Source organism: Myotis daubentonii, chromosome 1 (genome assembly GCF_963259705.1).
Source record: "Myotis daubentonii chromosome 1, mMyoDau2.1, whole genome shotgun sequence".
NCBI classification, from domain to species: Eukaryota; Metazoa; Chordata; class Mammalia; order Chiroptera; family Vespertilionidae; genus Myotis; species Myotis daubentonii.
Window position 1 is genome coordinate 158,806,713 of NC_081840.1, and position 144,179 is coordinate 158,950,891.

General features: G+C 39.0%; 2 long non-coding RNA genes across 3 annotated transcripts; one reads left to right on the forward strand and one right to left on the reverse strand.

Moving 5' to 3' along the window:
• Nucleotides 1-10,111: 10,111 nt before the first annotated feature.
• LOC132215540 (uncharacterized) lies at nt 10,112-59,397 on the reverse strand. Of its 2 annotated transcripts, none has more exons than XR_009448538.1 (5): nt 59,290-59,397; nt 16,251-16,325; nt 15,500-15,683; nt 11,788-11,857; nt 10,112-10,527 (listed from the first exon to the last, which is right to left on the reverse strand). It is a non-coding gene; the product is annotated as an uncharacterized LOC132215540 (long non-coding RNA). The 2 variants fall into 2 exon arrangements; XR_009448537.1 differs by lacking the exon at nt 59,290-59,397 and adding an exon at nt 25,529-25,830.
• Nucleotides 56,765-101,686, forward strand: LOC132215546 (uncharacterized). Its single transcript, XR_009448541.1, has 4 exons — nt 56,765-56,887; nt 57,183-57,248; nt 67,980-68,099; nt 101,510-101,686. It is a non-coding gene; the product is annotated as an uncharacterized LOC132215546 (long non-coding RNA).
• The last annotated feature ends 42,493 nt before the right edge of the window (nt 101,687-144,179 follow it).

Sequence of the window (144,179 nt, forward strand, 5' to 3'; positions counted from 1 at the left end):
CTGAGGATCGTACCCAAAACCTGGGGTTATGCCCTGACTGGGAATTGAACCTGCCATCTTTTGATGTATGGGATGATGCTCCCACCAACTGAGCTACACTGGCCAAGGCAAAAGAAGAAGTCAATTTAGAGAAAGTTTAAGACAAAATTTGATTTGGAAAAGCAGTGGCTATGCTTTTTCTCCCCCCTTATCTGGTCCCTAAACTATCTTCCTATGTTTGTGGAATTCCACTGTTTATGAACTTGTCTGGGGACAAGATATCTCACATGACAGGTATCATAAACATCACATGCTTGACTTTGCAGCTTCTCTTGCGGGTAGGGTTGCACTTGCCACTGGGTCTAGATTCAGGAACTAGCTGAGAATGTTGAGATTTTTCTTGTCCGTATTAGTGGGTGGCAACACAACTGGCTTCCACATTTAGTGTGCACCGGTAATGAGGTGTGGCCACACTGAGTCCCTGGAGCAGCGGAGGTGGTGGTACCAGTCAGTGTCTAGTGCTTGGCTTCCTGCCAGAGGTTACTTGCCTATAAGGACCAGCTAGTCCTTGAGGATGTTTTTGGGTATTTTTACTAGCTGCATAGTTCTGAGCCTCCCACTAATTTGTGACTTACTCATAACACTTAATATGAATTATTTGTCATTCATGTCTGGCTGCTATTCCTTGTAGGATCCTAATTCCTTTAGAGGAGGAGAAACTGGCAGGGCCCTGAAAACAAGTGGCTAGAAATAGGAGAATAAAACCTGAAAGCAGGAATCACATAAACCAAATAAGGACTGAGGGTCCATGAGTGTGAAATGTTACTGAGAAGTCAAGTAAAATGAAGACTTGTCCATTGGGATTTATTTATGTGGACAACTCATGACCTCAGTAGGAGAAGTTTAAGCAGTAACTATGGAAGATGAGCAAGTTAAGGAAGTTTACAAGGACAACCATTTTAGAGGCTTGGCTGTGAAGGAAAGGAGAGAGCTAGGGCCATAGCTTGAGAAACAGATGTGGTCAGGGTTTTGCTTTTCACTAGTGGAAGATGTGAGTAAATTTTCATGTGGCACATAGAAATCTGACTCAATAAGCACTGGCGAGTGAATGAATGAGTGAATAAATGAGCTGAGCATTGATGGGAAGATGAGATTAGGGAAGACTTTCTTGGGAGAGAAGACACAAGAGTCAAGTTACAGAGATCTAATAGGACGTAGGTAATTCCATCCACCGAAGTTGCTCATTTACTTATTTTTCACTAGTTTGGTGCCCTGACTATGTTTATTATAAACCTAACAAACATGACATGTTTGCAATAAGAGAAAATACATACAATGATAATATGATTTCAATGTAAACTCAGTGAGGATATGACTTCCAAGATCACACAGGAAGAAATTTTTCTTTCAAATTTAAGCTTATCTCCCACCAAATGCTATGTTTTCTTAAAGCTAGGGCACAGAATCCACACAAGCCAATATACCCTACTACGTGTCATGAAGTTGAAACTATACTGACCATCCCCTAGAAACATTGTAAATGGAATTTTTAATCACTCCAAATCAGTTCATATCATATGGAATCTGCAAACAGAACCTACCAACATTTGGGAAAGACACATGTGTATGTATGTAAATATTTTCCTTTATTTCTTTCAATTTTTGCCCTTTTAAAAGGCCTACAGATACCTGATTGCCTCACCTCAACCAGAATGAGAAAGCTCTTTTTTTAAATTTTTTGGTTGTTGTTGCTAATCCTCACTGAGGGTTTTTTTTAGAGAGGGTGGAAGGGAGAGAAGGAGTGGAGGGGGGGAGTGAGAGAGAGAAACCTCTATGTGAGAGAGACACAGCTACTTGTTGTCTCCCACACATGCCCCAGGTATGTGCCCTTGACAGGGTATCGAGCCTGAGACACTTCCATGCATGAGCCTACGCTCTAACCACCACCCAGGGCAGAAAGCTCTTTTTTTGAGACCCATCAGTCTGTTGTGATGCCAAAGGGATCATTTCTTTACCCAGTTTCAGTGGAAAAAATCTCAGAAAAGTCTGACTTTCCAGAAATATCCTGCCTGATGCCCAGTGTGGAGGGGTTTGCAGTTCACTAGCAAACTACTGAACCTATTTGTAAAGTTGACTTGGTCTGTATACTAAGGATCCTTTGGGAGTGTGTGAGGGATGGCCGTCCTGAGCATGTGCAGTGGTTGCCATTCCAAATGTAAAAACTAATTTGTTTGTGTTTTAATTATCTCTTCTTACAGGATCTACTCAGCAGTATTGCTCCACACGGCTTGAAAGAATTTAATTAAATAAAAAAAAGCCCTGCTTTTGTTGTTGTTACTTGCTGGGATGAAATTAGACTGATTTTGCCAGGGCGTGGAGATTTTGTTTTTCTTATTCTCATGAAGAAACTGCTATTAAGGCTAAGGACATAAACACTTAGGAGCACAGTGCTTTTTTGGTCTCCCTCACTGCAATGGGCCCGAAAAGGGCAACTTCTAGGCAATGAGTACCCTTACTTTCCATGGAAAACACCAGAACTCTGTTGGCTAATTGAGGTAGAATTAGATTAACAGGGAACCTGAGTGTACTTTGGGTGCTCCAGAAAAGCCACATAGAAATAACAGAAGATATTTGCAGTAATACGAAAAATCAGCTCTGGAAATAGTTTTGAGACCATCTGGTCTAGCTGTTTTAAAGGTACAAGGGAAGAGGTGGACCAAGAATGGCTAAGTGGCCAAGTGAAGTTGCTCAGCTCACAGTGGCAGGAGACTTGATTAAACAATGAATACATCATTTTCTTCAAAGAGGTAATTCTTGTCTATTATAAAAAAAAAACTACAGATAAGCAATACATGAAGATGCCTTAAACACTCATATTGTCTAAATACCTAGAAGACCTTACTGTCAGACCGTTTCTCTTTTTGCCTCACCTCCTTTGATCTCTTCTCACTCTATCTGAGCCTTGGCAGAGAGTAGCTGAAAATGAAAGCTGATTCGATGCTTCTTAGAAGTCTAGGGAAGATGTGTGCTGCAGAGGAGAGGTGAAGAGGGAGTCTTGACTCTAAAGAAGCCATCAATCACACATTTTTATTAAACATGTTCTTTGTGTTACCACCATCTGGACATTTGTATGTATAAAAATGAAAGAGGAATTGTACCTGCTTACCTTCAAGGCACTTACAGTCTGGTGAGTAACATTAGCAAAACACAGCGTATTTTTTAAAATACTAATTTCTTAGATATTTTTTATATTTGAGACATAGGAGGTGCATGAGGTGAGACAGAAAAGTTAACCTTTCTTTCAGTTTCAAATTCTACATTGTAAAGGTTTGAGTGATATTTAAAAGTCAGAAAAAGGAAAAAACATTGCTCTTGGGTATTTCTCTTAATTACTCACTTATTTCTTATGTAATATTTTTCTTCATCATGCCACTGCAGATGCCAATATTTAGGTAATCAGTTCCTTACTGTAATAGTTTTTTTCTGTGTTGAGGAAATGTGTTTGCAAGTTACTTGTTACTAAGGTTCTCCCAGCTGATAAAGAAGTAGTTGATATATTCATTTTTCTTTATTCCTCCATTCACTGGATAGTTATTGAATATCTACAATGACTTAAGTGCTAGGGTGTTTAGCAGATGACAAAGAGGCAAAGCCCTGACTTTATGGAACTTAGATTTTATGATCAATTCTCTACATGGTGTAGAAAAATGGGAAATTAATTAAATCTCTTAATTATAGAAGTCTGTTGTTGCCTACGCAATGTTATTTGAAGAGAGCTTTAGACTTCTTTCTTAAAAAAGCCTTCTCATTGCCCCTGTAGAGAAGGAAGCCTTACATTCCACCAGCTATGCTCCTTTCAAAAGTACAAAACTCTGAGACAGACAAACATCGAAGACTTAGCAGCTGGCGGTAAATAAGGAAGAACCCAGTAGAGCCTTTCTAACCTTATAGGTGGCTCTCGATTCATTAAGTGGGTAGCAGGTGAGTTTTGACTGGGGGATGGTGTCAGGTGGCAAGGAAGGTGAAAGGAGGAAGTCTCAGAGCCAGAGCCATGATTTGGGATGACAGGCTAAGGGGACAGTGTGAGGAGAGACAGAGGACATGGAGCATAAGAGAAGGGCGACGGAGTGTGAGGAGGAGGGTACCAAAGATGAACTCATCCATTCACTGCTGTTTTGCAGGTTGCTCTGGAACCTCCATGCCTTTCTGCCAGTCGCCTCAGCCATTGTTCTTTTAGATGGCAAGGGGCTTGTTGCAGACCACTTAGGAGAAACCACAGCTGCCTGGGTGACCTACAGTTACAGCTGGAAGAACAGTGTCACAGGCCTATGAGTGCATGTGACAAAATAGCTTCTGCCTTATTCTCACAATAAATGTTCAAATACTGATGCATTTTGCAGTGTCCCAGCATGATCACCTTTAGATTCTTTTGCTCTAATTATATAACTAATTATAGAAGTTATCATTCTCACTATTACATTTTTTGCTTTAACTGTGTGATACAGTCTTGAGTACAAAACTTTCATGGATATAATTTTCCACACTAGGAAAGGTCAAGCGCATGCAGCTTTTAAAAATTTGAATAAACCAAGCACGGATCCTCAAATGACTATCCCACTTTCCAAATTTGAAGCTGGGGAATTATTAATTTTTTTCAACAGACTGTGAACACACCCCTGGAAGCACAGGTTTATAATTGAAATGTTGACACAACCTTACAGGCTCACAGCATGAGCGGCGTTGTTCTAATAAATCTCGTCCCTAATCCTTGGAGAGAACTTAAGGCAGAGATTCACTTTCTATATCAGGTTTCATTTTACTGAAAGGCTTCTGAAGATAAAGCTAATAAACTACGAAGGGGCAGATACAATGTGGGCTAAAGGGTTAAAGGGCTGGAGAAAGCTCTGTAATTCTCAGAAATGGGAAACAGATGTTGTTTGACATTTTGAAGCACAGTTTCCTTCTCCTTTGCACACTTTTTGCTATCACGGTTTTCAAAGCCGAGATGTATTACTGTAAATGAGAATGGCTTTGCGATGAGTTTCCTGCTTAGAGAACAGAGAGGCCTAATATTAAGACTAATTTTTATTTAATGCAGTGTCTTTTCACATAACGGAATCACAAATTGCGTTAGGGAACTGAATGGCTTTGGTACAATTTATCATGAAACCTCAGAAATTAAATAACACCTCACGAAAATGAGTAAATATAATTGGAAAGAAACACTGCCTGAGCCTGGAACTCCCGTGCATATTAATTTCTGCTGCTGGGGGAACTGCCCTGACTTGCACTGCCGGCTGGTGACTTCTGTACAGATAAACACCTGCAGCTTCAGCTTTGCAGGTGTAAGTAGGACTAGGGACGTGGTATTTTACAGAAAGAGCTGGGAACGATCATGGTGACAGCGAATGCTGAGTGCAGGACATAGAGGACGCTGGGAGGCAAGACTCTAAATGACACAGTGGGCAGATAAAGCCCCAGGTGGCCAGTGGCCTTCTCCACTTAGAAGCTGTGAGCACAGGGGAGCCTTGTTACAGGAGTGACTGGGTGTAGGGAGGGACTAGGCGGATGAGAGCCAGTGTATGAGCAGCAAGAGCAGCGACCCTGCTGGAGTTTTACAAGCTGTGGACAGTAACGCTCTTCTCTGTTTATGTAACTTGCATCTCTGCTACCACTTGTGATATCTATTCCAGCTTATTGGGATCAAGCATGAGAGGCTGCTATGTGGGCTTTTCTGTGGGTTGGCTCAGAGGGCATCAGATCAGAGAGGAAGTGAATGAGGTGGGCTGATCTGTGTGAGGCATTGGCAGCTTGTGCTGGACACCATATTTATGCAAAAGGTGTGCATTTTCTATGTCTTCTAAAGTCCGGTGTGTAGGACTATGCTTGATTATACAGCATTTAATATTTAGGAAACTAAAATAATAAAAGCATATTATTTTATGTTGTAAATAAGTAATATTAACAACAATCTATGTTTTCTAAAAATTATTATTGATTTTTAGAGAGGGAGAAAGGGGGAGGGAAAGAGAGAAACAGTGATGTGCGAGAGAAACATTGATCTGTCAGTTGTCTCCTTTACACACCAGTGACAGGGGATTGAACCTGAAACCTGGGTATGGGCCCTGACCGGGGAATCGAACCAGTGACCTTTTGGTGTATGACAACACTCCAACCAACTGAACCACACCCACCAAAGCAAGTATGTTTTACATATAAACGTAGCTAACTGACTAAAGCTACCATGGCAGGTGGTCCAAAAAAACAAATGATTGGCTTATTTATTTTTTTGGTGGGCATGGGGGGGCAGAATGACACATTTTTATTAGCTCTGCTTTCCACTGGAAATGAAAGAAAATCGTATCCAAATATTGAATTTTAGCTCAAATCTCACCTCCTTCCTGCAGAATTCCCAATAGCCCCAGGCCTCCATAGCTTGTCTTTCCGGATTATTGCCTAAGTCTTCCACTTGGTGATAAAAATAATATCAAAGTCAAGTACAAAACAAAACAAGTTGAGTAAAACAAGAAAACACACACACACACACCCCAAAATGCTAATGAAAAAAGTAAATATTGGTAATTAATCTTAGAGAAATTGACTTGAATAAATTAGCAATGAACATTCAAAGTTTAATTGTTGTAGGTATACATATGCCAATAGTTAGGCATATTAATTCTGAGATCATTTTTACAGTTCTTATCACTGATCATAAGTGATCAAATTCTCTTGGGAGTGGAGGGTTAATCCCCCAATAGCTTTGTTTTGTTGTGGAGTATTCTTGAAAACTCTCTTTCTTTATTATACTAGAGGCCCGGTGCATGAATTCATGCAAGGGTGGGGTCCCAAGGGGAATGGGGTGGGGGGGGGGGCGGGACAAGATTGGCCCTCCGGGTGGGCAGTGGGATGCCCTTACTGGCCCAGGATCTAGATTCGTCCTGCTGACATTCGCGCTGGTTGTCGGGAGCCACCTGGTGGATGCTTTTATATTGTTTCTTCCTTGTGGAGCATCTAGGGTGGGGAAGTGGTGGTGGTGCCCAAGGCTGACTTCCAGGAGGCGGTGGCGTGCTGTTGGGATTGTGCCAGTGGCACTGATCCATCGGTGCCTGGCTCTAGCCCATTCTCTGGAGATTGGACCTGCAGGATTACTGAGGGAGTGAGTGGCTGCCTTAGGGTAGGTGGGTCTCAGCTGAGTGGTGCTCCTGCTGTGGGAGCGCACTGACCACCAGGGGGAAGGTCCTGCATTGAGCGGCTGCCCCCTGGTGGTCAGTGTGCATTATAGTGACCAGTCGTTGGGTAGTTTGGTCGCTTAGGCTTTTATATATATAGATAATTTTTGGCATTTGACCCTATTTATTTCTAGGTCTTTCTCCTGTGCTGCTTTCCTGAATACACAGTGAAATATAGACCACACTATTTGTTTGATATTCTGTTTGTTCTTCAAGAATAATGTCTTAGTGAAATATCATAGAGTATTTGGTCAGTCTTTTCAGCCTCTCTTCTACTGGTTATGCTCAGACACTTCTGTATGCTGAGCTTTTTTGATAGTTACCTTGAATTCATCTATTTAAAACATTTATTATAAAACTAAGACACCCTGGTTAAAAATGTTAACATATAGTACAGTCACATGCATAAACTAAAAAATAAAAGATACCTTCCCCCATTTGGGCTGGCCTTCCCCAGTCAGTCAAAATCTCGCTTATTGAGGGCATTAAAGTCATATCAAACTATATTTATAATGGAAGCCAAATTTAAAACTAATATATGTAATACATATCACAACATGTATCTTCAGAAATAATTTTTAATGAAATTTTACATTTATTTCACTGAAATTACAATGCATCACTACTAGTTTCCTAATGCAATAATAACCTCATGTTTTCTCTCTCTTTATAATCTTTTTATTCCTTTTAATCCACTCCTCCCCACTTGTGTCTTTTCAGCCTTTGCTATTCTTAGCTTGTGGTAACTATGTTAGAGGCAGTAACAAAGATTTTTGCTGTGCCATCTATTTACTTCTCCCAGTACCTTGCATGTAACATCAATACATTTTTGTTAATGATGCTAATGATTACTGCAATGAAACGAGTCCTTAGTAAATATAGAAAAAATATGATATATATGAGGTTCCCATTTAAGCTAAACACACTATGGAGACCTATGGCATACAAAAGCAAGCAGCATGCATTGAATATTTAGAAGCACTGCTGTGTCTTAAAGCAACCATGCTGCTTCTTTGGGTTTCTTGTCAGGAGCTAATGTGCAATGGCCATCCTGTGCTCTGGGGTCCAAAGCAGAGCCAATGTGTAGTAATGATATTACAATTTTCTCTAGAAAGAAAGCAAAAGCCTTTGTCTTTGTGGCATAAAAACATCTATGTCCTACTGAGAGCCTTGCAAAATGAGGATCTGAACACTGCTAACAAAATGGTTTATGCCATGTTCTTTCTTCATGCTATTAGGCTTGTCATCAGAGTTCTGTCAGTGGCCAGGATTTTGGTTTCTGCAAGCTGGTAACACTTACTTGGCATCTTGTGGGCTAACAAAAATGAAGTAATGTGGAAGACCTTACTTTCAAGCACCTCTGGAAAAGACAGAGGAGCAACTGGGTTTAGGTCTAGATCCGGAAGAGAATCCAAGGGCTTACATCTGCAATATGGGCTGAGAAAAAACACCATAAAGAGTATACATTAGTATTATTGTTACTTCTTGATTAAGGTTGTGGACTATTGCCCATGTCTTTATTCGTATGTCAAAATATTTGCATGTTCCCCCTCCCCCCAAGATATGATTGAACGATAAGTTTTATTTTAATCTGAGGACTGGGCATTTTTGGTGGAAGTATATCCCTGATTATTTGCTTATAGTCAACCCAATACTTGTTGCATTATGGATGTGGAAAGCACACAGACTCCTGAACTGAGAGAATCAGGAGACTGAAGTTCCAAGTTTCACAGTCAATCAACAGCATGAACCTGGTCAACTGAATTCTGGGTCTAAAATGTGAAAAGTGGGTTAGATGAACTATAAGATTCTTGCCAGCCCTAAAATTCTTATTATTATTTTAATGTGAGACTTACTCAGTACTTCCCAGCACCCCACTGGCAATGACTGACATGCTTGCAATGGGAAAGAGTCCATCAGAGCAAGTTAGTTCTTTGCTCTGCACTGACTTGTCTCAATGAGCATTGCACAATATTCAATAAGAATTCTGGAGCCTTTTTATCACCAGGCCACCTCTTCTCTCAGAAGATGTTTTGCCCCAAGAAAGCCTCGTGGCTTATTCTTTCACCTCCTGCAGGTTTTGTTAAAATGTTACCTGCCAATGAGTCCTTTCTATCCCTCCTATGTTAGTTGAAACCCACCCTCACTGTAGCACTTCTACTTCCTTTTTCTGCTTTATTTTTACTCCAAAGTACTATCACCATGAGACATACTGTATCAGCTGAGATCCATTCAAAATGTAGAAACCATGTAATAAGTTAACACAGAGGATTTAATATAAGATTCTTAACCAAGTATTAGAGAACTGAAAGGGGGGAAAAAAGAAAAAAAAAAGAAAGGCAAGTGAGGTTTTATAGAGGTATTAACTATGTGAAACAGCTAGGGCTGTGTTTTGGGCTGAATTGGGTCTTCCCCAAAATTCATGTTAAAGTTTTAGCATCCAGGACTTCAGAATGTGGCTGTGTTTGGGGATAGGGCTTTTAAAGAGGATTAAATTAAGATGGGTGGTTCCTACCCCATCTGAGGGTGTCTTTGTAAGAAGAGGAGGTTAGGACACAGACACAGAGGGAACAGGCGAAGACACAGGGAAGAGATGGCTATCCGAAAGCCAAGGAGATTGGCCTCAGGAGAAACAATTCTGTCCACATCTTGATCTTGGACTTCCAGCCTCCAGAACTGTGAGAAAATAAATTTCTGTTGTATAAGCCACTCAGTCTGTGATACTTTGTTATGAAAGCCTAGTGGACTAACACAGGCTTGGAGAACAACAGGAAGAAGTTGGGTAATTAAAATTTAGAAGCATAGAGCTGAAATTCTCACCTCTGAGGAGGGGACACTGCTTATCTGGGGGGGGGGGAGGTTGGTCTTTTTTTAAAATATATTTTATTGATTTTTTACAGAGAGGAAGGGAGGGGAATAGAGAGTTAGAAACATCGACGAGAGAGAAGCATCGATCAGCTTCCTCCTGCACATCTCCCACTGGGGATGTGCCCACAACCAAGGTACATGCCCTTGACCGGAATTAAACCTGGGACCCTTCAGTCCCCTGGCCGACGCTCTATCCAGTGAGCCAAACCAGCCAGGGCAAGGCGGGGTGGTCTTTAAGGGGGCATAGTGAGGTGTGAAGTGTGGAAAAACTGAAAATTGGAACCACTTGCAGCTTCTGAAATCAACCACTGTTACCAGGATAAAGAGCCATTGATGGGGAGCTGTTGGCAGGAGCAAATGGAAGAGGCAGGTTTCTTCTTCCAACCCAACCACTCTGGTCTCTCTCTGGTACCTCCTATTAGCAGATGGAGACTGTTGGGTCCTGGTGTCACTAGAGAAAAGTGAAATAGAGAAGTAGAGAATCTCAAAGATAACAGCTTAATAACATTTCCTCCAACTCTTTTCTTTTTAATCTTTTTAATTTGCGATACTGGAACATAAGCTCCATGAGGGAAGGGATTTTGTTTTATCTACTTCTGGATCCCAAAGACTGAAGAGAACCTAGAGTGTATTCAGATAAATATTTATTAAATGGATGAATACATATCTTCTAAATTTTGAAAGATACTTTGGGGAAAAGTATAACATTTTGCCAATGAGAAAACAGGAGTTCAAAGAAGCTAGATAATTTTGGAACTGAGTAAGGATTTTAAAGCCACAACTTTCTTCCATCAGTCAAAGAAGCATGGATCACAAGACATGGTAGGCCGGACCTTTCAGACATTTGGGAGTCTTTGTGTTATTCTGCTTCTTGTTTTTATGGGAATTTGTGTTGGTGGTTGAATTCTATGTTACATTTCAGAGCCAGGACATGAAAGGTGATAGTTTTGGCCAAAAAGAATTTGGTTGACCAGAGATGGCAAGAAAGTGTGTGAGGATGTTAGTAAAATATTCTTGGTGATGCCCTAAATAATGCTCAGATAATCTTGGAAGGTAAGATTTATAATGTTCATTTAAAAAAGTGAAAGCAAAGTAGAGAAAATTCAAGACATTTACTCATTACGTTCAGGAGTTTAGTGGATCAGGTAGATATCTAATTATCTAAATGTGTATCTAGTTTGAAGTACCAGATCATGATAATTTCCCTTTAGGTTAATCACCTTAGACAAACTAACTAAAACTCTGCTACAATACGTGTCTTTTTTCTTTTGAGGAAGATGATTTTCAATTGCAAGGATCCTATCCATCTTTCCTTCTTTAATCTTCTTTCCACTTATCCATTCTCTTCCAATTAATGCATTTATCTTTAACATTTTCATTATTAGACATTAATGAAAGATTTCTAGGTTCATTGCATATGTTAGGATTATATTTTGATACAAATAAACCTAAAATAATAGCAGCTTGAGCAAGATAAAGGTTATTTGCCTCACAAAAGAGAAGCATTGCACAATGTTTCTCTGGAGACCCACGGAATTCTGCCTTACATTTCATTGATCAGACTTTAGTCACAAAGCCACATCTAGCTGCAAAACAGGCTGAAAATGTAATATGTGAACTGTATACTATATCATTTTTTTTGTTGTTATGAAGGAAAAAAGACCAAAAGGTGGCAATCAGCAGTATTTACCACACACAGTTGTCTACTTACTGCCTTCCTCTGCTTCATTGTGTATCCAATTTTGGCCCTTTTTGATTCCTTGGATGCCTTGACTACTTGGCTATTAAAGAAAAAGTGAAAATTTGGAAGGGAAGAGGACAGAGAGATTAGATGCACAAAACTAAGAAGGCTGAAGTCCATTTATAAAGACTTTTGAGCTGGGAATGGTGATAAAAATATAGGCAACATTTACTGAACACTTACACCACGTGCCAAGATTTATGCCTAAATATTTTACATATGCCATCTCACTTAACACTCAAAGTAAACCTATGAGGCAGTATTATTATTATCATCCTCATTTCATACCTGAGGAGGCAGTCCTAGAGAATTTTGATAACTTGTCTAATTTCAGTGGCCAGTGATGGTATAATATATTTTTTAAGCTCACTGCTTCCAAAGATTGAGTTCACTCACTAAGTTCCTTATGAGGCAGGAAAGTAAGAAACTGGGGAAACTCATTGACAAGTGGAATAAGGAAAACTGAGACAAATTAATTAAACTAGGCCAAACAATTTGAGCAATTTATAGCCAGCTAATGAATCATAAGGTTTTATCTTCCCTAACCAAGGACACTTAGGAGCAAATAGTCTACCATTCCAGACTGTCCCAGGGCAGACCAGCCTCAGTCCCAGTCCCTCTTCAATAACATTCTTTAAAAATAAAACTAGCCAGAGAGTAACCCTGACCCTTCTACATACACCTTTTGATGAATCAACATATTAAAGGACACACCTGGAAACCTAATGAATATTCTGGTAAGACTGTCCCTGATACTCTCCCTAGGATTCCCATTGGCCAAAAAAAGATAAAAAGCCTCAAGACAAAGGACCCGTGGTGCACTCTCATTAGAGCACACCCATGCCTTGTATCTCACTCTATTGGACTTGCAACCAGGGGAGCAGCGGGCAGTGGCAGCTCATCCTGGACTTACCCTCTGAACCTGTCTCCAAGGCCCTGTTTTTCACAGAGTTTTCAGTGAATGAGCAGCAGCCCTGCCTTGGCTCACTTTTTACTGTGGCTTCCATTTCTCAGTGAGCCAAAGCAGCCCTGCCTAGGTTCTCTCCTGTTGCTTCTTTTACCTATTGCTTCTTTAAGCCCTTCTTTTGTTTCACTGTCCCCAGCTTTAATAAACATAATGTCAAAATCATCTGGACGCCTATTGTGAAATCTTTCCTGCACAAAGTTAAGAACCAACACACTAACAGCTGACCTGAGGCAGGCCCTCTCTGGGCACAGTCACTGTGGGATAACGCAACTCACTGAGAAGGCTAAAAGGACAGCAAGGTACTAATGAGAAAGATCTGTTTCGAAGTATCTATAGACTAGGGGCCCGGTGCACGAAATTCGTGCACTGGGTGTGGGGGCGGGGGGGAGTGTCCCTCAGCCCAGCCTGCCCCCTCTCACATACTGGGAGCCCTCAGGCATTGACCCCCATCACCCTCCAATCGCAGGATCGGCCCCTTGCCCAGGCCTGACGCCTCTGACAGAGGTGTCATGCCTGGGCAGGGGACCCCCATCTCCCTCTGATCGCTTGCTCCACCCCCCGCCCAAGCCTGATGCCTCTGACCCAGGCTTCAGGCCTGGGCAAGGGGACCATCATATCCCCCCAATCCCCGGCTCCGCCCCCCGCCCAGGCCTGATGCCTCGGCCAGAGGAGTTGACCCTCATCACCCTCTGATCACCAATCACTGGATCGGCCCCTTGACCAGGCCTGAGGCCTCCGGCAGAGGTGTCAGGCCTTGGCAGGGGACCCCCAGCTCCCCGTGGTTGCAGGCTCCGCCCCTGCCCAGGCCTAACGCCTCTGGCTGAGGCGTCCGGCTCGGGCAGCGGGGACCCACAGCTGCAGCGGCCCCGCGATCGTGGGCTCTGCTTTAGGCCCAGGCAAGGGACCCCTAGCTCCCAGGACTGCCAGCTTCGACCGTGCCCAGCTCCCATCGCTGGCTCCACCCCTACTTCCTGCTATCACTGGCCAGGGCGGCAAAGGCGCCTGATTCTCTGATCATGGCTGGGGGGCAGGGCAAAGGCGGCCCCAGGGCCGCCTTTGCCCTGCCCCCCAGCTCTTAGCTCCCCCCTGGGTTTCCGATCACTGTCAGTGGCAGGGGGCTTCCTTCCTGCTTTCCCTTTTGCCTCCCTGCATTGTGCCTACATATGCAAATTAGCCGCCATCTTGTTGTCAGTTAACTGCCAATCTTAGTTGTCAGTTAACTGCCAATCATAGTTGGCAGTTAATTTGCATATAGCCCTGATTAGCCAATGAAAAGGGTATCATCGTACGCCAATTACCATTTTTCTCTTTTATTAGTGTTGATAGTTCCTTTCTCTAGTCTAAAGCTTTTACTAACAATAAATTTTGGCAGCCATGTTTGTAGCATGAACTCTGACTGGCTCAGGAATGGACACCACCCCTTCAACTGCTTCTTGGTGCTTCCTTTCCTTGGAATATCCAGTTAAATTATGGAGGAATTGAACTGTGGGGAAACAGAATTGAAAGATTCAATGGAGCGAGCAGGGAATTCCATCTGAAGGTGGAAACAGGAGAACTTGTACAGCATGTGCTCCTCCTTTGCCGAGGTGATAGTACTGCCCTGAACTCAGAACTGCTCTCTGAGTCATGACCAGGAACCCGAGCTTCAGGGCCTCAGGAGTCTCTGTTAGGCTTACAATAAACTCTTTGTGTTCAATTTCATTTTGATGTGCTTCTGCTTTTTATAATCACAAGGACCATAAGCATAACTGAGCTGCATTTGGAACACACCTGCTTTAGAGTGTGATGGTTGGCAGCACTGACTCTGCACCCAGGATGCTTGGGTGCAAATCCAGCTTCATCACTTATTAGCGGCATGGCCTTGTGCAAATTACTTTACCTCCCCATGCCTCAGTTTCTTTATAGAATGATGCATTAATTATGCATGACACATGGTTAATATTATATATCTGTTTAATTATTACCCTTACTGTGTTTCTTCTTTGAGAAAAACAGCCTCTGCTTCTGACATCACAGAGTCAAAAGAAATAGTAATGATAAAATAATAATAATAGCTACTATGTATTGATAGTTTTCTATGTGCCAGAGATTGCTAATGATGTCAATTGGTTCATTATGACTCCCCAAAACCTGTGAGATAGGTAACATTACTCTTTTCTTCAAATAAGGAATTGAGGCCCAGAGAAATTAAGTAGTTCATGATCAAAATAAGAAATCAACTCAAGATTCACATCTAGACCTGATTTTAAAATCTGTGGTTCCTTCCTTGGGCCACGAATCACCATGTACTTGCTCTGTGCAAAGTAGGCTGGGAAATTGTCCAGTGCCCCTTGAGTCTCTAATGAGATATGCCATATAGTTCTCAAACATCTTGCATTAGTATAGTCCTTTTTTTTTGTATTATGAAATTACTTTAACATGAATTACTTCATTTTCTGTTGTATATCCCAGACTTCATTGGCATAAAAAGCATGTTAAGTCTTTTGAGTAGATAAGAAAAATTCACTCAAGTTTTAGTTAATATCTCTGAGTGTTATTTTTTTTTCCTCTCCAAGATCTGACCTGTAAATGGCTCATTTTGTCAGTGTTTCGAGCACAGAACTTTCCGCTGATGGGCTGTGAATGAAATCTGTGACTGGTGGTGGTGGTGAATGAGGAGGGAGAGAAAGTGAATTATAGTAAAAAGAGGCAATCAATGTTTAAACAATAGCTCACCACCAGCAAAAGAAATCCTCATGCACTTCAGAACTCTGCTTTGTGTGGTGGGAGCCAGAGAGACCACAACCACAGCTATCTCATGTCTTTTAAATCTATCTTGGGAAATTAGCTGCTCAATGGCTTTCGAATGTGCTTGGGCAGCTTGTAGTTGTAATGACTGACAGGCTGGGGAAATCTGGACCTTTATGGAATAATGGTTTTAGGGAAGAGAAAAGAAAATGTTCTGATTAGATGTCATTGAAAGCTTTATTTGTACTGCTCATGACACTAAATTATGAGGATACCATCCTGACTTGATCTATTAAAATGGCTTAAACAGACTCTGGATTGACAATACCGGTTTCATAAAGTTAAGCCTGAAGTGGAACTGGTTTTCATCCCAATTGGCTTGAGGGTGGGAGAGGTTAAGTTTGGTGTCAGGTTTGAGCAGACACTGATACTGTTTCCAAAGCCCTAAGCAAATTTCCAGAGTCTTAGCCCCAGATATCTCTTATTATTTCCCTTATTGCCAGTTTTCATTTCAGGTGGAGAAATGAACATCACAATTTAGCCAGTTTTGTTTCTTTATAACTGGGAACGACATTGGTATTTCACACATTATTGCAAATATCCCTATCTGATAGATAAATATTTTAAGACTAGTGAGAGAATCCTGTTTAATCTCCTCTCCTGGGACATGAAAGTTTCAGGCATATTTTGTTTCATCATCTATGCAGTAACCATGGTTGACTACATAATATTTTTGTACTTAGCTATGCAGCTATTTCTTCACATGGCCTTGCTTAGTAGCATCTGCATTCTATATCCAGCTGAAATGGTGCTTCTACAGGCAAGGGCAATAGCGAAAATGTAAAATAGGATGGTTTAGCAAGTTATACATAATAGTTTTCATTTCATAAAACATCTAATTCAAAAGATTTTAGTATTTCTAATCTAATATCTTTCATTCCTATGAACATAGTATATCATGTAACAAGTAAATGGTAGAATGATCATTTTTTTTTTAGCATTTAGAGTTTGCAAAGCATTTTATAATACCATCCCAATAATAATCTAAATTAGTTATTAGTACCAATTTACAGATGAGAAACCTGAGGTTGATGGGGCAAGTAATTTATCTAAAATCATGCAGATTTAAATTTTGGCCAATAGGCAAAATGTAAACCCAGGCTGGGACTCTAATGTCAAACTCTTTCATTATTGTGTGAGGACAGCAGGACAGGGTGGTAGTTATGTAGGCAGATAGTAAGATACAATGGATCAGAGACCACCAAAACACATGGCATTTTGACACCTTCCTATAGAAAGCCTTAAACAAGATGCTACTCACTCAATTCAAAATCAAATGAGAACAAATAATTTCATTCATAGATGAGCTCCCAATACCTGTTGTGTTAATCCTCTTCCTTTTAAATCATTTTATCTCTCTAGTTAAAATCACCCTGAACTAGATCTTAACTTCTAGCAAAAGTTCAGAGTTTTATAGGTAAATCCTTCAATGTTTCACATGGCTCCCAGGTTTCTCAATGAAAGTTGCATAGCCTCTCCTTTGTTATCGTCAAGTGGCACGCTCATAGAGATAGATAAACCATGCAATTATGGGGTAGAGCTATAATTACCTCTGCTTTCTAAACCACAGTGTAGGATCTTTATACTACTTCTTTTGAATGGGATAGAGTTAATTATTATTACTATGTTATCATGTAGCATTAACTAATAAACCCAACTAAGCTACCTAGTAATTCAAGAGACGTTGCATAACAAAGAACCTGGTGACTTAAAGCATGATCAGCATTTATAAAATGTGTGAACTGCCATCACCACTACTGTAACCCATCAAATTGTTGCTGCTTGCATTCAGCTGGGGATTATAGCTCTCATAAAAGCCTTGGGGCACTGCAGTGTCCTGAACCTGGTTTTGAAACACCTGGAACATTACATAGGCTTGAAGCCCTAGCATGGCTGACTCAACAATGTAATGTCACTCACTGTGCTGTTTGTGAGTATTTAGGAAGAGAGCTTAAAACTGGATTGTTGTGTGCCCATATGGACTCGAGGCATTTGGGGAAGGAGTAGGAGTGTCTTTATGTTCAATAAACAGCAAGCCTGCTGTACTGGTAATGTTATGGAGTGGAGAGATAGAAAAACTGGTTTGGAAAAGTTTGAACTCCTGTTTATCCTACTCATTCTGACCTATCACCCAATTTTTTAGAAGTGTCTGGAGCCAATATTTGGAACATTTTCTTGCTCCTTGTAATGCACCTTTGAGTTATAGAATAACAAACAGGTATCTTTCCAATTATACATTGTACCTGGATCTATGAATCGATGTATCTTCATATCAGTCTATCTGGGTATCTTTATATCTATGTATATGTTTATTTGGGAACTTATGTATCTCTCTTTATATCTTTATGGGACATGCTGGCATGAATAGGCCCAGATTACTAACTCCAGACTGGAGTTCATGGATAACAAGAGGAAACTCGAAAAGGGCCTACATAGTTTAGAGCCTGAGGCTTTCTGGCTTTCCAGAAATCCTGCGTTTGCCCCGCCCCCCCCGCCCCCCACCAACACGTTGCTTCTGTGATGTCTCTTGCATCTGTCTGCTCCCATTGCATCTATGCCAACTGAGCTCTTTACTTACCATCAATTGGAATATTATGATAGTATCACAAACAGGTTCCCTGCCTCCTCCCTTCTAACACCCTAAACCACATGTCCTATCTCCTGTTCAGACACTGAGCTTGATTTTCTAAAGTTTACCTGGCTGTTCAAAGCCTTCTGCAGCTTCCTTCTGTCTACCTTCCCAGCTCCTTTCTCCTTATGCCCTGGTCAGGACCCTTGAAGTCCCACCAGAGTGGTTGCTGTTTTTGAGATATTAGGTAGCACTTTCTTCTTCTGTGCCACTTCTTTTGCTAGGCCTTCCATTTAAAATACTTTCCTACCCATCTGAACATTTGAGCCCTTCTTGAAAGACATTTCTGATATAAAAAGTCTTTGATTATCTTCCCAAAAAACCTTAGATAGGCCTTATATGCCCTAATTGATTTAATCCTGTTGCAATCATGGACTCTCAATGTTATAATTCTAGGTGTGTCTCAAATTTGGGTCCTTCGTTTCACCCTCTTTGTCACTACTTTAGTTTAGGGGATTGCTTCTTTTCTGAAATATTGCAAATTATATTGCAAATTATATTCATTAACTCCTGTCTTCCAGTCATCCACACATATTGCTATTATAGTGATATGTTTAAAATGCTAATATAATCATTTACTTATTACTTCTCTATCTAAAATCATGTCACAAGAAAAGGGAGATTGGGTAGATGAGTAAGGAGGAGCTATTATAATCTATAGGTTTAAAGTTTTATAAAATTTTTAATAATTTCTGCCATTAGTTCTTCAAATAATTTTCTTCCCCCCTCTTCTCCTTTGTAAATTCCAATTACATGTATATTTGACTGCTTGTTATTTTCTCACAGCTCAGTGACGCGCTGCTCTTTTTTAAAAATTGTATTTTCTATGTTTTATTTTGGATAGTTTCTAGTATTATGTCTTCAAGTTAATTATTTTTTTCCTATAATATCGAATCTGCCATTAATCTCATCCAGTGAATTTTCCATTTCACACATTGAAATTTTCATTTCTAGAAATTGGGTATGGGTCTTTTTAAAAAATCTCTTTCATCTTTCTACTTAACTTTTTGAACAGATGGGCTATGTTTATAATAATGGTTTTAATGTCCTTGTCTGCTAATTCTAAAAGTTATGTCTGTTCTGGGTATTTTGATTGATAGATTTTTCTCTTCATTATGGATCATATTTTCTGTCTTCTTTGCATGTTTTTTTATTAGATATTAGACATTGTGGAATTTGCATTATGGGATGCTGGATTTTTTTTAAATTTCTGTAAGTGTTCTTTTTAAAAAAAATATGATTTTTGAGACAGAGGAAGAGAGAGAGAGAGAGAGAGAGAGAGAGAGAGAGAGAGAGAGAGAGAGAGGGATAGAGAGAAACAATGATGAGAAATGTCATCGACGGGTTGCCTACTGTAAGCTCCTTACTGGGGATCAAGCCCACAACCCAGGCATGACTGGGAATCAAACCAGCAACATTTCGGTGCACTGAACAATGCTCAACCAACTGAGCCACACCAGCCAGGGCTCTGTAAGAGTTCTTGAACTTTGTTCTGGGATGCAGTCTAGTTACTTAGAAACAGTTTGTTCCTTCTGGGTCTAAGATTTATTAGGTGGATTGGAGAGTGCTCCCTCTAGGGTTAATTATTCTCTCTATTGCTGAGAAAATACCCATTTAAGTACTCTACCTGATGTCCTGTGAATCTTGAGGCTTTCTAATCCAGCTTTTGGGAAATATTCCAAAGTCTGAGTGAGTGCCAGGCACTGTTACCTTTAAATCCCTTTGGATGATTCTTTTTGTGGTCTTGAATAGTTTCCTCAGATGCATGAGCTGGTCAGTACTAAGTTGGGTACTAGAGGGGGTGTTACCTGCAGATATCTGGCATTTTCTCTCTGAGCAGCTCTCTCTCCTTTGACACTTGATCTTTAGAACAGGATTGCCTTGGTCAATTTAGCGCCTCAACTCCAGTGCCATGACTCACACAATACACTAAGCCCCACCTGAGTTACCGCTTCTGGGAGATTCTCTCAAGGCAGTAAGCTGTGCTATTATTAGGCTCACTGTGTTTTCTTTTCATCTTTGAAGGATCATTGTCCTTCATTGTCTGATATACATGGTCTTACAGACCATTCTTTCATGGATTTTTAGTTTATTCACATTTTGGTTATTTCAGGTGGGAGGGAGATTTGGTTGTAATTATTCCATCTTAGCTGGATTAGCTTTATTTGAAATTATATGTTCACATTTATCTTCAAATATATAATTCTTAAAATAGAATTGTCCTACTTCCTAATCTCCTTTTAATGTTTTTTTATCGTTTTTGTTTTCTACAAGGGAATGCAACTTGCTAGAGCAAAGTGAGTCTTCTGAATGATGAGCCAACTGTTCTGCAACTTTTTCTCTTCTTCATTCTACAAATTATTGTCTTTCATCCTTATAGAGTTTTAACACTGACCTGCAAATGTCCTTGGCGACATGTCTGCCTTTATTATGTCTTCTTGTATCATAAAATGTTTTATTGCAGATAGAGTATTTGTGTAAGTTGTGGACTAAGAAGGTTTAGATCAACACTTAGAAAAGTAATATGCTTTGGGTCAGTAGAAATAACATTTTTATTATTTTGTACTATTGGGTAATGTTACTACTATCCTATCTGTAATGTGGATTCATATTTGATTATTTTTTTTAACTCTTACCATCACCTGATATCTGATGTCTAATTATGTCAATTGTATTTCTATAAGTTTTTAGCATTTGTGCTTCCCTTTGTATTTCCACTTCCTAGTTTAGGCTCTAATAAAATACTCCTTGACAGCTCTAATAGTCTCTCTTCCCAGTCCCCTGCACACACAAATATTTTAGAAAATTTAATATTTTATTTAATAAACAAACTCCTAGCTCTGCCACTTTCTAGGTAGATGGCCTTGAACCATAACTTAATTGAAACCTTAATTTTCTCATCTGTAAAATGGGAATAATTATACTCCATAGTATTGTTGTAGGAATAACTTAGTTATTTTGAATTAAATTCTTAGCATAGTACTTTTTGTTTTGCTGATAAGAATTATATAAGTTATAACTATTATTTTTATTTTATTATACAACTTACATAATATTAAATTTGCCTTTTTTTCTTGCTTGATTTTAGGTTATGTGAAACTCTTATACTTGCATGTTGCACATACTCAAACTCTATTTGTGCTCGGAATGAGTGAGTGTAGACCTTCTTGTATGCCTTTCCATGGGAGGGCTCAGATTGGAAGGCATTCTGTGACAATGAGTGACATTAAACACTGAAATGAGAGACTGAGAAGGAATCTTTTCTTGAAGACCTTTAGGACTAGAAAAGTACTCATGTGTGTCATCTTACATAGCACTTTGCTAGAAGCAGTAGAGAAGAATAGAGAGCAGATGAAGTCCTTCCCATTTTATAATTTTAAAATTGCAAATATCAATCACTGGACAACATAGACAATTTTGTCTCCTACCACATTACTTGTACTCAAGTTATCTATTTGGGACAGTGGTTCTCAACCTTCCTAATGCCGCGACCCTTTAATACAGTTCCTCATGTTGTGGTGATCCCCAACCATAAAATTATTTTCATTGCTACTTCATAACTGTAATTTTGCTACTGTCATGAATCGTAATGTAAATATCTGATATGCAGGATGTATTTTAATTGTTACAAATTGAACATCATTAAAGCATAGTGATTAATCACAAAAACAATATGTAATTATATATGTGTTTTCCGATGGTCTTAGGCGACCCCTGTGAAAGGGTCGTTCAACCCCCAAAGGGAGAATATTGATTAAACACCTTCGGGGATACAATACTTACAAGAGTTGTATAACCTAACATTCCAAACAGCAAACTCCTACTTCCCTTTGATGTTGAAATGTAAGACAAAAACTGGCAAAATACATATAAGAAATACAAAGGTAGTCACTTGAAGTGCAAGAGGCTCCTTTGTTTCCAAATACACTACTCTTATGGTTGCTACAATGCCTGAAACTCCTTAGTTGTAAATCTATTCTTTTGGGGTAACCCATTTGACCAGAATTGTCTATCCTTTTTAAACTTGCTGTTAATACAAAGAGGGTAAACTTTAGTTATAGAACTGTTGAGACCTTAGACATGGTCTCTACGCTTTGGGAGATGAAAATGGGATACGGGAAATGTTAATTTTCCATGAAACAAGGAGGAGTAGGACATATTTGGGTAGATAACACAGGACTTCCTATGCAGACAGGCCACAGTGGTTCAGCAGGGCTTGGGTAGTCCGAGTGCGGGGTTGGAGGAGGGTAAAAGTAGAGACAGGAGGAGCGAGAAGGTACTGAAGAGAAACATCTCTGGTTTATTGCTATTGCTTAAAGTCAGGCCTCATGACAATCATATTTCAAATAAAGGTTTCGAATTAGAAACATTGCTTCTCAGTCCACTTTATACTCTGACCCTCCGACTTCACCTGGGTGAAGGAATAGAGGAGCGGGATGGATGTTCATGTGGGTGGGATGGAGGCTTGGACCACAGCTATTAGCTCAATGTGGTAGGATAGAGGGTGCATGGGGGTTCCTATTTTTGCAGAAGCCTGCCTGCCATGCCTGTGCTTGGGGTGGAAGATTTCCTCCAGCTATAAGCTGCTTGGATTCTGTATGCTATTCTCAGAACAATATTCTGCTATGTTGATGTGTTAAGTTTATGAATTTGATTGAAATTGATGACCAAAACTATTTTCAGCAACTTAAAATTACCATACAGTATATGTGCATGTGATGTGATAAATTGAGCCAATTACAAACCAACACTGGAAGAACAAACATGAACAGAATTTAGCACTTCTCTTTCATTTATCTCTTTATTTCAAGTACCAGAGGTTTTAGGATCTGAATTACCTACATGAATTGTCTCAGCATTTCCTTTCAATTTCTATATGGAGATAAGTCAAATTATAGCCAACATTGCCAATGCCCCCAATCTCTTTTTGGCTTCAAGATAATAAATATCTCCTACCAACCTAAAAAAAAAATAAGATGCCCTTTTCACTTTGACCATACAGATGGGAAAATTGTAAATAACAGATTCTTGACATGCTTCAGAAATAAAAAATGATGAAGAGTTCAGTTGTCTGATTAAATTCTCCCAATAAAATCTCACCTAGTCTATTCTTACCCCAGGGATAAAGGGCTGTGCACATAATGGACATTATTTTTCTTTTGAACATACTTGTATCTTGTCAAGATGTCGTCAATACAAAGACTTTGACATTTTTAATGCAATGATTGGGAAGCGGGTTGAATTTTTCAATCCTCCCAGCCAATATAAGTCACTCTGAGATACTTAATTTCTAGTTGAGATCCTTCGTTTCTATTATAAACAGATCCCGCAGTGGGAAATAAATTTCATGGTAACAGTTTGGACTTTTTTATGAACCACCTGCAAGTTTTCTGCAAACAGCATGTTTTATGAGAGCTCAAGGCAATGTTCACCCATCAAGACCTGACAGTAAGGGGAGGATGGATGGGGCCTTATCTCAGGCACACATGTAACCTTCCTTGTCCCCTGGCCTGACCTCCCTCTGCACTCATTTATGAAAATGATTCATCTTTAAAGAGCTTTCTCGCTCTGCCTGCAGGCTGTAGATCTTTCTGCACTGGACTTGTGTAGGCTGAGGTTATAAACTTCAGTGTGTGAGCCATTTGGAGGTGCTTAATTTTGAATATTGGAAGAAGGAAAGCCCACAATACATGTGTTTCCTTAAAGGAACAGTCCTGGGAGCATCTTCCATGGAACGATGCTCCCAAGGGGTTCTATTGAAAAAGCCTTGCTGGGATTCAACTTTTATTTCTGTTACTAACGTGTTGCTACAGTTAGCACATTTAAATAGAGGATTCATTGAGCTTGAAAACTAGTGCTTGCATGGGTGGTGACATGCACCTGTCACCCTCTATATGCAGAAAGAGACTCTGCACGTTGTATTCCATATTTGTAGAGGGCACTGCGAAAGGTATTATTTGTGTCAGGACTAGTGGGAATGGCTAGGTTCTTTTAGAATATTTCTTTGAGCTGAAAAGCCTTAGAAGGGTAGGGTAGGGACAATAATTGAAGGGAATAAAGATCTGAATGGAAGTAGAAATAGGAAGAGAGAGAAGACAAAATGAGTTGGTTTACCCATTGAGGTTGAATCCCATGGATTGTGAGAGCCTGCATTATTTCCACAGTTCTCAAAAATTGGGTCTCCCATTGGAAATATGTCAAGGCACCCAAAGAAATAAATATGCATAGGAGCTTGGGGTTAAAAGTGAGAGAGAAGATAGAAAATGTTAATATGATGGCTTTTAAAACTCAAATTTTTGTGAAGCAAAGTTTAAGTAGAAATGAGATGTCCTCAATCTGGGGTAGTAAAACATTTTCTATGAAAGACCAGATAGTAAGTATTTTTGTAGGTCATGTGAGCTCTGACACTACTTCACAACTCTACCATTGTAGCCTGAAAACAGACATAAACAAAATGTAAATGAGTGGGCATGGCTGTGCTGTAATAAAACATTATTTATGACATGAGGCAGCCTCATGTCATAAATGGATTTGGCTTGCTGGCTATAGTTTACCCACCTCTGTCCTAAACTACTCTGGTTTATCATCAAGCTTCAAACAGGCTAGACTGTTTCCATGTTTTTACATGGAGACCAATGACTGAAGGGAAGCAATAACTAAGGAGTAGCAAGAATGAGTCCAACAAAATGCAAGAGGATAATTGGTATTACTTCAATAAGGTTTCCATGGCTAAGTAAGTTTGGTAAATGTGGGTGAGTCTTCCTGGTACTTTTAGTTTTTTAAATAAATTGAGAATGTCTAAGAGAAGATGAAGGAGGCAATAGTTCCCACACCTCTTTGCCCATAGAACCTTGTTGTGCTCATGCCTGTTGCTATCTTTGGGACTCTAGGGTTCCTTGGAACACATTTTTGGGCAATACTGCCCAGGTGGGTTCTACAGGCAAGTTTGAGTCTCTGAAATTTTCTATCTGCCCTGTCACAAGACAATACTGGATTATTGTTTTAGGAAGCCAGATGTCAGCCCTACACAGTTGTTTCAGACCATTCTTCCAAACTCCAGAAGCCAATAGAATAAAACTTGTCCCATGATTCCTATCCTGATGGCTTTTTTCCTTATGCCAGCTTACCCTTTTCTGATAGGTATTTAGTCAGGTGCTCCATTGGCCCGATAGTTGCAAAATAAAAGTAGAAAATAGTTATTTTATTCTTTTTAAAATTCTTTATATATTCTACTTATTAGAGATGTCATGAAAAGACCCAAAGAGAATAGCCTAGACATCTCTGATGCTGTGCATTCTTGTTCCAAGAAATACATTCTAAAGTCTTACCTTAAGAGAATTTGATCATCCTCATGAAGAGCAGTGATAAAACCCAATGGCTGTGGCCCAGGTGTGGCTCAGTTGGTTCGGTATCATCTTGTGCACTGAAAAACTGCAGGTTTGATTCCAGGTTGGGGGCATATGCCCAGGTTGCATACTTGATCCCAGGTAGGGGCCATACAGGAGGCAGCCAATCAGTGTTTCACTCTCACTTCAATGTTTCTTTCTCTCTCTCCCTTCCTTTCTCTCTAAAAATCAATAAAAAAGTCTTTAAAAAAGAATAGGTATACTTTCTGTTCCCATTTCCTTATTTCCCATTCCTTCCTCTAAAAACAAAACAAAACAAAAAAACCCCAAAACAATGGCTGTGGAAATTTGTAAGGTATGATAGTCATTCTCTGGCATGATGCTCTGTGTCATAGAGAGATAAATAATTCAGCTCATCTTTACTGAGCACCTTCCATGTTCATGGCACAAACAAGGTGCTATGGAAATTACTATGGTCAATAAGATACTGTTCTCATCTCTGAGAAGATTAAGCTAGGAGTTAAAGGAGTACAGTTGAGCAGTGGTTTTCAAATTGAGGAACCCTGAAGATCTACAGAACTCCTCAGGGAGTGAGCTGAGGTGTCCCAAGATCTCTCAGCCCTGCTTCAATCAGAGTAGCTCTGATGTTATCTATTTTATACTAGAGGACCGGCACACGAAATTGTGCATGGGTAGGATCCCTAGGCCTGGCCTGTGATCAGGGCCAATCTTCCCCGACTGCCAGCAGCCGGCCCTGCCCCCTGCTATTGACGCAGGTCACCCTCTATGTGTGGGGTGACTGGCAGGGTGATCAGAGCCCCACTTGCCTTGGCCTGGTACTGCTCACATCCACTGCCACCCACCCCTGGTCCTTGTTCCCCATCAAGTGATCAGAGGTTGACAGCCAGGGGGAGGGACTGAGAAGTTGGCTGGCAAACCCCAATTGGACAATTGGGGCCTGAGAGCTGGGGGCAGCTCCTGTGTTGAGAGTCTACCCCCTGGTGGTCGGTGCCCATCATAGCAACCAGTCATTCTGCTGTCTGGTCGATTTGCATATTACACTTTTATATATATAGATTATATATATAGATACTAGAAAAATACAATCATTGGAGTCCAAAAGACACATCCCTTCTACCTACCATTAAGGCTGCCACTTAATTCTCCTGAGCCTTTTTTCTTATCTTTCAAATGTGGAAAATACCTAGGCTTCACAGATTTGAGGTGAAGATTAAATGAGCTAATGCATAGGAAGCATGCAATTCAGTTCCTGACATATAGTAGTGCCTCAATAAAGGACAGGTAAGATAATAAAGTCAAATATGAGAAAAGTCAGAAAAAAGTCATAAAGTACTTCATACTCTATATTGAAAATAATTAGACTTAAATAATATTTGTTTAAAAAATTGAATGAGCCTGGCCAGTGTGACTCAGTGGTTGAGTGTCAATCTATGAACCAAGAGGTCATGGTTGGATTCCCAGTCAGGGCACATGCCTGAGTTGTGGGCTCAATCCCCAGTGGGGGGTGTGCAGGAGGCAGCCAATTAATGATTCTCTCTCAACATTGATGTTTCTAGCTCTCCCTCTCTCTTCCTCTCTGATATAAATGAAAATACATTTTAAAAATTGAAAAACTTAAAAACAGAATGAATGAAAGAAGGGATTGACAATCTCTGGCTAGGAATCATAGAAGTTTTCAAAGGAGTCAGAACTTCTGAGCTACACTTTTACTCCAGTTACTGAGTATCGATGGAGGGTCCACCCCAACCAGTTAACCTTAATAGAAGAATGTCAGATGTAGTCCGGACTACTTAGATTCCTCAAAATCTATGGGAGTCCACTTTAGTGTATATAAGATCTACTTAGAGTCACTATAAAATGTCAGGTGATATTGTGAGAAGATTTTCCTAGAGAAAGAAAGGGAAGAGTGAAGGGTATGGGGGTGGGCAGGGAAGAGTGAGAGAGAGAGAAAAAGAGAAAGAGAGGGAGAGAGAGAGAGACTACAGCTCTAAAATATAAAGTAAAATACACTCAGGTGGGTATTGGAAATATTGGGAGAACACTTTGTAAAGTATATGATTGTCTAACCATTATGCTTTACAACTGAAACCAATCCTATTTAATAAAGAGGGAATATTCTAATTGACTGCCCCACCCTCAACAATGGTGGCGCCAACAGCCACAAGATGGCTGGTAGGGGAGGGCAGTTAGGGGCGACCAGACCAGCAGGGGAGGGCAGTTGGGGGCGACCAGGCTGGCAAGGGAAGGCAGTTTGGGGCAATTGGGCCAGCAGGGGAGCAGTTAGGCATTGATCAGGCTGGCAGGCAGAAGTGGTTAGGGACAATCAGGCAGGCAGGCAGGTGAGTGGTTAAGAGCCAGCAGTCCTGGATTGTGAGAGGGATGTCCAGCTGCTGGTTTAGGCCCGATCATACCTAAACCAGCCTAAACTGGCAGTCAGACATCCCCTGAGGGGTCCCATATTGGAAAGGGCGCAGGCTGGGCTGAAGGACACCCCCTACCCCCAGTGCACAAATTTCATGCACCGAACATCTAGTACAAAATAATATTGAAAGAAAATTATAATTAAAAAGTAAAAATATTACGTAACACTAACTTTATGGAAGATAATCCTAATTTCACTATGTACTTTTCTTTCTAAACAATTGCAATAGCCCTGGCCAGTGTGGCTCAGTTGGTTGAGCATAATTCCCTGCAGCAAAAGGTCACCTATTTGATTCCTGGTCAGGGCACATGCCTGGGTTGTGGGCTTAATCTCCAGTAGGGGATGTGCAGGAGGCAGCAGATCAGTGTTTCTCTTTCACATTCATATTTTTCTCTCTCTTTTCAAAAAACAAACAACAACAAAAAACTCCACAATGAAACATATTAAAAATAAACAAGTACAATAAGTTTTCTATGACTCTCCATTATCAAAATAAGTAGGTCTGTAATTATATTTTGCAGTTATCAAGTTTCTTCTTGATAAGTTTCTCTAAAATATAAATTATAGCAAAGTATTTCTGTAGTATGGGACTAAATATATTCCAAATCCTCAATTCCAAAATGTCTAATTGAATGGGATTGCTCTTTTTACAAGATACTATTGTAACATCTGATGACAAGATGAACAGAGGCAAAACTAAGGAATTAAGATTGGAGGGAAAGGAAGAGGTGAAACTGAGAATGGTTTCCTTATTCTAAGTAAAGACAAGGAAATCCCCAGCATTCACTGTTTTCTCTGCAGCTGAGAAGGAGAGAAGGTATTCTGTGACTTTCTTTCAGTATTACTTACATGAAGTATATCTCCTCTCCAATACTCATATAGTGAATTTGATTAATAATTGCAGATCCTTCCTATGATTTCCTTTGTCAAAATAATAGTATTATGGAAATGTTGTTAATGTAAAAAATCACAACATACTACCTGAATTTTTTGGGGGTCCTACTCCCTTCTCCTTTTTAGCATCCTGGACCAATTACATCCCCTCTTCCCCAACAACTTTATAACTGGAAGCTTTTAGGGATATTTCACCTTTACCTACAAATAAACCCATCCATGTGCCTCACCCCAGAGTTGGGGAATATCTACCTTTCATCCAGCTTCAGTCTATCCCTGTTGGGGGCCCTAACACTCTGCTCATGCACTGCTGGCACTGGGTGCCAGGACAGTGGCTACATGGTTAAGGCTTCCAGGCACTCAGTTCAACCAGGAAATATTGCCCCTGCAGATATATCTGTTCTCAATGGGCTTAAATAATGCTATTTCCCACTTAACATGTTACATTCCCTAGACCAGGGGTGGGCAAACTTTTTGACTCGAGGGCCACAATGGGTTCATAAACTGGACCGGAGGGCCGGAACAAAAGCATGGATGGAGTGTTTGTGTGAACTAATATAAATTCAAAGTAAACATTACATAAAAGAGTACGGTCTTTTTTTTTTTTCAGTTTTATGCATTTCAAATGGGCCGGATCCAGCCCGCGGGCCGTAGTTTGCCCACGGCTGCCCTAGACTGACTAAAGGTAAAGGTCTTGAGGGAACTAGGCTGGTAGGCAAATCCATGTACTGGACACTATGCTGTCAGAATCTCTTGCTTCTCTCAAACTAAGGCTTTCTAATTGGGCCTACCTTGTTTGCATGATCCTCTTTATTCCATACACTACCCTTTTGTCAGGAGTTTCCTGCAAATATCTACACTAATAAAAGAGAAATATGTAAATTGACCATCACTTCACAACACCCACCAGCCAATCAGGAATGAATATGCAAATTAGTGGGACAAAGATGGCGGCAGCCACAGAGCCAGCCAGAGCGGGCAGGAGGCTTGGGTTGCCCCCAGTGATGGAGGAAGCCAAGCTTCCCACTCGCTTGGGCTGGCCACCGAAGGAGGGGCCTGTGGGCAGCAGCCACAGAGCTGGCCTGAGCATGGGAGGCTTGGGTTGCCCAGGCCACCGCCTAGGGAGGGGCCTGCAAATGGCCCTCAGCCCTTCACCCAGGCTGGCCATGCCCCTGTGGGGTGAGGTTCCCTGCTGGGTGGGCATGGCCAGTCTGCAAACAGCCATTGGCCCCTCACCCAGGTTGTCCAGGTGCCCCAGCAGGGACCCCCATTCTGAAAGGGCTGTGGCCAGCCTGAAAACGGCCCTCAGCCCCTCACCCAGGCTGCCCACGCCCCACCCAGTGGGGACCCTCACCCCATGGGGGCGTGGCCGGCCTGCAAACCACCACAGGCCCCTTGCCCAGGCCACTCTGCCCCCCAAGGAAACCCTACCCTGATCCAGGACACCCTTCAGGGCAAACCAGCTGGCTCCCATCCATGCACCAGGCCTCTATCTATACTAATAAAAGGGTAATATGCTAATTGGACTGGAAGACCTTCCAGGAGACCTTCCGGAACTTCTTCTGGACAAAGCCATGGTGGTGGGGCCGAGGTAGAGACTATTAGGGGCCAAGAGGGGAGGGTAGTTGTGGGTGATCAGGCCAGGATGGGACAGCAGTTGTGGTTGATCAGGCTGGTGGCGGGGGTGCGGGGGCGTTGGAGGTGATCAGGCTGGCAGGGGTGAGCAGTTGGGTGTGAGCAGGCCAGCAGGGGGGGCCAGTTGGGGGTGAGCAGGCCATCAATGGGGGTCAGTTGGGGATGATCAGGGCAGTGGGGGGGGCAGTTGGGGTGAGCAGGCCAGCAGAAGGTCAGTTGGGGGCAAGCAGGCCAGTGGGGAGGGCAAGTGGGGGCAAGCAGGCTGGCAGGGGGGGCAGTTGGGGGCGAGCACAAATTTCATGCATCAGGCCTCTAGTACTTAGTATAACATACATTTGGTACTATGCTTCAAGTACCATATCCATCCTTACCTTACCATCTGAAAAAATATTTTTAAGTATAATCCTACCCAAGAGCAACAAAAACTTACACCCACACAAAAACTTAGACACGAATCTGAGCAAGACTATTTGTACTCACCAGAAACCAGAAACAATCCAAATGTCCCTCACATGGAGAATGGATTGACTACTAGTAACTATGGTACATCCATACAATGGTAGTATATTGCTAACATATGCAACAACTCAGATGAATTCAAAAACATTCCACTAAGTAAAAGTATCCAGAGTTAAAAGGCTGCATATTATATGATTCCATTCATATGATAGTCTTGACAAAACACAACTCTAGGGATAGTGTTGCCTGAGGTTGGGGGGAGGAGTAGAAATTTGTGGGGCAATTGGTGTTCATGATGGACTTGTTTTATATCTTAATTGCGATGGTGGCTACTCAGCTGTATTCATTTGTGAAAACTCACACAGAAGCATCCACTACAAAAGGTAATTTATAGCTTAATTTTTTTTAAAGAAAAGGAAAAGTGTAACCATACTTAGCGGCTCGGTAAAGTAGATAGATATTTTACAGGTATTCAGTTTTAATCCTGCTCAGGTGCACTTTTTTTGAAGCTTAAATTTGGAACCAGCAAAGGCAGCATCTACTTTGGAAGAGGAATGCAGTAGTGACTCAGTTACCATTGAAGGGACTTCTGTTTGGAGGCATTTTGCAAGTACCAGGGACCTAATATTGTGAGCACTTCTGAATCCCCTAATGTTATCATCCACCATAAGTCTACCTCTTACCTGGAAGGTGTGTCATAAGGATAAATTTATTAATGTATGCAAAGAACTTTGAAGATGAAAAGCAGTGACTGGACCTAAGGTGAAAACGTTTTGAAAGCCAGTGCCTGGGCAGGTTTTTCTATCACTCTGTCTCGATTTTTCAGCTCACAGCTCTGCATCTCTATACTGAAGCCTGGACCACTGGAAAGAAGAAAGGCGCTGTGAAAATGCTACCAAGATAATGATGAGGTGGCAGGTTGGCTGACCAGACATTTCAAAGCCAAAACAATTCCACTTACTCCATATTCTCATCATTCTAGAAAAAATAAGCCTCACTTGCACAGCACCTAATAGAATTCTGGTTGTGTCTCTCCAGCACACTATCCTGTAGGAATTGGCTACCTTCGAATCTGCAAGTCACTAACATTTCACTCACCTATCTTTAGCTTTTTTGATGCTGTTTGAAATGCTCAGAGGTCAGTGTAAGAAGAATGAGATACAAAACCTTCATGGAAACCTCCGTGAATGAGAACAACCACATTTTATCTCACGGATCTTAGTTATCAGGCCTTGTGTGGAACGCTACTTTACTTAAACCACTGAGAACAGCTCTCAGCACCACTGTGAGCCTCTTCTATTTAATGACTTTTTCTTCTATTTAATTATTTCTCTACTATTTAATGACTTCTGGCACCAGCTTCCCTCTGGCACCCGGGACCCAGGCTTCCTTCTGGCCCAGCTTTGTCAGGAAGGACGTCCAGAATGATGTCCAGAATGACATCCGGTCTAATTAGCACATTACCCTTTTATTATTATAGATGTTTAGCAGCTCTGTAACAGGTTTGGGAAATAATGTACAGAAGAAACCATTATTCACTCAGATACTTTAAACTTTTTAAATAAGAATTTCTATAGACCTTAACTATAAGGCACCCAGAACAACAACAACAACAAAAAAAGCGTTTCTCAGATTGCTTCCAAATAGTTGATCATTTAATCCCTTTTTCAGTCACTTAGCAAATATTGATTGACGATTATGTGCCAGCCACTCTTTAGGCATTGTTCTTGATCATGAAGAGAAAAGGGTGTTTCTGAACAAATAAAGATGCATATTTGCTTTTATAACGTGTGTGTTTGTGTGTGTGTGTATGTGCGCGCGGGAAATAGTGCATTACATTTCTACTATCTGTTAATTCTTTGGGAGATTTCAGAAAGCTTTGTTTATAGTAGACACTGATATCTCTTATTACTCCCCTGTCTCCCAAAAAGATGGATAATTGATTATGAACTTATAGCCAGTGGATGATATGAATGAAGAGGAGGTTGCCTATTGGTAGGAGAAGAGATCCTTGGCAGGGTCCTACTAAGAAATCTCGTGCCCACTGTCTTGTTATAAATGTGTGAGATGCTGCTATTAGATAATCATTGTATTGTATTAAGCATTATTATAATTAGTTAAAATAAAATATCCCATTGTACTGGAAGAGAGAGTCTATGCACTATTGTATTATTTGTGGTAACTAAGAGAAATCTGAAATCATGGAAGTACTTCCAAGGAAGTAGCTATGAGGAGGGGAGAAAAGAAAACAATAGTATTGGGAGCTTAAAGGTGGGGTTGTGTAGAGATAAACTCTATCTACTTAAAATTTCTTTCCTATGATTGGTTTTATGGGTAAAAAAAGACAGAATGCTGTGTCCAGTGATCTGTCTATTCATTTCCTAGAGTACTTAATTTTATAGCCAAATCAAGAAACTAACTGAGCCAGTAGGTTCATTATCAGACCTTCAATATATTGAATAATTTTGTGGTTCAAGAAAAAAAATTAAATAAAATATTTAATCAACAGAGTTGTTCCATTTATAGTAACCAGTTGGGAAGCAGGAAAAGCTCTTAAACTAATGAACCACTAAATAAAATGTAGAGAAGATATTTTGGAGTCAGCCTCCCCATGGCAGTCGGGCATTTATTCTAATGCAAACGGAAAGTCTGCCCTTGGTGCAATCATGTCCAGTTGAGACACATAATTGTCTACAATGATCTGAGCTATGATTATTTGATTTCATATCAACACATTTGAGAAATGACAAAGAGATTATTTCTTTCCTCAAAAAGGCCAGGATCCTCTAACTATTTAAGCCCATGGGACTAACATTTGGCTCCAGTGATATGGAAACCTCGAGATGACAAGTAAGGCATTCTCTGGAAACCATCGCTCACTCCTTTTCCTGATGAATTGTCATGCCCTTCTGAGAACATAACCCATCAGTCCTCTGAAATAGAGAATCAGATAACTCAGTCATGCTCAGCTGATTTGCTAGCCGATAAATGATGAACTTTAACGACACTACCTGCCCACAAGTCTTTTGAGAAAAAAACGGCCAGAGTCTGAGATAATGAGACAACAGGACTTAGAGCAGAGTCATGCTTTCCCTTGGCCCACACAGCTATAGTGGTAATTTCTGCATCTTCATCAGCATCCTATTTGTGCATTTCACCCTGTCTCAGCAAAGGGTGCTGTAACAGACATTATTAGAGAATATCATGGTGCCAGGGACATAGTAAATATTCAATAAATAGTAGAGAAAAGAGGCTCACAGTGGTGCTGAGAGCTGTTCTCAGTGGTTTAAGTAAAGTACCATTCCACACAAGGTCTGATAACTAAGATCCGTGAGATAAAATGTGGTTGTTCTCATTCACGGAGGTTCCCATGAAGGTTTTGTATCTCATTCTTCTTACACTGACCTTTGAGCATTGCAAGCACCATCAAAAAAGCTACAAAAACAGATCCAGAGACAGAGAAGCATCGATCAGACCGTCAAACCTCAGAGGGAAGGTAGGGTAGGGTGGAGGTAAGGGGGAGAGATCAACCAAAGGACTTATATGCAAACATATAGGACTAACCAATGGACACAGACAACAGGGGGTTGAGGGCATGAGTGGGAGGGGTGGGGGGTAATGTGGGGATAAGGACACATATGTAATAACTTAATCAATAAAGACATTTTAAAAAAAGCTAAAGATAGGTGAGTGAAATGTTGGTGACTTGCAGATTTGAAGGTTGCCAATTCCTACAGGATAGTGTGCTGGAGACACACAACCAGAATTCTATTAGGTGCTGTGCAAGTGAGGCTTATTTTTTCTAGAATGATGAGAATATGGACTAAGTGAAATTGTTTTGTTTTTTGTAGGGGGAGAGTAATTTGGGATGTAATAAAGTGATAGTATATATTGAGGTGAGTGGGGAGGATATTTAAAGGACTTTTGTATTTACTAACTAGGTAGAGACTCAGTCAATAGAGAATTATAGAGGTAGCTTCTGGAGAGGTGCTATTTTTATTTTATTTTATTTATTTATTTTTTAAATATATTTTATTGATTCTCCACAGAGATGAAGGGAGAGGGACAGAGAGCCAGAAACATCGATGAGAGAGAAACATCAATCAGCTGCCTCCTGCACACCCCTCACTGGGGACATGCCCGCAACCAAGGCGCATGCCCCCGACCGGGTTCAGGACCCCTGAGTCTGCAGGCTGACGCTCAATCCACTGAGCCAAACCAGTCAGGGCTGGCGAGGTGCTATTTTAATGTTCTTGCCTGGGGTGATGATGATGTTGATAACAGTAGCAGTAGTAATAATAATTATAGCAGTAGTAATAAGACAACATTTATTGAGAGTTTACAATGTACTGAGGAGCTGTGATAATTGTTTAGCATGTATTATTTAAGTTAATGCCTACAACAAGCAAACCTGTGAGATAACCACTGTTATTACAATGAGGAAGCTGTGGTTTAGGGTTAAGTAAACTGCCCAAGGCCACATGGCTTGTTAAATGTGAAGATTCAAACTAGATTCTGAAGTTGAAATGTGTGGTTTCAAATGATATAAATAAGAATGATGGACAATAATTTTTAGACTAAAGTAAATACAATGTGCAAATGGCAGAAAAGGAACATTGTGATTCACATTTTTTCCAACTGTCTTTGTTTTAATTTTATTTCAATCCTTTTGATCTAGGGGCAATAAACTATGGCCTGTGGGCCAAGCCTGGCCTGTTTTTCTAGAACCTGTGAGCCAAGAATGGTTTGGGCATTTTAACTGGCTAGGAAAAAAAATCCAAAAAAAAGAATATTTCATGGCACATAAAAATAGTATGAAATTCAAATATCGGTGTCCATAGTAAAATTTTATTGGAAGAGAGCAAAGCCCTTTGGCCTGCACAGCCTAAAACAGTTACTAACTGGCTCTTTGCAGAAAAAGCTTGCTAATCCCCCACTTTTGATTTTCATGGTAAAGAAGTTTCAAACAAAGGCTTTTGCTTTTCATTGCTGGGTTTGTACCCTGTGTCCCTCATTTGCTATAGCAGATGGGGAAAGACAGTTTAACCTTTCTCTTCCTCCATTTCTAGATCTGTACAATGGGATTAATGGCACCAACCTCAACATGTTGTAGTAACGATGTGAAATAGGATGCTGGATGGAGGGGTTTAGAAGGATGCCTGGCACAGGGTAAGTGCACAAATACATGTTTGCTATTATTGTTCTTATTATGCTACCAAGTTTTCCCTCTATTCGTATGAATCACTCTTAGCACCTAGTAGCCCCAAGACTGATTAGTTCAATTAAGGAAGGCAAGTCTCCTCTCACCACATCTCATTGACCTACATTATGAGAGCTGGAATGGTTGGTTTCTTGGGCTCTTCTTGCTTCAAGTCAGGAGCTGGTGAGGCACAGGTAACATATTCACACCTCCCATCTCTTCAATTATAGCTGGTTCTAGCCTCACTGCCCTTGGCCTTAAGCTCCTGTGGCCAGTTTAACTATTTGGGTGAGTGTGGGAAAATCCCTGTGGATATGGAGGCTAAAGCATTACTTGGTTGTTCATGACTACAAAAGGCTAGGAGACTTAGAAGGCTTTGCTTGGGTCTATAAATAATACTAAAGGAAATAGGCTGTCTTATAGGTGAGAGGGGTGGCCAGCTGTTTCTACGAAGCACATTTTAGGGGCTTCATCACCAGCTAGGCCATATCAACTCTACGGACTGTCAGTCTCCTTTCAGAGATTCATTGATGGGAAGGGGAAGTGATACCTGGAAGAAAGAGGGATGCAGCACCAAATTTCAGCTTTGCCTATGTTAGACTGTTGTGGACTGAAGTGTTAATAGCAAAGATGATTTCCTCCTTAGAACTTCTAAGATAGGATCTTTCTAAAGCATTATGAATCTGACTTTAAGCAGGGTAAGGGCCTGACATGAATATTTCAAAATGAGTCATTATCAACTAATTAGTCACTATAACTGGACTTTTCATTTTCACAAAACAGTAGTGAAACATTCTAGTTTCTTATTCAAAACCCACCATCTGCATTTATCTAATGCTTTATTCTGTCTTTTGCTTAACTTTGTTTTATTATACTGTACTAGAATGAAATTGTGAGACTTAGGTTCATAGGTCCTAGCTTCCAACTCAACTACTAACCTTCAACCTGACTGAATTTTTGAGGTTGTTAGTTAACCTTCTTAATTTTTTAAAAATATATTTTATTGATTTTTTACAGAAAGGAAGAGAGAGGGATAGAGAGTTAGAAACATCTATGAGAGAGAAACATCGATGAGAGAGAAACATCCATCAGCTGCCTCCTGCACACACCCTACTGGGGATGTGCCCACAACCAAGGTACATGCCCTTGACGGGAATCAAACCTGGGACCTTTCAGTCCACAGGCCGATGCTCTATCCACTGAGCCAAACTGGTTAGGGCATAACCTTCTTAATTTTTAAGGAGAGAAAGGAATGTATTCAGAGGCATGTTGGTTAAATGTATGAATTCTGGGTTCAAATTCAGTTTACCCAATTCATTTCTTCATGATCTTGAATAAAGACAGTAGCATTTCTGTGTATTAGTTTCCCCAATCTGTAAAATAGGGTAGTGGTGATGTCTCTCCCATGAGATTGTTGAGAGGATAAGTGAGCTAATTTAGGTAGAATAGTTAGAGTGGTGTTATCAGGCTGTTTGTTATTGTTGCATTATTATCTCCCTTTGAGCTTAGCACTGAATATATTATTGCAAGGAATCCCATAGTGGCCATTTGAGTTAGGTGTCAGTCCAATAGATGAAATCATGGCTAATTTGTTTAAAGTGATATAGATGGTAAATGAGCAAGCTTGTATTGAACCTAGTCTGATTAAGTGCAGAGCCCAGACACTTTCTGTGAATACCTTTACAGTTCTCAGATTCATTGATTCTACACTCAGACTAACTCTAATCATGTAAGCTGTGTTAATTACTTGAATAACTAATGTTAATTACTTGAATAACTAATAAGATAGCACACTATCACTTGAATATTTTCACATAACCTATTTGCCTTACATTCTGTTTATTAAGAAGTTAAAATGTAAAGTCAAATAGTGAATTATGTTTAAGAAGCTACATGACTTTTAGGACTAAGTTTTTAGGATATTTTTTTTTCCTACTGCCAGGCACTCCGTAGAAAAGCTACTAGTATAAACACTTCATTTCTTATCTCCCTTCTGTGAGTGCCAAGCAAGCGAACCTTATATGAGCTTGTAAACTCAGAGTGAGTGTGTGTGGCCACGTGGAACATGTGATTGAATGTTGGTGGAGGAGGGAGTGGGAAAAGAGAAAAATGTAATTAATTGCTACCAGAGGAAAAAGTTGAACTGGGTGGAGGTTCAGAATGATTCACCTGGATCTTTGACTCAAGGAACTTAATGAGTTTCTGCAACGCCTTCTGATAAAAGTTTGGCCAAGGAGATGATATTTTGTTCAGGGTGTAACCACTCCAAGCCTTGATTACCATTTAGAAGCAGTGACTATCATTTCACAGAATGATGATTCAAAGATTGAAATGCGAAGGGGAATGGCTCACCTTAACTGGATTGCTGATTTACGATTCAAAAAAGCACTCGCTTTAGCTATGTAACCTACCAAGAATAAAAAAAACAACATTAAAAATATACCCGAGTTGAACTATGCTTATAAAGGGGGAGAAAATAACCAAGAAGGTAGAACGAAAGATCAAAGTAGAGTAAACATGCATTTGTTAGAAAAGTATCCAACCCAACCAACAAAAACAAGTGATGAAAATAACAGACTTACCTCCCAGTGAAAAGGATGGCTGCAACAGCACGGTGAGTCTTTTATGAGATGTTTTAAACTATCGTGCATCTTGCTGTACTTGTAGTCACCAATTTAGTGTACGAAACTTGGGGATGTCCCTTGCTATTGATTTTTAAGGTAACTTTTGTTATATATAATTCTATTTGGTAAATGTCCAAAAGGGGAAAGTGAGGTGCTCCTTACCAGAGGTGTCATTTAAAGTAAAACAATTGTGTTAAGCCTTCTCTTAAAAAGCTCAGATGGTTTGCAATTGAAAAATAGAGTCCATTAGCATGCCATCCCAATCTTTTAAAAACTGGTGACAGCAGTTTTTGCTTTGTATCTTGTCATTTCTTCCTGGGAATTCAAACACCTCCTGGGTGTTTGAACTTCCCAGGCATCTATGAGTGTTCTGAGGCTTTGGCCTCTCTGCCCCTAACTCCTTCCTGGAATGCAATTCCCAACTTTTCTCACCCAAGGAACTTCTATTTTTGTTCAGAAGCCAGATCCTGACTCTTCCAAAATTTTTGTGTTTTAGATGCATCTCTTCCTGTGCCCATTTAGTAATTTCCAAACATATTGTATATAACAAACAGTATGCATATATAAGAATTTATTTAACATTTTCTCTACTAGGTAGAGAGGTGCCATTTTTTTCTTCTTATAAACACATTACAATAGCTTTGCATATAAATCCCTCTGAGCTTTATTGACACATTTAAAAAATATTTGAGCCCCTAGCTGGTTTTGCTCAGTGAATAGAGCGTCAGCCCAAGGACTGAAGAGTTCCAGGTTAGATTCCAGTCAAGGGCACTTTACTCGGTCATAGGCTCAATCCCTGGGCCTGGTCAGGAAGTGTGTGAGAGGCAACCAGTCAATATGTCTTTCTGACATCAATGTTTCTCGCTCTCTCTTTCTCCTCCTCCATTCCACTCCCTCTAAAAATTAATGGGAAAAAATATCCTTGGGTGAGGATTAACAAAAAAAAAAAAAAATCAAAAAATATTTTTAAAGTAAAGTAACTAGATTAAAAAGTTTTAATACTTCCATACCCTTGGTACATATGCCAAGTTGCTTTCTATAATCCCTTAGGCTGGCACAGGAAGGGATGTGGAAGAAATATAAATTCTAGCAGCCTGACCCAAGACCCAACCAGTCAATTTTTGGAAGAGAGTTAATAGGGAAATATTTCAGGATATCTTCACATCTAAGTTGATGCTTGAAGGAAGGAGAGAGAATGGTCTGTGTAAGGGAGGACCTGGATACATGTGAAGGAGTTTGATTCATGGTTCATCTTACATCTTACATCCCTTTTGTAGATGGAAATGGGGACCCAATGAAAGATTGAAAGTTAAGGATTGATAGAATTAAGTTTGCATCTTAAAGGGATTACTCTGGTTACAGCATAAACCATGGACTGAAGCGAGGAAAATTGAACATAGAATATAGTTAGAAGACTATGGCAGTAATCTACACAATAGATGGACTAATCTCAGCTCTTGAACATGGAGATTTATGGAAGTATATGAACTGATGAATTGGAAAGGAGACAGAATTAGCAGAAATTATCTTATGGACAAGGATTTTTTCCAGGTTTTTGTTTTTGGCTACTGTATGGATGGACATGTATGTTCTCAGACAGACAATATAGAAAGAGTTGCAGGTTTCAGGATAGGGAGGTGGGGAGAAAGAGATGACAACTTTAGTTTTGGTTTTAATTTTGAGATTCTTGTGAATCATCCAAATGAAAATGTCTTAAAAGAATTTAGCAATGAAGAAATGGTAAAGATTTGGATTTAGGAAAAAGGAGTATGGATTTGAGAACTTTCAGAAGAATACAGGAAGATTTTAAAGCTATATGGAGCTAAATTATGGATCCAGGGATAAAATTTATGCTAATGGAGGGTGCAAGGAACTACAAGAGGACAAAGTGATATGTTCAGTGTGTTGCTTTATATTAGTCCCAAAGAATCAGAGCTTTAATGATGCTTAAAGAAAAATTCAGAAATAAGTAGTAGTTCTTATTAAGCTTATAGCTACTAACTAGAACAATGAAAGCTCTCATTTTGGTGCCATCATTAATTCCACTTCGACCATGAGCTTTAGATAACTTCAAACTTTCATCTGTAAATGAAAATAAGAATAACAACGTGATATTGAAGACCATTTAAAATAGATCAAATATATCTTAAAACTAACACAAGTCTAGCTAATTTCAGAAGCTCTTACTATATTTGATATGGGATCTCTAAAGATAGTATTTCTTTTGCATAACAATGCACATTCATATTTGAAAGATATTTCACTTTGTACAAACACTTTCAAAGGTATTACATTATTTGACTCTCACAGTCATCTTGTGAGACAAGAGAGTCATTATTATTCTTTCAATTCTTTCAGATGAGAACACTGAAATTGTGGAGGTGAAAGGACTTGTCCAAGATTAAGTCACTATCTAGAAAGTGGTAGATTTGTAAATTTATTTCAAGTGTGTGGGCCACAGATGAAATTGCAATATTTTTAAAATATATTTTATTGATTTTTTACAGAGAGGAGGGGAGAGGGATAGAGAGTTAGAAACATCGATGAGAGAGAAACATTGATAGCTGCCTCCTGCACACTCCCTACTGGAGATGTGCCCGCTACCAAGGTACATGCCCTTGACTGGAATCGAACCTGGGACCCTCAGTCCGCAGGCCAATGCTCTATCCACTGAGCCAAACCGGTTAGGGCTGGAATTGCAATTTTTACAACTATTCCCTAAAAGGTTGTATTCCAATTAAATGAATTCACTCAATCAGTTAAATTATTCAGCTTAACTAATAGAATCAATGTCAGACATGTGCAAGGCATTGTGTAAAGCAGTGGGCAGACATAAAGACAGAGATGCAACATCTCTGGGAACTAATAATTAAGGCATATAAAACAGAAATGCCTGGTCAATTAAGAAATAGTTACAACAATACAAGATGATAGCAATAATACAAGAGATCTTATAATGTGTGGAATGGAGTCATTAGCAAAAACTTCATGGAGGAAGCAGGACTTAATTTAGCTTATAAGATGAGCAGAGGGAGAAATGAAAGCACCTTAGCCCCAAGACACAGGGAAGACAAAGGCCAGGAGAAGACAAGTTGGAGGCATGCTTGGCAGTCAGTAGACCAGGTTGGCTGGTGTAGATGGTTCATGTAGCGACGCCATATTGAAAAATCGATAAATGCCAAGTGGGCCAGATGTTGGAGAGCCTTAAAATATTGATCTAAGGGAGTCAGTAAACTTGTGAGTTTTCCCCCTGAATTATTTTATCAAATTATCTTAAAAATATATGATCGATTCAGTGGAAGATTTCTGAAATTCCACTGCACTGATTAAGTTGATGAAATTGATCAAGTTTGCTCATTTTACTACTGACAGTTTTGGAAAACCTTCAGGCTCTGGCAGCAATCAACTGCATTTAAGTAATCAGAATTTTATGCAGAATTTATTTGCTATTTCCTGTTAAATTCCTGTTTTCAAAAAAGGATTTAATGAGGATCTTTGGAAACTTTTCATCTGCTAAGGGAGGTGCACCCTTTAAACTTTTGTGGGGACTTTCCTGACAATTTCCTTGAGTTTAGCTTTTGTTAGACTAATTGAGAACAAGGACTAAACATTGAATATAGCAACTTTTTTTTCAGCAAGAGAATGCAGCTGTCAAAACTGAACATAAAGTCAGAGAGTTTAGCAAGTCTTGAGCATATAGTTACAGATTAGCACCTGTGGCATTGTAAGTCACTTGTTTCAAACAAGCAAGTGAACTAATAAGCAAGCAAACAAACAAGTAAACAAACAAACACTAGTATTCAAGGAAGCTAAACCTGAGGCTACTTTTAAATGTTATCAAAAGCCCTATCAGAAAAAATATGACAAAATTACTGTACTTTGAGTGATAACTCTAGTTTTTATTAATGGCTGACAAATTATGTAGCCAGTAGACACATTTGGTTATCTGTTGGAGATATCAGGGATATCACAACATTGAGGATGCCTTAGTATGAGCAGTGGCAAGAAGCTAAAACCTTCTGTACCAACATGATTATGTAATGCTCAACATGTGCCAAAAACTGCTAATCCTGATGAATGAGTTCTGAGCAGTGAAAAGGAAAATGCATTATCTGCACTAGGCTCTGGGACATGCACTGGGAGACACATTTCATGGACCCATAGGAGTTCTGTGGTGAGTAGCACTTCTGTGAAGGGAGAATACTGTCCCACTAGAAAAAGTTTTCACTATCATTTGGTGAAACTGAGTCAGGTGTTATTTGCAAGTGAAGTGAGTAAAAGAGGCATAAACAGCCGACTCTTCTGATTCCATGGAAGAGGTAATTTTCATGTCCAGGACACATGTGGACTCTTAAGAAGCATCAACTTCATTCTGCTCCAACAGGAGGTGGATTTGATATGGGATCTCTAAAGGTAGTATTTATTTTGCATAACAATGAACATTCATATTTGAAAGGTATTTCACTTTGTACAAACACTTTCAAAGGTATTACATCATTTGACTCTCACAGTCATCTTGTGAGACAAGAGAGTCATTATTATTCTTTCAATTCTTTCAGATGAGAAATTGGGGAGTTGTCCCCTTAAAACATTACCCTATTTTTTAAAAAACAAATCTGGGTCATATAATATGGGGTAATAAAGACATTTTTGACTTCTGTTACATAAGCAATCTTGAACTATCACTGGCGGCAGTAATTCTGAATCAATACATATATTTCTTCATATGTTAAAAATATAATGGCTCTTTATTGTCTCTGAGGATATCTTCTAAACACATTTTCATTGTTTATGACTCTGAACCTTTAGTGTCTGAGCTCTAGGGTTTTGGTGGTTGGGTGTGTTTACTCTCAGAAGCTTGCTCTTTGTTACTATGCTTCCAACAGCAGGGTTATCTTAGATACAGTTAGACCTGACAAAAGAATAAGTAAGTAAGTAAGTAAGTAAGTAAGTAAGTAAGTAAGTAAATACATAAATCAATCAATCAATCAACCAATCAATCACATCTAGAGCCAGATCTGTGGGATGCTTATTTGTAATCTCCAACTTAGTTCTGTTCTTAAGTGATTTAGCCATGGACACATAATTTGTTAGGGCAGAAGTTGGTGAAAACCGGAGGTCCTCTACCCAGCCAGTGTGGCTCAGTGATTGAGCATCGACCCATGCACCAAGAGGTCGCTGGTTCGATTCCCAGTCAGGGCACATGCCCGGGTTTTGGGATTACTCTCAAGTGAGGGGTGTGCAGGGGGCAGCTAGTTGATGTTTCTCCATCATTGATGTTTCTATCTCTTGCTCCCTCTCCCTTCCTTTCTCTAAAATTAATAAAAACATATAAAATAATAAAAGCAGAGGTCCTCTCATTTCTACCCTTATATTTTCCCCCTTTTATCATGCTCTCAATTTTATTCTTTATATGTATTCTCTATCAAGTAAATCTACTACATTTTATTTTTATTTCCTCTTTAGGAACATAAAATTTGTCCATGTTCCAAATTGATTTCCCTTTATAAAACTTGGTTGTATGGAAACTCCCCTCAACTTTCTTAGGTTTAGTATAAAAGTTGAAAGGTCTTGGTGTTTGATTTTAAATTAAAATAATGGAGTCATAAAAGAAATTTTAAAAATGTATGGGAACAGACTGACAGCTGTCAGAAGGGAGCGGACATCAGCAGGACTGGATGAAAGAAGGTGAAGAGATTACCCAAAGAACATGTATGTACAACCAATAGACACAGACAACAGTGAGGTGATGGCCAGAAGGAAGGGGGGCGTGGGCTGGGTGAAGGTGGGTAAAGATGAGGGGGATGGGGAACATCTGTAATAGTGTCAACAATAAAAGTAAACTTTAAAAAACACATAAGAAAGACATTCCGAGGAGTGGGGGGACAAGAGAAAATGTATGAACATATAGTGGAATAGCATTCAGCCTTAAAAAAGGAAATTCCACAATTTGTGAAAACACGGGTAAACCTGGAGGACATTAGCTAAGTGAAATAAGCCAGACACAGAATGACAAATACTACATGATATCATTTATATAAGAATTCTAAAATAGTCAAACTCATAGAAGCAGAGATTAGAGTGATGGTTGCTAGGGGCTGGAGGAGGGGGAAATGATGAGGTATTAGTCAAAGTGTGAAAAGTTTTAGATATACAAGATAAATACGAAAGCACTTGTATGCATGCATATAATCATATCCAATGGACACAGACACTAGGGGGGTGATGGCATGTGCCGGAGGGTGGAAGCAGCCGGGAGAGATCAATGGGGGGAAAGGAGACATATGTAATACTTTAAACAATAAAGAATTTAAATAAAAAAGATAAATATGTCCTAAAGATCTACTGTATAGCATAGATACTATAGTTAACAATGTTGTATTGTGTGCTTAAAAATTTGCTGAGGCAGATCTTATGCCACGTGTTCTTATCACCAATAATAATAATAATAATAATAATAATAATAATAATAATAAAGCCAAGAAGAAACTTGTATGCCAATCATACTTCCACAATGTGATTTTAAAAAACAAAAAACTTTATGGGAAAATCGCTTTGCTCATTTTCTTCACAATTTTTATTCCAATAATCATCTGAAATCAATGCTTTAAGAAGAGTACATACGGATTAAAAAGGGAAATGCCATTTTAACAGTTCAGTAGTGAATATTATTATTACTCTGTGGAATGGTACTGTTTGTTACCCTCCCAACACCCATTCCCTGTATTCCTTCATAGAGACCCTAATTATTTCTGTGTCCACCCTTCCCTCAGGGGACAAAGAAGCAGCTAACTCCACTCTCCACTGTAGGATCCACTGCTTAACCTGAGGCAATGAGTTCCAGCATTTCTCTGCTTCCTCTTATTGGCCCTGGGGTAAGTGCTGATTGGAATTGGCTCCAAAGACCGAGGGAAGGATAGATACTCAATGTTAATATCTTGGGCGACCACCCTTAAGACCAAGCATGGTGCTGAGGATGGCAGGAGGAGAGAGAAAGTTTTTTTAAACATTCCTGTGCTGCTGACCATACTGTGCCTCCCTTTACTCTCTGGGCTTCCGGTTACGTGAAACGATGAATATCCTTGCCATTTTGTGACAGGGCTTTCTATTAGCTTCTGCTGAAAACATTGTAACAGATCTTCTGCTGATGCTAGAAGAGGAACAAGAAAGCTGTGTTCACTGGTAATCCTTTCTCCCCTATGTTTTCAATTGAACTACGCAGCTCATGTACTATCTTAACTACATTAACAAAAATTAGAGCGGCAAAGCATTGTTCTTGAAGGCAGCAGCTTCGGTGCCAGTCCTAATCCTAACACATTTTTGATCGGTGTGGCATTGGACAAACTGCTTACCATCACCAGCTTTTCTCCTCTTTTAAATGGGCACAACAATACCTGCCCCATCTACCTCACAATGTTTCTGCGAAAATAAAATAATGTCAGGAGACTACTTTGAAGACTACTGATGCTTGCAGTATTTTAAATGTCAGCCACCCACTTCCAAGGGCAGGCTGTTTAATGAAACATGTTATCTAACTAAATCCTCATCAAAAAGTATTGCAGGTAAGTGATGGTATCTCTGGTACACAGATGGAGGAAGCTGAGCATCAGAAAGCCTACGTAATGTACCCAAAGCCACACTGGGGAATTCCAATCCAAACCTGACTGACTCCAAACCTATGCTTCACCCATTATTCGTCCTACATGATGTGATGAGCCTAGGGTTGGGGAAGACCCACTAAAATCCTAGATACAATTAGGTTGGGCACCAGGAATCACTAAGGCATCTTAAGCACACCCTCTACACCAGGAACTGTGCTCCTTCCATGATCTCACTCTCTGCAATGGCCGGGGGAAGTAAGGCATTATTATTCACTTCTTATAGATGCCACAATGATGTACAGAGAAGTGAAAATGTTTTGCCTCAAATGGCCTAATTGGCAAGTGGCAGAGGCAGGATAGAAATCTTACCTGAGGTCTCTGTGTGTCACAATTCCTGAGCCCAGTACCTTCTAGGTTGAAAAAGAGGCAGGGGATGTGGGGCCAAGGGAAGAAGTTACTACTGAGCAGGTGGGCAGGAGTTTGAAGTCAGCTTACACTGAAGGCACTGCTGTAGTCAGTGCTGATTACCTGGCCCAATACTCACTCTGTGTCCACCTTTCCTTTGGGAGATAAAAAAAATGTTCTGGATACCCTCCCACACTCAGTATGGTGCTAGTGATGCCAAGTCAGGAGAGATAGAAGCAGGCCACAAAGTTAAGCAATAACCAGTGACATTTTGAGCATAAAAACTTACCAGAAAACTGATAATCCTCCAGACTATACCATGCTAATAATTTTTGATAGAAATAGTTCTAGAATTAGAAACTGCTTTGAGCAGTGTACTAAATGTAATTCAAAGATTTTTAATAACATGGCATCATGGTGGTGTACACAGAGTGCGTTCTGTGTTCAGAATTATTTACTCTCCTTTTAAAAAATTTTAAGTTTCCTCACTTTTTTTACATATGCTTTTATTGCTTTCAGAGAAAGAAAGGGAAAGAGAGAGAGAGAGAAAGAAACATCAATGATGAGAGAGAATCATTGATCGGCTGCCTCCTGCATGCTCCTTACTAAAGATCGAGCCTGCAATCCAGACATGTGTCCTGACCAGGAATGGAACTGTAACCTCCTGATTCATAGGTCAATGCTCAACCACTGAGCCACACCAACCAGGTTTATTTAATTTCTTAATGTTCGACGCTTTGCAATCACTCTTGCTTACAAAGTGATTTTCTTTCAACATTTTTTCTCCTTCCTAACTTGAGCATGTAATTTTCTGTAGTCTGAGAAATAGGATAAACAAGGTATGGAGAGTTGCATGGAAAATAGGAATCAGTAAAGCCGGAAGGCCCGCAAGCAGCATGGGAATGAGCTTTGGTGAATAAGAACTGAGGAGGGCTCCTTGCGGCCACAGAGACTTTGGGAGATCTGGTTATTGGCTGTGTCCATATGATGCTTTTCCTAAAGGTAGAAAGGATTAATGAGGTCACCTACTCTGACCCTTTCTCAAGAGGAAACTGTGACTCAGAACTACTAACAGTGGCTAGCTAGTATTTGTTGAGGATTTTTGATGGTCCGAACAATATTTTACACTTACTACTATCTCATTTGCCCTTTGCCACAGCCCTATGAACCAGAAACTATTATTATCCTTCTATAACAGATAAGAATGCAGAAGCACAAGAGGTTGAGTAACTTGCCCAAAGTTACACAGCTATTAAGTGGTTGAGAAAGGATTCAAATCAACACAACTTGGCCAAGAGGGGCCCTTGTAACCACCATGGGGCGACTTGAAGTGACTTGCCTGAGGTCAATCAGGAAAGCAGTGAAGGGCAGAGATTAGAATTCAGGTCTTCTGATTACCAGCCCAAGGCACTGTAAATTGTGCCCTGATGCCTAAGTCCTGTGTAATTACTACACACACACACACACACACACACACACACACACACACACACATTCATTCTGGCTTATAAACTTTTCGGAAGTTATATTTCACATCACCTTATAATAATTTTTAATATGTGTTGGGCTGGGATGGGGACTTGGACTCTTATGCAGAATTATTCTGAGGGTAGTAATCAGTAAATATTTTAGAAAAATATATCTGGAGAAACCATCTTGAGTATCTATATATATAAAATGGCTAAATGACTGACTGCCATCCAACCGTCCGACCGACCAACCTGCCGGTACATATGATGTGCACTGGCAATTTAAAAATAAACATTGACTCGTGCATGTACGATATTTATCCCTGTCTGACACTGGCCTCCCATTTAAATTAATTTGAAGACAGTTTCCCGTGATGCCAGCATTTGCTATGACTATTCATAAATCACAAAGACAAACTCTAGACAAAGTAGGAATATTCCTACCTACACCCATTTTCAGACAAGATCTGTTATACATTGCTTTCTCTCGAGTTCGAAGATCATGTGAAGTTAATGTTAAAGTTGTAAATACTTCATTGCAAGGAAAGTTAGTCAAGCACTCTGAAAGTGTTTTTACTCTTAATGTGGTATACAGGGAGATATTAGAATAAGTTTAATCAATTTATCAGCCATTGTTTTTTTATCAATGTTGCTTTTATATCATGTTTTTGTTGTTTTTATACAATGTCTTTGTTGTTGTTATATCATGCTGTTATTGTTTATTTATTAATCAATTTATATATTATTTTCATATACATTTTGTTAATTTTCTTTCATCTCTAACACTTCTATTGTAGAGAAAGGGTGAATAGTGATATTAAAATATTTCTTCTAATAAATTTCCTTTCAATGTCCACAGATCCATGCACCAGGCCACTAGTTAGTTTCATAATGGGGGACCAAACTCAGCCTGTAAAAGTTTTCATTAAGCGAGAAAGTTCAAATATTTTTAAGAAGAGATTTTTAGCCCAAAGTTAATAAATAGCTATTTAAGCCATTCCAATCTTTCCCAAAACTTTGTGATAGGAGGTTTCTCAAGACCTTATTTCTTCTTATCCAATTTTAAAAAGTAAAGGTAGTGTTCAGAATGTCTGCCTTTTCTGAGATTACCAGCAGTTGTCCTAAGTATCTTCAGGCTTACGGTGCCAAGTTATGCTTATTTTTAAAAGTGACTGGCAGTTAACCACCATTCACATTTCTCCAGTAGTTTTTATTAATAGTTCAGAAGGTATCTACTGCATAGAAAAATCGTTGCTCTTGATGAAAATTACATTTAAGTTACCAACTTTGCAAGGTTTTATTACTTTATCAAATCAATATTTTGCAATAGTTTCATGCATATTTATTTAACCTTCATTAATAGTGTTATAATTTTGAAAAGATTTCCAGTAGAACGTTTCTTTGGTCAAGTTTAGAATGTATACCAGATTCATGTGCTTGATATTTTGGATCTCAAATATATATGTTTATGTTAGAAAATGCTAGCTTGGCAAAAGAAATAATAGCAGTTTTGAAAAGAAGTCAGTGAAACCTGTAGTAAGAACCTAGTAAATTAATGCATACATTCCTCCTTTTGGGCTTATGGGCTGACATATATTATGCATCATAGGAGGGAGATGGAAAGATTTCTTTCTGTCTCCCTCAAGGACTGTTTTAAGTGGTAACTCCTATGGACCTAGTGGTATGCTCTCATCATCACTTCATAAGTGCAAGAAAGTTGTCAATTAAATGTGACTGAGAGTAGCAAAGAGCAGGCCGAGCCACAGAGGTGTCAGAGAACAGGTCCTTGGCCATTTCAATTCTCATCCATCCTCCTTTCCCTTTTTTCTTCTTTCCCCTCCTTTCTGCCTTGCCCAGGCCACGTTTATATTCATACTCAGTTCAACAGTACATTAGGGGCTGGTCCTTAAACAGGAATAGCGTCCTTTTGAATGAATTTGCATTTATTCTCACAGCCCCCATAGACAGGCATGCTCATACAAACACGCGTGGAGATGCACATGCATACAAGCACACAAGCATACAGACAAAAACTGAACCACATTGTATAGATATACACAAACACATTCAGGCACCACTTACAAAGAGATACTCAGAAATGCGCATACATATACATATATAGACAGACACACCCAGACACATACGGAGATGGACACACATATGTAGACACATGCATGTATGGAGACAGAAATACACAAATAAAGACAAAGACACAGCTGCATGTGTAGGCCCTTCTTATTAAACCAATGATTACAACTACTTCAGTGAGACTTCTTTCACTCAGTGTGGGACATAGTAGTGGTAGCCGGAAATTAGGATGTATGAGTTAGGCTAGGTGTAACCTTCTACCATTTGCACTGTAATTATCTTCACATGTCACAGTATGAGAAACACCTCCTTGGATTGCTCCTGAAGCCAGTGGCCTCTGTGACCACCAAAAGCAGGACTCGCACTGTGTTTCAGCGCAGAGTGGGAAAGCCATGGCCGGAGCAAGGGGACAAAGACCTGCAAACATGCAGTTGGCCCCACCCCAACTCTTTCTATGAAATCTGGAGCCATACTCCTTCGCATGTTTGGACTGCCTGCTCTGAAGGGAAGAGAGGCAGAGACAATCAGACTGAGGAGAATATGAAGTAGAAACAGGCCCTGATCGTTCCCAGACACGTGGAGTTAAGTTTCTGAATCATAAATGTATTTGGATGCACCTTATCTAATTACAATTACACAGCTGTAACTTTCTTCTTTCAGTCAGCATGCCTATCTGAGTTTCCATCTCTGTATCGCTCTAACAGATCTTTCTGAAACAACTTTCACCATCTTATGGAAGTACTTCCTTTCAAAGCTGATTGTTAAGTCCAGGGAGTTCTAGCTTATGTATTCCCTATTTCCCAATTGAAGTTCTGTCCAAGATACTGTTTCCTAGCATTGCGGTGTGTTTTGACTGGTTGAGTGGGAACATTCATTTGCTTTCTGAAGTGACAGTGGACATGTAAGTGCAAGATAGATCTGATAGTGAGGAGGAAGGGGAAAATCCAATAATAGATATAAATAGTAGCTACCTCTTCTTTTTTTCTTTTTTCTTTTTTTGTCAACAGGTTGTAGCTACTGCTTATTGATCATCAATTGTGTATTGGCCTCTATGCCAGGGGCTTTGCATATTATTTTATTCCTTCCAACAACACTAGAAGGCAGGAGGTTGTTAGTTACATTATATGGATGAGGAAACTGAGACTCCATGCTTATTGGATATTTTTTCATAGGAGGTTTTAGATGTAAAAAAATTTGAATGGGTTTAGATTCTCAGAATATCATGGATCTAGGAAATCACTTCTCAACTTATTTATGATTTTTTATATGACTCTTTTATGTTTAGAATTTTTGCCTGGATCAGAATTTACAAATGTTCTAACTGCAATACAACTTTGCTAAGCAATGTTCCTACACTCTTTACAGTGGAACAGCAGAAGTTAAGAGGGTATATTTGGAGTCAAGCTGCCTGGATTTGAATTCGGACTATGCCACTTATCTGCTGTGAGACCCTGGGCAAGTCATTTAACTTTGTTGTTCTCTAATTTTCTGGTCTACAAAATGGGTTGATCACAGCACCCACCTCATTGAATTGTGCTGAGGATTGGATGAGGTGATCTGGGCAACACCCAGAACTGTGCTTGAAATGTTTTAGCAACATGATAATGTCAGTTATTATTATTATTTTTTTATGTTAGTCACAATTTTGGTTCTTCATTTCCTTACAAGTTACTGGCATGTCCCTTCTTCAAATGTAAATGTGAAGGGAAAAAAATTAAAACACGTCTCAAAGAACTGAATGCTCCCTCGCGAACATAGTCCATGCAGCATCTTCATTATGTGAAGGACCACAGAGAGTGTGTGGTCCTATGGGGCCCCTCAACCTCAGACACATCTCATTAGCTAGATTATCTGGTTGAGCTTCTGAGAGTATTGGAAGCAATAGGAGTGTTCAGGGCCATTTCATTGCTTTTGTTAAATGGAATAAAACTTGACTAATAGCCTATGACAATAAGTCAGTCAAACTGAGACTTGACTAAGAGACTGGTCATAGTAATGTAGCAAGAAAAACGAGCAAGACATTTGAATGGCAATGTTGTGTGGGTGGGAGGCTTGTTTTTAAGTAACTGATGTTATAACTTTATTGCACTATTATTTCAGTCAAGAGAAATATCTGTGTAACAAGCTAAGACAGCTCTCTAAAACAATATATGCTCACTGTTTTTTTCCCTCTATTACTTTCACCCCCTTCCCTTTCTTTCCTCCGGTCTTCCCTCCCTTCCCCACTCCTGCTCCCTCCACCATTTTTTTTTCTTGTTGAAAGTCAGCGTTTCTACATTTGTGATAGCCATTGAAACAACCTTGGTAACCTATGTATTATAGGCCGTTGCAAAAGTGTAGGTTTGTTTCTATCTGCCACAGAGTTAAAGAGACATTCCTGTCAGCGCTGAATTGTAAAAAAAAATGTACGGTGGGTAAATTGTCTGAACACATTAAATCAATGCTAGTAACAAGTATAGAATTGCGGAGAAAGTTTGGGCTAAAACAGCTAGACATAACAAAGGAACTTTAAAAAAATGACAAGTTGACTGTAGTCTTCACTTCTTCATGAACTTTGTTTTTGTGAATCTGTACTGACTTGTTGCAACCACCATTACTGTAATACTGGAATGGTAGACAAAGGAAAACAGAGCATGATTATTCAGTGCTCAGGGATTTCTTAAACACCCCTGTCTTCTCCTCAGGATAGATGTCAGCAAATTCAACCCCGAACATTTTCACAGGAAAGGAATAAAACAAATTAAAAACCTAATAATAAGAAAAATACCACTTAACGTGTGTTTTTATTGCCACTTCCTCTCTGATGATGGGTTCACCTCACAGCTTTGCATTGGTTAGAGAGTATTTTAAATGAATTAGGGAGAGTCAGGAACAATGAAATGTCAGGGTAAATTCTTAATATCAGAAATAATTATTGTCCTACCTTCAACTGTTCACAATCCATAATTTATTTCTTTCCCAGTCATCTTAAGAGCCTGTGATCTTATTTTTCTCAGAAATCCTGAAGGATGTACTTATTGCTATAGTTATACTTAAGTTGTATACCTTTCATGGGATCCCCTTTTTTTTTGGCAAAGACATTCCGAGTTTAAACCCTGTCTACTCACAGAGATTATAAACTCCTTGAAGGCCAGACCATATCTTTTACTGATTTTATCCATGTGCTAGTCTCCTATTTACAATAATAGGTTCTCAATAGGTAGTTGATGTCTGAGTGATAGTAGATAGGCAGATCCTCTTTTCCATGTGTCTTGGTACAACAACAGTGGGACAGGTGTCTACTTTCCAGGGGCTGTGTGGTTGGCATTTACTGGACTTTTCTGTTGTCCACTAAAGGGGAGCAAGATGCCAGCTCCCCTGTCTTAGACATGCAATGTTCCCATACACAGAACTAATCACAATTGGAGCAATTCCAAGTTTGTTTCCCTCAGGAGTCCATGAGAAATTACTTTCTTGTCTATAAATTCTCAATGGATTTACAACTTTGCCTTGCTTATACTGGTGGCTTGGTAGGGGTGGGGAATAAGGACATGAGAATGGATGAAGAATAAGCTCTTTGGGTTGCTATCTGATCTCCTCCCCACTTTCCTGCAGCCAAATCCAGGGAAGTGAAAAAGAGGCAGACAGAACTTGAGGGTTAAACCTTATTTTCACAACAAATGAGGCTCGATGAAGGTCTCAAAGTGTTGTCTCTGTCTATAGAAAAGAAAAAAAAAAGTGGAGAGGCAGCTACATCCCCTTTTAATCTCTACTTGGAAATAGAATTAAAGTACTATCACTGACTTCAACCTATGAATATCATCTGAACAATTTTCCAGACTCTCGCTTTTTAATTTGAAAGCCAATCTTTTAGTGGGAATGTTCAATCACAACATACAGGTAACAAATAAGCAAACAGACAAGGCTGAATTTATCACTGAGTGTTCAGGTCATCTGCTAACCATTCCAGGTATCTGATTCCAAAGCAAACATATCATATAGCTATTAGGATTCCCTAGAGGCATTTAAGCGAAGTGAAAGGGCAAGCAATGATCTGTGCAGATTGCCACTGCAGTCAAAGTCACTAAAATTTCTGGAGGTGGGAATTTCATTCGGCTACTTTTGCATTAAATTATTCATTAGGGTTTTTTTTTTCTTTGTGAAATTTTATGGAGGTGACAATTATTTAACTGGATTTACAGATAAAACTAATAATTACAGTAATTACTATTGTCTCCCTGATTGCCACTGGGTCTTGTTTTTTTCTGGGACAGTGTCCAGCCTCACGGATCTGATATGAGTCTCTTCCAGCTCCTGTGAGTACCTCAGTTTCTTTGTACCAGGGTGATATGAAGTTATTGGTTTATTGAATATTAACGTTTTTTTATGCATCAAAACAGTATTATTGCTAGTGGTGGTAGCAATTTATTCAAAAGAATTCTCTAATTCTCTGGAAAAATACCTAGAATATTAACTGCATTATGAGGTGAAAGCTTGTTCATCTACACCCCAGTAGGTAAACTTTGTGTGTATTTGGTGGATGTAGGGAGTGGAAAGGGCCATTTGACCTATAAGAGGTATTATGTTAGAAGAGCTTGTATAACCTAAAGTTTGTGTGACCCATCCTTTTTTATTCCCTTGTTTGTTATGTAGACTAGTGCATAGGCAACCTGGATAATTTTGCATTTTATACAGAAAAAAATTAGAATTATTCATCATTGTGGTGTGTGCTATAGTTGGGTACAGTTTTCTTAATCAAAATGTGAAACAAAAACCATTTTCTTATGCTATATTTATTGAAATTTTTTTGGCTTTATAAGTATATTATTTCCAATACAGAAGTAATAGTCCAGAAAATAAAGCACTGTATTTTATGACTATACTATCCCATCTTGCTCAGAGCATCGTTTATCTTTAGAATATCTTGGGTGTCTACAGGACTATCTGTATACATATACATGTTCCTTAGGCTCACATCTAGATGACAGATTAAATTCATGGCACCAGGTAGATTTTAATGAAATACCAAGTAGCTACTGGATAATTACTGGAAGATATCCTTATATGATTGAATAATTTTTATTTCATTTATTTAACAATTTTTTACTGTTATATTTGAGATTCGTTTGTTACAGTTTGCATGCTGTTCCTTCCCTAAAGTTTTAGCGACAGTGTTTAAGAATGTTTACATTTGTGTGTTTGTGTATGTTCAGGCTAGACACCAGCTACCGATTATTGTGCTATCTCTAAATCTATACACCAGACCTCAGGAAGTCTCTAACAAAATACATCCTTGCGCTTCTTAGGGGAATATAATAAAGAACTCTCTCTACAATTCTTGGGCATTTTGGTATTTTTTTTTCAACATCAAGTCCATTCCAATTAAGTTGGATTCCCCAAATTTGCTTGATCATAAGCAGTACCCGGGATGCTTTAAAAAACTGCATGTATTCAGGACTCTCCATTAGAGATTTTGATTCCTTAACTGTACGACTGTGCTCAGGTGTGTGTATTTTTAACAATCTCATCCTATGAGATTCTTAGGCTTACACAGGTTTGAAAACTGCACTGAATGAACACTAAAGTCAGTATATGCTCAGAAATAAGGTGTTTGTGCAGAATTGAGCTGACTGAGTTAGCTTAAGTAATTTTTAAGTTAAAAAGTTAAACATTCTACCTATGTTATAAAATTGGGGGAAATTTTTTTTTTCCTTTTGGCATCTGCAAAACCGTAACTTCCTAGCGGGATTTCCAATGACTGACTGTATCAGGATCTCTAAGAACATGTACCCCTGATTCTCCTTAAAGTTACTGAAGATGAAACAATCTCAGACTTGGGGCTAAAATGACTGAGTTCACTCAGTCACCGCCTCATGGTCCACGTACCTGGCAGAAACAGTTTCACAGGACATTTTCAATGTCATCTGATTGCGTTCAGACTCAGTTTATCATTGAGCTCATGGACACGATCTGGGAGATTAGTTTGCAAAAGTTTTAATCACTTGTGAAAATTTAGAATTATGATGGCAGAGGGTGGAAATGACTCTGCCTACACGGGCGACCCCGTGAATATTGAACTGCTGTTCTTCACTCTCCTTGGCACTCTGTTGTGAAACAATGGCCAAGCTTGTTTTTCTTGCCCGAGTTCACCACAGCCTAGCCCACGTGGACAGAGACTAAACCAACTTCCTTAAAGCACACACAAAAAGGTTGACTGGATGTTTTTCCCTCAATTTTTGCAATTTTATTAGTCTTTAATAAGCATTTCCTCAGAGCTTGGCGGTTTCGGAAAGTTTTAAAATCATTTTTACTAGCGACTTCCAAGGCACACCTGTGTGGTAAGTCTGTGTTTTCAGCCATGTTTTTACAGGACATGTGTGACCCAAAATACAAACAGGCTCTAAACCACATGGAGAAAGAGAGGACTTGCCTGCTTGTTCCCGTTCGGCATTATGTAAGCTGTGTAAGTGATGTGGTTCCAACGCGCAGGTGCTTTAGTTTCATTGTCTCCGTAAAGACAGCTTCCTCATAAATATGATTTACGGTAAGTTTGGGAAGGCAACTTCTCCAGCTGAGCAAAAATGAAGGCATAGCTTAAAAACAAAACTAAACAACCACGACAATCTTCTAAAACAACTACTGCGTAGTTCTAGTTGTTGGGAATAAACTCAGCAATGGGAGTTGTCTGTTCAGACATATGACAAATTAGTATAATGATATAATGACTCGTGTACATTTTTTCTTTGCACGGAGGGTATTTAATGGACTGAAATGTAAGCTTATGATTAAGATCTAAGACATTTTATTAATAACTTTCTGATTCTTCACCCCACTCCTAGAAGCAGTTCTTTCCATTCGGCCTCTTGGAGCTCTCACAGAAACTAACAATCACAATTCCAAATGAGGTTAGAATATTTCATTATTTACCCCTTCTCTATCTCAAAACCTTCTCCAATCACGTATTCATGTCAGTTTATTGGGCATTTGAAAACTTACATTTAAAGACCTAATAATCCCCTCTGTTCTTTCTTCTCTTTTACCAGACTTCAGATACATAACTGTGAGGAAATGAAGCTATTAATACCAAATTAATAAAGAACATATGCATATAATGTAGCTTTGCTAGTAAAATTTATAAGCTTATAAAAGCATACAATCGCCTCCCCTCCAATCAACATTTAAATTAATTGGTAGCAATTCCTTGCTCATTAAAAAATATTTTCAATAGGAAACAATATTTTAAAAAATGGAAGGGAAAGCTCAAGTCACAAAGAGATTTGTTAAATTATTTTTATTTTTATACAGTTATATTTCTACTTTATTTTTATGTTTATTATTATTTTAATGAAATTGTAGTGTGATTTTTGTGACATTAAAAGTTGAATTTATTTCTGCCTTTGTTGGACTGAATTTAAAGTTGCTTCTTATGCTTTAAATTTTATATGTAAAGTAATAAAACATCTAATCTAGCAAATGTCAGCCTAAGTGAATAAAAAAATTCTCCAATATAAGGAATTGATGAAAATAGAAAATATGCATTTATAGTGCCATCTTAATTTAGAAAATTTACTTCTTTTATTAAAGCAAAAATAAAAATTTATATTTAGAAAAATATATTTTCTTTTTTCCTTTTCACTGAGTCCACGGATGAAAAGCAAGCAAAACATATTTCTGAGACACACAAAATTATGTGTATGTGCCTATACTTTTATATAATGTAAATATATGATATAATAGGTTTAAAATTTAAAAAAAATATTTCAGTACAACTGTACATACTACCATGTATATTAGTATATTTTTATTTACTTTGTACTGAAAATATTTTTGTTTCACACATTATTAAAATGCTTAAATTTATTTCAAATCATGGATTTCAAAAGGATACAATAAAAAGTAAATCTATTTCAGTAATTATTATATTGGACAACTTTTGAGGTGATTGTGTGACATAGATGATTACATCTAAAAAAACGAAGACTAAACTAAAATTTCTTAAGTCAAGTTTGTTGAAACTTTTATAGACTACATAGGGGCAGAATCATTCCATGATAACTTTTAGATCAAGTGTATTGCACTGAGATCAATTATTTTTTGGTATTGTTGTTTCTGTTTTAAAAACTGTTGGTCATCACCATTATTATTGAAAAATTGACAGTCCTAATACATTATCTTTTTATTGGACTTTCCTTGTACACCAATAGGGGGGCCTGCATGCAGGTGACCTATCCTATTGCAAAAACCTTGTCATAGGCAGAATGGTCTGGGATCTGACAGGTTTTGACTCATGACTTAGGTCTCACTATTTTGCAATTTTGATTGTGGCAGAATGTTCAAACTTATTGCTTCACAGTAAACACTCAATATTTTTTCTGTGCAATTGAATGGGTGAAAGGAAAATAGAAGCAAACAATCTTATGCAAAATTGACAATTTCACTGGAACTAGGATTGGCTTTCATTTTATCTTTTAAAACTCTTCATTACACAGTGTGGGAAAGGATTTTAGCTGTAAAATAATGATTTCTCCTAATATATGACATCATTCAAGAATGACAACAATAAAGATGCAATTAGCTATCCTTGTAGTCAAGTTTACCACACATTCCAGGAGTAAATATATTTATATTTTTCAGTATCTTTGAAACTCAGGTCCAGTTGTGAGAGTCAATTGCTCAGGAAAATCTTTAGAGTGAGTGATCATATCCTGGGGCAAGAGGGTCGGACTTAGTTAACTCACGTGAAGTAATAAGCCTGACCGAATGAATTCAAAGTAGTAACCACGTATTCAAGGAACACAGAATGGAAAGTGTCACTGAGACCAATCTGGTAGCAGTGATTCAATACATACATATCAAGGCATTACCCCAGAAAGAAACACACAACTCCCTTCCAAAAATTCTCTCTCAAGGCATGCACATGCAAACAAAGAGAAATCCAAGACTCACAGTTCATTTGAATTCACAGGGGAAAATTTTCGGGATGAATGTTGCTTTGACGTTGTCTTACTGATGCTGAGGGAAGCCAAACCTGTTTTTAATTGCAAAGCCAAATGGTTTATGCATGGGCTCTGCCATGCCTGTGAGAACATGTTGCTTTTATAGCCCCCTCCCCCTCCAGGAACACGAGACGAGGCTTGCCAACACTGTGTTTGAGCACGGTCACATTTGAAATGAGAAATCTTGCAGGTATTTTTAAAGGGGGAGGTGTCAATCTGTCAGAGATGTCACTATAAGTGGATCTATCTGCCTATCTGTTACCACTTGCTAATTATGGATTCGGGTGATAATTGTCATAAATCTTGCCACAAAATGTGCAATAAAATGTATTTTCTGGGAGTAGAGGGTGATGTGTGATGAGGAAGAAGCTAGAATAAGGGCTCATGATCAACAGATCACAAAGCCTGGGCTGTAGAACTGTTTCACTGTTTAATATTCCAATGAATACACATATTGTTGCATGTGTCAGGTTGCTTCGGGCAACATTGCTGGCATTCCATTATAGGAATGGTGAGTGTACACAGAGCAGAGTCTGTAGAGAAGTTTTTCTTGAGATGGCCAAAATGGCCCTCAGGAATACTCTGTACTTTTAGAACTGACCTGGAGAGGACTAAGAAAGTAAAACAGAATAAATGACTAATAAAATAAGTGTTTGTAAGGAGCTGACCAATCATGGCATAGTTAGATCCTGGAAAAAATTTTGAGATGGCCCTTAAATATTTGCTGTTCCAAGATTATTTACAGATAAGAAGAAAAGAAGTCCCACATATGTAAGGAAAATCTATGCTCTTTTAAAAAAGGTTTGACAATAAAAGGTGTAACCTAAAAAAAGTTTCTGCTTCTGTATCCAGTTCTTGAAGTCCTTGCTGCCACCAGCTGCTGACTCATTAATTGCCCCTGTCACCTTATCTCATCCTAATCTCTGCTCACTCTTCCCTCACCAGCTCTTATCTACACACACACACACACACACACACACACACACACACACACAATCACTTTAAATTTACAACCTGAGTCCAAATGTTGGGTGTGAGAAGTCCACTCTCTCCTTGGAGACATAAATTGGTACATTATTCTAGTCTATATATATTAAAGCCTAAGTGACCATTACCATTGAATGGCTGGAACGACCGGAACAGCCAGAATGACTGGAATGATCGATCGACGAGTCGCTATGACACGCACTGACCACCAAGGGGCAGACCCCCTGGTGGTCAGTGTGCTCCCATAGCCAACGCCCCACAGCTGGCCAACTGCCCATGGTCCCTCCACCCGGCCAGCCTCCATTGGCCCCTGGTGCTAAACCATTCATAGACGACTTGCTTCTGGGTCAGGGTTTCGTACATAGCAGAGCAGCTCCCTTGCTGTGATCTATTGAAAGTCAGCCCTCAGCACAAGGGTTTGTCTCGCTCCCATCCTCTCCCTTCCCCGGGGGCCTCCCGCCCACCATAGTGGCAGCACTGTGGCAAGGGAAGGAGGGGGTGTGTGGTGGAGAACTGCATGGTGGTGGGGCACCAATGGCGGCATCGGTGTCCAGTGTCTATTCCTTTTGCGCCTGGCCCAATGACCATCACCTCCTCTCCGGACCCTGAAGGACCTGGGCTGGGATGGGGAACCAGGGGTGGGTGGCAGCAGACACAGCCCCTTTCCCAGGGTGTCCAAGACCTGGCTCCCTCCTTGGGGCTGGCAGCCAACCTCCCACAGTCCCTCTTCCCATTTGTGCCCCCCCCCCCCCGGCCGGCAGGTCTTAATGGCCCGGCCCCAATAGGCCTGGCCCCAATCAGCCGGCCCTGATCGGCTCTGATCACCAGCCAGGCCTAGGGACCCCACCCATGCATGAATTAGTGCACTAGGACTCTAGTATTCTATGAAAAACTGTGAGTTTTCTTAAGGGGAGAGACATTGACTTATTATCCTCTATCCTCAGATTAAGTGCTCATTTAATATCGAAGGACAAGGGATTCCTCCTAAAAATACTTCCTCTGAGAAGTAATTTTTAAGAAAAGTTGAACTCCTAGCCATCAATGGATCAGGATGCCACTGGACATTGACACTTACCACTCTTGATGCAATCAAGCAAACGGCTCTTGGCTGTTCGAGGAAGGGAACCATAGAATAAAGGAAGCATAGTTCCTACCTATAAGTATTTTATAATCAGATTCAGACAACAGAGTCTAAGAAACTACACGCCAAGTTCTCTATTGACACAAATGCACATTTAACAGAATTCACCGGCTAAGGCTTAGCAGTGACTGGTTCAGTCAACTCCAAAGGAAGAGGAGACTAGAGCATTCTAACTCAGCTTTCAGTACAAAATGTTCTTGGATAACTCATTCTTTTGCCCACAGTCCACTCTATGTACATAGATTGGTATGACTCTGAATAATAACCCAGACATTTGCATACTTTCTGGGTTTGTTCATAGAGTCACATTTGAAGTGAGAAGTCTCCAGATATTTTTAAAGAGGAAGAGGCACTTGGAGTGCCTACCTTTTACTTCTCATCATAGACTAGAACTATTTATGTCAGGCTCCGGCTCACCTATGAAATCGTTCTCAATGAGAGAAGCAGGTACTTAGTCATAGTGCTTATATCTATCGACCACATCAGGGCACAGCTGCTATATAGCCTTCTCTGGTCTTAGTCCTAATCAAACATTCAGAGGATGTAACATCAATATAGAACTTAATACTATAAACACCTTGAAGGCAGTTACGTATCGTGGATCTACAAAATATACAGCAAGTATTAGAGAAACAACATGCATATATTACAGCCATAGTATTTGGGGGTATTACTATCACAGTTATTTAATAAAATGAAGAAATGAGGTTCAGAAATCTTGAGTGACTTGGTTAGAGGTATGTGATAAAAGCCAATTTGGGAATCCAACTCTGGTCTGTAAAACTATATTGTCATTTATGTCTTCCATTTCTCTCTCATATAGATAGACTGAAAGGTGCCATGAGGTGGAAGAAGAGATTTGTTATTAGGTAGTGTTTCTTAGGTAGAATCAGATTATTTGCTCTTGTATTTAGTTCAATGGGATAATAAAATGACAAGTAAACAGTTCTCCCTACGTTAGGGACTGGGGAGAAAAGGTATCCTATCTAATAAAAGAGAAACATGATAATTGGCGTACGACTGCTACCCTTTCCATTGGCTAATCAGTGAGATATGCAAATTAACTGCCAGCCAAGATGGCGGCCAGCAAGCCAGGCAGCTTGAAACTAACAGGAGGTTTGCTTGCTTCAGTGACGGAGGACTCCAACGTTCCCCGCCTGCCACTGCAGGCCTCTGAGCTGCAACTCTAAGCAACTATGTAATAAATATAGAAGCTAAACAAAACCCCAGAAACCTGCTTTAGTCCACCGCCGGGCTTCAGCCAGCAGGATCGCAACATTGTAAGCAAAAGGCCAGAAACCTACTTTTAGCAGCGGAGGCCTAAGAGCTGGAGCCAAGCCTCAAAGCTAAAGCTGGCCCAGAATAAAAAAAAAGAAAGAAAGAAAGAAAGGAGCGGTTGGGAGCTTTAGTCACCCCCAGCTTGAAAACAGCCCTCAGCCCCTCACCCAGACTGGCCAGGCACCCCAGTGGGGACCCCCACCCTGAAGGGTGTGTGACTAGCTGCAAACAGCCATCATCCCCTTACCCAGGCTGCCCAGGCACCCCAGTGGGGACCCCCACCCTGATCTGGGACACCCTTCAGGGCAAATCAGCCAGCACCCACCCATGCACCAGGCCTCTACCCTATATAGTAAAAGGGTAATATGCCTCGCAGCACTGGGATCAGCAGAGCCGTGAGGCCTCCTGGCACCGGGATCAGCATGACAGGGGGCAGCGCCCAAACCCCCTGATCGCCCTGTGGCTCTGTGTGTGACAGGGGGCAGGGCCACAACCTCCCTATCCACCCTGCTCTGTTCGTGACAGGGGAAGGCACTCCAACCCCCTGATCAGCCCTGCTCTGTTCCTGATAGGGGGGAGCTCCCCAACCTCCAGATTGCCCTGAGGCTCTGTGTGTGACAGGATGCGGTGCCCCAAGCCCCTGATCGGCCCTGCTCTGTGTGTGACGGGGTAGAGCCATAACCTCCTCTTCGGCCCTGCCCTGAGTATGAGAGTGGCGGCGCCCCAACCCCCTGATCAGCCCTGTTCTGTGGGTGATAGAGGGTGGCGCCCCAACCCCCTGATGGGCCCTGCTCTGTGTGTGACAGGGGGCAGCGCCCCAACCCCCTGATGGGCCCTGCTCTGTGCGTGACAGGGTACAGAGCCCCAACCTCCCTGATGGGTCCTGCTCTCTGAGTGACAGAGGGCAGTGCCCCAACCCCCTGATCGGCCCTGTTCTGTGGGTGATGGGGTGGCACTGCAACCTCCCCATCGATCCTGCCTTGAGTGTAACAGGGGATGGTGCCCCAACCCCCCAATCAGCCCTACCCTGAGCGTGACTGAGGGTGGCATCACAACCTCCCAATCCGCCCTGCTCTGTGCATGACAGGGGACGGCGCCCCAACTCCCCAATCAGCCCTGCTCTGAGCCCGACCAGGGGCTTCACCTAGGGATGGGCCTGCCCTCTGCCACCTGGGAGCAGGCCTAAGCCAGTAGGTCGTTATCTCCTGAGGGGTCCCAGACTGCGAGAGGGCACAGGCTGGGCTGAGGGACTCCCCTCTCCCCTGAGTGCACAAATTTTTGTGCACCGGGCCTCTAGTTGTTATATATGTGTGGAAAGGTGTACGAAGGGGATGAGGAAGTAGACTTTGGGAAGAGAAGATGTAATTTAATAGTGTTTGTGAATGACTTACCACCTGTCAGGCCCTGTGTTCAGGGTCTGAATGTGACAAGATGAATGACACTGGTTTCTTGTCTTCATCATCCAAAAGCGACTTAACGGTTCAGTGAGGAAGTAGACACATAAGATCTTGTCAACACAGGATAAGAAGTGATCGAGTAAAGCTCACCAAGGACTCTGGGAAGACAGAGTGAAGTGATACAGTCTGGCAAAGACCAGGGAGGTGTAGTGAATGAAGTAACAGGAATAGGGATCCAATCTCTCCAAAGCAGTGGGAGCATAAATTGTCTTGCCTTCCAAACACACCAGGAGTTCTCTGAACTATGTAGTGACCCAGGGCATGTGGGAATGAACTCAAATATAAAAGGAGAGCCTCGGAGACACCCTTCTTCTCAGGCACATGGAACTTGTCAACTAGGGCTGGGTACATGCATATTATGCAGGCCCAGTGCAAAATAAAATGCAGGGCCTCTTGTTCAAAAGGCAGGAAAAAAGTACAATTCAATACACTACTAACATATGAAGCTTTTCTCTTTCTTCCACAGACCCTCTCTGTCTGGACTGGTCACACTGTTAATTGCTATCTGTCACTCTAGGTAAAGAAAATTTTAACCATGAGCATGAATTTTATCATTTATCTTTATATTGTGCAATGCCAGTTTCAGTACAAATATAAGAAAATTCAACAATTACACAATGCTTATTATGTGGCTCATATTTGCATTTGTACTGTATTCTTACCAGAACAGTAAAAATGCTTCAGAAAACTAACTCAACTATTTTTATTTCAGTTCTTCATATATGCATATTCTAGCATCTTATCTTATGCTCTCTTCCAGTCTCTCTGATTCCATACATCAAGCATGTCAAACTCAAAGGCTAACATGGGCTAAATAAACAAGGTTTAAGTTTATGTGGGCCCCAAAAAAACAAAAGCTCAATTTTCATAGAAACGTAGATTTATTTTGATAGGGACAAGCTGAATACAAAGGGCTGAAATAAATGAGTAATCCTTAACATAAAATAATAGAACATTTTAATAAAAATTAATATTTTTTTTCTTGAACATTAACTTACCAGACACTGAATAACTACACAAATTAAGCATAACACAAATAAACCTATTTTTCTTGTTCTCCGAAAGCGAAATATTTCCTGTTGTGCACACCAAACAATTCAGTCCAAGACTAATGACATGGCAATAGGCTGCTAAAATATTTGCTGCTAGTATTAGTGGAGTGAAATGGTGCACCTGTATGTAAGGCATGTAAGGGAAATAAATGCAACACAATTATAGTAATCAGTCATTAGTGAACTTTATAGTTTGTTATTAATAATTATGTATAACAGGATATTATAAAAATTAAGTTACCAAATTTTTATTAAAATGTTTCTTACATACCGTTATATTGGCTGGGCCACAAAAATATTCATTGAGGTCTGCATGCAGCCTGCAGGCCATGAGTTTGACATGCTTGCCATACATCATGGGTCACGGGTCTCACAAATGCTATATGTGAATAGGGTGACAAGGGTTGGAGGTAACATTGTATGTGACCCGTCTACTTATATTCTCTGCTGTCTCATTGGATGTTACTTAGGAAACATTCATTCAAAGATACAATTATTAGTAATTTTGAGAAGTGACAGCAGAGCATGAAATCAAGCACAAGGTTCCTTCTAAGCATGGAGTCTGGGGTGATTGCACAGGTTGTAAGCCCACGAAGCTTGCCTTGCTGTCAACACAATTTCATCTTAGACAAAAAAGCAAGGTCAAAAGATCAAGCTGAATTCTCTGCTCTTTGACTCTTTGGCTGAGAGATCAACCATCCTTCATGTTGCAAAAGTCCTAACCAGAAATACAAACTGATTATTTAGAAGGAAGGATATATCATTGCCCAAAATGCATTTGGGTAAACTTGAACAGAAGACCAGCTGGGCATGCACACGCAGATTTGAGCCTCCTGTCCATCCTGTAGGTTCTTTGCACGGGACAGTTCAAATTTTTCTCATTGATAATAATAGGGTAAGGGAAGAATGAGGGTCCTCTGATTGTTTGACTTTTCTGGGAACTCAGACGACAAGATAAGGAGCCTGGGAACAATGGAGAGGGAAATTCTACGAATATGCTACGCTGCTTTCCTTTCCTCCAAAAACGTCATGCATGCATAAATTGATTTTCCTACTGTGCTAGATTTTCAACTACATGCTGCGTCACAGGCAAATTTTGGTTCAGTTTCCTCCTGGTCAATCATTCTCTTTAATCTCATACCCCAGTATCCTATATGGATTCCCCTGAGCATTCAAACTCCCTGGTGCCCAAATCTAAGTTGAGTTATCCTTTGGGGGGAAAAAAAACCTTAGATTTTTATAGATGTTGTTTATTCTCATTTAATGTATTTTTCTTAGAACATTGATTGTCCCAGTTTTTTGGTGTTTTTTTTTTTTTGCCAGCTTTGTATTCTACATTTTGAGAGGAGGGAGAGCATAATTTTATTACTATTAATACAATTAATTAATTGTTTTTAAATGCTTATTATGTGTCAGATACAGTTCTAAGCACTTTATGTATGTCAACTAATTTTGATACCCACAATGACTCCGAGGGCTTGGTGCTTTTGTTAAAACTATTTTAAGGGCAACAGTTCTGCAGTCAGGGTCTGAATCCTGGTTCAGCCAGCATTAACTGGGAGGCTGTGGGCAACTCAATCACTTTGTGCCTCAGTTTCTTTGCTGACAAAATAATAGCTTCCTCATAGAGTAATTGCATTAAATAAGGCCATAGGTGTAAAATGTCTAGAACAATGCATAGCAGATAGTAACATTCAATAAATGTTAGCTATGCTTATTATTTTGTTACTCCTTGTCCTGCAGTGAGGGCTTTCTATTGAGTGTCTGTATGCCTTTGGATTAACTATTTAATCTCTCTGGGCCTCTTTTTCCTCATTGCCAAAGCTGGAAAAATATGGAATTTTGGTAAAGATTAATTGAGGCAATGCATGGAAAAGGTTCAACACAGAGCTGGGCATGGAGTAAATTCCTCATTCTCACTTCACTGATTCTTGATAAAATTATAATGTCTCATCTTTCTTTATTTTAATTGAGAACTAATTTATTGAGAGCATTGTATAAGCTTAAGGTGTACACCAGTTGTTTGCAACCAGTGTGCCCTAAGAATTTTTTTAAAACATGCAATATCTTACTGTTTAGTCAGGGACACTGACCTGACCTCTTTTCTTTTAGATTGTTAAATAAAAGAATGACAACAGCCAACACAATAGCTGTCTGTCATGAATAAATCAAAATTATACCTATTTTTTCATAGTGGTAAAAATATAATATATTATTGGTGTGCTGCACAATTTTAGTAATTATATGTGCCATGAGATTAAAAAAATGGTTGAAAATCACTGTTGTACAATGTTGATTTGATACATAAGATTAAGTAACAGCTTTATCTTTTCTTTTTTTTGTGGTAAGAACAATTAAGATCTGCTCTCTTAGCAACTTTGAAGTTTATAACACAGTATCGTATTGTTCTTCATTAAATATCCAGAATGTATTTATCTACTATTTGTAATTTGTACCTTAATGTTTGTTCTTGAATCATTAAAATATCCATAGCAACCTACATGAATCATTAAAATATCCACAGCATCCTACATATAGTCTCATGCTTAACATTTTTTCTTCTTTCCCTGTAGACCCTGAGCTCTGTTCAGTTTTTCCTTCTCCCTCTTCTCATCATTAAATTCTACTTGTACTTTTATAGCACATTTTTCTGGCACCTCCCTCCACACCAGTGCTCTGTTTTCTGTTTGGGTCCGAACAATGACCTGAGTTTATAATTTAATAGGTAATTCTGAGCTTCACCAGTGTGGCTGGCCAGCATTCTAAGACAGCATTAAAGACGATGCGAAGGATGGAAGCTGGATACTAGAGAATAATTTAAATTATGAAAGTACTCTCATAGTTGGTAGGTTCAAATGTCCTTGCCTTTGACTGAGATTTTCTGCTCACTTTTGGATGTATGAAATATAATGGTAACCACTAACACTGGTTTATCATTTCCTTTCTTAATCTAACATTGGTTTGCCATCTCTTTCCTTAATCATAGCTACTATTTCTTTTTTATTCTCCAAGTTTTTTCCTCCTATTTTATAAAGGAACGAAAAAGAAACCTCATTAGATAGTTTCTTCAGGTATATTTAAGATCGAAATTTCCTATGTATTTAATTGTAGTTGAAACCAACAGTTACGTTTATTTCTGTCTCTTGAATACTATTTCTGATCAATAACTCATAATTAATAAATTTAGAAATGCAACATTTTATATTCTACTTTAGGCTACTCACCTTTTTTAAAAACTCAGTTTGCCTTGGAGAAAAATGGTACAATAATACTTTATTGTGGAATGGGATTAAAATGAATTAATTAAGGTTTATAAAATAAATTGAATTCAAGTGGACTACTTAAAAGCTCCTTTGAGTAAAACCATCCCATGTTTTATAACTTGAAATGTAATTCTTCCTCCAAAGCAGGTTAGTTCAGAGCTAGTAATTCCAGTCACTGGCTTTATTTATATAACTGCTCAGGCTCCATTCCTGACTCATCTTTCCACCATCCCAGGGCCTCATTTGCTCAGACTTTACCTGCCACAGGCTTGTTGAGTCATCTAATTGAATGACAGAGAGCCACTTTTTCCACACCCTCAAATTTAGATTTTAAAGAGCATATGAATATAAAATTCATTACAAATGGACATTTAGAATTTACAAGCTTCTTCATAAGACTGATATTTACAACCTTTACTGGGAACTTATATTCAAAATTTATCAACAGCTATAAAATTTTTTATGATATAGTGGAGTTCTCTCTTAGGAAGCAAAGGTCTTGATTTAGCTACAGTTCAACCAATATTCTATTTTGTGATTTTGTTTTGATTACATATCCCAGTCTCCTCACCCATGAAATGTAAAGAATAATATTACTGTAACTTTATAGAGATAGTGTGACGACGAAAGAATATAAAGTATGTGGGGGAAACTTTGCAACCCCACAAATGAGTTAAGCCTGTGACAAGTGTAACTAGGATCATGTGCTGTAATACACATGTACAAAGCAAACTGAAGATATAAATAAATTAGATCCCCCTTTTTGCATTATACCATCTGAAATATTGACCAGACATCTAGAACAAAGTGTTTTTAAAATATTTTCTGGCCTGTACTTTCTTCCTTAAGCCTCAACTTTTTATTTCACTTCATGTTCCATCACCACCTAAGATATTTACTGCTAGAGTCTTGTTTAATTGTTTCTATAAAGAAAGAGGTTTATAAATGAATTCCGAAGTTATCTTAAACAAAATCTAACTTGCTTTTCTTTATATAATACAAATTCCATTTAGTTGCTAGTTTATTCTTTCCAGAAGGGACATTTAATCTAATTGGCCATTTTAGAGTTAAGATTCTTTCCCCAGAGAGCAGAGCAGACCTTCCCTTATCTTTAGTCCACGAGTTTGCATTAAAAAAGCAGTAGTACAGCTGCTGGGAGGCCATTCCCGCACCCCTAAAGACCAGTCATCTCTTTCTGCATGTTGTACAAAGTCTCTTGTCCAGATAGAAAGATCACAAGAGGTGGGAACTCACTACTCGGGAAATTGTTAATATATAAGGTTTGGAAATGTCTATTCTGGAGAGCCTTCTACCAAGACAAGGGGGATCTTAACTATGTTCCCCATTAAGTTTTAAAAAAACTAAGTCTTAGAAGGGATTTTTTTCTTGTTTTATTGACAAATATTTGACATACGTGTCTGTTTTAGTTTAATGTGTTCTGCATAATGGTTTGATTTACATATACAGGGTGGGGCAAATGTAGGTTTACAGTTGTTCACATGGAAAATAATATAATAATAAATAATAAAACAAGGATAAACCGTTTTTTTGTACTCACAATTGTAAACCTACATTTGCCCCACTCTCTATTGTGAAATGATCACATTAGGTTTAATGAACATCTATCATCTCATATAAATACAATAAAGAAAATTTCTCCTTATGATGAGAAATCTTAGGATCTACTCTCTTAACAACTTTCTATATATTATAAAGTAGTGTTAACTATAGTTATTCATGTTGTACCTTACATTAGAATACAACTTTATTCATTCATTCATCATTGATGAACACATACATTGTTTCCATGTCTTAGATATCCTATATAATAAAGAGGCAATTGCAAATTGACCATCACTCCAACATACAAGATGGCTGCCCCAAGATGGCTGGCAGGGGAGGGCAGTTGTGGGCAATCAGGCCTATAGAAGAGGGCAGTTAGGGGTGCTGGGCCAGCAGAGGAGGACATTTGGGGACAACCAGGCCTGCAGGAGAGGGCAGTTGGGAGCGACCAGTCCTGCAGGGAAGGGCATTTAGGGGCTATTGGGCTGGCAAAGGAGCAGTTAGGAATTGATCAGGCTGGCAGGAGAGTGCTTAGGGGGTGATCAGGCTGGCAGGCAGAAGTGGTTAGGGGCTATCAGGCAGGCAGGCAGGCAGGAGAGCAGTTGGGAGCTACCAGTCCTGGTGGGATCGGGCCTAAATGGGCAGTCTGACATCCCTCGAGGGGTCCCAGATTGGAGAGGGTGCAGGCTGGCTGAGGGACAACCCCCCACCTCTTGTGCACGAATTTTGTGCACCGAGCCTCTAGTTGTAAATAATGCTGCTAGAAACATGAGGTTAAAGGTATCTTTTCGAGTTAGTGTTTTCATTTCCCTTGGATATGTTTCCAGAAGTGGTAGTTCTATTTTTCATTTTTTTTGGGGGAACTTCTATATTGTTTTTCATACAGGCTACACTAGTTTACACCCCATCAACAGTGCACAAGGGTTCGTTTTTCTCTACATCCATTCCAGCATCTGTTATCTCTCATCTTTTTTATGATGGTTGATAGTCAATTCTATTTTCTGCTAATTCTTTCCAGTTGTCCACCCCCCCAAGCCCACTCTTTCATCCATTATTTTCCAGGACCCACCCCCAAACCTACTGAAATTGTCTTAAAAAAATCCAGATACCCTAATGATTACCTCATCTCTAAATGTTGCTCCCAAATTTCTTTATTACCTGAGTTTCCATTAACTCTATCTCATTCATCTGCACTTTCTGGATATTAAGTGAGAGAAGAAAACATGGATAAAAATAGGTGGCTGCCAAAACCGGTTTGGCTCAGTGGATAGAGCGTCAGCCTGCGGACTGAGAGGTCCCGGGTTCGATTCCGGTCAAGGGCATGTACCTGGGTTGCGGGCACATCCCCGGTGGGGGATGTGCAAGAGGCAGCTGATAGATGTTTCTCTCTCATCGATGTTTCTAACTCTCTCTATCTCTCTCCCTTCCTTTCTGTGAAAAATCAATAAAATATATTTAAAAAAAAAACAGGTGGTCACATGGTATAAGTGAAGGGAGATGTCATGAGATAGAACAAGAAGAGGGAAGGTTGGGTTGAAATGATCAATTCTACATCTGAGGAAGCTGGAAAAAAATAGTGAAAGATGGAACCATCAGTCCATGGTAACACAGAACAAACAAATATTAGAAGCAGAGATTTCACTCAAGAAAATAACATAGGCAGTGGTGTTGGTGGTGGTGGAGTTATAACACTCCTGGGTTACTCTTATAGACTTGGGACTATAATTCATACGTAAAACAATCTCTTTAGTGTAAAGATAGGTCACTCACAAAATATTTACTTGCTTGCTAATCCATTTATTTTATGCCAAGTAATCCTAATGCAGAAATACCCCATTTAACACCCAACATGTTTGCAGCAGTTCTTGTGTAAACATATCCTTAATTACCTATATGCCTATATTTGTGATTTTACCTTTCTGTTTTACTGTAAAAATTTCAAATGATTGTAGGTCCCACAATAAGGCTATTGCCAGTACTGTTCTTCTAGGTTAATGTTAAGCTACTGATGACTGCTTTCTAGATGCCTCTGTCCAGTCAGCTGTGCACCCCCTGAATAGTTGTGTGGTTTAGATTAGATCTCCCCAGTTTGTTGATGAGAATGTCAGGTAGGACAGAATCAAAGGCTTACAGAAGTCTAGAGAGATTACATCTATTGCATCCTTTTTATCTACAAGGCCTGTCACTCTATCATAGAAGGAAATTAAATTGGTCTGGCATGATTTGTTCCTCTAAAAGCCATGCTGTTTGCTACCCAGTTCGTTATGTTCTTCTAGGTGATTGCAAATTGATCATTTTGATGATTTATCTTAGCAGCTTCCCTGGCACTGTGTTTTTGGCTGACCAATATTTCCTTGTCCTTCTTTTAACGATGGACATTTCATTTGCCTTTTTCTCTTCCTTAAGGATTTTCCTTGATGTGTATAATTTTTTTTATCATAGCTGATTGAGATCTGACAACATATTTTAAAACATTCATTCCCATATTGTTACAATCTGTCATTTGTGTAATTTTCAACAATTGACTATTAATTCCACCTATATTTATTCCTTCCTTCTATCAATTCATTGAGTCACTTATTTAACATTCATTGAGAATCTAGAATTTGAGAAAACAATAAATTTATAAACAATGAACTTTCTTGAGAAATACATAGTGCAGAAGACATAAAAATAAAGTGATTATAATACAGTGCTGAATGCTCTGTAATAGGGGTAAGACGGAACACCTATAATAAGCATTTATCCCAGTAAATCAGGCTTCTTAGAGGGGGTGATGTCTAAACTGGCTCAGCAGGAGTTAGTGGATGTTAGAGAAAGTTATGGGAAGAGAGAGAGAGAAAGTAGAATAGAGAGAGATTCCAGGTAAAAGGAATATAATTTATAAAGGTACAGCTATGAGAATTTAGTGAGTTTGGGGGCTCATGGCAGTGGAGTAGGATTAGAGCATAGACTTTCTGTGCCTGGGCACTGGGGAAGCAGGATTGTAATAGAGCTGGAGAATATGGCCGTGGCAGACTATGATAATCTTGAATGTCAACAAAATAATGTTGGGATTCTTCTTGAGTGCAATGGAGGGTATTCAAACCTCATTCAGCTATCTTTTTTATTGAGTAACTATTGTTTTAATAACATGGATGGTATTAAGTAACAGAAGTAGATAGAAAAAAATTAGAATATAATATCACTTCTCAAGTACCTTGCAAAATACTGAAGGAGTGAGAACTTACAGACACAAATCAATTAAATTACAATATAAGTAGTTTAGATAAGGGCCAAATAAGTCTTTTGGAGAAGAGTTATGGGGAGTTCAGAGAGCAATCTTGAGGTTGGATTTATCTATTTTATTTAAATTAAAGATGAAGGAAGAAAGATGTCTGGTTTCCATTATTCGGGAAGATTCTAAACATCATGCATTCAAATTATAAATAATACTTATATGTCTACAGTTGTTCATTATCAGCTACAAACTTAGTTTGCCCACGTTCTTAGTCCCCACTTCCATAGTAAACATCAGAAAAAAGACAAAAGCAAGTGGGAACTGGGCTATTTCTCTTTATTATAGTGATAAATTAAATATTTTAAACCAACTCCCTTTGTGAGAAAAAATAGACAGTTTGGGGGGAAAAAAGTTTTAAAAGTCTGATTAAGACTGCCAGCTGCAAGGAAGAGGCTGGGTTGGAGAATGGAAGCAGAGAGGAAAAAGAAAAAAGAAAGAAAAAACTCATGGGCATGGGCCACAGTGTATTGATTGCCTGGGGAAGGTAGTGGGGGTGGTGGAGGAGGGCACAGGGGGGATAAATGGTGATGGACGGAGACTTGGCTTGGGGTGGTGAACACACAATACAGTGCACAGATGATGTGTTGTAGAATAGTGCGCCTGAAACCTGTATAATTTTGTTGACCAGTTTAATGTAATAACCTCAGTTTTGGGAAAAGTTTTTAACTATTGTTTTCCCTTCTTTTTCTCCCAAATATGGCGAGAATAAGTGGCACTTTTGACAGTCTCATAGGGCTAAGGAACAGGTATTGATGAACAGGAATCACTCAAGCTTATAGCTACCTGTAAACACTGTTACTCTAGTTAAGACCCGAGGCTCCATCCTAGGAATATGAATGAACCAGGAGTAGCTTCTACAACCAGAGAAACTCAAGTTTGCACCATGTCAACCCACAATATTAGATTAATTGTTTACTGAAGCATTAGTACTTAATTGGCATTAACCTAGTTTGCCATTTTTAAAAACTATCAACAGGAGAATTCACATTCTTTTTCAGCGGGCATAGAACATCTTCCAGATAGACCATGTTATGAGAATAAAACAAATTTTAAAAACTAAAAGAATTAGCCCTAGCCAGCTTGGCTCAGTGGATAGAGCGTCAGCCTACGGACTGAGGGGTCCCAGGTTCGATTCTGGCCAAGGGCACATGCCTGGGTTGCCGGCTCGATCCCTAGTAGGGGGTGTGCAGGAAACAGCCAATCAATGATTCTCTCTCATCATTGATGTTTCTATATTTCTCTCCTTCTCCCTTCCTCTCTGAAATTAATATATGTATATATATATATATATATATATATATATATATATATTAAAAAGTAAAAGAACTAAAGTAAAAGTAAATTTGCTCTTACTACAATGAAACTATATTAGAAACCAACAGAAAGATCTTTGGAAAATTCTCAATTATTTGGAAATGAAAGAATATATTTCCAAATATCCCATGGGTCAAATGAGAAATAAACAAGAAAATATAAATATTTTGAATTGAATTAAAATGAAAACACAAGTTATAAAAATTTGTGGAATGCAGCCAAAGTGTAACTTAGAGAAAAACTTATAGAGTTGAGCAACAAATTAGAAAAGAGAAAACATCACAAATCAGTGACCTCAGCTTGCAAATTAAGAAATGAGAAAAGAAAAGGCAAATAAAACTCAAAGTAAGTGCAACAATAGAATTTGAAGAACTAGAGGAGAGAATTTACTCAAATAAATATCAAGACAAACGTTTTCATTTTATTTATTTATTTATTTATTTATTTATTATCTTTATTGCTGAGAGTATTATAGATGTCTCCCCTGCACCTTGCTTTTCCCACATTGCCCTCCTCCAAACAGATCCCGCCTCATCCCAGGCCTTCACCATCCTATTGTCTGTGTCCATGAGTAATACACATATAAATTCTTTGGTTAATCTCTTCCCGCCTCCCTCCCCACTTCCCTCTGAAATTTATCAGTCTGTTCCATGTTTTCATGCCTCTGGTTCTATTTTATTCATCAGTTTATTTTTTTCCATTAGATTCCTTGTTCATTAATTTTTATTTTTAAATTAAGTTGTTGATAGATATGTATTTATTGCCATTTTATTGTTCATCTTTTTTATCTTTTTTTTTTCTTTCTCTTAAAGAAGACCCTTTAACATTTCTTGTAATACTGGTTTGGTGGAGATGAACTCCTTTAGCTTTTTCTTGACTGTGAAGCTCTTTATCTGACCTTCAATTCAAAATGATAGCTTTGCTGTGTAGAGTTATCTTGGTTGTAGGTCCTTGCTTTTCATCACTTGGAATATTTATTGCCACTCCCTTCTGGCCTGCAAAATTTCTGTTGAGAAATTAGCTAACAGTCATATGGGCACTTCCTTGTAGGAAACTAACTGTTCTTCTCTTTCTGCTTCTAAGATTCTCTCTTTGACTTTAGCCCTTTGCATTTTAATTATGAATTGTCTTTGTGTGGGACTCTTTGGGTTCTTCTTGTTTGGGACTTTCAGTGCTTCCTGGACTTGTATGTCTATTTATTTCGTCAGGTAGGGGAAGTTTTCTGTCATTATTTCTTCAAATAGGTTTTTAATTTCTTGCCCCCTCTCTTCTCTTTATAGTACCCCTATAATGCAAATGTTGGTACACTTAAATTTTCCCAGAGGCTTCTTACAGTATCTTCAGATTTTTTGATTCTGTTTTTCTCTTCTAGTTGTTTTTTCTTTTGCTTCCTCATATTCCAAATTGCTAACTTGATTCTTGGTGTCTCTACTGTACTGTTAATTCCCTGTAAATTATTATTCATTTCAGTTAGCGTATCATTCATTTCTGACTGATCCTTTTTCATGTCTTTGAATTTCTCACTAATTTTCTTGAAAAGCTCAAGTTTCTTGAGAATCCTTATAATAATTGTTTTGAACTCTGTATCTAGTAGCTTGCCTGCTTCCATTTCATTTAGTTCTTTTCCTGGAGATTTCTTCTGTTCTTTCATTTGTGACATGTTTCTTTGTCTCTGCATTCTGGCTGCTTCCCTGTGTTTGTTTCTATGTATTAGGTATAGCTGCTATGTCTCCTGGAATTGGTAGAGTGGCCTTGTGTAGTAGGTGTCCTGTAGGACTCAGTAGCGCAGTCTTCCAGTCATCTGAGCTGGGCACTCTAGGTGTGCCCCTGTGTGGGCTGTGTGCATTGTCCTGTTGTAGTTGAGCACTTATTGCTGTTGACATCACTGGGAGGAATTGACTCCCAGGCCAATTGGCTGTGAGGACTAGTTGCAACTACAGCATAAGAGCTTCTGTGCAAAAGACACTCCTATGGAGCAGGACCTACTTCAGTAGGGCTTTGGTGCTCACTAAGTTTGCCCTTGAGTGCATTGCTTGTGGATTGGTAGAGTTGTAATTTGGCATGGTCTGAAGCTATCCACCAGGTGCACTAGCTCTGGGGCCTCCACAGAGGTGCAAAGTCAGCCACTACATTTTTTCTGCCGGGAGCCACCTGGAAGAAGCTACAGCACAAACTGCAGATGGCTGCTGCTTGTGTTAGGCTACGAGGTGCTCAGGAGAGGCCAAGCTGTGCACCTTGGCAAACTGCTGTGAGTGCTGGGCCTGGGGCCTCTTATCCAGAAGTATGAGTCACACTCAGTCTAGCTGATGCTTGTTTGAGAGATTTTAGGCAGGTCTGAAGTCTCAGCCAGAACAGGCCATTCTAATGGAAAAGACACTGCAAACAGCTGGGGTGGGACTTAAAATTGGGTAGGGACCTCAGGGAATCACCAGGGCAGGATGAACAGTGGGTCAGATTGATAGAGACTCAGATATGGTGCCTACCAGTCATCTCTGCATTGGGGTGGTCTCAGCATAAGAACCATGAACCCTGCAAGCACCCTTGTCTGGGAGAAAGCTTCCCCCAAGTTCTTATTCTGATGCCAGACAATCCAGTTATTCCACATATATCCCTGGATCCCCACAAGCCGCTGCCCCTGGACTGGAGCTTAGAGGGAGAGAGTTTGTGTAAGTTAAAATTCAGTCCCTTTAAGAGGATCTTCCTTCGACTCCAGAAGCCTCTGTGTCACTAAGCCACAATTCCTGCTGGTTTTTATAACCCAAAGTTACAGGGACTTTTCTTCCCAGCTCTGGAATCATGGGCTGGGGGCCTGGTTTGTGGCTGGGACCCTTTGCTCCTCATGAGTGGCCTCCTCAGACAAGATATTCCTCCCAATTAAACAAAACAACCCACAGGTGGGTGTGGACCAGCCAGTTCTATGTTTCTACCCCTCCTACCAGTCTCAATGCACTTTCTTCTTTAATTCTATAATTGTATGACTTCCATTCAGCCAGATTTCAGATGTTTCTGAATGATAGTTGTTCTATATTTTAGTTGTAATTTTGGTGTGATTGTGGGAGGATGCAAGTATTGTGTTTACCTACCTACCATCTTGGCTCCCCTATCAAGACATATTTATAAGAAACACACATTAAGATAATCTAGTGTTGTCACAAAAAAATATGAATAGAATTAAATAGAGAACTCAGAAATAGATGTATGGTTAATTGAACACTTGTTTTTGACATTGTTTTTGACATTGGGGAAAAGGTGGTCTTTTCAATAAATGATACTGCATTAATTGGTTAACCATATGAAAAGGAATTACATTTGACTGCTATCTATTACCATACACAGACCTATTTCAGGTGGATTATACCGAACTATAACTTCTGAAATATAACATAGGAAAATATGTTCATGATGGATAATGAATTATTAAGTAAAAATATGTAAAATATAAAAATTACTAGCCATAAAGAAAAAGATTGAGAACTTAGATTACATAAAATTTAAGAAATTTTGTTCATCCAAATTTTGTAAGTAAAATGCAAGCTACAGAGCATGAAAAGGTTTTTTGGGACACATAACTAACATAACTACAAATATCCAATATATAATGTGCTCCAACAAATTAAGCATGTGAAAGATATATCACCCAATAGCAAAATGGGCAAAACACTTTAACTGGCACTTATTAGCAGAGGATATGTATTTAACATCTAGTAATCGGGGAAATGCTATTTAAACCACAATTATATAACATCATTCATTCACCCTCCACTCCCCCCAAAAAACTAAAATTAAAAAGACTGATATTACCAAGTGTTGGCAAAGGCAGAAACACAGGAATTCTAACCCATTGTTTGTGATAATGAAAAGTGGTACAACCACATTGAAAAATATTTTGGCATTAGTTATTATGACTATGTTACAATTATATATTATGATTATACTAGAGCCCAGTGCATGAAATTCGTTCATGGGGGGTGAGGGGTGGTTGTCCCTCAGCTCAGCCTGTACCCTCTCCAATCTGGGACCCTTTGGGGGATGTCTGACTGCCGGTTAAGGGATTGGGCCTTAACCGGCAGTCAGACATCTCTCTCACAATCTGGGACTGCTGGCTCCTAACTGCTCACCTGCCTTCCAGCCTCATCGCACCTAACCACTCCCCTACTGGCCTGATCGCCCCCAACTTCCCTCCCCTGCTGGCCTGATCGCCCCCAATTACCCTGCCCTGCAGGCCTGGTTGTCCCTAACTGCCCTCCCCCGCTGGCCTGTTTGCCCCCAACTGCCCTCCCCTGCCAGCCTGATCGCCCACAACTGCCCCCTCCTGCCCGCCATCTGGTGGCAGCCATCTTGTGATGGCGTCACGCAATGCCACCTAGGCTTTTATTATATAGGATGTTACGATTCACTATGACCTGACTTTCCACTTCTTGGTATATACCCAAAGAAAAATGTGAATATCATAAACAAGAATGCTCATTTCAGAATTACTTTTCCAAGTTAAAAATTGAAAACAACTTCAGAACCATCAACACTATAAAAAACATGTCTGGTGAAATTTATATAGCAATGAAAAGAATTAAAGCTCTGCTCAAAATGTAGTTAAATGTCACAAGCATAATGTTAAGTACAAAGACCAACACATTAAAAATGCTTATGTGTGTTTTTAGTTACATAAGATTTAACAAATAGGCAACATCTACACTAATAAAAGACAAAGATGCAAACTGACCGTACCTTTGCTATGCCTTAAGCCATGCCCACCAGCCAATCAGAGCAATTATATGCAAATTAACCCAACCAATATGGCAGCCAGCAGCCACGGAGCTGGAGAAAGCAGGAGGCTTGGTTGCACCAATGATGGAGGAAGCCAAGCTTCCCAGCTGGCTATGAGCTCCACTGAAGGCAACAAAGTTTCAATTATAGAAGGTAAATAAACCCCAGATACCTGCTCTCAGCTGGCTGTGGCCACGGAGCTGGAACAAGCAGGAGCTGGCTCTGAGCTCCACTGAAGGAAACAAAGTTTCAATTATGGAAGGTAAATAAATCCCGGAATAAAAAAAAGGAAAAAGAAGAGGCTGGGAGCTTCCTTTGCCAGGGGACTTGGCCAGCCTGAAAATGGCCCCCAGCCCCTCACCCAAACTGGCCAGGCACCCCAGTGGGGACCCCCCACACTAAAGGGGGTGTGGCCAGCTGCAAACAGCCATCAGTCCCTAACCCAGGCTGGCCAGGCACTCCAGTGGGGACCCCCACCCTGAAGGGAGTGTGACCAGCTGAAAATACCCATCAGCCCCTCACCCAGGTACCCCAGTGGGGACCCCCAACCTAAAGGGGGTGTGGCCAGCCTGAAAACAGCCATCAGCCCCTCACCCAGGCTGGCCAGGCACCCCAGTGGGGACCCCCACCCTGAAGGGGGTGTGACCAGCTGCAAACAGCCATCAGCCCCTCACCCAGGCTGGCCAGGCTCCCCAGTGGGGACCTCCACCCTGATCCGGGACACCCTTCAGGGCAAACCAGCTGGCTCTCATCCGTGCACCAGGCCTCTATCCTATATAATAAAAAGGTAATATGCAACTGACCCTAACAGCAGAAAGGCTGGGAATGACTGGTCACTATGACACACACTGACCACCAGGGAGCAGACGCTCAATGCAGGAGCTGCCTTCTGGTGGTCAGTGCACTTCCACAGGGGTAGCTCTGCTCAGCCACAAGCCAGGCTGATGGCTGCCAGTACAGCGGTGGTGGTGGGAGCCTCTCCCGCCTCCTCAGCAGCACTAAGGATGTCTGACTGCTGCTTAGGCCTGCCCCCTGCTGGCAAGTGGACATCCCCTGAGGGCTCCCGGGCTGCCAGAGAGATGTCTGCCTTCCAGCTTAGGTCCAATTCCCCAGGGAGTGGGCCTAAACCAGCAGGTGGTCATCCCCCAAGGGGTCCCAGGCTGCGAGAGGGCACAGGCCAGGCTGAGGGACCCCCTGAGTGCACAAAGCCTCTAGTTTTAATAAATAATTTAGAAATGTATGGATAGGTAATAAAGCTGTAAATAAGAGCAAGGAGTGATAGTTATAAAAGTGCGTAGTCAGAATATTTCCACTGGGGGGTGGGTGCGGCAAGGATTTTGAGCAGGATAAGCTTCCAAAGTGCTGGCAATGTCTGATTTCTGGAACACTGAGGAGTTGACATTGATTTTTAGGTATGGTAATTCACTGAATAGTATACTTATATCTTGTGTACTTTTCTATGTATATATTATGTTTTACATTCATTATTATTTAATGTAGAGAAAGAAAAGAAGTTACAAAAATCACAAGCATAGTAAGTGGAAGTGACCTTGATGTTAGAATTATAAGTTAGCCCTAAACTCTCTTCTTTCTACACTGGCTGCTTGCTTTGAACTTCTTTCTCAAATACTACATGTAATTTCACCAATTATAGCTTCATTCTGGCATACTAAGTATCTTTTGTAAAAATGCAAATATTTCTGGTAGTTTGAAGGGCTGTCATCACAAGTCTCTTGTTTCCAGGCCCCAGAATTCTAACATGTCTACAATGATTCATTTTCTTTTTACAGGTTAAATTGTCTTTTCTGAACTAGACAGGAACTTAACTGCCATTTATAACATTGTTTCTGAAGAGGTTCAATTCAGATTTAAATTCCAAAAAAAAAAGTATTGCAATATGAGCTATTTGTCATTTGGGGAATACCTGAAGAGTGACTAACATTATATAAGGGAGAAGTGATAGGATTTAGCTTTGGGTTAACTGGTCTAAAGTTTGGTTCTACCAATTATTATCTATTTTACTGTGATAAAAGTATTAGTTTATGAGTCTCAATTTACTCATATGTAAAATGTGGGTAAAAATAGCTATCCCGAGGAGATGTCATGGGGCTTGAATTATATAAAACACAATATAAATGTAAGAAATAAATATTTGAATTTATAATCAAAGGAAGAAATTTGGATGTAAGAGATAAAACAGACTAATAAGAATGTCATGTAGGACTAAATCATTGTTTCATTTAGCTGTTATTCCCTCTCTCACACTGTCAGTATTTTGAGCAACTGCCTCATAATTGAATCCCTCTCTACCATTCTCAGAGGCTCAGAAAGTATACATGGAATACTCACTTAACTTTTGAAACCTTTGTGAATTCATCATCCATATTTGCATCTGAACTCCTGATCTATAATTTCTACAAGGGAAAAGAGAGTGCATGGCATACAATCAAGCACAAATATTTGTTGAACCTGTTTAAAATTCATCTTGAACCTCCTTATATCTACAACCTGAACCACATCTTAAGATGGAATGATCTGTGTATGCCCTATCTGCTAGCACAAGTGCGCACTCTTACTTCTCCTATGACAAATGTCATGGGATTTAGAATATTCTGCCTGGATTTAGGATGTAAGAAAGGTGACCCACACCATTTGAAGCCATAGTCAACAGTGAGGGAGGCTCTGAGAATTTTTCTTTGAAATCCTCAAGCCTGAGGCAAAATATATCTGTTGTCTTATTTACATATAATGTCTGATGTTTTTTTAAAAAAGAGATGACTCTACTGACCTATCATAGACTTCATAAAGTCTGAACTCTCTATGAAATGATAAAAAAAATCAGATCAATTTTTTATTCTATCTGCCCAGATTCATTGACATCTCTGTGACACTGAGAGACCATAGGCATGGTGAGGGGTGCACTGTGTGTGGACAGTCATTTCATCTGAGTCAACACAGTCTGGTCCATGGGGCAAATAGTTTCTCCATCTTGCCCTTGCTAGCTCCATGCCAATCAGGTCAATTGGTAGTGCCATAGACATTTAGAAGCAGAAGAGGATTGGAAGTCCCACACATATCTTGTTTGTAAATAAAACTTATCCTTTCCATCAAAAGTAGTAGTTGTATAATTATGTGTAATAAAATAAAAATATTTAGTTTTCTCCATTCCTCTGAAACTTCTGTTTCAAACCTTCTGGTGCAAATCCTCTAAAACCCATACATATGTCTTCAAGATTGCTTAAGACGCTCTTCTCACTGTGACTGTGAGAAAGAATGATGGCCATAAATTGTGGCTCAGAATCTCTGAAGGAGAGATAATATCAGGAATTGAATTAGCTCTGTAGGCTATTGGGCTTTGGTCTGGCAAACCATGTGGACAAATAAAAGAATCAATAGGACATGCCCCAGTGGCCCATCCTCCTGGGAATTTTCCAGCTGTATTTGTGGAGCTTTTCCTGGAGATCCTTCAATAAGCTATTTAATTTGCTATTTAAATTTAAATCAGAGGGCTACTTAACTCTTGGATCCAGGCTTTGGGTACTCCATTAATCAAAAGAAAAGACACTTTACATTATCTAGGCCTCAGAAATTTACAAAGGCATATCTTTTCTAACATACAGCTCTATTTTTTATATGAGAGAGAACATCTCGATATATTTATTACTCTCTCCACTACTGAACGGTTTACTTTTTAGTTAATGAATGAGAGGGAGTGGAGAGAAGGTGTAAACAGAGCTGCCTTTTGGATGATTATAGTTTCAGTACCTTTCCTGGAGGTTTTCATTTTCTACTTTGTTCACCTGGATGAAGAAATAACCTGGTTGTGGTTCTACTATTCGTGGTCCAAAGGGTCAGGATAGCTGGTAGATAGAAGCACAGTTGGTTTCATGGTGACCCAACATTATCCTGGACTTCAAAGAACTTCCTCTTCTCTCTGCATGAAGAACTCTTTAAAGAAGTCCTTTTTCCTTTTACAAGGTGAATGCTGCAAAGCACGTGGGAGGACTATTTCCTTCTCAGTGTTTACCTTTCAGAGGTGAGGAGTTCATAGACATTTCCCTGTTTGTACAGTAGAATCTAATCGTTGGCTTTGAGGCGAAGGCTCTCCCTGCTGCTGTTCTACTGTCAGGAGTTTCCCGTGCTCATTTTTCACTTACTGATGCACTAAAGAAGCTGTGCCAGGAACCCGAAAAAAGCCACATGAAATTCCTCTGGAGTATATTTCTGTCAACATTGTATATCACTAAGAAAAGAATTCGGTTCTGTTTCAAAGCCTTGCTTTCTTTCACAGGTTACAAAATGTTCACTGAGTGGCCAGAAATGACAGGCAAAGTGGATGAGTGGGAAAGTCCACATATTTTCTCACTAGGCATGAGTGAAGAAAGACCATAAAATAATGTAACAGGTTTTTAATGCATCCATGTGGATTTATACATTCAATTGAGTATGAGCCCCCCAGTTAGGAAAACCTGGGGGATGCTGTCCGCAAGATATTCAACAATGTGCAACATGGCACAAAACAATTTTGGAAGCGTGCTGACATTGCACTCAGATCTTGTGGTGTGTAATTTTATACCACTTGTGACGTCATTTTATCTGCCCTAGGGAGCTCTGTGAGTATGAGAGCAGGGATTGTACTGTATTCCTTTAGAACAGTGGTTCTCAACTTTCCTAATGCCGCGACCCTTTAATACAGTTCCTCATGCTGTGGTGACCCCCAACCATAAAATTATTTTTGTTGCTACTTCATAACTGTAATTTTGCTACTGTTATGAATCATAATGTAAATATCTGATATGCAGGATGTATTTAGGTGACCCCTATGAAAGGGTCGTTCGGCCCCCAAAGGGGTCGGGACCTCAGGTTGAGAACCGATGCTTTAGAACCTCCCTTTCAGGAATAGAACAAGGACCTTCGTTAGAATTAAATAATTTTTTGGCCTTAATGTGGAAAGTCTTTAACTTTTGAGTGGAATTGCATTTTTGAAAATAGCTAAAGCAATTGAAATGGAATTTGGTAAATAATTGATCTTTGTAATATTATTTAGCAAAAGCAAAAGATAAAAAAAAATAATGGCAATAATTACATATCTATATTATGATCATGGGAAACAAAAGAATGTCACACCCAGAGAAAACCAGGTGAAAGAAAACACACTAAATTCTTATTTTTGAGTGGTAGGATTATGGATGATTTTTTATATACATTTATAACAGAAAAAAAACTCAACTCATATTTGTAAAAACTAATGAAGCAAATTTTCTTTTTGCAATGAATACACAACCTCTGCCCGAGAAAAACCATAAGCAAGAAGATCAACACTATTTTAAGCAATGGAACCATCATTGCAACAATGCATAAAAACTAAGATAAGGATAACTGCTGCTTATTAAAAAGCTACTCTATGCCAAACACATTGTTCTATGCTGTATGCAAATGGTCTCTAACCCAGAAAATACCATTCAAAGCAAACATTTCCATTTTAATTATCTGTTTGCAGAAACTGAAGTATAGAAAGACGAAATGAATTGCCCAAGGTCATACATAGTGGGTGGGATTGAGTGTCGACCTTTTCACTCTGAAGCCTGCACAGTCTTTCAGTGACATCAAAAAGCCTCTTCCTATGTCCAATCAGTCTTCCCATTGGCCAAAGGCAACTGCCTTGACACTAGAGGCCTTTCAAGCTATGACCCCCCTTTTCCGTCAAACCAGTGACTCTGTCTCCCAGGCTCACCTCAGTACATTTTCAAACTCAGCCCCCTCCCCCACATTGCCTGAAGGATTGTTTTTATGCTTTTCTCTCCTTGCATAGCCAATTCAAGATGTCTAAAACCATAAAAATTCTTGGACCTCTCCAGTTTGCTGGATTTGTGCCTACCTTTGAATTTTTATTGATTCTTCTACTCACTGGGCATCTGCTTTTCTGCAGTTCTTATATTTTTTTCAGATCATGATGCATACATGGCTTTGTGCCCAGATGGAATTTTCTCTTCTTGAGGTCAGGCATATGTATTTTATTTCATTTTGCATTTACTGTGGCATACCATAACGGTTAAAAGAACAGATCTTGGAGTCAGAAAGTCAGTGGCTCTACCACTTTTTGACTGTGTGATTTTGAAGAAGTTATTTAATTTCTCAAATTGTAGTTTACTCATCTGCAAACTGTGGCTAATAATACTAACAACTTCATAGCTTTGTAGGGAGAGTTAAACAATACAATAAATGCAAAGCAAGAATTGGTACATGTATAAGACATTGAAAGTGCTCAATAAATATTATTATTATCATTAGTTGTAGTATTCTTATTAACAAAATAAGCACAGGAAATGATATAATAGCCACCAGAGAGTGACCAAACTTAAATAAAACCTCACAAATATCTCCACATCAGTTTAGATATTTTAAACGTTCAAAAATAATTTTTATTTATTTGTTATATCTATATTACTTAACACAGTATTAACTGTTTGAAAAGCACTTGATACACATTTGCAAAATGTGTATGAGTAAATGTGATCATTTTCAAATAATAACCAAAGTAGAAAGAAAAAAAAAAACAGATAAAAAGAAAAAACACACACCAAGAAATGAGAACTTTCAAAATAAACATTATGGTTGGTATTAAAGCACTGATGGATTTAAAAAATTTAGGCAGGCCTGTGAAAATAATCTTAATAATAATAAGTGGGCTTTGTTAGTGCTATGGTCTTTTCAAAATAGAACTTCACTGTGGAGTGATTCACAAAGAACCTGTTGACTTTCTTACTTGTCTATTGGTCAGTAGCTCACATGTATTTCTCTTGGGCAGCCGTGGGCAAACTACGGCCCGCGGGCCGAATCCGGCCGTTTGAAATGAATAAAACTATTGAAATAAAAGACCGTACCCTTTTATGTAATGATGTTTACTTTGAATTTATATTAGTTCACACAAACACTCCATCTATGCTTTTGTTCCGGCCCTCCGGTCCAGTTTAAGAACCCATTGTAGCCCTCGAGTCAAAAAGTTTGCCCACCCCTGCTTGGGGATGATTATTGTTTGTGACTGATGTTTTCAAGCTAGGAAGTGGTTATAAGACATTTCACGAAAACTCAAGATGCTCACTGAGGCAAGCCCATTTCTAATGAATGTTACTGGGGAAAATAAATGACCTACTACACTAAGGCTCTGCTCTAAGCGGTGCCTTAGCAGATGGCATTCAGTTTCAGCCCCAAAATTTAAAAAAGTTACACGAAAAGAGATTCTGTTTCATTGGCACTAAAGCAAAGCTCCCCAGCATCCCAAGACAGGAAAATAGCTTGGGAATTTCTACGTTCTCAGCTTCCACCTGCAATAGGTTCTGTGTGGGTTCATTCTGCTTGAGGCTTATTCCTGAGGTTTGAAGCTGTGAGTGGAAGAAGGACGGTGACACGTTTAGGGTACAATCTTGAGTAATGAAGGCGATCAACTGTCCTAGCTATTAGTAAAAACAGTCAGGTATTTAAAGTACCAATCTGAATTGCAGGACATGCTTACACTGATAGATCTATAAAGAGCCAGAAGCTACTGTGCTCTAAACCCTGCATGTGTTTGAACATCACTAGTTGTGGAGCTGTCTTTTACATGGGAAACTGTTATATTGTTCAGAATTGCTTCCACTATTTCTGCTGGTGACCATGCCAATAACCTCATTTGTGATATGTTAAACAACACACACAGTGCCTCAGTATGGAAAAACTCTCCTGAAAAATATCCTATGAGCAGAACACATGGTAATTCTAATCAATGAGATGCAAATGCATACATATCCTGCCTACAATAGACCCACTTCAGATTGAAAGACACACAGCCTGAAAGTGATGGGATGAAAATATATATTGTACAAATGGAAACAAACAAAAAAAATTGGGGTAGAAATACTTTTATTAGACAAAATCAATTTTAAAACAAAGGCTATAATAAGTGACAAAGAAGGATCCAGCAATTCCACTTCTGAGTATTTATCTGAAGAAAACAAAACATTAATTCAAAAAGACATATGCATCCCTATGCTCTTTGCAGAATCCTATATAATAAAAGGCTAATATGCAAATCGACCAAACAGGGGAATGATGCAGGAGCTGCCCCCTGGTGGTCAGTGCGCTTTCAAAGGGGGAGCACCACTCAGCCAGAAGCCGGGCTTGTGGCTGGCAAGCACAGCAGCGGTGGTGGAAGCCTTTCCTGCCTCCACAGCAGCACTAAGGATGTCTGACTGACTGCTTAGGCTCACTCCCAAGGGCTCCCAGACTGCAAGAGGGCACAGCATGGGCTGAGGGACCCCACCCCTCCCCCTGAGTGCATGAATTTCGTGCACTGGGCCTCTAGTTATTTATAATAGCCAAGACATGGAAGAAGATACATGGATGGATAAAAAAGCTATGGTACATATATGATGGAATATTACTTGGCTATAAAAAAGATTGAAATATTGCAATTTGTGACAACATGGATGGACCTAGAGGGTATTATGCAAAGTGAAATAAATCAGAGAAAGATAAATACCATATGATTTCACTTATATGTAGGATCTAAAGAACAAAATAAACAAACAAAACAAATTCATAAATGCAGAGAACATTTTGATGGTTGCCAAATAGGAGGGGTGTTGGGGATGGGTAAAGGGGGAAGGAAATAAGATGTGCAAATTGCCAGTTATAAAAATAGTCATGGGGTTGTAAAGTACAGCATAGGAAATATAGTCAATAATATTGTAATAACCATATATTGTGTCAAATAGGCACTAGATTTATCAGGGAGATCACTTTGTAAGATATATAAATGTCTAATTACTATGTTGTACACCTGAAACTTATAATATTGTATGTCAACTGTAGTTGAAAAAATACTTTAAAAATAAATAAAAAGTATAAAAAACAAAAAAGAAAGATGCAAATGATTTAATATATAATACATGATACAAATGATTTAATAAATGATGTCACTTATTAGAATTTGCAAAGTGCCAGATACTTTACAGGACAACTCATTTTCACTTGCCAGAATGACCTTCCTAAATAAAAAATTTGTGTGACACCATTCCATGGCTTCTCATGTTTTCAGGACATGCCCCTAATTCAGTCTGGCACAGGAAATGCCCTCCTGGATCTGACTACATCTTACTTCTCCACCATCTGGAGTTTAATCTCTTCCTACCCACCTGCTCCTCCCTTCTTCTGTCTACTGATTACTTGCAGGTCTCAGTGCGCCCTGTTCTGGCTTGCCTCCAGGCCCTGATCAATCTTGAGGTCCTCTCTGTTTGGCTACCTGTTTTTCCAGCCCATTCCTCTTTCTTAACACTGACTTCTTGAGGTATCCTCTTAGATGCCTCTGCAAAGCCTTCTCTGCACATTATTTCCTCTCAAGAATAATTAAATTTTTCTCCCAGATATTCCTATAGCTCAATTTTTATAGAGATATAATTGACATATAACATGTACAACATAATGATTTCATATTTGTATGTGAAACGATTACCAGAAAAATGTTTTGTTAGCATCTATCACCACACATAGTTCAAAATAGTTTTCTTGTGATGAGAACTTTACAGATCTATTTTCTTAGAAACTTGTAAATATGCAATGTAGTATTGTTAACTGTAGCCAACATGCTGTACACCCCCAGGACTTACTTATCTTATCCAGGTGCTTCAACTGGGGATGGGAGGGAGTACTAAAGTGAGAGTATGAGATCTGGATGGGGGTGACAGGACAAGGTATCTAATTAAGTGGAAGTAGTAATAGTGAGATTAGGGAATGAAGAGTTCTATCCCTCCATTCCCTCTCATTGGCATCTTCACTTGTACTCATATCCCACAGGAACCATTCTGGGCAGTGAATAAGATGAAGAATGGGTGAGGATGGGAGCTCCCCAATAGTAAAGGGGTTTTTACTGGTGAGGAGGAAAGAGAGTGAAGAAGGAGAAAAATCCTATTCTATAACAATGGGGGAAAGAGGGCCTTTCTATGGAGAGCTACTTTCTTATGATGACATTTTTCTGGAGCATTTCAAGTAGGGGTTTAGCTGAATAGCTCATATTTTAGAAGGCTTATTACCTAGGAGGTTGTTAAAATGAAGATTCCTAGACTTTACAATATGTGTTTGATTCAACACAGCAGTGGGGACTAAGAATCTGAATTTTATTGATTTTTTACAGAGAAGAAGGGAGAGGGATAGAGAGTTAGAAACATGGATGAGAGAGAAACATCGACCAGCTGCCTCCTGCACAACCCCTACTGGGGATGTGCCCGCAACCAAGGTACATGACCTTGACAGGAATTGTACCTGGGACCTTTTAGTCCACAGGCCAACGCTCTATCCACTGAGCCAAACCAGTTAGGGCTGAATTTTTAAAAAAATACCCCAGGTAATTCAAACATAGTGGGTTTATGTTCCAAACTTTGAAACACATTGGCTGTGCCTCTTTTTGAGATCCAGAAGTAATTTTATGGTCTAAAATCGTCAAATGACCAACTCTTTTCTCTAATGCATGAAGTTACAGTCTATTAATTAAACAATAGCATTAATTTAAAATATGCACTGAGAACAAAAGACCTATTTTTACACATCTAAAGCAGATATCATTTTGCCTTATTATTGAAAGTTCTATGGTAATGTTTTGCCTTTTCTCTAAATAACTGGCTTTGTGACATTCTTCTATCTCCACTTTTTAATGATTTAATATGTTTTTTTCTTCCTGTTTCAGCTTCCTTTTTAATCTGCTACTGCCTGTTAAGTCAGCTTCCCTTCACAGCAAAGACTGAGGCTGCTCTTGTTAGATTAAACATTCTCTTTCTATCTGACCCAGCTTTCAAGTTCATCTGCTTAGTTATATCGTCAGTTGGATAGCAGAAATTGCCAGGATGTCACCCAGTGGGAAAATCAATTCATGAGAGAAGGGCAAGTGCTGTGTGTTTGACTATAGAGCATCTTTTTTTCTTTATTTGAGCATATCTGTTTCAGCACACCTGGGTATTCCTCCCCAGGGCTACGAAGAAGTTTGAATTGCCCTGCTCTTAATTAGCAACATCCTTTCCCCTTCTATTACAGGTGAACATGATTCATTCTCTTGTATGTATTCCTAAGGGAGAGACTCACTGAAAAAGGACATATCATTGCAAAGTGAAGAGGAGGCCAGCAGTGAGGTGCTTCAAAGATAATTCCTCTCCATTGTTTAGGAGGTTTTTTAAAATAAATGTTTCTTATGATATAATCCACATCCACTTGGAGTTAGGAATGCCCTTGTTCCATGAATTCAGATGTTCCAAAGAAACATCCCCAACCTCTGACATTTAGTATCTCTAGTGGCCAGAGATACTATCCTATCTATCCTATCCTTTAGTTTAACTCAATTGGTCTTCATCTGTGTATATGATATCTTACGAAGAGCATAGCACATATAGGCTCTGTTGGGTCTATACAATTTCTGACATTTGTGTATCTGTATATATGTCTTGGTGTGAAGAGTTCTTAAACTGCATAGTTTTCTCTGTGGAGTGTATGACATAAAAAAAGATGAAGAATCACTGAAGTAATGGGCCCACATGTTGGCCTATAAAAATTAATCCCATGTTGTGTAGCAGTATTTTTCAAGGGAATTCAGAGTTAATTTCCACAGGAAGCTAAACTTAAAAGGGATAGTTCTTCCTCTTCAGGAGAGCTCTTATTTTAGAAGGAATTGCAAGACGTTTCCCGCCCCTGGAGCCTAAGGGACCATCTATCTTGGAATTAGATTCTGTGAAGTGGTTTGTGATCACCCACATGAACCAATTGCAAGAAGTTTAATTGTGATGAACTCTCACACTCAATTTAAAAGTATAACTTTTTAAAAAGTGCATTCAGACTATTGATCAGTTTTCAAGGATGGAGAAAGAGAAAGTGGATAGTAGAAAGATATAATATAAAACTCCTCTTCCCCACCCCTCTCCTACATTATAAATCAAATGGGCAGGTTATTGGCTCTTGTGTAAAGGCATCAAATTTCAGATGGATGTTGAATTGAAATGGGGATTTTAATGATCTCTTCAGATTTTTTCATTATTACTTACTAACTCAGGTTACTAAGTTTGTCCTTAAGAAATTATCTGGCCTACCCTATATAATTTACACTGCAATAAAACCAAGCACTCGATTTTTATCATTTCTAAAGTGGGGATAATAATACTATCTTTTGCATGGGATTTATGTGAGAACTCAATAAATAACCTAATCACAATGTTTAGAAATGAGCCTGATCCATATATGTTAAAGTATATTTGCTATGATTATATTATAATATCTACTGAATTTAAAAATTGAGAAATGAAACAATGTCACAATTGAATTAACAGTTATCCTTCACTTTTTGTTTACTCTCTGTATTGGGTTTGAGTTTTTAAAACCTTGTTGGATTTTGAACAAAGTGAACTTTTGGCTAAATAGATATTTATTTCATATTTTTCTGGATTCCTTTTCCCAACCTAAGAGACTTCTGTTCTGAATTCAGTTTTCTCAGAATTCTATTCTTCATAGCTCAGCAATTAAGAAAAAAAGCTGTCATCAATGCTGCCAAACATTTTGTGCTAGCATAGGTTTTAGCCATTATAGGTTTAGCCATTATAGGATTTATTACATGCACTTAATTAGGGCTTCTTGGAAATTATGTTTATTGGAAAGAGAGACTTGAGTGATAGAAATTTGGGGCATATTGAGAAAGTTTTAAAGACCAATATGACTTTCAACCTCAGGACTTCATAGGAACACTCTTCTGACCACCCCTGGGCATGATGACCACACACTGCAGAGAGTGTTAAGGGTGATCCTTTAGTCCCAGTCTGCTTGGATTTTCTATCCCAGCGCCAGCTTATAAGCTGAGTGATCTTGAACAAGTTATTTATCCTCTATGTGCATAATTTGTCTCATCTCTTAAAGAAGAAGAAAAAAGTACCTACATCTGAAGGTTTTTTTAAGAATTAAAGCTAACATAATGCAATGATAAGAGGTACCTGATGCATGTGTTTATATAAGTGTTTGCTCTTCTTATTTCTAGAACAATCATAATTTCACAAAATCCACTTCTGTTTTCACAAAATCCATTTCTAATCAGAAACTAATACTGTGCCAAACTTAACTCTGAATTCAGATTTATCAGGACGTTTTCTATATGAAAGTTGATTTTTGTTTTAATCTCTTGCATTAAGATGAAAAGGATCAAAGGCTTATATAAAACTAAAATCACTAAAAGTTTACCCCAACATTATGCAGTGCATTTATTATTCAATAAAACATGGACACCTTGTAATGCTTTTTTAATAACAAAAATATGTGAACAAAGTAGGTGGGATCTCAATACCAGATATCAAGTTGTATTACAAAGCCACTGTTCTCAAAACTGCCTGGTACTGGCACAAGAATAGGCATATAGATCAATGGAATAGAATAGAGACCCCAGAAATCGGCCCGAACCAATATGCTCAATTAATATTTGACAAAGGAGGCAAGAACATACAATGGAGCCAAGATAGTCTCTTCAATAAATGGTGCTGAGAAAATTGGACAGATATATGCTAGAAAATGAAACTAGACCACCAACTTACACCATACACAAAAATAAACTCAAAATGGATAAAGGACTTAAATGTACGACGGGAAACCATAAAAATTCTAGAAGAATCCAAAGGCAACAAAATCTCAGACATATGCCGAAGCAATTTCTTCACTGATACAGCTCCTAGGGCACTTGAAACTAAAGAAAAAATGAACAAATGGGACTACATCAAAATAAAAAGCTTCTGCACAGCAAAAGAAACCATCAACAAAACAACGAGAAAACCCACTGTGTGGGAAAACATATTTTCCAATGACATATCTGATAAGGGCCTAATCTCCAAAATTTATAGGGAACTCATACAACTTAACAAAAGAAAGATAAACAATCCAATCAAAAAATGGGCAAAGGACCTAAATAGACACCTTTCAAAAGAGGACATCCAGAAAGCCAAGAGACATATGAAAACATGCTCAAAGTCACTAATCATCCGAGAGATGCAAATCAAAACAGCAATGAGGTACCATCTCACACCTGTCAGACTGGCTATCATCAACAAATCAACAAACGACAAGTGCTGGAGAGGATGTGGAGAAAAAGGAACACTTGTGCACTGCTGGTGGGAATGCAGACTGGTGCAGCCACTATGGAAGACAGTATGGAGTTTCCTTAAAAAACTGAAAATGGAACTCCCATTTGACCCTGTGATCCCACTTCTAGGAATATATCCCAAGAAACCAGAAACACCAATCAGAAAGGATATATGCACCCCTATGTTCATAGCAGCACAATTCACCATAGCTAAGATCTGGAAACAGCCTAAGTGCCCATCAGTAGATGAATGGATTAGAAAACTGTGGTACATCTACACGATGGAATACTATGCTGCTGTAAAAAGGAAGGAACTCTTACCATTTGCAACGTCATGGATGGAACTGGAGAGCATTATGCTAAGTGAAATAAGCCAGTCAATAAAGGAAAAATACCACATGATCTCACTCATTCATGGACAATAGAGACCATTATAAACTTTTGAACAATAATAGATACAGAGGCAGAGCTGCCTCAAACAGATTGTCAAACTGCAGCGGGAAGACCGGGGAGGGTTGGGGGGCAGGAGGTAGGGGGGTAAGAGATCAACTAAAGGACTTGTATGCATGCATATAAGCATAACCAATGGACATAAGACACTGGGTGATAGGGGAGGCTAGGGGACTGTCTAGGGCAGGGGGATAAAATGGATACATATGTAATACCCTTTGTAATACTTTAAGCAATAAAAAAATAAAATAAAAAAAAATATGTGAGGTCATGCTTTTCCATTTTAATAGAGTGGGCAATAGATGTATTGCCACTCAAGGAAACTGATGTTAGCTGAGTAGCTAGTACGCCTTTTTAAAAGCAATATAAGCAGGAAAAGTAATAAGAACAAACCAAATTCTACTGACATTCTATTAGATCTCAATATGGGTTCAACAAATTTCCTCAACTCACAAGTTTCTCTTCTAATTTATTTCTCCTATGCCGTTTCCCTTGTCTTTCTTATAATTTTAGAGAGATGAGATGATAAATTACTTGCCTAACACTTTAAATCAAATCAGATACAACATCCACTTATATGAAAACCGTACCACACCCCAAACTTATATCTAGTCACAACCTCTCAAACACTTATCGAAAGGTTTCCATTTTCTCCTTGCTGTGGAGTACAGAAACAGGTTTTCTTGGTAGTGTCCTATGTCCATGATCTAATGAGTCAGGCTACTGCAGTCCTGCCTTTTAGCAATTTGTAATTAACCTGTGAAACTTGTGATGCTAAAGTATTACTGTGGCAAGTAGCATAGCATGTTTCTAACAGGGATTCAATATTCATCTGTGAAAAAGAAGAGCCTTTGTGGTTGCTCTTCTTTGGGTAAAATTACAGACCTATCAATCTTAATGCTGTGGAGCATGAAATCAGGAAGTATTTCTCCCTCCGCAGAATATTGTATTGCACAGTTAGATGTATTTTGAGAGTAATGCTTCTGCATGGGGGAAAGGATGGCAAGCAGAAGACACAAACTATAATGAATTCAATCAACCATCCAATTATTATTTCTGTGTTAGCTCATATCATATGTTTTCAATCTCTGCCCTTGGGCACTGAGACTGATGAATCACACCCAACGCTCTCCCATTTCTCCTATGTGGCTATCATTTAAATTGTTGACACGTATCTTCATGATAATATAACAACATGGAAATACCCAGTCCTCGGTTACAATATAACTTAAAAAGTTTTTATTTTTGCTGCTGTTTTTTGCTAGATTGAGCGAGAAGAAAATAATGAAATTAGTAACTTGATGGCTATCATTTTAGCTAAGAATTTTGCTAAGTGGAAGATTAAATCTTATTACCAAACTGAGAGACTAATTTTGTTTGTTTGTTTGTTTGTTACTAAAGTTGTTAACTGATTGATTCATGGCTTGGCATCTTTTGGGGGTGAGAACTGTTAGCATATTAAATACAAACCAGTCTTGATATGAGAATGCTTTTGGTGGCTGCTATTTAGGAGAATGACAAGAGAACCTCTAGACCTGAGTTATCAAATACAGTACAGGTAGCTAATGAGCACTGGACTGTAGCTAGTCAGAATTGATATACGTTGTAAGTGTATATTACACAAGAGATTTCATAGACTTAGTCACTGAAATCTTTTGTACGTATTGTGTGTTAAAATGATAGTATTTTGGATATATTGTGTCAAGCAAAACTAACTGTTAAAACTAATGTCATATTTCTTTTTTATTTTTTAAAATGTGACAACCTAGAAAATTCAAAATTACACATGTGGTTTACATTTATAACTTGCATTATATTTCTATTGGACAGCAGTGCTCTAGTCCAAATGGCATAATTCAGCAGTTCAAAGTTCCAAGTTAACAATCTTAGCTGGAACAAGCACCAAAGAACACTTCTAAACATGAGTACAAGTCAGAACATCATCTGTGTTCAGCTGGAAAGGAACAAAACGACTTACTCCAAAGGACTTCCTTGATGAAAGTACTTCCAATTTTCCAAATTTCACCTATTGAATGAATACACACATAGTCAGAAAAATTACTATTTTAAAGTTAAAATCCTGGAGGCAACATAGTTCTGTCTGGTGAAGATGTGAGTTCTACCTGACACACAATGCCATTAGTTCACAGTAAGAGAATTGCTTGGAGGCAATCACTAGACAATAATGAATTGAGGGTGCATGTGTGTGTGTGTGTGTGTGTGTGTGTGTGTGTGTCTATACACAAGTGTGTCTGATATTTCTTATAAATCTTCCACAGAACAAAAAGTTGGGGGATTTATCCAGTAAGTGCTGGTGCTGAAAAGCACTTTTAAAAGGCACAAAGTGGGATAACTAAGGGCCCATTTGAATGTTAAGATTCAATGTTCAGGTAACAAATTTGGTTGCATTATCGTGAAATAATTTTTAAATTAACATTTGGTTGTCAAAGTTCAACTGAAGTTGAGCAATGAACTGGAATGATCCTTTTAACATTGATGTAATCATTATGTAGTATGTACCTAGATTTAGAATGCCATCAATTAAATGATATTTGACTAATACTATGAGCAGGAATGTGTCAAAGATAATGGTGAATTTAGGCAATTGCATTAACTAGTCAACACCTTATGGTCCATATAATATGAAATGCTCATGAGTAAATCTGATACAGAATTATATCCCATAGAATTTCAGAAAGTTTAATAATCAACAATCCAATAAAACTTTTTAAAAAATATATTTTATTGATTTTTTTACAGAGAGGAAGGGAGAGAGATTGAGAGTTAGAAACATTGATCAGCTGCCTCCTGCACACCCCCTACTAGGAATGTGCCTACAACCAAGGTACATGCCCTTGACTGGAATCGAACCTGGGACCCTTCAGTCCGCAGGCCGGCGCTCTATCCACTGAGCCAAACCAGTTAGGGCCCAATAAAACTTTTAACTTGTACCTGTGTTAGAGATTTATTAAATGAATTATTTTCATAAACCCCCTGTGTTTCTTAAACATAAGTTTTAATCACTTTTTGGGAGATTAAAACCTTAACATATAATACACTGAGTAAAAAATGTAAAAAGAAACACATATAAAAAGAAACACACATGGCATCTCTCTCTATATATATATAAAACCCTAATATGCGAATAGACTGAACAATGGAACAACCTAACAACCGGTCACTATGATGTGCGCTGACCACAAGGGTGTGTGTGTGGAACATGGTGGGCATTGGCAGCAAGTGGCAGAGCATGGAACATGGCAGGCGTTGGCCACAGCGGGATGGTGGAGCAGGTGAACAGGGGTGCCAGGTGGCCTCTGTTTAGATCCCAGTGCTGCCACCTAATTAACTGAGTTGCTTTGGTTAGACAGGTTACTTAATCCCTCTGTGCCTCACCTTCCTCATTTCTAAATGACAGTTGACCATAGCACCTACCTCATAGGGCTGTGGAGAAAATATAGTGCTGGCCACATGCCTTCAGCCATTGCAGTGGCTGCTGTGAGTTGCTGCCCAGACTCTCCTCAGGATGGAAGGGCGTCCTCTCCAGCTACTAGGAGTGCTGCAGAGGGAAAGCCCTCAGTGGGCAGCAATTCCTCAGTGGGAATTGCCTAATCTGAAGACATTAGCTTTATCCAAAGTTACCCTTCCTCCCTGGGTTGGTCTGCATCCAGTTTGTGAGGTTGCAAAAGACTGACTTCTGTCCCTGCTGGAGACACCTGGGAAGGAGCAGCTTCACTCTGCTTTCCACGGGGAGGCACCACAGCTCAGCTTCTCTCCCTGCTGAGTCCTGTTTCTTTCTCTTACCTTCCACACATGTTGAACCCAAGAACTGTCCCTAGTAAAATCCTTACCGTGTAACCTCTGCCTCAGGTCTGCTTTCTAGGGAGCCCGACATGTGGCAGCTGTTACTACTGTATGAGACATATGGTTAATTCAATTCTCTGCACCTAAGAGTCCAAATTTTTACAAAAATACATAAAGTGAAGGAAAAAAACGAAAAGAAGACAAGAAAGTCATTAAGAAAAGAAGCAGATTTGGAAAAGAAATAACCAGAACTTTTGCAATTTTATATATACTCATGAACATGAATACCCAATAGTCAAAACAAACAGTGACTTAGATGCAACTGGAGAAAGAAATTAACTGGAAGAGAATAAATTATAAATAAATTACCCAGAATGTAGCACAGAGAGAGTTAGAAAATATGAAGAATTTAAGAGATGTGAGAATAGAAGAAACTGACATACATCTATAGAAAAAGGAGTTTAAAAGGAAAGACTAGAGAATGGGGAAAAAGAAATATTGAAGGAAAAAAGGTTGATAATTTTTCCAAAGTGATGAGAGGTACAAATTTTTAGAATGAAGGAACACATCAAGTCCCAGAAGGATACATTTTATGCCTCTGGCTATCTAAGGATTAAGTTGGATAACACCAAGAAATAGATCTTAAAAATAATTTGAAGGAAAACATTATTCTAATAAAGGAAACAATTATCTGACAGCAGACATCTCTAAAGTAACAGTCCAGAAAGGAGTAGAATAACCTCTTCTTCGAGTTGAGGGGAAATTACTGTCAATTGAAAATTCTATATCCAGCTATTTTATTATTCAAGAGTGAGGGAAAAGAGACGCTTTCTCAGACTGGGAAACTACTCACAGGCCCTACCTGAAAGACCTACTAAAAAAGATTTAGGGAAGAAATTTAACTGACAAAATAGTTGTAGGCTGATGTGTACTAAGTAATTTTGATCAAAAGAATTGGTGGTCATAAGGGTAAACTTAAATAAGTGTTTATCATAAAACCAATAATGATAATAACACCATAAGATAACAGTAACAATAGCAATAACAATAATCATGACTGATTTCAGAGGGTTAAAAATAAGAAAAAGACAACTAGGCCAATTAAAAAATAAGAAAAGCTAGAAGCAATATGTATATAAAATATATAATGCACTCTATATTATATATACTGCTTATATATACATATGTGTGCTTACACAAAATATATATTAAATACACTGCTTATATGTGTGTATATTATTTATATATTGCTTACATATATACATATATGTATGCATACATATATTTACATATATAAACATTATATACAGATATATGTAATATATACACATGTGTATATATGTGTATTATACACATATACATGTATACATATATATGCAATATATATATACATATGCATTGCATGTATACATGTATATATATAAGTGAGTGTTTAGTACATGATCCAGATACTATTACAAATCATTGAGTAATGCATTGACTATAGAAATGGTTCTGGGATAATTAAAATAGAGAAATGTCTCTACCTCATATATAAATACCTAAATATGAAAAAACAAAGCTGTAAAAACATTTTAGGTAATAACATGTTTATAATATTGTGTGAGGGAACAATTTCTGAAGCAATACTCAAAAATTAAAAAAATAAAATATTAAAACATTTGAACCATTCTGCATGCTACAGACTTAAAGATATCAGCAACAGCTTAAAGGAAAACTGAATGGCCAATAAGCACGAAATGAAGCTCAATCTCTATATTAACTAGGAAAATGTAAACTAAATCAAAAGCAAAAAAATAAACACCTAATCGTCCACCAATGGTGGAAGCTTTTTTGCAGTACTGCACAGAGTTAAAATAAATACACTAGATCTAAATTAATCATAGGATAATTCTCAAAATTATCCTCTGTCCTGGTTATCTCTACCCAGAGGGAAGAGGGGATAGATGGGATGTAGGTGTGGGACTTTTGCTCTCATTTGCAAATTTCTTTATCCCTTCCCTAAAAGAAGAAGGAGGAGAAGGAGGTAGAGGAGAGGAAAAGGAGGAAGAGAAGGTGGAGGAGGAGAAGGAAGAGGAGGAGGGCAAGGAAGAGGAAGAGGAAAAATGTAGAATGAAAGCTGAAGTAAACATGGCAAACATATCTTTTTCATTTGGGTGGTAGGTAAAAATGGTTTCTTTATTTCATACCCTTACATATATTTCAAATATCTCATAATAAAAAATAAGGAAGGCATGGTGCAGAACCTTCGTTAATCTCAGTTGCCTATGTTTTTCTCTCTCCAGTATTTCTATTATTTTTAATCTTAATTTCAATGGTCTTCACTGTGCTTTCACTTTCCAGATGGTGGATTTCCACACAAGTGAACACCTTCATCATGCTTAAACTCACCATGCTTTACTTTATAGTAGATATTTGTTGTTTTAAACAAATAACATTTAGTTTCCACTTTAAAACACAAAACCCATATTTACTTTGTTTCCTGATTCTACATATAATATCTGTGGTTTCTGATAAGTTTCCTATGATAATCACAATCTTTAGAAACAACTTCTCCATATTGTTGCTCTTTATTCAAATCAGTTATATTGTCCAGAAAATCATTTTTTAGTTTTGTTCTTTCTTTTTTTTTTTACTGTCTGTTTTAGGATGGCTTCTCTGAGTCTCTCGCTAGGCATTTTGCAACTATTCCTTGTGAAATAAACTCCTCCTGCTGATCAGTATGCTGTCATTAAATCATAACTTTAACAAGGAGAAGGATGTTCTTACTATCTATATTGGATTTTTTCCCCAGTATGTATAAGTTAGAAGGGCTCAATTTAGAAAACAAAATGTTGGTTGTTAATCTATCACTGACTTAACTAATTGTCAAAACCTAAAGTCAGACTCAATGATGAAAAAGAAATGCAGATAGTACCTGTGACCTCAGGTCTCTATTTCCTTACCTGAACTTCAGTCTTGAGCGGTAAATACTGTAGATCTTTAATTTGTTCCTATCTGAGTCAGCAGAAGTAGGTAGTGATCATTGTCTGATTATTCCTGGCAGCTTTCAATCATAGCTTGCATCCTTGCTCCAGGAATATGGCATCCCTCCATTTGCTTCAGCAGAACTATACTATATTCATCTCCCGTCCACACACTGTAGAGTGTTACCACCTACAGTGTTGCTTTTTCTCTCTGGGATACTAGCATCCTGTTTCACAATGGCTAGCACCTATGGAACTGAGTGTTCATGGGACTAAAGACTAGTATGTCTTCAGCGTGTTGCAGTTATCCATAAGAGAGACAGTGTGATAAATTAGAAAGGTCACTGGGCAAAGGATCAGGCAAACATGGTTGGATTCCATTCTTTTATTGTAGTGAAATGAGAAATCAGTAAAATTTTAAGATAAAATCCTAAGTCTTGGAAGAAATTCCAAGCTTTCTAGAGTCTTCTATAAGCTCTGCCCATTCATCCTTCTCTTCTGGTTGTTCCCAAACACTGAACACACATTTCACTTGCCTTTGCCCCGGCCACTCGCTAGTGGGAAGATTGATAAGCATTGATATATGTAAAACTTTTTATACACTCCAAAGTTGTATGTATGTAAATACATATTAATTGCATAAAATTGTTTTTTCTTTCTTTTTGCTGTTATATATTTCTCCCTGCTCCTACCGATTGGAACTCCTTGCCTCATCATCTATAGTGATTGCCAGAGGAAAGAAGGGTTGGGGGAGCTAGAAGAGTGATAAATGGTGATGGAAGGAGACTTGGCTTAGGGTGGTGAATACACAATACAATATACAGATGATGTATTACTGAATTGTATACCGAAAACCTATATAAGTTTATTAGCCCATGTCACCCCAATACATTCAATTAAAAAGAGAAAATAAGAAAATGTTTTTTTTTCTGGCTTTTTTCCTAGGATCCCCCCCTTGTCTAAAATGGCTCCATTGTAGTTAATAATCTGGGGTGATGAAAGGCATAATTTAAGGCCATTTACCTTCTCCATTAGCAGGAAGATGGCTTCACTTGTGACAAATAGAATTGGTGATCACCTCAGGCAGAAGACACAGGACATTTGCTGTCGATGCAGGTCCCTGGGGCTGTTCCCTGTGTCTCTTCGTGTCCATAGCTGAGCTCACAATTTTTAAGTTCCTCCATGGACTCCCTTAGAAATTTATTTGTCACTCTATGTATAGCTAGGTCTTACCCCTCAGCAACTGAGCTCTGGAGAGAAATTTCAGTTGCTGAGAGAAAGCATAGTTTGGAACCCAGAGGCCTCAATAATTCCACAAACACCAGATAGGAGATGCCAACTGCCCTCACTCATACAAACTCACTCCCATTGCACTAACTTGAATGAGGACAAGGCAAACTTTTGCTCAGAACAAACAAATGATTCCTGTCCATCAGATAGGAGTTTATGCATTCAGGAATGGTTGGTCCATGACATAGTCAATGTTGTAGAACAAAAAAGGGGGCTTTTTTAGGCTTTAAAAGTTATTCCTACCCATTGTAGAAGATTTGGAATGCACAAAAAAGCATAAAGATGAAAATAAATATTTGAAAATCCCCTCCTCCCCTCCTCCAAGAGCAATAGAATTTTTAGTGATAAGAGACCAATAATGATAATAGAAATCGTCAAACTAATGCCAGGCACTGTGTGGTTATCACAGTGACCTGGGCAGTCTGGTTGCACAACTGTGCTCTTAATCCCTGTTGCTGACAATACTCTCTGATATACCTGCTGTAGGATCCTAGAATAATAGTAATGTTAACACCAAAATTATAATTATGGTTTAGGTACCCCACATGCATCATCTTAGTTAATCCTAACAATAATCCTTTCAGGTAGATACTGTTATCACCCTCATTTGTCAGCTGAGAAAACTGGGGCCTAGAGAAGTGATACACTTGCTTGAGACCAAGTTTACACAGTTAGTATGCAGGGAAGCTGAGATTAAAATGGGCCTCTTGACCAGAATCTTTCTCCTTGGGGACCATGATGAACATTTACTGCTTTCCTGACCTATTGGAGCTGGAAGGGATCTCATCAGTCATCTTTTCCAAATTGCTTATTTTATAGAAGAACAATTGAGAATCAGAAACATAAAGAAATTTGCAAAAGGAAATAGAATCAGTTAGTGGCCATGATCAGCACCCTGGCATTCTGGGCTCTAGTTGGAGAAAGTACAAGGGATGTCTCTGGCCACTGAGCAATTCAGGGGAACAATTTTACACTTTTAAACATCATTTCCTACATCATTGTCTCTGGGAATCCTGTGACACACACAATTCTCATATTTCGTTGTTTTTTTTTTTCATACAGTAGGAATTCACCCAGGAAAAGTGCAGTTCAGCCTCTAGGATGTTAAACTTCAATTCTGAGAAACTAAAGGCAGTGTCTGGAAGCCAAAATTCTAATCCCACATAAGTCATGGCAAGGACTTTTGACTTTCCAATTCCAAATGATAATATATTCCTCCATGAGCAGAGGTAGATCAAAAATAAGAGAAAATAGCCTGAAAACCATGTTCCTGGCTACAAGGAGGAATTTTTTAGTGCTGAATAGATGAAAGGTAATAGACACTTTAACCTTGGCTTTGGTGATCACCTCAGGCAGAAGACACAGGACACTTGCTGTCTCTGGGTGAAATGTCTTCATTCAGAATTCTTCTATATTCTATCCATTTTCAATCAACAAAAGCTCCCTGTGAGGAAGAGCAGAGAAAGGCAAAAACACCAGGCAATGAGGGAAATATTTAAAGTCACAAGGTGAATGAGTTTCCTCAGAAACCAAGAAAAGATTTACAAGGAATCATGTGCAAGACACAATGGATTGTGACTTCTCCAAAGAATTTTCCAATTGGACAAGTACATGTTGGGCAATCTAAAGCTTTCTTCTTAAACTCCTTGTTCTTTATCTCTGCCTCTTACCCTTTTACCTCTTACACAACATGTTGCTTTAACCTGATATATGCATTGAAGAGTAGGGGAAAGGCCCATTAAATCTGTAGTTCACCAAAATTATAGCCAATAGATTATCAGAACGATGGCCAAATATTATCATAGGCTGGGCTACTCATCAAATGTGCATTGCCCAATGCAGCTATTGTGTTTTCTGAGTGCACCATCTAGGCAGAGCCTTCTCCTTATACATAGGCATGCCTAGAAAGAAAGAAAAAAACGTCTCCCAGCTTTTTCTGGATCATGACATTTCTTGCCTCACTTCCCCCTATGTCATAGCCCTTGCTCTTTTACAGTCTCTCTGTATGTGTTTCTAACTAGACATGTGCTTTGGGGGCATTTCATAGCTGTTAAACATTTTTTAAAATGTAAGAAAAATATCCAATTGTTTTACTTTTTGTGTCAGGCTTTATTCTTAAAGGTTAGAAATGTTCTGCAGATGGAAAAGAAATGTGTTACAAATGACATCAGTTCCATCCATGGTTTTAACAAAGAAAAACTATATGGAGGTTGATAAATATGCTTGCCAATAATTAAAATAATATTGGCTTTACAGAACAATTTATTTGATGTGTTACAATATTTGATAGGTGAAGAGAAAACCTCTAATATTATAAGATTCAGCATCACTTGAGGAAGTGCCAGAAGATTCACTCGTTTATGGTGTTATGTCTTTTCCAGTGCTCAGGTCACTGTTACAAGTTTGGCACAAGGTAATGCATTAAACCTTTAACACCCCTAGGGTACTAAATGCTTCCTCTCCATTTTGAATATTTGATGGTGGGTTGGTTTTCAAAAATCTACCAAACATGTTTTCTCCCTCATGATAGTTTATGAATTTCATTATCATTCAACTAAGTAGAGTGGCCTAAAATTGCCTAAGCTTCCTGAGGAATTAAAGATAACCATCACCAATAAATATTTATTGAGCACTCTTTTTATGGTTAAGAGACTGTGCCAGGCACTGTACAAAATTGAATTACAACTACACAGCTACTGCCCATAGGGACTTGCAATCTAATTATAGACAACCAGATGAGATAAACACAGATGACAAGCTCTGGCCAGGCAACCACATATTGTTCATGTAAGAGAGAGAGAGATAAAAAAGAGAGTGTACTTTATTGGGTTAAAAAATTAACCCTCCCCCCATCCTTTGTGTTTATCTCAATCTGAGTTTAGGAAATAACTTTATTTGGGTAAATGTTGATATCAATGAGGTCTTATTCAGCAATAACAAAGGAGGCACACTTCATAATTTTTCTTGTCCTCTCCCTCTTTTTCTTCTTATACACCTCAAGAACACAGGCATCAGTGTCATTTAAAGCAAGAACAATTTGTTTCAAAGAAGTAGCCTCTTGAAAAGCAACAGGTTCAAGGCCTTACATATGTTCTGCGTCACCAAGGTGGTACAGAGGGTCAGCTGAGAAACAGAGTGATGAAGAGGGGTTAACAAATACTCCTAATGTTTTATATCAATAGTTCTCAAAGAGGGGTTCCTAGACCAGCATTATTATCACCTAACACCAATGGAATCAGAAGCTTCAGTGGGACCCAACAGCCTGGGCCGTCACTAGCCCTACAGGTGACTGAGGCCACACACCCTTGGAGAATCTCACAATGATTTTGAGACAAATTTGTTGCTACTCCCCATTTGTTGCCCACTGGTATAAAACCCCAGAGCAGAGGCACCCCTAGGTTGTTGTTTGGATTTGAAAATATGTCACCATGATTTCTAGTTAAAAAGGACTTACACCTTTAACAAGGAAGGACTGAAAAAAATTAGGGGAGGGAGAGAGAAGCCAACAGGCTTTTTGAAGGGACTCATTCCTTAGATGGGCTCCAACTTGCTTTTGAAAAGTCTGAGGGTAAGCACAGGGGCAGAAGCCTTGGTTAGTTGCTGCAGTGTCTTTCTGGGTTATATCAGGGACTTCATAAGTTAGTAGTCACTGCAGATGCATTATCCCAAGTGACTGATGATATTGATCCATCAATGAAGACATTGTGAATGAAAATGATCTCAAATGGAGGAGAGAATCGCCTGCCAGTAACTGATGCCAGGAATTGCAAATTTGGAAGTCTTAGCATTGGTGAAAAAAGGAAATGGCCAAGGCTAGCACATAAGCAACACCAATCAGGAGGAATATGAAGCATATACTATTTCTTTAGACAAATGAAAATATAATTATGTGACTGTGTGTGGCCCTTATACAATGTATAAATTTATGACTTGGTAATCCAAGGAAAGAATGAAAGGGAAGGGGAAAGATAGAAAAGTGTAAGGATCAATGAGATATTTGGGGGCAGGTCAAGAAAGTACTAACAACTTTATATACATTATCTGATTATATACATTGTCTAATTTAATCTTCCCACACTTGGAGAAGTTCAGTGACTGGTTCAAGGTTCCTACAGTGTATAAATATGGGAGCCAGGACTTGCATTCAGGTCTGTTTAACTGCATACATCTTGTAGAATCCAAACATGTACAAAATTTCCACTGCATGTGAAGCACCCATCTAAGAATTGTCAGTGCTTACTTCACTAAATCTAACAACAACCCACTTTTTGGTGGTGACTATCACTCCCAGTGTAAGAAATAGGCTGAGAGATAGGAAGTCATTTCATTAGCAGTAATGGGTTTACTGAAAGCCAGTCCTGTAGCTTACATCTTCAACTATGACTTGTTGTGGGAGTCAGATCTCCAATAGATGTAAAGCAAAGATGGAGTTCAGTAAAGGGGGGACCACATAGTTGTGAGAGAAGACACTTTACGCTAAAAGTATTAGGCTATGCTCTGATTTCTTTGTGAGGATAGAATGCACATTATAATGATTAGGTTTCTGGAATCTACAGAAGTACCTTGCCTTTAGTGTCTCAGGAGGATGGTGGAGAAGGGAATACCTAGAGTAGGCTCTTGTATTCAAAGCAGCAGAGTGTTCATAGAGCCCAGTCCTGCTCTCTCCAAAATCACTTAAGTAGCCACTTCCAAAAAAGGAAAGACTGGAGGGGAACTGCCAATGACACTAGGCTTGAAGAAGAACAAGTTTTGTGATTTAGAGTCTCAAGAATTCTTATTCCTACAAGGGACTTGCTTCAACTAGGAGCACCCCCAGAGATCTCTGTAAGGACTCAAAAACTGCTGAGCCAATTGCTGATATTTTTGCTCCTCAAATTATTTTTCAAGAATAATTCCTTAGGGGTAGGTAAGCACTTCTAAGAAATACATGTCTTGAAAGTGAATAGGGCATACTTTTAAGAATTAAGTAAAATAAAAAAGAATATGTGCAGTTAATATAAACAGATTAATAGAGGCATATTATTATATATTGGTGTTCTAGGATGCTAAACAAGAAAGACATTTAATTTTTAAAAGAATGTAAAAGCTTTCCCCTCCTAACATTTTAAGTAATACAATTAAAAAATAATTCATTTAGCTATAATGTGCATATATATATTATTTAACATAATTATGTTTATATACCATATAGCTAAACATTTATAGAATTAACTATGCATAATTTTACAGATTTAAGTATATAAATATATAACATTTATTAAGACTTAATATTAAGCACACATATATTTATGAATAGCATTAATATTAAAATGTGAAGGAAAGCACCTGATGTTTTCAGTTTATGCGTTGTTATACCTCGAGAAGGCACATTTTAAAGAATTGTAAAGTTATCTATTAATGTAGTGCATTGGTTTTCTCAATAAAGAATGATGCCATTTAAAGAAATACTGGGCTATTATGTCCTCATGACAAGCATAATTAGGAATGTCTGTCTCCAAATTTCACAAGAATAGAGAAAAAGTTGTTGTTCAGCAGAGTCAAATCATAGTCTCTACCCCATGGAGTAATTTAAGCCCAGGCTGAATTAGGACAGGGACAGGTGTAATTGGGCTAGTGTCTGCTCTTTCCAGCCTTGCAATTACCATAATAAGATAGACTCCAGAGAGGTCAGAAGCTAACGGCCAGTTTGGCTGTAGCTTTCTAAGACTGTCATCGGTGAGAGAACAAGGAGTCCATTTGGAAAGGAGGAAAAGCTAAAAAGATGCTGATAATTGGCCTAGTGACAGGAGTGTCTGCCGGAAGACAACAGAAATAGGCAGCAGCACTGAAAGATGAGGTAGCAAAAATGAAGTCATATAAGATAAATGACCTTAGTGAATTTATAATTATATCATCAATAGGCTGGGGCATAGGAGGGCGGTTAAGTATTAGAAAAATCCTGTGTATTGACTATAAGTTGACTAAGGGATACCAACATGGACCAATTACCAGTCCTCTTGATGTGTACAAAGTGTCCAGGTCATCATGCAAACCTCCATGGAAGAGAAAGCTCTACCAGTTGATTTGCAAAGTGTCTAGGGACACTATCATGAAGTTTCATAATAAATCATTGTGGGGCAAGTGCACTTTAGAATTTTTGAAAAGAGACTCTCTTTAAGCACAAACTGCTTTATTTTTCTGAAAACTAATGCTGATGAAACAGGTCTGGGGGTGATGAATTCTCCCAGTGCATTATGCCCAATGATGGGCATCGTCGACCTTAACTCTGATTTTATCTGCTTTGGATCTGCAGGAATCTTTTTAGAGCCTGAACCAAGAGCCCACCAATAGCTCATGCTGCCTCTACCGTTTTTGGTATAGGTCTGCTATTTCTGTTATCTTGGTCGCAGTCCCTTGTATGAGTTAAAGTTTGAAGAATTCTTTACTGATGCTTCTTCATCAGCCTTTTGCACTGAGTATGAATTTCTAGTCAACAATCACTGTCTTCATGATGCTCCTTTTTGATCATTGTAATTATGAATAGTAATTCCTCCAAAGTACCTCACATACTGGAGGTAAAGGAAACTGGGTGAAGAAAAGGAATTGGCTACTCTATTGGCCCTGTTGAGTATGGAAATTGCTTTATCGCTGCTTTTACTTTCACACTTTGTCTCTCTACACATTTTATACAATGTATTACTTTACTAGTCACTGAATAAATGATTCTTGACTGGATGAATGAATAACACAAAGAGATGTCTAAGTACATGAAATCTTTTGCACATTAGTAGAGGATGACCAATCATTGAATGTTGCTAAAATCTTTCCTGAAAAAATTATATATATATATGATTATATTGTTGGTAGGTAATTGGTATACAGTTGCCAGATTTAGAATAAAACAAAAGAACAGGAGACCCAATTAAATCGATAAGGAATATCGTTTTGGCATAGAACATACCTATCCTAAAACATTATTTATTGTTTATCTGAAATTCAAATTTAACTGGGATTCCAATTTTATCTGGTAACCTCATTCTAATGATAGTGTGGATGATGGGTTTGTGGCAGGAGACATGGAAACTATTGGTTAGGCAATGAATGGCTTGAACTAGGGCATGCAACATGAAAATGCAAAAGGAAACTGAGATTCAGCTGGATAAAGGACATTCTTAAAGGTCCCCAGCTAGGCAGAATTGTATTAGATCCCAGGTTCATCCCTCCTACAACTGTCTTATTCACATCCTGTTTCGTTATTAAAATTACAAAATTCAATTGATCTAAAGATTATATCATTATGATTATCTAAAACTATGTCAATGGATACCAACCAATCTCAAGGATTGGCTGTCACTAAATAAGTTATTACATCTAGACCTATTCATGGCCATATCTTGTTCAAGGTCAACCTAGGGTTACTTTTTTCAGCAGGTGCTGCAAGCATAGCAGATTCTGTGAGGGACCGTCTTAGCTTCAAAATAAACAAGGAGGAAACTAAAGAATTTAAGAGTGACTATCTGCTACAGTTTGCTCTTTTCTCCATTGCTAATGGAGAAAATCCTATCTACTTATTATGTTCTTGACATATAATCCCATTTAATTTTCACATCAATCATAGCAGGTAGGTTTTATTATCTTCAACTTACAGAAAAGGAATCTGAAACACAGATAGATTAGGTAATTGCCCCAAGTAAGCAAGTTGGGAGGTGGGGTGTTAATGAATCCTCTAATGACTATCAAAACCTAAGTATATGGGTGTGTAAAGATGAAAATGAGAATTGTTTAGGATGGAAAGTTATCCCAAAACTTAAAAGTAATTATGGGAACAGATATCAAAAGTACAAAGGCAGAGACTTCCTTATTAGCTGTGCAAGCTTGAGAGCTTTACTAAAACAGTGGGATTATAAATCCAGAAAAATCCTTGCCTCACAGGCTTTTTATGAGGAAAGCATGCTTTTAGAAACTGAAAGACTCTTCAGTTTCTTAAGAGTCTTTCAATGTAATAAAGTTGTTATAACGTAGTTTTTGGGTGGCATTATTTAACATCAGTGGTAATTTCCTATGCATAAGCCAAGTGGGATAATCACAACTTGAAATATTTAGTTCAATTATTACAAGGTAATTAAGATAATTTGCGATTATTATTAAATGATTTTAAAATATCTTATTCTATGAAATTTCTTTAATAATTTTAGCTCATCTTTTCCTAATATACTTTTTATTATACCTTTTATAAATAGAACTTATCTTAAGGTTCATCTCCCTTGGATCTCAACCAAGGGGAATTAGGTCTTGAGTACAAAAATGATGTCATTAAATGTACAATTCACTACCTAAGGTGTCCCTTGCTAAGCACCCTGGACGGATTAATATAAAGGATCCTGTGTATGTTGCCTGTATCTCACTCTTCTTGTAATAAGATATACTAACTAGCTCAATGTAATGAATTCAACAAAACAATCATATTAAAGACATAGTTATATGGAAGGACCAAATTAGTCAAGCTGAGTTTATTTTGTATGCTGGTTAACTGAATGATGTAGTTCAGTGAGACTACTGACACAGCTAGGTCTTGAGTGAGGTAGTCATATAACAGAGACTAAAGCTACTTAGGGTGAAAAGGCAGGATCTTTAAATCTAATTTCAAGTATCTTCACCTCTCCACACCTCCCTTGTATTTTAAAATGCTAATGACTCAAAATTTCTTAAATAAATACAAGCTTAACTTTTTTAAAAAATCAAAAGTCTTTTGTGAATAAGTAGAGACTATTAAAATACCACTTCAAAAAGAAAATCTTAAAGTTTTCTGGGAGGTATGCATTTGCTCTAAAATAATATTTTATAGCCCTTTTATCAATTTATCTGGAAGTTCATGAAGAGTCATGTAAGTAAATGAGACAAAGACTACTGCATTGCTTTATTACATCTGAAAGTAAGCTGCAGACCTGAGGTCTGAAGGCTGGCAGATCTGTGTTATTTTAAGTGTGGTTGTAAATACCGGTAATTTAATAAGACAGTTTGTTTCTAGTTTTTCTGGACTATACAGCCTCTGTCCTTTCCCTTCCCTTACAAATTCAGAGGCCAACCCCAGGTCAAATTTGGAGGACAAGTCACAGTAATATAAATATGTGCTGCTGGACAATGTTAAGAATGGAGTGTGAGATCCATGAACCTGCCCTCTGGCTTTTTATTTCTTCATTTCTGGAGAGAAAGTTGATTGAAGTCTTTAAAAACATTTTAAGTTGGCATGCTTTCAATTGCTCAGCCCAAGTGGCAATTATCTGGAGAAAAGTAGCTGATTGCATCAATATGAGAGTTTTCATCTAGGTTTGCCAGGGCATTTTTATTAAAATGAATTAATTATCCTTACTAAAGTTAAAGGTAGAATAACATTTTTATTATGTTTAATGGAAGGCTTATGCTATGCAATTGGGAGGATAAGTGTCATAATTCATGACGTGGTTGTAGAGATCAACAGTAGTAGTGTTGTTCTTAGAGTCCAGTCTGGAGCGCCAATCACCACTTTGAAGCTTTGAAGACTAGTTAAAGACAAAGTCATACTGAAAGCAGTCACATAAATAGTTTAATTGCTATCACCTTCTCTCTCACCACTTCTATGGCTCACATCCATTTGTAGAAATTTTCCCCATCTTTATTTATATATATATTTCTTTATTGATTAAGATATTACATATGTACCCTTATTCCCCCAATGGCCCCCCCACCCAACTCCCATTCATGCCCTCACCCCCCTGGTGTCTGTGTCCATTAGTTATGCTTATATGCATGCATACAAGTCCTTTGGTTGATCTCTCCCCTTCCCTCACATAGCCCTCCCTCTGAGATTTGACGGTCTGATCAATGCTTCTCTGTTTCTGTTTTTGTTCATCAGTTTATGTTGTTCATTATATTCCACAAATGGAATATATATCTTTCATGGAATATTTATCTTTCTATGACTTACTTCGCTTAGCATAATGCTCTCCAGGTCCACCCATGCTGTTGCAAATGGTAGAAGTTCCTTCCTTTTTAAAGCAGCATAGTATTCCATTGTGTAGATGAACCAGTTTTTTAATCCACTTATCTGCTGATGGGCACTTAGGTTGTTTCCAAATCTTAGCTATTGTAAATTGTGTTGCTATGAACATAGGGCTGCATATATCCTTTCTGACTGGTGTTTCTAGTTTCTTGGGATATATTCCTAGAAGTGGGCTCACTGGGTCAAATGGGAGTTCCACTTTTAGTTTTTTGAGGAAACTCCATACTGTTCTCCACAATGGCTGCACCAGCCTGCATTCCCACCAGCAATGCACGAGAGTTCCTTTTTCTCCACATCTTGCCAGCACTTGTCATTTGTTGATTTCTTGATGATAGCCATTCTGACAGGTGTGAGATGGTACCTCATGGTCATTTTCCTTTGCATCTCTCAGATGATTAGTGACTTTAAGCATGTTTTCATATGTCTCTTGCCCTTCCTAATGTCCTCTTTCGAAAAGTATCTATTTAGGTCTGTTGCCCATGTTTTGATTGAGTTGTTTATCTTCCTTTTGTTAAGTTGTATGAGTTCCCTGTAAATGTTGGAGATTAAACCCTTATTGGAGAGAAGATTGGCAAATATGTTATCCCATGCAATAGGCTTTCTTGTTGTTTTATGGATGATTTCTTTGATGTGCAAAACTATATTTTGATGTAGTCCCATTTTTTTATTTTCTCTTTAATTTTCATTGCCCTAGGAGCTGTATTGGTGAAGATAATTGCTTCGGCATATGTCTGAGATTCTGCTACCTGCGGATGCCTCAAATATTTTTATGGTTTCCCGTCTTATGTTTTAGTCCTTTACCCATTTTGAGTTTATTTTTGTGTATGGTGTAATGCCGGGAGCCGGTCCATCCTTGCTGTTTCAAGGGACCTGGCATATATGGCATACTGTTCTTAATATGTTTGCTCACCTTCTTGGCACTATGTGTTTTAACCAAGGTCACCTCTCTGAGAAAGGTTGTTTCCCCAGGTAGGGATTTTCCATTGAAGTTAGGGAGGGAATAAAACCCCTTAACTAAGTGCCAGGCGGGTAATTAATCACTTTAACTATGAACAATCATGCTGAAGCTACATAATCTTTACTCCCTGGAATGGAGATAAGAAATGCCCTAACCTTTGTAATAGAGATTGATAGGATTGGAATCAACTGGTATAAATACAGATGTAACAAGACAACAGGACACAGAACCTAGACACAGAACCTACACAGAACCTAGAGACAGAAGAACTTTGCTGGAGAGAACATGGCAAAAGATCCTGGACAGAAACTGGCCACAGAACCTAGAGACAGAACCTAGCGAGAGAACCTGGCTGAAGAACCTAGAGACAGAACCTGGCTACAGAACCTGGATAGAACATGGCAAGAGAACCTGACTAGAACCTGGTGACTGAACCTGGCTGGAGAACCTAGCGAGGGAACATGGCTACAGAACCTGGCTGGAGAACCTAGCAAGAGAACATGGACAGAGAACCTGGCTGGAGATCCTAACCAGAACTTGGCTAGAGATCCTGGCTAGGCTGCTGATCAACTGAACGCTGTCTCCATGTCATTCCTTCTTCGCTGACTCCGTCCACACCTTTGGGGACCCCTGGACCTGCTGGGGTTGGACCCCAGCAGTGTAAGTCGGTGGTCTAGTTTCATTTTTTGCATATATCTGTCCAATTTCCCCAATACCATTTATTGAAAAGACTGTCTTGACTCCATTGTATGCTCTTGCCTCCTTTGTCAAATATTCATTGAGCATAATGGTTTGGGTCAATTTCTGAGTTCTCTATTCTATTCCATTGGTCTATATGTCTGTTCTTGAGCCAGTACCAGACAGTTTTGAGAACAGTGGCTTTGTAATACACCTTGATATCTGGTATTGTGATCCCTCCAACTTTGTTCTTCTTTCTCAAGATTGTGGCAGCTATTCAGGTTTTTTTTTTTAAATTCCAGATGAATTTTTGGAGAGTTCGTTCTAGGTCTGTGAAATATGCTGTTGGTATTTAATGGGGAGTGCATTGAATCCATAGAGTGCTTTGGGTAGTATGGACATTTTAATGATGTTGATTCTACCAATCCATGAACATGGTATGTTCTTCCATCTGTTTATGTTTTCCTCTATCTCTTTTTTCAATGTCCAGTAGCTTTCTGAGTACAGGTCTTTTACCTCCTTAGTTAAATTTATTCCTAGGTATCTTATTTTTTTTTTTGGTGCAATGGTAAATGGGATTATTCTTTTAAAAAATCTCTTTCTGTGAGTTCACTATTGGTGCATAAAAATGCCATAGATTTATTGGCGTTAATTTTGTATCCTGCTGCACTGCCAAATTCATTTATTCAGTCTAATAATTTTTTGACAGAGTCTTTAGGGTTTTCTATGTACAATATCATGTCATCTGGAAATAATAACAATTTTACATCTTCTTTTCCAATTTGGATGCCATTTATTTCTTGTGTGATCACTGTGGCTAGCACTTCCAGTACTATGTTGAACAGGAGTGGTAAAAGCAGAAATCCCTGACTTGTTCCTGTTCTTAAGGGAAATGGTTTTAGTTTTTGCCCATTGAGTATGATGTTGACCATAGGTTTGTCATATAAGGCTTTTATTATGTTGAGGTATGATCCTTCTAATCCCACTTTGCTGAGCGTTTTTATCAGAAAAAAGTGTTGGACTTTGTCAAATGCCTTTTCTGCATCAATTGATATGATTATGTGATTTTTGTCTCTCATTTTGTTTATGTGATGTATCACATTTATTGATTTGTGGATATTGTACCAGCCTTGCATCCCTGGAATAAACCCCACTTGGTCATAGTGTATGATGTAATGCTTGATCCAATTTGCTTGAATTTTGTCGAGGATTTTAGCATCTATGTTCATCAGTGATATTGGCCTATAATTCTCTTTCTTCGTGGTATCTTTATCTGGTTTTGGGATTAGGGTAAAGCTGGCTTCATAGAAAGAGCTTGGAAGTGTGCCTTCCTCTTGAATTTTTTTGAATAGTTTGAGAAGGATTGGTTTTAATTCTTCTTTGAATGTTTGGTAAAACTCCCTTGTGAAGCCATCTGGTCCAGGGCTTTTGCTTGCTGGAAGCTTTTTGATTACTGTTTCAATGTCATCAGTAGTTATTAGCCTATTCAGGTTTTTTGATTCTTCCTGATTGAGTTTTGGAAGCTTGTATTTTTCTAAGAATGTGTCCATTTCATCGAGGTTGTCCAGTTTGTTGGAGTATTGTTGTTTGTAGTATTTTTTTTTACAATCCTTTGTTTATCTGTGGGGTCAGTTGTTACTTCACCTCTTTCATTTCTGATTTTGTTTATTTGGGTCCTCTTTTTTTGTTTCTTGGTGAGACTGGCTAGAGGTTCATCCATCTTGTTTATCCTTTCAAAGAACCAGCTGTTGGTTTCATTGATCTTTTTTTTTTTTTTTTTTTTTTTGGTCTCTATGTCGTTTGTTTCTGCTCTGATCTTTATTATTTTCTTCCTTCTGCTCTGTGCTTTTCTTGCTTCTTCTTTAAGTTGCAAGGTTAGATAATTTATTACCATTTTTTCTTGGTATTTTTTTTTTTTTGAGGTAGGCCTATAGAGCTATATACTTCCTTTTCAAGACTGCTTTCATTGTGTCCCATAGATTTTGGATTATTGTGTTTTTCATTGTCATTTGTTTCCAGGATGCTTTTTATTTCTTTTTTGATCTCTTTGGTAACCTACTCATTGTTTGATAGCATACTATTTAGCCTCCAAGTGTTTGATTTTTTTCAATGTTTTTATTGTAGTTGATTTCTAATTTTATGTCATTGTGATCTGAGAAGATACTTGTTATGATTTCTATTCTCTTGAATTTCTTTTTTTTTTAAATTAAATCTTTATTGTTCAGATTATTACATTTGTTCCTCTTTTTTCCCCCCCATAACTCCCCTCCTCCCAGTTCCCGCCCCACCCTCCGCCCTCACTCCCCACCCACTGTCCTCATCCATAGGTGCACGATTTTTGTCCAGTCTCTTCCCACATCTCCCACACCCCTTTCCCCCCCAAGAATAGTCAGTCCATTCCCTTTCTATGTCCCTGATTCTATTATAATCAACAGTTCATTCTGTTCATCAGATTATTTATTCACTTGATTCTTAGATTCACTTGTTGATAGATGCATATTTGTTGTTCATAATTTGTATCTTTACCTTTTTCTTCCTCTTCCTCTTCCTCTTCTTAAAGGAAACCTTTCAGCATTTCATATAATCCTGGTTTGGTGGTGATGAACTCCTTTAGTTTTTCCTTATCTGTGAAGCTCTTTATCTGACCTTCAATTCTGAATGATAGCTTTGCTGGATAAAGTAATCTTGGTTGTAGGTTCTTGGTATTCATCACTTTGAATATTTCTTGCCACTCCCTTCTGGCCTGCAAAGTTTCTGTTGAGAAATCAGCTGACAGTCGTATGGGTATTCCCTTGTAGGTAACTGAGTTTCTTTCTCTTGCTGTTTTTAAGATTCTCTCTTTATCTTTTGCTCTTGGCATTTTAATTATGATGTGTCTTGGTGTGGTCCTCTTTGGATTCCTTTTGTTTGGGGTTCTCCGTGCTTCTTGGACCTGTAAGTCCATTTCTTTCACCAGGTGGGGGAAGTTTTCTGTCATTATTTCTTCAAATAGGTTTTCAATATCTTGCTCTCTCTCATCTTCTGGCACCCCTATAATTCTGATGTTGGTACGCTTGAAGCTGTCCCAGAGGCTCCTTACACTATCCTCGCATTTTTGGATTCTTTTTTCATTTTGCTTTTCTGGTTGGATGTTTTTTGCTTCCTCGCATTTCAAATCATTGACTTGATTCTTGCGCTCCTCTGGTCTGCTGTCGGGCGTCTGTATAATATTCGTTATTTCAGTCCGTGTATGTTTAATTTCTAGTTGGTTCCCCAATATAAGATCGAGGGTCTTATTAGTTTTCGTGTAGATCTCATTAAGTTTATCGGTAGCTTCTAAACAGTTCTTGAGAGACCTTAAAAGTGTGGTTCTGAACTCTATATCTTCCATTGACAATTTTGTCCTGTTTCTTTGTCTCCCCATTTTGTTATGCTTCCTTGGTGCACCCCCTAGTGGTCTTTGTTCGCAGTCTTATAGTTAAATCTTGATTGTTGTGGCTAATTCCAGGGAGGGTTTGACCTCCAGTCCAAGTGGCTATGAGAATCAGCTGTGTCAGCAGTGAGAGAACTTCTGTCCTCTAGGGAGGTGCTAATCTAGCCTTTGCCTGAGGCTATCCGGCAAATGCCTCTGTGCAGGGCTTGGGCGGGGCGGGTCGCACAGGATCAACAGGGTGGGCCGGAGAGAGCAGTTATGGCGGCTCTCAGTCCTGTCCCCAGGGGCTCTGCCTCTCTGAGTCCCAGCACCCGCTGCAAAGCTCAGAGAAAAAGCTGCACTCACTCTGACCGAAGCCAGACAGTCTCGCTTCTCCTGTTTGAGCCTGGGTCCCTAAAGACTCGCCCGGATCTGGAGCTCAGATTCTGCGACTCCCTCCTGATTGAAAACGCCAACCGCGCCCTCCGCCGCCAGCCCGCTCCGCCCACTCCGCACCTCAGAATTTGACTTCAGCACTGTGCCTCCTCTGAGGGTCCGGGTGTGTTTCTCTTTCCTCCTAGTTGTAGGACTTCCACTCAGCCAGCGTTCCTGTGGTTCTGGGTGATGTCCCTTCCGTTTTTTGGTTTCACTTTTGAAGTAGTTGTTCAAAGCAGCAAACTCCGGCGTTAACCTATGCCGCCATCTTGGTTCTCGAGAGCTATTCTCTTGAATTTGAAGAGACTTTGCTTGTGTCCTAATATATGGTCTGTCTTTGAAAACATCCCATGTGCTCTGGAGAAGAATGTATATTCTGTAGCTTTGGGGTGAAATGTTCTGAAGATGTCAATTCAGTCCATCTGATCTAGTGAGTCATTTAGGATTGCTGTTTCTTTGCTGATTTTTTGTTTAGAGGATTTATCCAGTGGTGTCATTTGGGTATTAAAATGCCCCCTGACTGTATTGCTATAGATCTCTCCCTTGATATCTTCCAGAAGTTGTTTTATGTATTTGAGTGCTCCTCTATTGGGTGCATATATGTTTACCAGAGTTATATCCTCTTGTTGAATTGCTCTCTTTAGTATTATGATGTAGCCTTTCTTATCTCTTGTTATGGCCTTTACTCTGAGGTCTATTTTGTCAGATATAAGTATTGCAACCCAAGCTTTTTTCTCATTTCCATTTGCCTGAAAAAAATTTTTTCCCCATGCCTTCACTATCGGTCTGTGTGAATCCTATGTTCTGAGGTGGGTCTCTTGCAGACAGAAAATATATGGGTCATGTTTTCTTGTTTATTCAGCTACCCTATGTCTTTTGATTGGAACATTTAATCCACTTACGTTCAATGTTATTATTGATAAGTCCTTGTTTGTCATCATTTTTATTCTTAATGTTTGTGTTGCTTCTTGCCTTTCTGTTCCTTCATTTTACAGCAGTCCCTTTAGCATTTCTTGCATTGCTGGTTTGGTGGTAATAAACTCTCTTGTCCCTTTTTTTGTCTGTGAAGCTCCTGATTCCACCTTCAGTTTTGAATAATAGCCTTACTGGGTATAGTATTCTTGGTTTCCATCCCTTGCTTGTTTATCTTATTCCATTCCCTTCTGGCCTGGTGTGTTTCTGTTGAGAAATCAATTGATAATCTAATGGAAGACCCCTTGTAGATAACTTTGTCTCTCTCTGGCAGCCTTTAAAATTCTTACTTTGGCATTGATGCTTTGTTAATTTAATTATGATGTGTCTTGATTTGGGTTCATCTTGTTTGGGACTCTATGTGGGTTCATCTTGTTTGGGACTCTATGTGCTTCTTGGACTTGCATGGTTTTTTCTTGCCAATATCAGGGAAGTTTTCTGTCGTTTCTTCAAACAGGTTTTCTATTACTTGCTCTGCTTCCTCTCCTTCTGGTAACCCTATTATGTGGATGTTGTTTAGTTTTGTGTATTCACAAAGCTCCCTTAGGCTCTCCTTTTGCTTTTTAAGTTTTCTTTCCAGTTGCTGCTGTGTTTGTGTGTTTTTTCCTACCTTGTCTTCTAATTTGCTGATGCAGTCCTCAGCCTCTTCTAGTCTACTGTTTAAGCTGTCCATTGTGTTGTTTATTGCACCTATGTCATTCTTCACTTCCTCTTGGTTCCTTTTCATGTTGGTGACATTCTCATTCAGCTCCTTATAATTCTCACTGAATTGTGTGTATTTGTCATCCAGCCATTTGAGCATCTTTATAACCATTACTCTGAATTCTTTCTCTGACATGTTACTTACCTCATTTCATTTAATTCCCTTTCTGGTGATACTTCTTTTTCTTTCCTTTGGGGATTGTTTTTTTTTGTCTCCCCATTTTTTGCTGTTTAATTGTTTTAATTGTTTTATTTTAATTGTTTCTGTGTCTTAGATCCAACTGCTTTGCTACCCAGGTTCTTTTGGGGGTGGTGTTAGAGGTTCAGTCTCTCAGATCTCCTGGGTTTGGTGGTTTAGCGGAGCTCCTTACTGCCGGGAGCCGGTCCATCCTTGCTGTTTCAAGGGACCTGGCATATATGGCATACGGTTCTTAATATGTTTGCTCACCTTCTTGGTGCTGTGTTTTAACCAAGGTCACCTCTCCGAGAAAGGTTGAATCCCCAGGTAGGGATTTTCCCCTGAAGTTAGGGAGGGAATAAAACCCCACAACTAAGTGCCAGGCGGGTAATTAATCCCTTTAACTATGAACAATCATGCTTAAACTACATAATCTTTTCTCCCTGGAATGGAGATAAGAAACGCCCTAACCTTTGTAATAGAGATTGATAGGATTGAATCAACTGGTATAAATACAGTTGTAACAAGACAGAACACAGAACTCAGAACACAGAACTCAGAACACAGGGCTTGGAAGACAGGACCAAGAGAGACAGAATTCAGAACACAGAACCTACACAGAACGTTCTCTAGAGACAGAAGAACTTCGCTGGCGAGAGCATGCCAGAGGAATCCTGGACAGGGACTGGCCTCGGAGCTTGGAGGCAAAGCCTGGCGAGAGAGCATGGCAGGGGATCCTGGACTGAACCTGACTGCGGAGATTGGCAGGAGAGCCTGACTAGAACCTGGTGACTGAACCTGACTGGAGAACCTGGACAGAACCTCTCTGGAGATCTGAAGCAGAACCTCTCTGGAGATCCAGACCAGAACTTGGCTGGAGATCCTGGCTAGAGATCCTGGCTAGGCTGCTGATCAACTGAACACTGTCTCCGTGTCCTTCCTTCTTCGCCGACTCCGTCTACGCCTTTGGGAACCCCTGGACCTGCTGGGGTTGGACCCCGGCACCTTACTTGAGCTATTTGGGTTCTCTTGATGTAGTTGTATCTTGAATGTTAATTTCTTATTCATGGATGAAGTTTCATCATGGGTTGGCAATGTGTCTCCCCCCTGGCTTCGTTGTAAGCTGTTTTGGATGTGATCATGGTTCCAGCTCTTGTGGAAAAGGTTGTCTGAGGTCTCACTAGTATGTGCTCACTGTGGGTCCCCAAAGTCCATGGCCTAGGAAGAAGGAGTCTCAGGGCCTGAGGCTCATGTACTGTGACTTTGGCTGGTGTGGTGTGACTCTTGCCGAATTAGCGTCACTCTGCAACTCACTATGACAGGTCCAGAGCCTGTGACAGTGTGGGAGAGGTGTCTTGTAGTCTGTGGTTGAGGCAGTGGAGCTCCGGCCAAAGTGATTTCCCTCTCTGAATCATGAGGGGGTTCAGGATCCAGCAGCTGGGGATGTGGAAATCTCGGGGTCTGTAGCTGGAACAATGTGGCATTATCTAGGGAGGCACATTTTCAGTAACTCACCAAGCTGTCCAGAGGTAGGTACCCGGGGGGCGGGGATGTTGTGGATCTTACTGAGGGAGCCATGTGCCCTTGGTTGGAGAGGCACATGCCCAGTGGCAGCACACAGGGGACCCAGGAGTCGTCTGCAAGGGATGTGTGTTTGTGGGGCCCACATACTGGATCAAAGCAATTGTGTTGTGCCACTGGCCCCATGGAGGGAGAAGTCCCAGTTTATGCTCAGGGAATGTGTACCCTTGGTTGGATATGCATGCTCAATGGCTGCTTACAGAGGTGCACAGGAGCTGTATGCTGGGGCAGTGGGCTCAGGGGGCCCTTGTGCTGATGCTATCATGTGGACTGGATGTTAACAGCCAGAGTTGTGCCTTGTGGTGCACTCAGGGGCCTCCTGCCCAGGCAGTGGGCTCAGGTGGCTTGTTTGCTGGATTGGTGTGACTGCAGAGACCAGAGGTCGGCAGCTGAGGAGAGGGAAGTCTGAGTTTCTGCTGCTGGGGCCTTGAGCTTTTGGTTGGATATGAGTGCACCTAGTGGCAGCTCACAAAGGTGCTACCTGCGGGGGTGGTGGGAAGTTACCTGCTGGGGTGGTGGCCTCAGGGGGCCTGCATGCTGAAACCACGTGACTGCAGTGTCTGTGGGTAGGCATCCAGGAAGGAGGAAGTCCAAATTTCTACTGCTGGGGCCATGTGCCCTTGTTTGGATATGAGCGCATCCAGCCAGGGCTCAAGGAGGCAGCCAGAAGCCACCGATAGGGGTAGCAGGCTCAGTAGGCCTGTGTGCTGGAAAGGCAGAACTGTTGTGTCTAGAGGTCAGTAGCCGGGAAGGGGGATATCCCAATTTTTTTCTGCCTTGCACCCTTGGTTGAAATTGTGCGTGCCCAGCAGGGGCTCACAGATGCATCCAGGAGACGTCTGTCAGGGTTGTGGGGCTCAGGAGGCCTGTGCACCAGAAAGGAGAGACTGTGGTGTTTGAAGGTTTGCAGCTGTGGAGTGGGAAGACTCAGTTTTGGCTGCCTGGGCCTTGCATACTTGGTTGGATACATGCATACCCAGTGGTGGCTCACAGAGGCACCCAGGGTCCATTTGCCAGGGTGGCACACTCACACACTCAGGGGGGTCCTGGCACTAAAGCTGCACACCTGAGCTGTCTGTGGGCAGGCAGCCGGGAGTGGGGGAAGTCCAAATTTCTACCGCCAGGGCTGTGTGTTCTTGTTTGGATGTGAGCATGCCCAGTGGGGGCTCATGAGGCACCCAAGAGCTGCCTTTGGGGCTATGAGCTCAGGAAGCCTACATGCTGGAAAAGCACGACTGTGGTGTCCAGAGGTTGGCAGCTAGGGATGGGGGAAGTTGCACTTACTTCTGCGGGAGCCTTGCACCCTTGGAGGTGGAGGTCCTAGGGTCTGCAGGTCTGCAGGTGGGGCAGCAGGATTTTGGCTGGAGTGGCTGCAGGGTCGTGGGCAGTGTCCAAGGCCTGTCTGGGTGGTGGTGGTGATGAGTTCCTAGAAGAGGCCACTCTTCCCTTCAAGATGGCATGGGCTCCATGCCCAAGCCCCACAACCTGGGGAGTGCCACAGCAGTGGTAGGTGCTCCCTGTCCAGGAGAGTCTGGTCTGCCAGCCCCTGCTACTCCTGCCAGATTAACTGTCCCTTACTCAGTCACTCACACACCACACACTTTCCTTTTACCCCCTCACTCACACTTCCTATCCCTCACCTCTGTCCTGCCAGCCGCCATCTTCCTTCTCTGCCCCATCTTTAAATGTAATTGTTGAACCCATGATAAGTCTATAGTGGCTAAATCTGGCCATGACATTCTATGTTTTCCCAAACTGCTATTAATTGTGATATGTGAAATGAGTTTGTTCTAAATAGTCTGATGTTTCAATAAATTCTTCAATGCCATGCCTATTGATGAAATATATGGATAATTAAAAAAAAAGACTTTCTACTTAGTTTTTACATATTATGACAATGTTAGTAACTTATTTACCTTTCATAATTAGGAACATAACAACAAGGTCTTGCATTGCTGAATAGATATAACTGAAGGAAGAAATATTGGCATGTTAGGAAATAAGGTTAGGGTTGAAAATCAGTTCTTAGGTGATTGTAAATCATTTAAGCAGGGAAGTGAGTGTTGACTATTTTTCTTGCCTGGCTCACCAGGATGTTAAAGGGAGGCAGTTCATTTCAGCCTCCCTTTAAGAAATTGCAGGAACTCTGCTGCTGCTTACTTTTTTTTTAATTTTAGTATCTGAAAATAATAAAAACAAGGTAATAATGCTGAATTTTGCAAAAGATAATATGGGAAAGAGGTTATATGATTTGGGAATGTAATTTCTAAATAGGAAATATGTAAAATGCTTAAGATGTTTAATATCAAAATTCAGTATGCCTCCTGGAAAGTTAAACACAATTACTAACACACTCATTTTGAGAAAATACATTTGGTGTGTTACTGGTGATAATAGTGATTCTTCATCAGAAGGCAGTGCTCACTGTGACTCTCAAGGAGAGTCTGTATAAGGGCCATCTATTTCCTTTCAAGAGCCTTTGAAAATTCTCTTCACTCAAGGGCATATTTATCAGTTGCTTTATGAAGACCACACACTTATCAGAGTTTTTCTCCCCATCATGACCTGCAGGCAAAGATCTTGTCACTTGATTTGATATTTAGTTTTGATTAACAGTTCAATGGGTCATGTTTCCTGGCTTCAATTTTAATAACATTTTTTATTTGTGGTTCATAACTTAAAATACACACACACACACACACACACACACACACACACACACACACACACCCCTTAGTTCAGTCCCTCATCCAGGCTGGCAATTAGGCAATTTTTTCATTTATTTACAAATGTCCCCCAAATAAATATCAAATGGTATATTTTAAAAAAATAAAAGTAGATTTTTTATTGATTTCAGAGAGGAAGGGACAGGAGAGAGAGAGAGAGAGAGAGAGAGAGAGAGAGAGAGAGAGAGAGAGAGAGAGAGAGAGAGAGAAACATCAATGATAAGAGAGAATCATCAATTGGGAATCAAATCATGACCTCCTGGTCATAGATCAATGCTCAACCACTAAGTCATGCCCATCCAGCTCAAATGGTATAATGAGTGAAGACAGATTGGGTCTTGTTGGCACATTGACTCTGGGTGTAATGTGGTTAAGTGACTGTGGGAGAGAAATCAGCATGGCTCCAAGGAAAAGGGACTGCATTGGATTCAAATGTCCTGAATGCCTGCAGGCCTGGCTCTGATACTGATTGACAGAGTGGCTTCACAACAGCCATAAATCTACTGTTGGCTTCACATGTTTGTAAATGGGGCTGCACTAGTGCCTTGCCCAGAGCAGGTACTGGATAAATAAATGTTAAATGAGGTTTTTTCTATCTCTAAAATTCCCTAATTTGGTGTTTATTATTATTACAGAGATACAGAATCTCAGGGATTAAATGAATTTTGAAGAAAGAAACAAAGAAAAAAATCAGGTGTGAAGTCAAAAAGGCAACTCATTCTCTTTTTTTCGTGAAATAACTTAGAAAATATTTTCCTATGCTGAACTCGTGTATCTCCTTCCGATTACATATAAATGTGGCTGGACTCTCCCTGCTGAACTTTTATACCAGTCACATCTGAAACGCTTGAGTTCAATTACCTTAACCAATTTATATCCACATTTTAAAATTTTGCATAAAATCTAGCAAAGACAGCAACTTTGGTTACTTGGCTGTTACTTTCTGGTCTTATTGATTTGGAATTGGCCCAAGATCCTCCTGATTTGTCACACATTTGGTTTCTAAATTAAAACAGGAAATACTGAAGCAGATTAAAATGGAAACAGCAACAAAGTGGTATTTTCCAAACATGAATAAAATGTTGGTTTAAAGTGGAGGGGATTTCCATTACCAGAAACTTTTTTCATTTCCCTAACTCTGTAAGAACTGTTTTTTTCCAATCTGGAATTGTGATATTCTACTGACATGCACTGATGAAAGATGAGCTGGAGATAAAGAGATGCCTCAGGAAGGAATGAAGCCAGAAGTTCACACCCAGGGGAGGGGCGCCGTGCACCTGAAGACTGTCCAGGTGCCACAGGGCTTGGTGATCAGAGTGCTTTTGTTTTGTTTTTAAAGAATACCTCAACTCTCAGGCATATCTGTGGCTTCATGACTGTGCTCACTGCAGGCATTTGACTTCACTAAAAGAGGCCTGAAGCCTGGGCCCAACATCTCACAGCCAATTCTGCAATCCCGCCTTCACATCCCCAGTGAAGAGCTGCTTTCTGCAAACATGCAGTGAGTCAAGTAGTGTTCTTTCAAAGCATAAATAGTTGGCCTGAACATTCTTTATGGCATCTCTTTCTATGGTACTTTCCATTACAGATGGAATGCAAATAGTACTTTCCGGAAAAGATATTGTCGTCAAGACATTTCTCCCAAAGTTCTAGAATTTAGCAGGTTAAAAAATATATAAATGGTTTCATATCTTTAAAAATATATATATATATATGGTTAAGTGTCTTTGGTAAGAGATAAAGAGATTTATTCAGAGAACCGTGGCAGCTTAGCTTCTAGAAGGGTAGAAACAGGGTTTCTGATGTGCTATGTTTACTACATTAACATGACCTAATAAAGATGTTTTAAAAAATAGATGTTGAACCCATTGGTAGAGTTGGGAGTCCAAGAGAAACAGTTTCATAGTTCTCCAATTCAAACTCCTTGTAGTCAATACATATTATACATTTATTTACCAATAATTTATTTATTTATTGGCCCAAAGGAATAGTTGGATTCAATGGCCAATTCGTGATATGTTGTGTGATAACTGAGGGAAATGGTGTCTTCATGGAGAAACTGGCATGAAGTTGATCTTGTGTGCTTCCCTTGTCAGTTCACTTTCCTCTTTAGCAGACAAGGCTCATGAAAACTATTTTGTTCATATGCATCATGAAAAGGATGTGCGATGGACATAGCCAGAAGGTTATTTGGATTCCATTTGGTCTTTTCATGGATTAATAGAATAAAATAGTATATGTGAAAACCCTTTTATAAATGTGAAGTTCTAAATAAATGTATGGCATTAATTATTATTGTAACCTTTCATACAGCATGTTGCCAACATCAACCCCCTGAGCTGATCTTTTTCATGACAAATATATCTAGAAAAGCATTGGCTCCTCCCTTTCTTCGGTCTTTAGTCATGCATTGAGTAGATTGTTTTTGTAGCAAATTTAATGTAATCATTGGCCCAAGTCTAGACAAGGAAAGGTACTTTAGCAGAACTAAAGAGGTAATTACTGTGCATAGCTTGTTATTAAATTAATATTGAAATAAGCCATTCCATTTTAGATGGTATAATTTTAAGAGAATTCACTTGCCTTGCACTTATGAATGAGAAATGCCTTAGGTTAGACCTGTCTCTGACAATCAAATAACACTTTCTCCAAATATAGCAAGGTGTGATACCGGATGACATGGTAAAACCAAGAAGCTCAGCTTTGCCTCACAGGCATCCATTCAGCTCTGTTTCCATGGCTTTGGAATGAAGGTCAGCAAAATATGTATTATTCAAGAGAAAAATTTATATGATGGAAGGCCTACTTCTGTTATACAGCTCATGCTTTAATTAATATTTAAGGACATTTACCATAAAAATATTATCTATGTTTTGGAATAAACAGAGTTGAAATAAATAAGATTAGTACCTGCAACTATAAAACAAAATATATACATTCTTAATACATGGTTTCTTCAGAGCAATATGCCAGCATTCTTGTTGCAGGACATGAGGAGTAACAAGACACTGAATCTTGGGTAATTTGGTCCTAGGTTTTTTACCTTCTTTGTTTAGGGGCTTTCTCACAATATATTGGTGGACATCATCTTCTTTAGAGAGATTGAAAAGTTTTCCAGTTCTGCTAACTCTTTTGGACACCAGGTAGTAAGACACAGTAGTATCAGTGAGACCAGAAATATCTATCTCTCCTCTTTTTCTGCAATGAAGAGACCATAGAATATGGTAAACTTTTGGCTAAGAGAATGAAGGAGGACAAAGAAAAATGCCAGGAACAGATCACCAAGAGAAAGAGATGTAGGTTATCCTCTCAAAGAGTTTCTACCTCTAAGTGTGAGTTCAGTCAAAAATTATATTTTTTAAGAGTAACAGATAAATAAGAATATATATATATATATATATATATATATATATATATATATATATACATACACTAGAGGCCCAGTGCACAAAAATTTGGGCACTTGGGGGGGGGGGGTCCCTCAGCCCAACCTGTGCCCTCTCGCAGTCTGGGACCCCTCAGGGGATGTTTACCTGCTGGCTTAGGCCCACTCCCTAGGGGATCGGGCCTAAGCTGGCAGTCAGATATCCCTCTGGCAGCCCAGGAGCCCTCAGGAGATGTCCACTTGCCAGCGGGAAGCAGGCCTAAGCTGCAGTTAGGCATCCTTAGCACTGCTGAGGAGGCGGGAGAAGCTCCTACCACCACCGCTGTACTGGCAGCCATCAGCCTGGCTTATGGCTGAGCAGAGCTCCCCCATGTGGGAGTGCACTGATCACCAGGGGGCAGTTCCTGCATTGAGCATCTGCCCCCTAGTGGTCAGTGTGTGTCATAGTGACCAGTCATTCCCAGCCATTCTGCTGTTAGGGTCAATTTGCATCTTACCCTTTTATTATATAGGATATATATTTATCTTTTTCTCTGCCTCTTGAATATCAAGTAGCAAACATTTACTTAGAACTTATAGGGTCATAGGTCCTATGAATAAGAAAATACCCCTGTGAAGTAATTTGGTTTGGAGAGAGAAAGAAATGACACAGAAAATAAAATATGGCAAGGGCTATAATTAGTTTCATGCTGGGATGCTAATCTCATGTCAATCTTAGAAAGTCTAGGAAATTGGGCCAGGCCACTTGAGAATATATATATGAGGACTCTGTATGTCTCCTGGGAGAAACAATAAAGATAATATGTATCACTTTTTTCCAGGCCACAGGGTAAAAAGTAGCTCAAAATAAAAGTTGTAGAAGAGTGTGACTTAGCCTTTTGGGAAAGTACACTAAGAAGGGATAGAATTAACCCCGAAAGGAGAAATGTCTGGCTCAGTACTGGACCACTGGTTCACAGCAAATAGGACAGAATCATTCACAAGTCTTTCCACACATACTATGGGACGTTAGAGCTTACTTAAGCTCAGGGAGAAGAACAAAGAGATACCGAATGAGCAGCTTCTTTCTTGGAAGTCAGTAAAAAGCTACATTCTCAAATTAGGGAACATCTTACTCAGCTTAAGCTGCTATAACAAAGTGAGATAGTCTTGGTGGCTTACACAACAAACATTTACTAGTATATCTCATAGTTCTGGAGGCCAAAAGTAGGAGATCAGGATGCTAGCATGGTAGGGTTCTGGTAGGGGCTGTCTTCTGGACTGCAGACCGCCAACCTCTCTTTTTATCATCACATGCCAGAAAGAGAGGGATCGAATTCTCTGGCCCATTTTATAAGGGCACTAATCCCATTCATGGGGCTGCCACCCCCAATGACCTAATCAACTCCTTAAAGCCCCACCTCCAACTACCATCATATTAAGATTAAACGTCACCATGTGAATTTTGGGAGACACAAGCATTTAAGTTCACATTAAGACATTTAGGTTGTGTTGATAATTTACAACATTAATTTGTGTTTTTTGACCTACTCGTTTTAGTGGACCTTCCCTCGGTTTCCTATCCAAGACTTGGTGTTATCTTGAGTCTCTGCAACTCTGCTTATAGGTTCCAAAGGAAGGAATTGCTAAATTCCATCCAAGCATTCATTTACTTTATAAACCCAGGCTATTCAAGAGCATGTTCTCAAGGGCAGAGAATGGAAACATGGGTTTGGGAAGTGGGCAAGTGGAAGAAACTGCCTCCTAATTGACCCCTACTTCTCTCCTACCCACCACTGTTTGCCCCCCACAGCGCTGGAATGACCCCTCTACAATTGAAATTGAACCTTCTAATTCCCAGTGGCCCCCATTAGACCCAGGAAAAAGTCCAAACTCTTTTGCATGGCTGAGAACCCCTTAAAGATCTGAATTATGTAAATCTGTCTGTGTTCATCTCTAACACACCCATTAAATGTCCTTCTTCCCCACCCTTTGCCTTTGATGTTTCAGTCATACCTTCCCTGTTTCCACTGTAGCAATCTCCATTGCTCTTCTCTCTCTCTCTCTCTCTCTCTCTCTCTCTCTCTCTCTCTCTCTCTCTCCCCCCCTCTCTCTCTTCTTGTTTTTACTCCCTATTCTTATCAAAGTACTTTTTATGTTTTTTTCTCATGCTATGGTTAGCTTAAATGTGACTCTTCCAGGAAGCCTCTCTTGACTTCACATTTGAATTAGTGGGCCTTTGCGTAGAGCCCCCTGCTTTTATCTTATAGAGCACTTATCACATTGCACATGTCTGTCTGTTGACTTGTTTTACTCACTATCCAGGAAACCTCATGAGATTTATGTAAAATGATGGCATTGACCTTCATTCTAACTTTTTGGCTTTAATTGTTTTCATACTTTTTCTTCTGTGAAAAGCAGAGAGGTATTACAATCTTAGTTTATATATAAACCGTATACATTTCCATTATTTATGTATTCTACTCAGGTATGAGTATTTTTAGTTTTCTACTTGATTTCATTTTGTCTTCCTCCATGATTATTTCTTAAGAAAAAAAATTTTTTTTCTGCCATTCTGATAGCTTCCCAATACTATTTATTTGTGGTTTGTACATAAGTTCTTCAAATACTCTCTGGTTTTCTTGTATGCTTCACAATCTGGTTTCTTTCAAAAGGGCCATATTGCTTTTTAATTACTGTTGTACTTTTCTAATGCTCCTTTTGAGTAGGTTCATACAGCAGATATTACACTACAGGAACTAGGGAGAAAGTATCAATTACAATTTTTTAAAAGTTATAAAATATTACATTTTAACCCAACAATTTCACTTAAGTAAAATAATCAGAAACATGGACAAAAGGGAATGTTTAAGTATATCCATTTTAGAATTATTAAAAAATTGGGAATAATTTGAAATTTCAACAATAAAACTGTTCCCCAAATGATGGCAACTTATGTTATGGAATATAATATATTCATTAAAATAATATTGCATAATTGTAAAACATTTACAATATTTTGCTAAGGAAACAAATCGATGTGATCCCATTTTTATAAGGATATAGATTTATCTAGCATTGGACGACTCAAAATTTTAGCAGTCATTATTTCTGAAGGAGACACTACTATTGATTTTTCTGTTTAATTGTCTAGGATCTTTAAGTTTTGTGCATTGAAAATGTATTACTCTATATTTATAAAAAAGTTAATAAAATATGAAAGCTGATGATTTGGTTCACCAATCATGGTTACCAATTCTTCAAGTTAAATTTCCCCCAAATTATTTTTGAAACGTACCTTGACCTTATTAGCAGAAAGTTCGTGATGTCAGCCTATTCTCTGACCTCTGAATCATCAGGGGCTACTACTTGATCCAAATAGGCTGGTGCTACTTCCATATATCTGGTGGAGGAATGAACAAAAAGTTCAGGTTGCTTTGCTAAGACCATTTCTGAACACTGCTTGCAGACCTCCTTCAGTGCCCTCAGGTAGGTGCTTTCAACTGCTGCATGCCTGCATGGCCTTCATTCCTCCCGGTGCTGCAGGAAATGCTCCTGTCATTCATATCGTCATAATGGTTACTATTCACAAGGACACAAAAGTGAGCCAGGATGAACAGGTCCCGCGAGGGTAGTCTTCACCACTTGTCATGACGGTAAGATAGTACCAGAACCCCCCAACCCCGCCCGAGCCCCTGCACACTTACATCCCATGTTGATCCCTGAGTGACAACCCAGAGTCTCCCTTCTTCAGTGAGGTTGGTTTCCCTTTTCTGACAGTGGAACTCGGAAGAGGTTATTCTCAAGGTATATACAACCACACTGTGCTCACAACTTCAAAATCCGAAGGACTGAACAGTGTGGGTTGTTATTCTTTCCTTTCCAGAGTCTCTTTGTGAACGTTGACCCACCCTCAACGTTTCTCTCCCCTTCCCTGACTGCTCAACGTTGCCCTAGAGAAGTAAAATATTCTGACACAAGTTCTCCTGAATAATGAGCATCCAGTTTCCTCATGTTTCCGTTCCTAAGAGAAACAACTTACATTTTCTTTAAGAAAGTTCTCCACCAAGCTTTCTGCCTATAGAGAGAAAAAGCTATCAGCTTCACTCAATTCAAAACATCCTTTATATAAAGAATCTAGGAATTTTCTGAAGCTAGAGTTGAATTTAAAGACAGTTTAGTTCAAGGATCCACTCAGGTGGTGAGTCTGAGTTCCAGAGGTAACTCACATGTGTCACAGAGCAAACAGCAGAGGAATCAGTGACAGAATCTAGGCCTGCTATTGTCTGGACATGTGTTCAAGTTTCTTTCTTTTTTTCCCCCCCCAATAGGGTCAAATGTGGCCAAATGGAATGTCTTCTCCAAGTTCTGGCAAGAGCCACTATGAATTGTCACCAGCTTTGGCCATGGAAACATTTTGTTCTCTAGTTACATACATACAAAAATGTAAGATTGGGGAAGCGGATAAAGCTTTTGTGTGCATAATTAATAACTCACACTTGAATCTCTGTATCTCATTAGAGGTAGTTGTCTCACCTTTAACTAGAGAAGACAGGCTTTATTTTTGTAGTGCTTTGCCCTATTATGTTCAAGAGTAATAATTCACAGTGACAGATATAATCCACCAAACTCATTATTTTCAACCCCGGCCCATTTATTTTGCATTACCAATACAGTCTTGATGCCTATCATTCCTTGGGCTGCGGTGCTTGATGAAATGTTTTATTGCAATATGTCAGAGTCTAAATAATCAACAGCAGGAATAAGGTCGAAGCCTTCCAGAGTGACTGTGTGCATTATAAAATCGTGTGTAACTCACCCTGTTCTCCCAGGAACATGTCCTACAGATGTGATTTTGATAAGATGGTTACATTTGGAAAAAGAAGAATGGTATATCTCTCCTACAGCAGGCCACATTTCTTCAGAGATTAAAAATAATATATATGTACTCAATCTCTCAAAGGGAAAAGTAAACAGGATTTGAGCAGAGCTAAAATCTCCAAAATCTATTGTGAAAAATCCTACTTGTACTTTAACATATTGTACTATAAAAATAGCTGGCTTTTTCTCCTTGATTTATACTCTGTCAAAACCCTGGGTTGGGATAGAAGGATATTGTTGTACGATAGGCCATGTAGAGGTATGTGACTTCCCTTGACTTTAAAGGAATCACAGGAAAGTTTGAATTGCAACTATTCAACCTTGAAGGGAGAGAAACTAAACAAAACACCTGTTTTTCTGATTACTGTACCACAAGGCCTTTTAATTAGTTTGTGGAAATGGAAGTTTTAGTTATTGAAGCATGGTTATTTTCCTCCAAGAAAATGGACATGTGACTAGACATCATTAATTTGTGATTATTATAAAAATAAAAATGTAATTTGAAGGACTATACATTAACACAGTGGTTCTCAACCTTCTGGCTCTTTAAATACAGTTCCTCATGTTGTGACCCAACCATAAAATTATTTTCGTTGCTACTTCATAACTGTAATGTTGCTACTGTTATGAATCTTAATGTAAATATCTGATGTGCAGGATGGTCTTAGGTCTGTGAAAGGGTCGTTCAACCGCCAAAGTGGTCATGACCCACAGGTTGAGAACCACTGCGTTAACAGCTATGTTTTCTAGACTAGAAAAGAGCTAAGTAGGAGAAAATGCATATAAAAACTTCAGTCTTTAATATAAGCACCACTGATTGTTTTCATAATGCTGTTTAGAATATGTATTTACTCACACACAAACTTCAATTAGAAATGTTGATTGAAAATTATAATCATTATTTTATGAATATTCATTCTTTTTTAAAATTTTACTTATTAATGAAAATGGCAAAGATGAATATATTCTTAAAATATTTCCTCCATATCATTTTTACCTCATGGATTTCTCTCCAATATGTTCTAGTACTTTACAATAAAATCAGAAAATTCTATTGGTCTGTTAGACATTTCTTTCAATCAGCTATGTGTCATTCTCAGCTCATCCTAAGGACCTCAACCCCTTAACCCAATTGTTAAGGAAAGTAGAAACATTTTGGCTTGCTTCTGATTTGTTCAGACACCTCTGCAACAAAACTGTCAGAACGTTACCTGTGTTGGGGCATTTAGGGTAGCAAAGCCTGATACCACATAATATTCACACATAGGAATGCTAAATTTTAGATCCCAAGTGCATGAGGTATTACCAACTTTTTGGTCATATCTTATATTTTGTTTTACCCCCAGCCCACCTCCTTGCTTTGGATATAAAAGGGATTTGATAGGAATCTGAGGTTTGAATTTTTCTCTGGGAAAGCCTTCCATTGAATTACTGCTTAGTAACGAACGAAATAAACACAGGTAACATGGTGGGAGTATAATAACTTAAATGCAAAAACAAATATTCCAACCAACACACCAACTTTACCATTAATATAATCATAAGAAAGTACAAATAAACTACAAACATTCACAGTGGCAGAATGACTCAACTGTTGTGAAATTTGAATTTCTCTCATTGTTTATATCTAAATATGAAACATACCTGGCAACGGCATGAGACAGAACATGCCTTCTCATTTTTCCATATAATTTACACCATGTGTTTGGCCAAAAGTGCTGATTACAAAATAGGACTGCAATTGGATAGCATAGCATTATGGATTTCCACACCTATGGCATAAGCCTTGGTTTGTTTTGATTAAAGAAATAATTGTGATCCAATTTCATAATGTTGATCACAATTTCATCACCTGTGCCTGGAAGGAGAAGAAAATATATGAGGGGTATAGCAAAGTGCAAACTCATTAAAAATTGTCTGTAAGAAATTATGATCATTACATTTAAAATGAAGGTGTGGTATTGCATTTAATTAAACAAAGTTTGCAAACTGTTTTGCAAGCACTTTATTAAAACTTATGTTTATTGGACTATTTTGAGAACATATAACTTGAGGAACAGATAGATACATTACAATGAAAATGTTCCTTACATAATATTTTATTTAACAAAAAATCTTATTGAGCACAGCCTGCTTGGCTCAGTTGTTGAGTGTCGACCTATGAGCCAGGGGGTCATGGTTCAATTCCCCATCAGAGCACATGCCTGGGTTGTGGGCTCCATCTCTAGTGGGGGATATACAGGAGGCAGCCAGTCAATGATTCTTTTTCATCATTGATGTTTCTATCTCTTTTTCCCTCTCCCTTCCTCTCTGAAATCAATACAAATATATTTAAAACAACAGAAATATCTTATTGCAAAAAGGTGAGATATAGGCTGCTTATTTAACTCAATTTTTTAAAAACATTTTTTCATTTTTTTAAAAATATATTTTCATTGATTTCAGAGAGGAAGGTAGAGGGATAGAGAGATAGAAACATCAATGATGAGAGAGATTCATTGTTCTGCTCTGCATGCCCCACACTGGAGACTGAGTTCACAACCCAGGCATGTGCCCTGACCCGGAATTGAACCATGACCTCCTGGTTCATTGGTCGACACTCAACCACTGAGCTATGCCAGCCGGGCTGCCTATTTAATTCTTAATGGCAAAATTAACATATTTGTTCATAAGATGTTTACAAGAAAAATAAAAATATTGTAACATATTTTTCTTTGTCTATAAAATAGATTTCTGGAAGATAATGAATATTTTAGTAGCAAGTTTTTTATTCTTCATGATGTTTTTACACCTAAGCCTACTCTCAGGTAATAAAAGCTAATAAGTGAAGATGAGTCCTAGGAAAACATGGTAAAACTTCAGTACATTGTAGCTCTCTCCAATCTCTTTACTCCTTGTCTCAAAGGAGCTCTAGATGATGCTAAAAATATGGCAGAGTAAGCCAGATACCTTTCACTGTCAATCAAATTATTAGGCCTAAAATATATTCCCAAGTGCCTGAGGGAAAAATTAACTGTCTTTGTTGACAAATATTATTTTCAGCAGAATCTGCATCCAAATTTGGATTGAGATTTGTCAATCAGGTTGTACCCAGAACTATTTTTAGACAGATAATTCAGTTAATCAGTTGTATGGCTAATCATATTCTTTTCTGTTCATTGGCTAGAGGGATGTATTGACTTTAAGTACATACAGGCAAAGTCTGAGGAATAAAAATAAAATTTTAATTTAAAATATCCAAAGTAAAATTTAATATAAGATTTAAATTAAGAATTTTAAATACTGAAGTAATTTTTAAATATTTCATGCACCACAAAAAAATCATCTTGCCAAAAAGCTTGGAGAAGAAGAGGGGAAAGAGGATTATCAGCAGCAATGTAAAGGGAGAGGCCACGTAGGAAGAAAATATAGCATATTATGTACCTCACACAGGTGTGTGCAAGAGTCCTGTGGGAGATATGCATTTGAAGTGCAGTGATCAGTAGAGCATGAGATTTACTACATGGGACCCACTGTGTGGTGGTGGGGTGAGCGTATGATAAATCATGACAATAAAGACAAGTATCCTATGAGGTAGGACCTAATGACGAATCAGAAATAGGCGAATATAATCAGTCAGGTCAGAGGTCAGAGGTAGAAGTTCAAAGTTAAAATACCTAGCTGAGGGGTCAAAGAAGATTTCTGGGAGAAAGTCAAGTCTAGTTTGCTCATTACAGATGAATTGTAAGAGATTGGGAGAGGGTCGTTGTGCACAAAGATGCAATTCTAGAAAAAAGAGCAAACATAGATAGGCATAATTCTACCTTAGAGCTTTAGAAAACATTACAGCTTATGAAACACTTTCATGAGAAATTTCTCATATCATTCTTCCTGTAACCAGGTAAAATAGGTGGGACAGTTGTTATTACACAATTTTACAGATGTGTAAAAGTGAAGTTCAGTGGAGCCACCACAAGCCCAACATTTGACCTCAAATACACATACTTTACCCTATGTGGCTCACTGGGATAGCTAAATTACGCTGTGAGAATACCATAGTGGATTGACTTAAGTGGGAAGAACAGAATGGCAGAAGGAACTCAAATTCATTTTTAAAAATGGGAAGAAATATAAAATAAACAACACACCTAAGCATGACCTGAAATAGTAAATCATGAATTTATGATAACAACTAGTAAAAATATTTTTAAAATTTAAATTTTATCTTCAATTAGAGTTTACAATCAATGTTATTTTGTATTAGTTCTTGGTGTATATCCTAGTTGTTAGACAATCATATTTTTTAAAAAGTGTTCTCCCCGATATTTCCAGTGCCCAACTGGCACTGTATATAGTTATTACAATATTATTTACTATATTCCCTACACTGTGCTTCACATCTCCATGACTATTTTGTAATTACCTATTTTCACTTAAAGAGATACACTTTTAATCATTATTTTTAACCTAAAGCTGGGATGAAGATGCACCATGGAATTTTTAAAAAGTAAGACAAACATGGCAAAAACAAAAAGTAAAGACAAGAACAGTGACACATATCAAGGCATAGCAAAGAGTTCTATGTAATTTGTATTTTCTAGTTTTTACCATCCGAGTGCAGTGTAGCTCACCTGCTGTAATTCAGTGACACCCATTCATTAAAGGCAGAGAACATTAAGTATGTCCCTTTTACCATGAACCTATGTGACCTTGATAACTGAAAATGTGTCACCAAGCATAAGGCCATCTTTCCAATATGTCGACAGAAAACGATCATTTAAGCAGAGTGGCATGTATTTTGAGACCAATTTGTCTACCAACATGAGTTCACCTATCTCAGAACAACATACAGAGAGGCAATAGTTTAAATTAAATGAAAATATATTCAATCCATAATCAAATGAAAATGTTTTGGGACTGGTGCCAAAAAGCATTCCTGAATTAGACTTTCTTCAGCACCTAAATTTAGCCATCTGGCATTCTATTTTAAGAACCATTCAAGTTTTTTAAATGAAGGATTTGCCTTTTGATGAGAAAACTATAATTTCATTGTAAATACGGGACATGTTGTCCTTGACTCTGAATGTGCTACATTCCACATGATAAAAGAGGTCACATCATTAGCCACTTGTTTCACAGCCGGTAGTGAGGATAGAAATTGTCAGCCAAAGAGAGTACTGTTCTAGAATATTGGTCATTGTTACAGTAAAACTTATTGGTAAAAAATGTTCAATCTTGTTCTTCAAGGCTGAAGAATCACGAAATATAAGCAGTGTACCACAGGAAGTTTTGTAAACTATTGATAATTGTGTGAAGAGATCTGAAATTTTGTGAAAGGACATAGTGTTCTTGCATTTTATTTTCATAAGGATTACATGGTGTACTTGTAGTGGCATTGGCTGTAATTAAAGGAGATGATATTATTACAAGTATTTTATATTAATACTGTTTAAATAGCTAGGATATTTTACCTTCAGTTCAACACTACCAAAGACAAATGTAACTAAAATGTCTTCATGAATATCACTGTATGACATAGAGCCCTCATTTATTTAACAGATAGTGTTATCTCACTAATATAATGTCAGATATTATTCTAGGTATCAAGGCTACAATTATGAACAAGAAGAACATAATATCTGCCTTCCTGAAGCTTATAGTCTACTGGAAATTATAAGGAAATAAATGAGGTGTTAAGACAATATGCTAATATGGTTCTGACATTGCATGATGGAAGGTGAGTCCATAAAATTATATGCTTCAGATTAAATTATTTTTAAACAACCTGCTAAGATTTGTTCTAGTTCTCTATGTGGATTAAAGTTTTATCATATTAATTGTAATACGTCTGCTCTTTGTCAAGCACTTATTAAGTCCTTTACATTCATTCACCCACTTAAGTCACTGTAATAGCAGTTTAAAGTCAATGGTATTAGTCATCAGAGACTGAGCTCAGCAGAGTAAAACAGTTCACCTTGGTCACACTTTGGCAGCTATATGACAGGACCTGTGACCTTCACACTATGTCACATAAGCTCCTGAATTGAGTAGTTTTAACATGTTGTAGAATAAGTACGCTTACTCTACAACATGCTGACTGATCTAAATTTTAATCCCCACTAGAGGATTTGTTTATTGGTTTTAGAGATAATGGAAGAGAGAGGAAGAGAGAGAGAGAGAGAGAGAGAGAGAGAGAGAGAGAGAGAGAGACATTGATCAGGTGCTTCCCCATAAGCATCCCAACCAGGGATTGAACCTGCAACTTGGGTACGTGCCCTGACCTAGAATTAAACTCACAACCTTTCAGTGTACAGGATGATGCTACAACCAACTGAGCCACACTGGTGAGGGCTAAATTCTTGATTACAAAGATGTTTCATTATAAAGGTTTTACATAAAAATAACTTGATTAAAAAATAAGTTTTAGGCCAATTGTATTAGTTATCTACTGTTACATAACATGTTATCCCCAAGCTTAAAACCACAAACTTCTATAATCTCAGTTTCTGAGGCCAGGAATCTGTGAGAATCTTAGCTGGGTGGCTCTGGGCCAGGGTTTCTCAAGCAGCTACAATCAAGATGTCAGGCAGGGCTGTAGTCTCATCTGAAGGCCTGACTCAGCTGGCACATCTGCTTACAAGCTCCTTCACATGGCTGTTGGCCAGAGGCGTTTCAGTTCTTTACTACATGGACCTTTCCAATGGCTGCTCAGCTCATGGCAGTTAACTTTTCCCAAAGCTCCTGGTCAGAGAATGTGTGGCAAGACAGAAGCTACAGTTTCTTTTAAAACCAAACCAAGAGTGACTGGGTCTGGCTCCAATCAGGAGACAGGAACTACCCAGCAGCTTGACTAGGGGAAATTCAATATAAAGAATCATTAACTGTAACAGGGTACTGAAATAATGAGAGATTACTGATAAGTAAAAAGAATCCTGAAGGATATAGCAATAGACAGAATAAGGATAATTATTACCCCTGGGACTGAAAGAACACTCAATGCAGAGACCTCCTCCAGGGCTGCAACCTACACCTTGTTACAGAAGGAGTGACTCACTGATGTCAGGAAAGTCTCCATTGCATTGCATATGCAGAACTTTCCAGAAATCTGCTCTCTGGGACTTGCTGGAATCCTACTCTCCAAGGTCCTGGGGAAAGCTCTTCCGGGCTGTGTCTCACTAGGGGCACTCAGAAGCCATCTGCTCTTCAAGAGCTTGGTGCTAGAGAAGCTAGTCATACAGCAGGAAGAGCTCTAGAGAACCATAGGTGCTCCAATGAGCCAGCTGAACCAGGAAGTGAAATCCATTTCCTCTTGCAAAGGAATCTGTGAGAAGCATCCTCTGTTGACAAAGTTTTACAACATTCCAGGTGGCAAAGAACCAGTATTCGAAGGGCCATATCCATTTTCACTGAACAGGTAAAAAAATGGTGAATGTTGAGTTGAGAGATGATATAATCAATAGCACAGTAATGTACTATGACTTCTATGACATTTTATTGGTCTCACAGATTATCTCTGGTAAACCCTGGGAGAAGATTACATGAAGTATGAAAGCCAGGCAGCAATCATCACTGTGTGTTCTCACACTATGAACCTCTCCAGCAAGCGTTTGCATTCAAGGAGATAGAGGTCATTGAAGAACATCTTGGATGCTGGCTACCATACTAAGTCTTTGAAAAAATATTCTTCTGGTTATTGTTTCTAAGGAATTCTGAATATTCACCTAAGAAAACAGCAATCACAAAATTACAGTTGAAATGAGTTTGCTTCCTAAGGTGAAAAATAAATAGCTTGGTAAGTGTATAAGCAATATTTTTGCATGACTAATAATGGAATTTTTTTACCTACCCAATAAACATAATGATACACTTGGCACAAGAAAGACAAATTTTGATGTTAGGAGTTATGGACACATTATGAAATGAAACTTGTGTTAAAAGCATTAATGGATTTTAGAAATGAGTTAATCTGACACATTTAGGCAAACCTATTGAATAGCTTTTAATTTATTGGCTTGTGAGTTTTAAAAATTTGCTTCTTTAATATACTCCTTAGTTTTAATGGATTGTCAAACACTGTCCTGTCAGAAACTACTTTATTTGTATCCTCCTACCATTCACAAATTACTCCCAGTTCAAGCAGCAAAGAGTCTGTAGTCGTACAGCATCTCTCACTTTCCTATTCCTTTTTTTAGTGGGCTTTAAAAAGCACAGCACATTGGATTTAATTAAATAATGGATTCTAGGTGATGATGAATAATAGAATGATGAATGAGTATGGGAAATTAATATAGAATGAAAGCCATAGATAATCATGAACAAATAATGAAAAAAGAAAAAACAGTATCATCTTTAATCATTTACACTAATATGTTGCATCTACATTTTCAGTATCTTCCAAAATATCAGCTAACCTAGATTATTATTTTTTGGACAACTCAGTCTCCTTTGAGAATATTATAAAAGCTATCACCACTTTTCCCTCTCCCCCCAAATGCATATATATATATATACACACACATATATACAATTCTATACAATGGACTTCAGGTTTGGAATTATTAATTGAGTGTGAGGAGACTCCTTTATAGTAACACCTATTTCTTAGTGATATTACTGGTTGAAAGCAATTTTTTTTTTCAAAGCCAAATATAGTAGAACACAAGAAGAACCTTTACCATAAAATTTAGCCCTAACCGTTTTGGCTCAGTGGTTAGAGCATCAGCCTGTGGACTCAAGGGTCCCAGGTTCGATTCCAGTCAAGAGCATGTACCTTGGTTGCGGGCACATCCCCAGCAGGGGGTGTGCAGGAGGCAGCTGGTCAATGTTTCTCTCTCATTGATGTTTCTAACTCTCTATCCCTCTCCCTTCCTCTCTGTAAAAAAATCAATAAAATATATTTTAAAAAATTAGCCTCTCCATGAAATACATGATATTGATATTTTGTTGGCCAGACAGCTCAAATGTCTTATTTTCAGGTGCATACTCTGTATGTGACATCAAGAACAGTCCTCCTATACCACCAAACACTCATATTTACTGATTTGCTAGTTTATTAAACTCATGTAGAAACTAGGCTGGACATATTAAGTCAAACTTGTTTAGAGGTTTTGTGCAATAGCTGAGTCAGAAACATTCAGAACGCCAGTTTACATTTCTATGGCTTGTCTGATGGGCAGCATAAGAAAAAAAAAAGATGGCATCAAATGCATATGAGTTACTGATAGTCATAATGGTGTTAGCTTTTGAGAGAAAATTAGCCCTAGAAAGAAAGTGCAACATAGAGCAGGACAAGCCAGGGCAGAAATCTGCACATTCCAGCGAAAGTTTCCATGCACTTCTGTCCATGGACAGACCCTTAAAGGATGTGACCCAGGTGAGACTTACCTGCTGTAGGGAACTAATCTACAATGAGCAAATTACCCTCCCCTGAGGCGCAAGCTATAATGTCAGCTACATGCTTCAGAAAGAAAAAAAATGGTGTTCCTAGAAGAGGAAGAAACCAGGGGCTAGCAGAGGCTTGCCTAGAAATGGAATTGAAATATAAGCTGAACATTTTTGGTTGATTTAAATTGAGAGGGGGTTCCAATTAGGTTAATAAATGTTTCTGACAAGCAACAGATTCTAATAAGGGAACAATGATGGCTTTGCACTTAAAGAATTTAACACATTTTGGCACTTTAATGTATCCTAAGGAGATGAATGATGAAGATGAGCTTTTATGTTGTGGTGGCTTTGGCTTCATGTGGAATAGTTTTAAAAATAAGTGTATTGACCATCTAATATGAAACATTTCTTCTTTATTTCCCCAAACACTTTTATCTTTACACAAATGTACATGCATACATGTATTGCTCCCTCCCCAGTACACCAAGTGCCATACATTTATACCAGTTGCATGATGGCAAGATATTTGAAAGGAGGTCTGAAGATGTCACAGAAACATGAACTCCAATTTATTAATTCAAAGATAGATCTAGCAACTCCATGTAGTATGTGTATTTATGGATAACAAGAATGGAAAAGAACTACCTTATAATATCATTTAACATGGGCGTGAGTATATAAACAAGGGAGGTATACCTGTACCTTGGAAATTTTAAATGCTATCTTGCAACTGCAAAGAGAATTGTCAAATAATTAGAAATGCCATTTTTTTTTATTAGACATAGTCATTCAAATTTTTGGTTTATTTATTTTTTTAGTAAAGCTGAAGGCATTATTTAAAATCATTGTCTGTATCAAATAGATGACAGATAGGGGATCATGTTATAGGTATTAAGTTCGAGCTCTGTTTTGACACTGTCTAGAATAAACCACAAAGGGCTAAATAGGTAATGTTCACAATGGCTGACCTTTATATCAACTTTTTAGTTTCTGTTTACTTGGTATAAATATATACCCTTCTAAGTGATAATTCATTTCCCATAGAGCAAGCTGTGGCAGTCAGAAAGAAAAGCAGGACAATAAAGTTAACTTATTAGTGTGGATTACTAAAGGAATTGCTTTGGATACATAAATCATTTAACTAGGTTAGTTACTTTCCTTACCATTATCAAAGTTCTGGCAATTTCATGATGTTAAAGGATAGGCAAACTCAAATGTAGGTAAATATAGATCTCTCTCTCTCTCTCTCTCTCTCTCTCTCTCTCTCTCTCTCTCTCTCTCTATATATATATATATATATATATATATATAATATTTTATTGATTTTTCACAGAGAGGAGGGGAGAGGGATAGAGAGTTAGAAACATCAATGAGAGAGAAATATTGATCAGCTGCTTCCTGCACGTCCCCTGCTGGGGATGTGCCCACAATCAAGGTACATGCCCTTGACCAGAATCAAACCTGGGAACCTTTCACTCCGCAGGCCGACGCTCTATCCACTGAGCCAAACCGGTTAGGACATACATGTATATATTGATGCATAGAGAGATATGTGCATAGAGCTTTTAAATGTGCATAGGCTATTTAAAATAAATTTAATTACTTACATGAGATAGAAATATTCTTTTTTTAATGTTTTAAAATTCTTCATTGTTGAAAGTATTACATATGTCTCCTTTTCCTCCCATTGACCTCTCTCAGCCCTCTCCTACATCGCAGCAGAGGCTCTCACCCCCAATTGTCTGTGTCCATTGGTTATACTTATATGCATATGTGTCTTTTGGTTGATCTCTAACCTCTCCACTCCTACCCTTCCCTGATTTCACTGTGTTGATCCTTCCTTTTCATTCATATGGGATGGGGGTTGTTTCTTTGTTTCCCCAGTTTTGCTCTTCCTTTGTGATTATTTCTATGTATTAGGTCAAAGTGCTAATCCACAGAGATTTTTTGAATTTTTCGTATGTAGTAGATGTTTTGTGAGTCCCAGTGGTGTAGTCTATCAAGTCTCCTGGGCTGGTAGTTCTAGGGAGGCCTTCTACTTGAGATATTTTGGTTCTACTGATGTAAGTGAATCTTGAATGTTATGGTCCTGTTCATGGATAGAGTCTCCTCCCAGGGTGTCTGATTATGTGGCTCTCTCCCTACCACATCATGTCAACCATTGTGGAGGTGCTGACTGAACAGCACAAAATACAACACTACAATACACAACACAGGATGACAGAACATGAATGTACACAAGACACCTACAACCTCAATAAAAGTGAGCACCAGAGAAAAGAGAAATAAAAGAGAAAAGAGAAGAATAATGTTAGTGAGGGGAAAAAAAGAAGAAAAAGACTATGGGAAAAAAACACAACAAATCAAACAAATAAAAAAAGCACAAACAAAAAATACCCAGAAAAAAACAGGGTGGGCAGAATCTATAGAAGCAGAGCTTAAATAGAGAAAATATGGTTGAGGAATTGGATGGATAGGAGAAAGACCATGGTTTAGAATAGAAATGAGAAGACAAGAAGAAAAAAAAAATGAAGTTAAAAACATTATTTTTTTAAAGGAGAGGAGAGGAGAGAGCAGATAGGCCTAAATTTAGGGAGTGAAACAAGTTAATAAATTAGGAGAATAAAAGAGCAAGAGAAGAGAGAGAAAAAAAGTAAAAATTGAGTAGTGAAAAGAAAGATAGAGCAAATGGGGTAGAAGCAGGGAAGAGGAAATTCAATATATGAATAAACCAAGAGACACTAGATTAATAACTCATCAACAAAGCAGATAAAGATGATTTATTTTTAAAAAGGTGAAAAAAGAAAGGAAATAGAAAAACTAAAATGGGGAAAGGAGAAGAAAAATGGGAGGAAA